Source organism: Aythya fuligula, chromosome 2, assembly GCF_009819795.1.
Source record: "Aythya fuligula isolate bAytFul2 chromosome 2, bAytFul2.pri, whole genome shotgun sequence".
Classification (NCBI taxonomy): Eukaryota; Metazoa; Chordata; class Aves; order Anseriformes; family Anatidae; genus Aythya; species Aythya fuligula.
Window position 1 is genome coordinate 78,746,991 of NC_045560.1, and position 144,179 is coordinate 78,891,169.

The window sequence follows — 144,179 nt, forward strand, 5'->3', positions numbered from 1 at the left end:
TCAGCACAGAGGGGGCCATAAGGTAGGGAAAGCTGGATGGAGCCACAGCACAGCCATGGAGGCAAAGAAATGTTGGTGGAGCAGCAAGGAGCTCGAGCCAGCCCAGGGACACCAATGGAAGGCACAGGGGAGAGAAAGGGAGGGCAAAGTTCATAGTCCTTTAACATTTTGCTCCTTACTTTGCCATTCTAAACTTGCCCTTGCTGGGCTTAATTAATATCCATCCATGCCAGTGCTAGAGAAACAATGCAAATTGCAGTTTTTACCCCTCTCCCACGTTTTCCATGGCCTCAGCCAGACCTTGGGATGTAACCTCTGTGAATGCTGTCTCATTAACTTCCCACTAATTAGTCACATACCATTTATGATGTATATTATCTGGGGATCTTATACGGTTTAACACATTAAAAAATAAAGCTTCTTGACATTTGAAAACGCTCTCACTTAGGAGAAACTGTCACTCCTCCTCATACCTGCAGGTAAAGAGATGGCCGAGGGAGTCATCTGGGGATAACGGAGCATCCTCCCCACAGCAATGACTTATGCAAAGTGTTAAGGTGGCTGCGCCATGATGCCTAAACTTTTGTCTTAGCTACAGCAATATGCCACGTGCTTAAAGCCCAGATTCAGCTCTTCTGACCATGGGCACTGGACTAATCACCGAGATAAATGAGCTGTCGCCCTTCAGTTTGCAGACAAGTGAGGACAGTGCATCTTGTGAGGGAATCATCCCACCTAAGCCATGAACCAGCCTCTCTCTGGAGGTGTTGCCGTCCCTCTCCACTTATTACAGCAAGCAGTAGGACTCATTGTCTACTACTTGGTAGGTTGTATTCAACCTTGGAGTTTAGCGCTGCAGATGAACTTGCCAGGAGTCCTCGGGTTTGGGGCTCCTGCTTCTTCTATGGCTGCAGCTTGCCACAAGTTCTAACTTCAGCCACGGTCCTTGAAAGCCTGTTGTGCCAGCCTGTGCTCCCCTCCGCTGTTCTGTGCCTTCAAGTGCACACAAACTGAAGACAAAGGTCACTAAAAACGCATCCCCGAGCAACAGAAGCCAGATTAGCACATTTCCTCCACAGAACTATGATGGCTCAGGTACTTAAAATACAAAGGCTGCTCTGCAGAGCCAGGTACACTCACAGGCTGCTGGTATTCACCTCCAGCAAAATAACAGCCCCCAGTCGTTTCCCCACTATCCCTTCCTCCTCGGAAAAGTGAGAGGAATCAATGAGGATTTAACTTCTGAAAGAGCCATGCCAGAAGTCAAGAGAGGAGCTTTTCTCTCTCTCTCTCCACAGAACATCTGATGGGATGTCTCCTCCAGACTTGCCTTCTCTACACATGCCTCCTTGTGCAGAAAAATTGCTGAACAAAAGAAGCTGACTTCAGGTGAACACCTCGAGTTGTATTACAAGTTTTAAGACAGAAGGATGTGATCTATTCTGAAAGTCCCTGATGATTTATTTAGTGGGCATATTCTTACATTGTTTCCCTTAACATCAGAGAGAAGGTGCCTTTGGAGAGGCATGGCTTTTATCTCACCTGCTTTAAAATCACACCACAGATCTCGAAAGAAAGGCTATGCCATGTCAGAATTTAAAAGATTCACCTTATGGCTGTCACCCACAGTAGATGAAATATGTGCCACGGAGTTTTAAATGATTGCTTATGCTGCCAATCATAGTTAATACTATGGAGTCAGACTCTCAGCTGAATGATGTAAGTTCTCATTGTTTTCCTGAAAGTGAAGAAACTGAATCATTTTATACCAGAAAAGGATCTGGCCTGAAAGTTTCAACTTCTTCTGAATCCAAAGTAATTTCATCTACCTGAATAATTTATCATAACCTATTTTTCATTAATGTGACTACGCTCTCGGGCTTGGTACTTAGCGTAGCTCTACTGCAAAAACAACTATGTGAAATTAGCACTTTCTTACTCAGCAGGTCCCTTTCCTGTGTGAAGTCGGAAAGAGGGTTTTTTAACTTTCCATAAAAAGTACTAAAATCCCCTTCCCTCCCCATTTTTTTTTTCCTCTGCTCCCCTCCATCCTTTCCACCCAGCAGAACCCATAGAGTTAAGGGGAAGCAAACAGGAGAGGATTTTGGGCTTGTGTATTTACACAAATATTAACTCAGATACAGGGCCACCCGTGAAACCTCTGTGTCTCCAGATTATGACCATCACATTCCCACTGCAGACGACAAAGGGCTGCAAGCACACATTAAGCTTGCGAGGATCTTGCCACTGATGAATGCAACTTGAAACATGAGTCCCAATTCCCAACTGACCTGCTCAGCTCAACGCAGACAATTGCATGTTTAAAATTAATCATAGGTGTAAGCATTGCAGAATCAGGGCCACTGCAAGTCTGGGGACTAAAAACCACATAGGGCTATTTGGAAATGTCCTGCAAAACATCTCCTGTATACACCCTTCTGTACCCATCCATTTAGTTAAAACAGACTGTGCAATTGGACTGAGTGTCCCAGAATCGAGTAAGATTTGGGGACAATTTCTTATACTGTAAGAGAGAAATTGAGTGCTCTTTCAGAGCCAAAGTAACACTGGCATAATATCTCCTCTCTTGTGGAAGAAGGTACAGTTTGAGGCAATGCACCCTCCAATATAGTCAAAATATTTCTTCTACTTTTCAAGATAAGCCCTTTCTAAAACTCACATTAAAATTTTAAAATTAGTATCCCCCCAAGATTGTTGTTAAGTGCATGCAATTAAGTAGAAATTTTCAAAAATGCTTTCAATTTCCATTTGTTATAAAATAACTTTTATTTCCAGGACATTCTTCAAATTTAGACAGTCTCTAACATATGACTAAATCTGAAGTCACTTTGTCTGTCAAAAGGTAAAGGGCAAATGAGTTATAAGGTCAGCTGGGTCATCAGAAGTCTTTCTCTTTGGACCTGATGCAGTAAAAAATACCCACAGTCTTCCAAACAGTGAAAGTCCCAAAAGGCCACAAATCCTAGCTTTGCAACAGTCCAACCTATTCAACACAAAGGTCAGTATCGTTAAATAAAATAAACAAAACCAATCCTATAGCCAGAAATGACAGATCTGCCTAGGAGGTGAAGGAGCCATGCAGCCCTCTCTCTGGGCCTCCTTCACTCCCACTCTTGCACAGGCCCAGACTTCTTCATACGTGCACACACACGCACACGCTTGTCCAATTAAGTGCATATATTAACTCCACACTTCTGCACGCGTGTGCAAGTGGGTGGGCGAGCAGTCTTTTCCCTACCTCCACCTCCCATTACTGCCACTGAGGCTGGAGGACGCAAACCGCCCAGCCAGAGTGAGCACATGCTGCATTCAGCATGAGGCTGGGAAGAGGGGACACTGAGTGACATTAACCCATGGCACCTTCTGTCACTCTGTGGCCATCACTGGAAGGCAAACAATCCTCAGAAACATCTTTTCGAGGAGACAAAGAAATTGCTTTGCAACTCTTCAGTAAAGTACTATGCATAAATAAGTGTGCAGCTCTTTACACACTTATTTTCTCTTGTGACTGTGCTTGAAACACTTGCACAGAGCCACGCTAAGCTCAAATGGGTTTTGTTCTAGCCGAGTGTCACTTGTTCCATGGCCTGTCACAAAGACTGAAGGGTAGACCCCAGAGCTACGAGGCCGAGCTGCTGCAGCAGGAGGTGTACATCAAAGGCAGCAAAGACAAACACAGCGGCTGCGGAGGGAGGCTTAACACGCAGTACCAACTGGTTGTGTTTTCTTTTCCATGCATCGCTTTTTTAATTATTTCCATGAGCTTTCAGTTTGAAAGAGATTATGTAAAACCACATTCTAGTCTGCTGTGCATGAAATTCAAAATGTCTACATTAATGCAGAAATAAAGCAACTCCCACCTCTAAAGCTAAATGCTGTAAATAAATAGCTACATGGTATGAAGAGAGAACGAGGCTCAGCTGGGGCTCAACAGACTCAGGTTTTGTTCTCATTTCTACCCTTGACCTGTTCTGTGACTTTGAGCAAGTTGTTGCTTTTTTCCTATTTCTTTCTGGGTCAGGAACTACCTGTCATTTTATGTTCATATAGTGGCTGGCATGAAAAGCCCTAGCACTAGCAGAGATATCTGGATACCACTACAATACAAACAATATTTTAATACCTGTTAAACAAGAAGCACAGAAGAGACATTTTTCTTTCCCATTAAAAAAAGTTTCTTGCTGTAATGAGTGAAAACTTCATGTGTTTCATAAATACATCTATGTTTCTGTTAACCTCAAACACATATTCAAATACGTTCCTAATTAAAATCCAGATGCTTATTACAGAACTGTTAAGAGTATTTTCCACCTCTGTGACTTAAGATACTGAAGTTTTATTGCCTCTCTTCTACTTCTCATAAAAAGTATTGATTTGCTATATCTTATCTTTTAGATTTATATTAAAGGCTTCACAAAAAACTCCACTCCCAATGCATTTTTTTAAACTATCATTATCTCAAGCAGAGGGTGCAACTGTATTTACGTTAGAACAAAACCCCATATATTTACTATATATTTGAAAGTGGTTAATGTATTTTTTTCTATTCAAATCAATCTCTTTCTCAGCAGTCAATGTTGAAATAGGCCTTTTCCTAGTGTCTTAGGTAACAGTTCTGTCTTTTCTTGCCTCTTTCTCCTTGCTTACACATACAAATGTCCAATTATAAATTGCCGGCTGAAATAGATGCCACTCTAATTTCACAAATTCACACCATAAGCCGCAAAAAGTACATCTTTACATGCCTAAAGACTTCACCATCTCTAACGGTGTCATACAGACTCTAATAAAACTACATTAGAAAGATTCAGTTTTTTATTTGTGTAGGTGTACATTAAGGCTTTTGTTCTTACTTTTGGTACTTTATTTCTGATATAAATGATGAAGTATCATTTCCAAGGACAAAGAGTTCAAGGTCATTGCAAGAAACTGATACCTTGGAATATTCTTTGGAATAAAAGACAATACAATACAGACTGGGTTAAACTAATGAAGAAAATTAAAACACTGGGATGTGAATTCAAAAAGCTGGGAGCAATAATACACAGATCATTTTAACCTGTTCGTGTACATATGCTCATGGAGCCATGATGTTGACAGCAAAATTCAACACATTCTGACCAGTGGAAAATGTATTTAAAATATATGGCTTGATTTTTGGAAGGAGACAGCAGTATTGAATACCAAAAATATTAAACGTGAAAAATTAAAACAGCCGTTTTCTTATTTTTTTCCTTTAGATGCCAGGATATATTTTTTTTTTTTTAAGTGATTACAAGGCTAAAAGATGCTCATGTATTTGATAATGTTCATCAGCCCAAGAACATAAGGTAAGAACAGCAATTTTAGATGACTTGTCCAATGAGGCCATTAAAAATTCTTATCTTAGAGAATTTTAATTGGATTTTTTTTTTATTTATTTTCTTTAAAAACAAACAAACAAAAAACACCACTGTATAATTGGATAGTGAAAAATATTTGCATTTTCAAATGCTGCTGGACTGGGAGATGGTTGCTTTTTGTTTGCCAGTTCAAGTACTCCTCTGGAAACAGAGCCACAACATTTGAATTGTAATTCTAGTTGGCAGCAAAAACGTTTCTTAGCTGGTCAGCATGTCAGGACTGTTCTGACACAGTAAGTGGCTGAAGTAATGACAGGAGGAAGCCCGCAGGGAACGAAATTTTGTTAGAAATGTTGGCTCAGCTGGCTTCAGTGGGGTCACATGGGTCCCCATGACCAGCATGCCCATCTTTATTTAAAGAAAGAAGCTACCTCCAATGACAAACACTCACCCATCACTGCCGCATCACTTCTGGACCGCCGACACAGGAGCTGCTTCTGCCACTGGTAAAAGTTCACAATTTGTCAGCTCAAAAGTCTGTCTTTTGCTAATGGATTACTTTTGAAGTGTCTGCTGAAAGGGGACTTTTAAACTTATTTATGTATTTATTTCTAAATAGAGTACAAAAAGCACGTTGCTTGGGCTCTAGCTTCTCATAGCAGGGTCCCCAATTTTAGAGACCTCCTTGGTCATTGTCTCCTAAGACTCACCCTTGGAAAAGGGATGAGGGTGACAGTGTCCAGATTGCACAGCCAAGCTCTCTTTTTCTCCCTCAGGGGCTTTCAGGCACAGGAAGAGAAAGGTAGCATGCTTTGAAACAAAGATACCTAATCCATAGACTGGAGCATCCCCTGGATGAAGCATCATTGCTCTACCATAGACCTCCGCAGACCTAGACCCCAGTGACAATTTTGTCCTTGCTTTCATCTCTCAGCAATAGGATAAACAGTGCTTTATTCCCTCCACTCAGGTACTGAGAAGAAGAGCAACAAAATCATATTTTTGAGACAATCAGATAGGATTGTAATGGAAGTAACACATATATCATTTATATGCTTATTCATGAAAGATTTTAGAAACCTGTTCAGGAATGCCAAGATGATTTAGATAAAGGGAATGAACCTAATTAGCAAGGTTTCAAGTGCACATCTTTGGTGCTTTCTTTGCAAGCAGGTGAAGGAAAGTGCCTCTGAAATGCACTTGCTACCTGGTGTATGGGGAAATCTGAATGGCCAGATTACATAACCTGCTTCATTTTAAGGCCCATAGAAAAATATCTGTGAAATTTGAGGGTACCTGAAAAACCAGGCATAGAAACGAAATATCCAGGTGAGCTAGAGAAGGTAAGGGCAGAGCTGTCCTTGTCTTTTAATGTTATTATTATTATTATTATTATTTTTTAAATAGGGGAGATCTTTCCTTTAATTTCTCTTCACAGGCTCAGCCTACCTGTTCTGGCCAAAACACTCAGCTGCAGCTGCAGGGCCAGCCTCTCTGACTGCCCTGCTGTCGTGGCACCTGGCAGATCTTCCAGCATGCTGATACCCGCCAATGCACTCCGGTCAGCAATGCTCCCAGCAATGTGCCTTTCTCTCAGCTCATTACCTTCCAGGCCAGGAATGTGCCTACAAGCAGACAAAACAGACAAAAGAACCTAAGTCTTTTCTTCTGCAAGCTTCAGAGAGTTCCTCTGGATTGAACAACTCACCGCAACAGCAATGAGGTAGGCTACCACAAACAGAAGAAAATAAGGAAAATAAGACAAGTGCATTTACCCTTATTTCCTCCTACAGAGAACTGTTTTAGAAGAGGAATCCAGTGAAACACTAACTAGTTGTTGTGATGGATGATCTCACCTAGCATTTCATTGCTAGGCAGACGTAGCATGTTCATAAACATGAAAAATTTGCTACGAAACACACCATCTGTAACTCAAGCTGGGAACACAAAATACATCAGAATACAAGGGAAGAAAATCATGAAATATTTTTGAAAGGCTCTTCTCACTAAACTAAACTTTCTATCTTGTCTATAATTCGAAGTGACCAACACATCCCTAGATTTGCAGTCCATTTTAGTGAGCATTCATATATCAAAGAGAGATTATGGCTTCAAAACACAAGGAGTTAACCTATTTTTCAAGCAGACCCACTTGGGATTAGTGGAAGATGGTCTAATGGGCAGCTCTGCAGAAAGATTAAATTGTATTGAGATGTGAGAGTGACAGATGAGGGAATTGATTCCTGCCCCACCTACTGTATCGGTATGGCAATTTTTCTTTTTTAGCACAGAAAAAAAAATCAACAAAAGCTTATTATGCAGCTGCTTTTCAGGTTATTCACTGTATTTCCCAAAGGTGAACAAAAGAACACAGACAGCAGAATCCAGAACGTCTGTCCCCTGACAGCAGGCTAGCCTGGGCTTACTGGGAAAGAATAATCACCAGAAACCACTGACAGGTCGTGTCACCTTTCTTTCTGACCCTATTTGTGATAAGATTTCAGTCATTCCAAGAGCTAAATATTGAGCCTTGCAGGGAAGAGCAGACAGCACTGTGTTCTTCAATAGCAAGCTTTTGCTACAGCCTAGACAATGCTTCAATGAAACAAAACACGACCCACCTTCTGGTTTAGTATTCCCCATTTACACAAAGCTATTTAAAATGCTGGATGACGAATGTATAACCTCTAAGGGAAAGAGTGAGTAAAATGCAGGGTGGGGCATATGAGTCTCAAATTTTTATCGCAATATCAGCTCCACCAAATATAACGTACACTGTGGATGATCAACTTCTGAAGCTCTTACAGGCTTTATAAACTTCCAAACAAACTTTTCACACGTGAATCGCTTCATTTAAATACGCAGCCTGTAAAATCAAATAGTCTTTGAAGTAGGAAGACATGATCAGGATTTGCCTTTTGATCTTTCTAAATTGCTTTAGCAAATAACAACCATGCCTGAAGTCTCTTCTGGAAAATTTTATTAGCAATAATGTTTACACCAGTCTTAGAAACCAAGGCTCTTTTATTATCACCGTTGAATAATCTTCCTGAAGCCTCACAAAGCGAGCTTAAGCTCCACAAATAGTGATGAATTTCAGGTAAGTTCAATTAATATCCCCATTCAAATGAGCTGTATTTTGCATTATTATTCAATCCTCTGTACATTACACGTTAAAAAAAGGAAAATGCTTTAACAGTACCTGCTGGATCCATGCAAAACTCAGTCCCATTCTTCTGATATACAAAACAAGTCATTGGATCTTGCATTAGCACCTAAAAATATGTGTTAATATAGATAGGAGGGCAGCTCACTCGTGAAAAATGATCACCTTCTACATTTTACTATAGGAGACCTAGAATTCATTGACTATAGTAACAGAATGCAGAAATTGGTTATGTTTGTTTTCAAGCAGTTTCAGTGTCAAAGACAAAAAGAGAACAGTTCCAGGTTCCACCTCCCAAACAGCATAGCTGATGAAATCAACAACCTATTTTTACGCAAACATTTATGAATAAGCTCAGTCTTCTTACACGTGAAAAGTGGTATGATGTATAGGAAAAATAAAAGTGATGTGTAAGTATGAGCCAACACTTCCGTGGGGTACACTGGAGACAAAAGACATGAGGAGAGGTTTTTACAAAGCAAATTCACACCCATGAATATGCAGTTAGTGCACCTTCTATTTGTTAAACACAGAATCTGGTCACCTTTAAGAGAAAAATAATGATGTAAAGCAACTACCAGTGACCCTCTACCACTGCACCACTTCAACTTATTAGTAGAAGCAGAGGGGCAATGCTGCAAAAGAAGTTGAAATACAAAAGACTTAGGGTCAGGGGAGTTGATGCTTCTTGCTTTTTAAGTCTTCTGCTGTTCAGAGATGTTTCAGCTTTTTATTTACAGAGGGAAGCTGTAAGGAGCTGCAATCACTTCTCAAAAGTCAAAGAAGAGCAGCATCCAGCAGAGAGTAGCTTCTTGCCTTTATCTCATTGTTTTTATCCTTTCTTTATGTTTTAATGGTTTATTATCACTCTCTAAATTACTGAATGTTTTCCTCTGATACTCTGAAATGGATTCAAAACATCAATCCATTAAGAAAAGGTAATCATACAAACTGGAAGAAGTGAGGTAGTGCTGTGGGGTCAAGTTTTAAAAAACACATTTAAGCACGCTTCACGTTGCATGTATACAAAAATTGTGCTTATGCAAATACACACTGATTAGCTCAGAAGTGAAACTTTGGGAAGACAGGTGTAGTCTGATCTTTTCAGCTACGCTTGAGTCTACTTTGGCACCTGCAATAAAGTGCTTTTAGTGATCTCCATCACACACCTACAGAAGGGTGCTCCAGACAACTAAATAATTAGTACTGGAAACTAGTGCTGGTAAACATGCTCAGAGTAGCATGGCCATTGGGCAAAGTTTTTTTTTTTTTTTTTTTTTTTTTGGTTCCCCCCCCCCCAGAACACTGCTTAAATCCTGTGGGCCAGATTCATGCATCCTTGCTCATCAATGTGCCTGGCTACCTTTTCAAATATATCTGTTATTCGTACTAGCAAAGATGCATAAATGACTCACCAAACAGGAGCTGAAGCACGCAGAAAATTCAGAGTTCAGATTCAACTTTTTTTTGCTCATCAGAAAAGGAAGATGCAAAGATGACTCAACTACACAACAGGTACTAAGGGACTGATCCATCTCACAAGTCAGCACAACAGAAATGAATGGTTTGAAGCAGGCAAATTAAAAATAAAAACACACACTTACAATGAAGCCAACAGTCAGCTGGACAAAGCATCAATAGACTTGGAGGATATTTCATTCTTTGGGAACATTCACAGCTTTTGTAGAAGTGTTTTACACAGGCCAGAGACTCCAGAAGTGAAGAAACTGGATTACATACATTAGTTGTCCAGGAGGTCAGCAGACCTGGTTGTCCTGGACTTAAACTTGTACACAATCTATGAAATACACTTCATAGATGTTAGTGAAGGTACACACCAGCTTGATAAAGCAGTAAGATGAGAATGAAACATTATATACATTCTCTACATTCATAAATTCTCTACAAAAAATATACATTGGCATTCTCTTGCTTCAAAAGTACTATGTTCCCCACCACCCTTGAAGTTTCACAGTGTTGACTTAAAAAACACCTTTCACACATCCATCACTTTCAAAGTATATGTCCCACTGTTTAAAACAAAAGTGAGTATCTCCTTTGCTTAAGTTACTGTACCAATCTATGTAAAAGGACCAGAAGTTTATGTCTGTGGTTTAGGAGTCAGGAAGCACATTCAGCAGCAAAGCTGGAGTAAGATACATACTTCAGTTCTCTGAATTAGTATGTCATAACACTTTCCCCCTCTACACTTAATAACTGACGCAACAGCACTGGGACATAGTAGTCACTTGTTACACTGCTTTTTCTCCTACAGACTTTTGAAATTAATACTTTATTATTTCATACAAGATAGTAAAAACAATAAAAACAATCCCACAAATTTTCTTAAAAATTAAAACTTAAAAACAAACCTTATTGGAAAACAAACAAACAAACTTGACAGTTAAAACCAAACTAACAAAACACTATATACACACTTTGAAGCAGAGGTTATGTTTTCCTGTTGGATATCAACAGGCACTCCTCATTCATCATCTGCAAGAAACTAGGTTAGGTCTCCATAGGCCACAGTCAGAGTTATTAGGTAAGTAAATATGCCACTGCTTCCGTGCCCTCCTTTTATTTCCTTGCTTCTTCGGTTTCATCTGGCTCTCTCTCTTGATGCTCTCTTTCCCACCTCATTTCTTTCAACTCTTGTCTGTATTTCCGTTCAATGAACCGTTTCTGATGGGCCATCTGGGGAAAGTTATCTGACACAAGGAAAAATATTTTATATTAATAAAGAAACTGGCAACACAGAAAGGTTTTTTTTTAAAAAAAAAATAAAAAGAAAAAAGAAAAGCTTTCATGAGATGAAGGGTTGGAGGGGAATAATGTTATTACCATTTTTACTCATTTCTAATAATCCATAGAAACAAGTGCTCTCTGTCATAAGACTTTGGTTTCTTTATGATTTCCACACCTGTTTCTCCTGCAACAAACTACTGCCAAATCTAATACACTCACAAAAAAAAAAAAAAAAAATCTGGTATAGCAACATGGCCAGGTATTACTTAGATTTTTACATTCAGTTCCCTTAGCAACAAGTGGTCAGTACTGAAAAGTGAATGAGTCTACTGTCAGTGCTGTCAAGGTTTTTTTGCCTTGTTCTCACTCCAGGAAGCATAAGTCACTGGTTCCAAGCATTGTACAGGTGTTTCCATTATTATTTTAAATCATGCAGAATCCACTAGATGCCCCCACGTTATGGCAGGGTTCCTAATGGAAAAGTAATAGCATGGCAGAATAGATTGCAGTAAAATCCATTCTTGAAAAAGTTAGCGCTTAGTTATGTGCCAGTACACAGGCTTAGCATAGTTTATGAGCATGGATGAGTGAAGACTGGATAAAATAGACTAGACGCAGCTGAGGTGATGGAGAAATAGCTAGGGGGTGGATACTTGTGATTTCAGACATTTGCTGCTTGGCTGGTACACAGGTACAGTAAGCTGTACCATGAGGCTTTAAATCAGCTTATGCAATTGCTCTCTATTTAGTGCACATCTGGCAGAATACAGCATTTTCTGCATGATCAGGACACTGACATTCATCTACCTACACTGTAGACAACTGCCTGGACCTGCATCTCCAGCCAGTCTGCATCTGGCATCAAGTCCTGCTGAGATCCTACAGCAACAGAGCTCTGGGATCAGCATTAGCTGCTTGTCTGTATCTGAGATGAATGCAAAAGGTTGCTACATTGACCTTTAAAGCCATAAGCAAGTCTGGAATACGTCTTAGCAAAGGATTGCTCTAGTTAGCTACCGCAAGAGAATTCAGCTGAGGTTCCTCAGGGAGAGGCCCTTTGGCACCAAGAGAGATAGAGGCTCTGGGTGGTTTTTCCCCCAGGAGAGCTTTCCTGTTCTTTCCAGGTCCCAGGCAACAAAGATGTTTTTCAGCTGTAGAACACAGTGTGGAAGGCACCTAATTTGCAGGAGTTTCTGGCAGAGCAGAATGACTTTATTGCTATGCTTTATTGGCTGGCGAAATTTGTGTCTTTTTATAACACTACAGGAATAAAAAGTTTCCTCATCAGTTATTCACAACTTCGGTATAGGAATGTATTCTTATTTAAAACAAAACGATCTAAACAAAAGCAAATTGTTTTTAAATTGTTGTTGTATTTAAAACTCCAGTGCTTTGTTTAATGGAGTTCTGGGAAATTTTGTTGCTCATGTGCACCATAAAATGAAAATTGTATTTTTGGCGTTGTGCCTGTAACATGATTCTTTAAGAACTCTGCAAAACTCAGCTTGGTAGCAACCTGTTTATAGCCCATTTATGATGTGGAGAAAGAAGTTTATTATATAAACTTATCACAACTATCATATATATAAACAGGTATGGGAAAATGACTTTTACGTGAAGTTAACTAGTTATGCATTCATTAAAAAAAGCACCCAAACCACTCCACAAATACACATACCAGAACAGGTGCCCATAAGGACTATGGAGCCTCCATCTCTCAGCAGGGTTAAAAATGGACTGCACAAGAACCTGAGAACATTATCTAACTGCAAAGTTGGGTTTGCTTTGAGGGGTAGCTGGAGCAGAGACCTCTAGAGATCTCTCCCTACCTACATTATTCTACAGTATCCAATCAAAAACATATCAGAAAAAAAGAGGTGAAAAGTCCTTACACGGATAGGAGATGAAGTTCACAGCTCTTTGAGAAGTGGTACTCTCACAAGGAGATACAAGGCAAACTTCATGAAGATTCTACTAATTCTACTAATAATTCATGAATTATTCACTAGAGAAGTTGTGCCTTATACTTGCCAAATTTACTGGTGAGGAGTCTACACCTAGCAAATGGATACAAAAAATTCTGGTACCCCTGGAATTACAGGGATTCATTGTCTTCTGAAAGTTTTAGGTCCTGGGATTTCTACATGCAGGGAACAGATTAAAACCCTTGGGCAATTGAAGAACTGCAGGCGTTTCAATCAAACGTAAAATGTACTTTAGTCTTTCTGTTTAGAGAGCTTCTGCTGCACAAAATGCATGCCATTTATTTGCTTATGGTATTTGCACATCTGGCATTTTAACTCAGCTGAAGTTTTCATATAAGATGCCTGCATACGTTCACTCCTTTCATCTCAGATTCCATTGCAATGCGGGACTGCTCCAATGCTGGCTTTCCTGTGTGTAATTTTGAAAGGTGCAAAGATCACTGGATCCTCAGCTGATAGGAGCTGTTGTTAACAGCTTAGCATCAACTTACATTAGGTGGAGACCTACCTGTTAGATTTTAACCTCACCTACTATAAAATTTGCAATCAAAATTTATTTTCCAAATTAGCAACTGAAAATTAATTTCCTCCTCCCCAAATTAGAGTATGAGATAAGTCTGTTTGGTCTGACATTGAACTTATCCCATCGAGATTTTTTCCATGCTTGAATATGCTATGAAATTTCATTGTTCGTGCTTCCCTCTATGTCACATTTACTGTAACATACCAACTCCCTTTAAAAAAAACACCTATTAGTACCATTAACACCTGTTTTTACAACATTGCCTTGAAAGTACTGATTAGCAAACCTGTTGCTCAGAAGCTGACAGCATTCAACACAGCATTCATCTGCTGTGTTCAGTTTTGCTTCTCCACATAACCTGCACCTCACTTTAGTAAAGTCCAAGGATGTAATCTAAAAATAATTTTCTTTGTTGCCCAAATATCTTACATTTTTCAAGTGCATCCATTGCAGCTCCCATTTCTGCTTGCTGAATACTGTGAAAGCCAAACAAAAACATGTTAAATATAGAATCATAGTATCATTTAGGTTGGATAAGACCTCTAAGATCATCAAGTATATGATTTAACTTGTAAAGAATAAACTAAAGTATATAACAAAGTTAGTGTTCGGTAGTAAAACTCTTTGGATAACCACTAGCCAGTAATTCCCAGAGTATATATCAGCCTTTCCATAAACATGTGAGCAACAGTACCACAGCTCCAGTGGAATATTTTTAAACTCTGACCAATAACACTAACAGAATATTCTACTACATTCTTTACTGAAACATTTGTTTTGACCTGAGAGAAAATAGGAACAAAATTTGGTAGCGCAAAATGGGCTTACGGTTGAAGTCTTTGCAATTCTAGAAGCCAATCAAAAAACAACTAGAAATGGTAATATCAGAAAAAAGTTAAGAGCCTCACACCCCTACTTTGCCGGCTTAAGTTGAACAATAGTCTTGCAGTAAAGCCACAGATGAAGTTGCTATTTCCTGCAAGCTGTTCTGCAGTTTCCATTCTGAGAGCCACAAGTAGAGTATTATAGCGAGCCACCTTGTTCTTCAACACTAAAGACCCCAAAGTACACCAACTTCAAACCCTTCAGGTATTCCCAAAGCAGAAACTCATAATGACTTGAGGAAGGCTCCACAGTTTTCATCTTCTAAGGCCAACCAGACTCTTAGCTATCTTTGTGGTTGGCCATTTTGGACACCGCCACAGTCAAACTTCAACAATATGTGATTAATTTATTTATTTTATTTTTTTTTACTATACCTTGGGCCTTTACCACATCCTATTCTTTCCCCTTTGAAATAAACAGCTACTGTGTATGTCCTGGCATGAGATGGTCCCACTGTCTGTAGAGTCCTGAAATGAGAGACATGATTTATTCAGGCAGGAAGTATTAAAAAGCAGAACCTGTCAGTGGCACATACATCACCAAGCTCTCAGCCTGGTAAATACACTTAGTGGAACTAGCGCATAGCAAGGAGCAAGAGTTGAACGATGGCTGTACAAGTTACATTAACCCAGAGATTGCCAGGATGGTGCACATGCAATAAAAAGGAGCAATTTACATCAAATGCATCCCACTTATATCGAGTATACTTAATTCTTCCGGGTTCAGTCAAGGAGCACTAGGAAAATTAAAACCTTAACCTATAGGCAAAAATGCACACTATGCATTTGTTTCAGCAAAGTGCTGAAACACTGAATACACTTGGAATAAAATCAGTTAAATTGCATGTGGCTGTGCAATTGCAAATAATCACACCAATATGATTGCATGCACTAAAATTTTAGTCCTTGAGAGTTGCACAGTTAGCAAGGACTTTATATTGAGCATAGTACACCTCTCCACATTGTGAATTATCACAGTAATTTTCCATCAGCTTTGAAAAGTTACAGTTTGTCACAAAAAAAACACCTTTCCATTTGAGCTAAAGTCTAGGACATGCATCAACAATCACCTACTGTGGAAAAAGATAATTCCCTAGACATACAATGAGTGTTTCTTTTGCTGTCTCTTCTTCCTGTCCCAAATCTCTGCCTGCTGTCAGCTTGAGTGCTGTCCACTACCTTGTTTCTTTTTGGAAGTAGTACCAATTTCACATCAACATTTAAAGTATCTCTGTGTGCTGTGTAACTAGCATGAGCAAATATAAGCAACCCCAAATTTAAAAGCAATACTTCTGACTGCACTGAAACAGAACCCCAGGAAAAGGTATTCAACCAGATAATAGTGAGATAACTAAGCTGTGCTACAGAAATCAATTTATCATCATAGCAAAACAAAATAAACATTTGTTATCTGATACCTAGTGGGTTTTTACAAGAATCAGACATCATTTATTTTGTATCTATCTCCCTCACACGAGATAAAGGTGAGCCCTCACAGAGGCCCTACGGAGTCAGGTTTCCAGTGTATCAGTTACAGTGTTGAAACAATCCTATTTCTGAAGAGCACTGTTTCTCACTGAATCACTACATTTCATTGAAAACTTCACTTCCATACATGCAACAAATGAAGACTCACTCTTCATGTCTTTTTTTATATAATAATCCCAACAACACTAGCCTTGAACTTTCTTAGCCTCTCTCTCTTCTTTTGGGGGTTAACTTTGCACTCATCCCTGCATAATTGGGTGGATATGGATGCAGTATACAATCTTAAATTTCATTATTGCCTCCAAAGCAGCTAGTATGCTATTTTACAGCTCTTCACAAAAGAGAAGTAAGGCCCATCCCATCCAGCTTCAGGTATACAGGAAGACAGATACAGGGTGAATTGTACAGTGAGCGTCCAACAACTGTTACCCTTCAAATGCATCCAGCTGTGGATTACCAACAACCTACGATCAGGGCATGTATCAAGGCATCTATGTTTCCACAGGGATGTAGAGAAATTTCATACTACTGAAAAATAGAATGGAGGTATTTTGACTTCATATCCAAACACCTACTGTTCGATTCATTCCATATAAAATACTCATTCCTTACATTAAAGGAGAAACAAATATAGAATGATGCCAATGAAATATTCCATCAAACATACATCAAACGTAATGTTTTCCTCTCAAACTGTAAAAGATAAAAATGCTTTATAATTCTGTAATGGTTTAAAACATCTAAAACTTGTAAAACAATAGTTCAACATTTTCCATTTTCAGACAGTGACTTGAAGGCTATGGGAAAAACAAGGTGAACAAATACATCTTCCTCCATATAAAATAAAGATTAATAATTAACTGGTAGCTGTAAGATGCTGGTTCTTACTTGTAAAGAGGAATGTCTGGTTCTTTTCCTTCAGTCCTGAGAGTCAAGCAGCATTGCTGAAGCTGAGATTTAGGGTCATTCCAATCTTGATTTAAAATGAACTCCTACAAGAAATTCACAAAGAAGATTACAGTTGAGAGATTGTGATATGAGTCCAAAACGCTGCGTGTTAAAATTCAGTAGTGGTAGGAATGTAGGAAACTGACTGGCCTTACCTTTAGCCGTGGAAAAAAGCATACATTCATGAAAGTGTGAACATATTCCAAATCTTTATCAATGTATAGGGCAGCAATAAAGGCTGGGGAGAAGGAGAAAAAAAAAAAGGTTCTGTCATTTATATCCACGGAGAATGTTAATGGCTTACACTTTTAGAAACAAATATTCCTGAGTACAGTAAAGACATACTGAATTATGTTTCACAGCAACGATCTGAGGAGGGTATTACTGTCTTGCACACAAAGAAAAAAATAAAGTTGACCAAGAGGCTAAATGACTTACCCAAATCCACTCAGTCATTTAAAGACTTTCACATTTTAACCAGCAAGCCATGGCTACTTAGTAATAAATTGCTGCCGGGTACTAAGAAAACATTTTATATCTAAATCACTACTGTTTGTGTGCAATTTCCATTTGCTAAGAGATCTTGGCAAAAGCCAAGGAAGTCTGGATGGCTCACAAAATATATCAAAATATACAAGATACAGATTAACTTTCTTTGCATAATATTGATCATTGTTTCCACTTCCTTTGGGGGAAAAAAAAAAGTAGCACACGCTTTCATAAACAGACAAACAAATCATTTAATTTCTGTGTAACTTTCCCTCTTGTGGAATGGCCATTTTGAAACCTCCTAAAGTGTAGTTAAATGAACCACAAAAATACTCACCTCCTGATGGTACAATGTTCTTCCCATAGTTCTCATAGTACCAAGAACATACTATTGAAACATTGCAACTGCTGTTAAACAGCTTGACTCAGTGACAAGTTTGAACTTCCAAGACATTCTTTTGACCCAGTCACCATGACCATCACGGCCATCATTTGTAACCCTACAGTTTTGTATCTGCAATTACACCTTCCTCGTGCTTGCATACAGACTTCAAAAATATAGGCTAGTGTTCAAAAATTTGGTGCGCAGAGGTATAGTCATAATTTACTTGAAAAAACAAATATACATTTTTAATAATGATCTGAGCAATTTCTGATGACTTTCATAAATAAGCCCTGAGGATAAGAAAGTTGCATAATCACTAAGCTGTTATAACCACGCTAACTCACATTCCAAGAGATCAGCCAAAGTCTTAGTTCGAAGAGCTACAGGTCTTTTCGTCTTGTCATTAGTGATGGCAAACTCTTGCATTCCCAGCTCTTCTGCCACTTTGGCCTGTGTCCTGTTGTTCACCAAAGAACTTCTCAACAGCTGCAAGAGAAAGAAGTTCCACTCAATGGTAACAATTAGCGATGCCAAACTATAAAAGGTAGGACGAGCTGGGGGGAAGTTTGTTTTATTTTTTAATCCTTGCTGCCTCTCACTTCTCAGTTTGAGAATGTTTTAGCACACCTCAAATGATTTATGTACACATGCATTTTCTACCACTGATTCTTCCCTTCTCACCAATTTATTCTCTAGATATATTCCTTCTATAGATAAGTCTTGCATTTACAATGCTTTTTCTTGTGAGATTCTTTGCATTCATATGCCATCTCTTCATCAGTCCTATACTTCTTCAACTAACCTACATTCTTCTAGTCCAGGTAACACACAAAGTTGTACACATTTATTCTACATAAAGTATAAATGTATATTTTGAAGCCTATAGAACAGTCCCCATTGTCCACTACATTACATCAGCGTAATGTAACTTTGCTCTACTGAAGGCACTATAGCTGAACTGATGTATCCCTGATGAAAATCTGGCTCTAACATTTTCAAGACATGACAATGTCCAGGACACCTGGTTTCCCAGCAGAGCTCCCTAAGAGCTTACTGACTGTAGGCAGATTGCTAAATTAGCAGTCTGATCAGAACTCTGTCAAAGATACAACAATCTGGCACAGCCTAAAGGAGTATTTTGGTATTTCAGATTTTTGTTATATTTTCTGAACCCATGGTTAAGGTGAGCTTTGTGTTTGTGGATTTTAATTTTCTTCTTTAAATTAATATTTTAATAAATTGGGGGATATTCTGAGAAAAATGCCTCTCTTCCACAGCTTATATATAAACGAGAGCTGAGAAGCTGGATACAATGTTTTTACCTCTTTTGTCTTCCATATCACATTTGCACAGCTTATTAGATCCAAGTTATGTGCTACCTGGCTCCAGAACGTCAACTGAGCTTATGAAAATCAAGATTTATTCACTGCACTTGATACTTCATCTCTGACAACAGATAAATAAAGAACAATATGTTCATAATTTGTCTGGCAATGATGTATGAAGCAGATACTTGCAACTTGATCTTCATAAACTAGGCAGACTGCAGAAAGGATTACTACCAGCCTTCCTAACCTGTGCTTAAACTCATCTTCTACTTGTTCCTTTCCAAAAGCCTTTTTTTTTTTTTTCCCATAAGATACTCTTCCCAACCAAATCCTAACTCCAACATGCAAGCTATGCATGTATCATGTGATGATGCAATATCATGTAAGGAAAATCCATTTATTGCAATGGGAGAAGTAGGATTTCTTTTGCTGTATTTGCAGAGTCTTTATTTTGACAGGACCCACATCCACTATTAGCACTATCGTAAGTGAGCCACATACAAACTACATAGCAAATTAGAGATGGCAAGAACCACTTACCCATTCACCACTGTGGTTCTCAACTTATGCCATAGTAAACCTTGCTTCTTTTATAAGTGGAATCTAGCAAGAAGCTCAATTCCTCTTTGCAATATAGTGAGGATCTCAATTCTAATCAAAACTGAGTTGGTTTTCTTCCACTTTCACGCAGCATACTGCTACCCATGACTGTAGCATAAGTTAGCACTGGGGAAGCATCTTCCAGTAGCCAACAAAATTTCATTCTATTTTTTGGCAGATTATTTTGCTATCTCAAAACATGCATACAAGATTACGTTCTCCTTTCCTTGTTCTTACACATACTTAATTTACAGACCTCTCTTCACAAGTAATCACACTGGGAAGCCACTGCATTGCCAGTCAAGTGGTATCTTTCCATCCTTTACCAATGTTGTCTTCAACAGACACCACCCACCTAATGCTCCATTATTATTTCCAAACATCTCAAGTCAAGAGGAGAAAGAACCCAGAGTTTGCTGTTTCTCTTCAGGTCCTACATCAGTCTCCCTCCACCTCACAAGTCTCATTTCATTTGCCCTCGTATTTAAGAGACATTCAAAGACTATTTTCTTTTCCACTGCATGCACATCCCCAGAATTTAAATTTTATTCTAGGCATTGCCTACCTCTGTGTCCTAATGTATTTTCAGCATCCATTCCACTCTTTGTAGTTTCCCCTAAATCTTGGACAATGTGCAGCTTGTTCTACTTGCCAACTCACTTATCATTAAATTAAGCAACACAGTGATGTTCTGATCGTTGTTTTGAGTATTTATACCCATTAATAGCAACACTTTATGTCCTTCCTGCCAAATATTTTTGGAAGACTTATCTTACTATAACAACACTGATGCATATGTTCTTAAAAGTCACCTACAAAGGAAAACAACGCCAGTCTTGGATTTCTGCCTTATGCTTTTGTTTCTTCTGTAAAGAATTAATATGACAAGGTCCCTTTTAATTTTTACATCAGAAGTTCAGGCTTCATCAACTGCTTCTCCTGAATGGTGCAGAAGAATTCACACAAACGTAAATGACAATTGAGAAATGGTGAGGGAAAATGAAAATGACTTAATTAGAGCACATACTTCGTCTTTTTTGTAAACACCTAAGTGGTATTTTCTTCAAAACGCACTGCCTGTCAGATACTTATCAGCACCATCCCTTCACTGATTTGCAAAATCCACTCTCAGTAGCTAAGAAATCTATAGTGTTACTTTCTAATCTGAACTAGAGAACTTGACATATATTCTTAATACATGTATCACTTTTTTATTTCAATCATCAAGACTTGAAAACTAAGAAAAATTTAGCAAGCCTAAGAAAAACATCTTCCTCTCATACTGCCTAGCTGCAGTACTAAAGAAATCAGTCAATCAGGAAACCATTACATATATTACAACCCTACATCTAAAGTAATATAAGTAACTGAAAAATCCCCAGACTAGGTTGTTCAGAGCATGAACAAGAAATGCTGAAAAGTTACCATAATCAGCAATAGCTGACTAACAATATTAAAACTAAATTCAGAAGTTATTATAGGGGCTTCAAATTAAAAGCAATAAGAAAACATCGTAAAATAGATTGTAAAAATTTCCTGTCTTGAAAGATAACCCTGCCTGGTTTTGGGTTCAAAGGGTTAGAAGTCATGAATAAAACCCATGTGATGTGCCTGTTTAAATAAATGGTTTGAAACACCTGTCATTAAACATGAACTAGTCTTATCTCCCAAGTTTGTAACTGACGTCCTTAAAATTATTGATCCATTTCACAGGCAACAAAAATTATTGCACTGGGCTCACAAATCACCTTTTCCTATTCATTGCAGAGCTCGTGACTTAAAATTAACAGTCTTATTAAGAGCAGTGGTTGCTCAGGCCTCTTTTATTAATCAAATCCAGAACAATTCACTAGCGGCTCCCGTAATTTCAGTCTGCATCCCACACTTGCTCTCTCAGAGCATGATTGATGGCAGTCTCACCGTTAAGTGCCCTTCATGATGATCAGGGAAATGTATGAATAAATACTCTGTGGCTACCAGCTGCATTATGGAGTCACCCAGGAATTCCATCCTCTGATTGTGGCCTCTGAAAAATGAGACATCAATGCAGCAAAATCAATAAGCACTCAGGAAGGAAAAAACAAAACCAGCATGCACACACAAATTAAAATAAAGAGTGGTCTGAAAGTGAGCTTCACTCATTTTTGAATACACTTAAGACAAATTTCCAGAGTTAACTAGGTGAGATGAAAACACAACAAACTGTTGTAATACTGACTTTGAGCAGGAAAGCAAATCAAAGTAGCTACAGATAAACATGGTTTTTAGATCACAGATCTAGGACTAATTGAAGACCAGTTGAAATCAGGTTTGTGATGGGTTAAGGTCTCTACCTGTAGCTTCTTAAAAACAAGCAAACTATTGAATCACAGAATGCTTTGGGTTGGAAGGGATCCTTAAGGATCATCCAGTTCCAACCCCCTTGTCACAGGCAGGGACACCTCCCACCAGACCAGTTTGCCCAAAGCCTCATCCGACCTGGCCTTGAACACCTCCAGGGATGGGGCATCCACAGCTTCTCTGGGCAACCTGTGCCAGGGCATCACCACTCTTGAGTGAAGAATTCCTTCCTAATATCTAATCTAAATCTACCCTCTTTTAGTTTAAAGTCCTTTGTCCCATCACTACACTCTGTGATAGCTTTCCCTCTACATTCTCTCTCCAGCTTTCCGTAGGCCTCCTTTAGGTACTGGAAGGCCACAGTAAGGTCTTCCCAGAGCCCTCTCTTCTCCAGGCTGAACAACCCCAACTCTCTGAGCCTGTTTTTCATAGGAGAGGTGATCCAGCCCTTTGGTCATCCCCATGGCCCTCCTCTGGGCTCACTCCAACAGGTCCACATCCATCTTATGTAATTTTATGTTAGGGGAGCCCAGAGCTGAACGCAGGATTCAAGGTAGGGTCTCACAAGGGCAGAGCAGAAAAATCCCCTCCCTCACCCTGCTGACCACACTTTTTTTTGATGTATACAATGTACATGGATACGGTTGGCTTTCTAGGCTTAAGTGCACATTGCTGGCTCATGTTGATCTTCTGACCAACCATCACCCCCAGGTCCTTCTCAGGGCTGCTCTCAATCCATTCTCTGCCCAGCCTGTATTTGTGCTTTGGATTGCCTCAACCCAGATGCAGGACCTTGCACTTGGCCTTCTTGAACTCTATGAGGTTCACACAGGCCCACTTCTCAAGCCTGCTAGGTCCCTCTGGATGGCATCCCTTCCCTTCCCTCCAACATGCTGACTGTACCACACAGCTTGATGTCATCAGCAAACTTGCTGAGGGTGCACTCAATCCCACTGTGCATGTAGCTAACAAAGATATTAAACGGTGCCAGTCCCAGTATTGACCCTTGAGGAATGCCACTCACTGGTCTCCACCTGGACATTGAACTGCTGACTGCAACACTGAGTGTGACCATCCAAACTATTCCTTATCCACTGAGTGGTCTGTTCACCAAATCCATTTCTCTCCAATTCAGAGACAAGGATGTTGTGTGGGACTGTCAAATGCTTTGCACAAGTCCAGGTAGATGACATCAATTGCTCTTCCCTTACCCACCAATGCTGTAACCCCATCATAGAAGGCCACGTGTCAGGCACGATTTGCCCTTAGTGAAGCCACGCTGGTTGTCACCAGTCACCTCCTTATTCTCCATCCTTAGCATAGTTTCCAGGAGGATCTGCTCCATGATCTTGCCGGGTATGGAGGGAGACTGACTGGCCTGTAACTCCCCAGGTCTTCCTTTTTTTTTTTTTTTTTTCCTTTTTAAAAATGTGTTTCCCCTCTTCCAGTCAGTAGGAACTTCAGATTGCCATGACTTCTCAAATACAACAGACAGTGGCTTAGCAGCTTCATCTGCCAGTTCCCTCAGGACCAGCGGATGAGCCTCATCTGGTCCCACGGACTTGTGCACCTTCAGGTTCCTTAGATGGTCTTGAACCTGATCTTCTCCTACAATGGGCTATACTTGCAGCGATTTCAATAGAGAAAGATCTGTCCATTCACAAGAAATAAAAGGATCAGGGTTTACACCCATGTTCGATCCTGGACTGGATATGCACTGGTACAACACTATTTTCTTTATTACATGGTCTGGCAGCTCTAGTCAGAGACCCAAGCCTACTGTGTGTTTAGGTGCTGTACACACAATATAACACAAGGGCTGTAGCTGCACCAAAAAAACATGACTTTTTTCCTCTGCCCAGATGTACCTTCACGAGTGTTTTGCTACAGTGTCAAGAATGTTGTCCCAAAGTCAATGATGCAGGAAGCTCAGAAGATACACCAGGATGGTTCTTTAACACACGTAACTCCCAAGTTATCCACTATTGACTACTGTCAGAGACAGGACACCAAGACACGCAGGCTGACAAACATAGCTATTCTCTCTTCTGAAGAAGAGATAGAACATCTAGAGTTTGTTTGCAAACAAAGCAATTTGGGATATTAACAGCAGGGCCAACAGAGCTATACAAGGATTCTTGCCACATACTCACAGAGTCAGGTGGTTAAAGCCTACTGTCCTCAGAGTGAACGCACGTGCTAGAAGCCGAACATGAGTAAAGATGACTCCAATTGCCTCCTCAAACTCCGTAAGCTTTTGAAGAACTGGAGATGTCTCAATGAGTTGCCTGTCAGTATTAGACTCCTGCAGCTGTAAATAAAATGAAGAGTGAGTAAAGACAAACTGGTACTATTTCAGAACTTTTCAGAAAAAAAAGAAAACATTCTGTAAACCAAGGGCAAAGAACACAGTGAACAAATCATTTTGTGAACAGCAGAACTGAGAAAATCCAGTTTCCTCTGGCTTTTTTACTTGGATATTTACTATGCAAAGAAAACGTGAGGTCAGATGAATGTGTTTTGGCTTCTTTTTCTTTTAAAAACACTTAAGGTGTTTATAACACATTGCTTATATGGTCTTGTCTCATGTCAATAGCATGTGCTACTTATCTTCATAAAATGTATAAAATTGTGTCAGATCTCTGATGTTAAGAAATTGCAATTGAACAACAAATTCAAAAATTAATAGAATATGGCTGTCACACCACGCATCAAGATGAGAAAATACTAATCTATTTCTCTCGCTCGAGTATCAAAAATGAAGAACACTTCATATACAAAATTCATAAGGACACAATAACATCAGAAAATTAAAACGATCACTTAGGTCAGTATCTGTCCTTATCAGTTTCTTGTCTAACATCTTTGACGTAGGAACACTAAAATGACTTTCTGGAGTTGGAAAATGACTTAGGCAATTTCTCCAGTCACTCTGGGCATTTGTCTTGTATAACAACGTCTAAGAGAAGGCATCCAAATGATGCCTAAAGGAAAAGCAATAATAATGCAAGTATATTAAGGACTTTCCTGATAACTATTTAATCCTCCAACTATCAATGGACTGCCCAAGTTCTATGCTGTTTAGGTATACTTAGTAACCCACAATGGGTTGTGCAAGTCCTCTTCCACAAGCTTGACTCATTGTCACATACAAGCTTTCAGTATCCCCAGAGATGTTCATCAACAAGTTCCACAAATCTGCTGATTTTATTTTTTTTTCCTAAAGAACCAGGTTGGTTCAAACTTGGGTATCAAGTTTTCTTTTTGATTATTCCTATGGCTTATACTGGAACAGGCAATTGGTTAACTGTTTGTCTACTTATGTTTTGGACATGTCTGTTCCAGGCCTTGCCTTCCCATCAGGCCCCATCCCTGGAGGTGCTCAAGGCCAGGCTGGACTGGGCTTTGAACAACCTGGTCTGGTGGGAGGTGTCCCTGCCCATGGCAGGGGGCTGGAACCGGGTGATCTTTTAAGGTTCCTTCCAACCCAAACCATTCTGTGATCATCTCTTTTCTAGCCTGAAGATCACTAACTTACTTGCTTTCCTTCCATCACTAACTTACTTGCTTTCCTTCCAAGAGAAGCTTTGATCCTTTCTAGGATATCTTTGTTGCCTCTACTTCTTTCTTCCCACCACCTCTTATATTTCTAGTGTATCATTGTCAAAATGCGAGGCAGAACAGCACATAATATTCAAGGTGTACACACAAGCCACAGGTTTTTTGAAGTGGCATTATAATATTTTTTTGTTTATTCTGTCCTTTTTCTATTAATTGATAACCTTCAGTTGGTCTTTTTTGAAACACTGAGCTTTCACCCTATGTCTTCACAAGGCTACATATCCCAGCACTGAAATCCCCTTTTTGATGATTATGGTCAGATTGGAGTTCAGTTGCATGTGGAGCTGGGACTGTTTTTTTTTTGCTTCCTTATGTGAAGCCCTTTATATTTACCTACATGGTATTTTGTTCTTTTTCACTTCATAGCTATTCACTCTTGAATTCTCACTGTCAGACTGCAATTCTTCAGCCTCCTGTTGTCCCTGCAACCCTGAATAATTTGGTGTTGTCAAACTGCCACCTCACTGCTCCACCTCCTCCCTAAGGTGGAGATGTGAACAGCCTGTATTTCAGCAAAGATACCTAGGGAAATCCACTGATGATTTCCAATCCCTGTAAGATATGGAGATTTCTACTCCTTCTGTTTCTTATGTTTCAGCTACTTCTTTAAATCTTTGTCGGACTGACAATATTCACTTTTTTGTTGTTTTGTTTTTTGTTCCATTTTACTTAATGTCTATTTTTCTTAATCACATTTTCCACTGATTTGACTAAATCAAATGACAGGGTTACAGACCTTCCAGTTCTCTACATCTCACCCAGAGCTATTATTGTTTATTTTAAATCAGAACCTAATTTGCCATATTGTTAGAGACACTTAATAAAAAATTAAATTGCCACTTGTCAGGCTAGCTGTACCCAAGGTGCAACTTAGGAGGCCTGTGCCTCCCCTTCCTGGCAAGCAGAGTTAGGACAGCTTCTGAGACATGGAAGAAAGAACACTTTCATCAGAGCAGTCAGGATAGGGGTAACAAATGACAAGCATATATAGTCTCCAATATCATACATAGATAGACAGATTGGAGATTATCTAGCAGGATATATAGTCACCAGCCCTATAAGCAGAGTCCAAGCCTTCTCTATGAAAACAGAGACAAAGGATAAAAACTAAAATCAAAAATAAAGAAATTCAGAATAAAACTTTTCTTGGGAACTTGTGCCACCACTAAGGATAATTGGTGCTGAATTGTGGAAGATCTTCCCACCAACATTCTTTTCTGTTTAGTTCTGTCTTACACCCACAAAGAGTTGGTTTTAAAATGCTTCAGGTGCACTGATTTGTTGCTGAAGATTTTGCCTAAGTAACCATTGCAAAAATCTGTAAATCTGTCTGCAACATTTCAGATGGAAGCCTCAGAGTGACCTGCTGAAGGGTGTGCTCACAAGTTTCAAAGGAGTCAAACCGACAGCACAAAACATCAGAGATTTGGTTGGACAAAAGAAACACTCTTAGATGTTTGTATGATCCTGAAAACTTTACTGACTGCATCACAACTTGGATACGGCTATCCTTGCAGCACTCCTGCACCCTTGGAAGACGTGAACATAGGAAGCTACAATGCAGTTCTCTCAGCTTCCAAACTTGTAAACTAACCACTGGTGGACCTCACAAATACATAAAAGAAAAAATAGTTTTCAGACACCTTCATACTTTCAGTGGTCAGCTATTAAAGCTACAACAACCACTGAAGGAACCATGCTGTCATTGAACAACAAAAATCAGCATCACACTCTTAGGCCATTTAACTAATGTGACTTTCAACTATTAAAGTTCCAGTCTTAATTTCAGGTTAAGAAAACAGGTACAAAGATTGTTTTTGTAACCTTTCCCTGCCCCTAGCTTCCAGAAGATAACAGGAAGATGCCAGAACATTACCTCTCACTAGATTTATCATATGAAAAGCACAGTTATATATCAAACATGAACCAAAGAAAGGTGAATGATTAATCCTGAGAGAGGCATAGATTCATTATTTATCAAAAAATCAAAGGCAAATACATACACTCCTCTGGCTACTTTTTAGAAAATTTTCTGAGATGTCACTACAGTGGAAACCTATGGAAAAGCATCCTTAGAAATAAAACAGCTATGAAATTTATTACAGAAAGGGATACACTTACTTGGAGTGGGTGCAGTGGATAATTAAGCCATACATCCCGCAGGTCCTGCAAACATTGAGAGATGCCTTTAATGCTCAAGGGAGTCATTTAACAAATTCCACAGTACTAAATAAAATGTCATTACTTGAAATACTGAACTATTTCAGATGCTGACTCTGCTTATTGCAAATTCAATAGTGCTGGCAAACTAATTTTTAAAATCGTGTATTTGCTGTTCAAACTGCCTGTACTTCTCCCAATTAGCTTGTGTCAAAGAGGTGGAAAAATCCTTGAACCATATAGAAAGTGGTTAAAGGGAAAAAGATTTTTTTAGGCCTCAGGTCTAACTTTATTTGCACTCCTCAGTAGCAAGTTTGATTTAACCAAAAGTGAGAACTAAAATGAAGAAAAACCTTGTACTCTTGCTTTTCACACAGGTTTCCTTCATTATTTGCTGCCTGGTGCCTGTAAGCATGAGTGACAATAGGCTTCAAAATACTTCTATTTCTAATAAACTTTGTCATTTCACAGACTCAGACTTTCAGGATGGAGAAGACTGATTCATCCCATAACTACTGCTACATGTATTATTCCAACAGAACTTACTGGTTACTTTTCTTAGCCATTATACGGGATAAATGCTAATTAACTGCGATCTAGGATAAAATATGTAGGAATGGATCAGACTAATTAAGCAATTTGGTAAATGTTGGATGAAATCCCCTGTAATTTGTTAAGGTTTCTAAAACTTCTGGGCGTTCTATGATACTACAACTTATGATACAGCAACAGTCACTTGAAATGTGCATACTTTCGCCAAAGCACGCCATCTGGACCCACAGCACCTACCTCTTGTCAGAATAACACTCTGCATGGAAGCCTGCAGGTTTCCCACACCACACTCCCTTCCCTACCTAATCCAACAAACAAACAGCACACCTGAGTGAACACCACAATTTTTTTTTGCCTGAACCAATGCAGCTTGCTTTCCTAAACACGCTATGTTACATTCAGTTTCCAGGAATTAAGTACCACAGGTGTCTTCCTGTTCATGTGTGATTCTCAGGTAAAACAATGGGCAAGGAGACATGTTCTGAGATGTCCTCAGTTATTTTCTAAAATGTAAGGCAAATCAAAAATACATAAATACCTTGTCATTGAAGAGCAAACGTCCAAATAATTGTTTGGCCTCTTCTAGGCTCCCTTCTAGATAAACAGCTCCTACATGAGTAAAACAGTATGTTCAAGTGCAACAATACATTAGTTCTTAGAAGTTTATTAAGTACAAGTTACTCAAAGATCTCCACTGCCTTTACTTCCAATAAATTTATTTAAAAGCACGCTGTGTTAATAATCAAAATAGAATATCAGTTTTTGAGAAATCTAAAGCACATTAAACATGAGCATAAATCAACAGTTGTAAAATGCACAGAAAAAGCTGACACTTAATTCAGTGACAGAAAATGACACACCCAACAAGCAAAGTTTAAGCAAATTAGGCTAGAAGCAATCTATTTCTAAAAGTAGTTTCCAGTTTTCCAGCAATCTATACCGTATATATATTCAATAACTGTCACTGTCTACATTTTAATAGCCAGCAAATAGTTTATATTTATTCTGCACTTTCAACATTATATTCTGCATATAAATGTCAGAACTATTTCAAACCTCAGTGCCTCCTTAGGATCATAACATTATCTCCCTTAACTGCAACTCTCTCTACTTCTAGAGATTAGTTGTACAAATATATATATTTTAACTGCATATGCAGCCCTCACTAGCCCTCCACCTGCCCATTAGTAACAAATTGCAAAATCTGTGTTAGAAGATTAGGCTTTTGGTATACCATATGCACTCTGTCTGCACAGGCACTTTTAAAATTCAATATCAGCACTTTGTTCCTTGATTATCTTTATAGAAAAGCTTCTGAAAACCTCAAGTTAGTCCTTGTACACACATCTGTATAAAAGCAAAGGGAATACACAGCTACATGAAGAGTACAGAGCAAGGAAGTCAATGTTCCCACATAAATGGAGAACACTCTGCATTGCTCTGCTTCCACCCCCACCCCCCCTTTTTAATGCTCTCAGGTCAACTACTGTCTTTGGACTCTTTGGAGAATGGTTTTGGGGTTTATAAGAGCATCTTGCCAGAGGCATGTTGACAGCACTGAATTTTAAGCAGGTCCTAGGCAGTCTGCTTACAGTTTTGCTTATTATTTTCATCACAGGGAAAAAACACCAGACTTCTGGAAGGGTTCTCAAATAGGAGCTCCAGAGCCCACATACATTTTTACAGTCCCTTTACAAGTTCCCAGATTTTAGCTATGGCCCTGACAATGCCTTACTGCTCAATTAACTTCATGAACAACTTGATATTGGATTTAAACAGCAATCCTGCTCTCAGAAAATCTCAATGCCTGCCAAATAGTCCTCATCACCGTATCCCAGGCAGGCTGAAGTATACGAATGAAGCCACAGATACATATCTAGTATTCCTCTCCTTTTTTAAATTAATTTTTTATTATTTATTTTTTAAGATCAAAACACTCAAAGAAAGCAAAATAGAGTTAGAAACACAACTCCTGTTTCTTGATAAGATGAAATGCAATTTGGCCCAAGGCAGAACACACAGAACTTGCCATCTAAGCCAGCTGTGATCTGTTTTTTCAAAGCAGAACAAAGAGCTTTAGGATCCTGTATGGAATATAAAGACCTGGAACACGGCTAAGCCATTTCTATAGTTCATATCACATACAGCACACTTGTATGAATACGAAGACAAATCAGTGAAGTTTAAATTGTTTCATGTATTCAAACAAAGATTTAGAAAATGATGCTATTTAAAATGGAGTTCATATGGATGTAATGGATCAGACTTCCTCCTTTATGCTTGCTGATTTTGGTAACTTGTCAGGTCTTCCTGACCTCTCCCACATAAACTTATTCACTAGCAGAACCAGTCACTGATCAGCATGCTAGTGCCCAGCAGCAAAATTGACACAGCTTCCCTTTATCCTCAGCCAGTGAGTTTTGGGAGCTTTATGACATAAGTCATGGCATATTGCCATGCCTTTTTTTTTTTTATTATTACTTGGAAGGAAAATAAAAAGACCAAAAAGATTTACTTGGCAAATGTCACATTTAACCCACAGGAGAATGTCACCTGGGCAGAGAGGAAGTGGGCTGGTGCACTCTGAAAGCAAGTCACGGATGAAAATTCAGGGCTGACATGGGACCCCCCCATTACTAGTGGAAGCAGTGAGCCTCCAATTTTCTTGCCAGGCCACGGTGAACAAGCTGCTCCTGCCCAGAGGACTGCATGTGGCAGGCCACAGCATGCATGAGGAGTGAAATCCTCCAGTGATGGGTGGAAGTGCCATACCACAATATGAAACAGGTGCAAGATTTTTCATTGTAAGGCTGCATATTCATCATGTCATACACATGGAGCATGTACAGGAAATGGGAAGAAACAGCGGAAAATGAATAAGCTTTATCACCTACTCTTAGTAGCACTACTCAGCACAGACCTATGTGTTATGCGGACATTAAAACACAGCTGTTTGTGCATACACAAACACACGTGGTTTACCTATCAGGGCTTCAAAGCAGTTGGCCATGGCATGGCGGAGATCCGATTCCCTGCAAAGGTCTGGACCATGGGCATAAAGCATGAATCGATCTAGTTCCAGCTTCTGCAGAATGTGAAAAGAGTTAAAGCCATGGTTATAGAAGTACAAGTTCTAGTCACTAGAACTCAATTACACCACTGCGATGCAGCAACTGGATTTGAGGGAACGTTAAAGCTGTTCTCCACAGTTTCAGTTCAGACATTGGCTTTAAGTTTAAAATTAGAACACTTTAATTGTTTTCTAGAGGCAAGCAGCTACAGTGTAATACTGTGGGAAAGCTAGGAATTATCAAACCAAAGATTCAAGGGAAGACAGATCAAAACAAGTTACTAGTTAAATTTAGGAAGGAATTCAAGAGGAGGGCTGAGGGTGTGACAGAAAAACAGCCTGCTATCAGATGGATGTAAGTGTGCCCTGTCTCTTGCTGGTAGTTTGCCCTCATGTGCTTTGCCTTCAGAAATGCTGAAGCAGCAATCAAAGGGAGGGGAGTTAACGCTGAGGAAAAAGATTACTCCTACGAGAAGAGAACAAAGCAAGACAGTGAGTTACAGGAACTCTGACAGACACAATCCAGTAAACATCTGACTTTATCCTTTATGAGTTTCAACAGGTGGTAATACCAAAAGCCTCTGCTCACTGAAAGCAGAACTGATATTTTAATCTGCAGTGCCACCTAGCTTTCTTTTCCCTTTCAACTGTGAATCATTAACATTCATTTTTAAGCCATATTTCTGCTTGCCAGTCAGAACCTAAGGTAGTGAGTCAGATGCATCATATAATGTATGATAATTCTGCTATAGAAATGCAGGCAAGAGCTACTAGGTTCTCTTTTTGTATTCATCTTTTTGACACAAAACCATTATTGAGATTTTTAAGGAAGAAATTTGCACATCTTGCAAAATTTGTATGAGAATAGGTTCTTCCCAAATGGGCGTAAGTTGCTACTGACCAATTTCTCATTAACTTTCATCTTCCCAGAGTATATTTAAGAGGTAAAAGTAGAGAAACTAAGGTATTTGAGATGTGAGGCTTAGACATCTCAATTTGAAAAAAGGAGTCTTCCATTTTCAATGTGTGAGAACATATTCACAGCTCCAGAACAAAGGACAATACCACTTACCACTTTATCCAGTGCAGGGAACACTCGTTAGTTAACATCGAAGTGGAATATTGTTTTACTACAAATTTAAACTTTAGATTTTTTTCATTTGTTTGCATTAACTCTTTTCTCCAATGTCTTAGCTTCATTTCCATTGCTTGCATTCAGTATATTTTGCACATGCTTTACATCTCATTTCTGATCAAGACATGGCTCAGACTGTTTTTAAAATTGCTGCCACATTATCTCTTAGAAGCCACAGAAATTTATCCTTTGATCCTCAATTAAAACAGCATTCCACATGCCCAAGAGAACTTAAGGAGTTGAGAAATTTTTTGAGAAAGTAAACTGCGTGCAACATGGCACTGCATGGGGTTAATTAAGGGGCATGAAACCAGGATGGTCATATAAGATATACAAGAGGAAAAAAAGGGTAAGTTAGGAAATCAGGAATGTATAGATATCTAGTACTTACTTTCTATCTAATAGAGTTTAAAAAATGTTGCAATACATTTTCAAAGATAGTCCATTTAGAATAGTAAGTATAGTGGAAAGAGCTGGAAGAATATATAAACTTACCTGATTCAGACTTTAAAAAATAAAGTAAATTCAGCGTCAGACAGTTCAATATCGTATTTAAAAACAAAGCCCCAGTTGAAATGTTTTTCAATCAATTCATGCCTATCTAAATCATTAAAGAAAGCTTTGGAGGAAAATGATTTTGTTCATTCCCTACCTTACACTTCTCCAGAGGATTCGGCAAAAAGGCATGTTAGAAATCATGCAGTTTTTGCCAAAATCTCAAGACTGTATATGCTTGTTTAAATTATCGCATGAGTATGAACAGACAAGATTAAGAGAGACTTGAAAATCATCAGCAATACACAGTGGGGTGGTCGTGGGAGATGCACGCGCACGTGCATGGCCTAATACATTATACTGGCAAGCCTCAGACCGTTTTTTAAAAAAATATGTTAACAATCAAATCTGAATAAGGGAATACCAAATTATCTATGAACATAGACTTAATGAGCTTTGTATATCATATTCCCACCTCCAGTATCACGCAGGAATACAAAAAGCTCCTGTCATTCACAGAATTAAATAAAATAAAAATCAGAGGCATCTCAATTTTTCCCATGATGTAACGCTACTTTTCACCAAAAGACTTTTTAACATTTTGCTCTTTCACAGTTCACAGAAAGTCTGAAGGTAACTGCTTAGGTTAGGGAGTGGATGAAACAAACTCCCCTACCACCACCCCTCCACTGTCTCTACAGCCTGCTGCCATCTTCTACCTTAATGCTCCATCCCACAGTCCCTTTAAAGTAAACCAATTTTACTTCCCTTCTACTATCAATCTCAACATCTATGTTATTTAAAGTTAAATATAGAGGCACCTTCACCATAAGCATCCTAAAAACCTAATCTTCTGCTGGCAAAAATGACCCAACTATTCTTCTTAAAAACCTACTCTGGAGGTAACACCAAGCCCTACTTCATCTCTAAAATAACTTACAAATTAAAAAAAGCTCCTGTACCCTAAATTCTGTGCACAAAACATGATAAAGGCTGATGTTTGAAGCAGACAGATCCCTCAAGAAGCTACTCATGCACTAATAGTCTCACACATGGGTTTCAGCTACAGACACATAAAGCATAGGGGTGTACCTTAGCCAGCATGGCCAGATGTTGGTTCTGAACGATGGCGGTGCGGTATGTAGCTAGTCCTCCTTCCTCCAGAGTGGGAAACAGGTAGTACAAGTGGACACTGGCAAAACAAAATGAAGATGCTGTCAGCATTTGGTTAAAGATGAACTGACGTACGTCTCTATGGAACACCTCCTTCCCATCAGATCCTAGCTGGTAATGGGTCCCTTCCCAAGGTAGAAGATCAGCTTGAAGGTAAAGAAACAATCAAAGATTAAAACAGTTCTCAATAATATTGTCTGGGTAGCACGGGAAGCAGGGGAGAATGAGTGCTGCTTCTTTACTGGGCAGCACATAATTTCTAAACCCCTGCAGTGACAGGCAGTTCCCTCATCTGAAGGCATCTACCAACAGCAAAGGTGTTACCTGGAGGATGCTGAGCAATAAAAGCAGGGGAGAACCATCTGGCTTGAACTCTGTGCCACAGGTACACCACAGTGCTTTACGATGATATTATTCAGCCTGGACCACCACTTGGGATTTATTTAGTTTTTTAATTAACTAACTTATTTATTTTTACAGTACTTTAGAAAATAATTGCTCTTAAATGCCAATAAAAATAGTCTGTTTAAAAACAACATTACCAAACAGATGCTAACAGAGCCAAAGAACAGGAATCAACAGTCTGTATTTATCAAATGCGTGAAGTCATTAATACCACAAACAGAGAGAAAATGAGTTAAAGTCACAGGCTTTCAACTGCTGTTAATGATATTTATCATTGTGAAAGTAATATACTTTATTAGTAAACAAGAATTCAATGAGACAACCAAAACTTGAGTAAAGGATAAATGACACTGACTAGCTCTATATGGCTATTGAACCCACATCAAGAAAAGTTGAAGAGGGTTTTCAGAACCCCACAACTGGATTGCACTGGTAAGAGAGCGCTAATTATTAAAATACTTATTAATCCACTACAAAGGGGAAAAATCTGCAGGTGGAAACAGGATTTAAGAACAAGAGTTGCTATACAACTTAGAGGCAATCTAATCAAGGATTATAATTCACAAAAGCAGAAGCCTGAAGTTGAGTTGGGAAAAAAGCTTCAGATTTAAATAGGTGTTTACATGCTTTATTGAACAGAAACATAGCAGAGTTTTTTTCTTAATTGAGACAAAAGTTAGCTCAGAAAGTCAAGTGATGGTTGATGAACAATGACAATGAAAAATGCAAGACAATTTATTCAGCAAGTCTTCCATCTTATCAGCAAGTATTGTTCTATAGGAGAAAAGGCCATGGGCTTTAAGGGCAGTGGAGACCTTTACAGACTAATAGCTTTTAATACTGAGTAGCTAATGGGTAGTAGAGGCTAGCAGTGAATGGAGATAGGGGCAATTTTGTTATATGTATCAAACTTACTGTAAAGTTTTTCTTTATACAAGACTATTCTCCCATTAACAGTGGTAAAACAAAGCAGTGAAAATGGATAATCCTTGTTTCATGGAAATTGGTTGCCACCAGTGCCCACTAAGAGAACCCAGTGAAGGTGGCTTTTACAATATTTTTGTGTTGTTCACTAATTTCAGAGTACTTGAAATGGACCAAAACTGGAGCTGTTCTGATGAAGCACGATTTCTTGCTTTTAGTTCTAAATAATTTAGATTTGTCCTCAACAATTTTATTTATATACAGACACTATGCAAGATATAGCCCTCATTGCTGGAAATTAAGAGCTGCAACACATTCAATATTACCAATTAGTGTTTTTCACTGGCAGCTAGAGAAAAGGAACCTATGGAAACAAAATGGCATGCTAATAAAAATCTTTCCTGTAAAAAATGGATACAAACTTCAATTTGACAGTTGCTGAAATATTAATTTCTAAAAACTCCAATCAATTTTAAATCACACTCAGTAAAACAAACTCTAGTTTCTCAGCAGCAGCATGAGAAGAATTTTCAAGAGGCATGTGCAGATGTGCAGCTTGAAATATCAGGGGCAGGACTGCAAACACAGGTGGTGAACATACACTGCAAAGCTTCATAAACCAAATGGTATGAGAATAACAAACAACAATGAGGGCTATTGAAGAATTCCCTGTTTACCTTGTTAAGAATTCTACCACAGCATCTCCCAGAAATTCTAAACGCTCGTTGTGGTTAATCCTGAAAAAGACAATTTAAGGTTTACTATTAAATAGCACGTGCCTGTAACTTACACAGTACATTTGGAACATTTATGAGTTGCTTGCTGATCAGACATGAATAGCCATTCCTGCAGCCTTCCCCACCCTCTCTGGAGTATGAGGGTACAAAAACAGAGTAACTACACAAATCTTAAAACTCATGAGTGACAGTCTTTGAAATTTCCGTATGTTCCATTCTGAGCTACTGTCAGAGCACAATAAATGCAGAGAGAAAACTGTTGTTGACTGGCACTGTGTAAAGCCCTACTGAGACTGGGTTTCTTTGTCCATAACAGGACATCAGGTGGTTGAAACAAATGACCATCTTCTGCCTTTAGTGGGTAACTAGGGCAGTGTACGTAATTAACATCAACACCTGCAGGGTACGGTGATTCTGCAAGACTTGTTGGTATGGCAGAGCTACAATGGAGCAAGTACCTTCATTTTTCATGGCACCTTTAAATACCAGACAGGCACGCAGACTGTTTTCTGTAATTTCATTTGAGCTCAAAACAAAGAATTGCTGAGGAAGATACATTCGAAGATACCGTAAAGTTTTACACACTTTATATTCAGTGATTTCTTGTGATTGCTCCCAGTTTCCCTTTGTTTTGTATAAAGTTTCATTTCCCCCTGAACTCTCTGCCTGTTTATAAAACAAAGGACTAACAGGACACAGGGATTGCAAAGGAATGTGAGTTTGTCTTTAAATATATACAAATTTCTGCTCTACACCTCTAAGCATGTAATTAGCACCATTTTGATTTCACATGTGGATGTAACAGAATTAAGGCCATAGCCACAGGATGGTTTTGTATCCAAAAGATCTTTTGAGTGTTTGACAGCTTTTATGATAATTTGCATTCCCTCAATGATTATATGACTTTTGTTCATGCAGACCTTTGTTATGGGCTGAAAGAATTCAAGTACCAATGCTGTGTAGAACAATGAAGTGATGAATACAGAAACTCTGCTGTGTAGTGACATAGCAGAAAATACAGGTCTTTCAAAAGCAGGATTTTATTTTGTGGATTATTTAATGCGAATGCAATTTAACCTTATCTCACATTGTTTTACAAAGGCTGAAATAATCTTGAGATTGACTCTCAAAGAAAAAAGGGCACAGTCTAGCTGAAACAGCATTCGGGGAACACTACAACAATCATTTATTCAGAATTCAACTACCTCTGCTCCCGAGCTTCCTCCAGAGTGATGGCTCTCAAAAGGCCCAGTCATAACCACGGGTTAACCAATATACCCCATCCTCTAGTTCAGGCAGTAAGGAGACTTCACATGTAACTGTTTCTTGCATTATCCCTATCAGCTTTGTTTACTCAGTTTGGCTACATCTGGTGTTTGTAGCTATTAAGCTCAAACATTTTTTTGCACAGAACTCTTAGTGGTTATTTAAACTACTGGTTAAACTAGTGGTTATTTAAACTATACAACTGTAATAATTCAGCTTTTTGTCCTCAGCTGTTTATGCGTCTCTCTTTAAACTGGACCAGTAGACCAGCAAAGCCCATATTTGACATCATACTTGTGTTAACAAGGTGCCATGCCAGGAAAAGTACTGCTACAAGGAAAGGTGATGGAGAATCCAATTTACAGCAATGATAACAGTAAAAGAACTTACTTTTCATCGTGCAGAAAGCAAAAGGTAGCATTTTAGCCCTCATTTCAAGGATAAGCAGAAATTACAGAATTAGCTTTTAAAACCTTCCTTAGGATTTCTCTGCAGGCAAACATTTACTATGTCACTGATAAACAAAGTTCAGCACATCCCCAGAAGATAAGTCAATTCCACATTACTCCATTTCAACTATTTGCCAAAACTGCTGCCGCCAATAAGTTGGTTGAAGTAACTCCTGCAACAGTTTATCTCCTTGCAACTAGTTCATAACTAACATGCTGTACAAATCTAAAAGCAATTATATTTGTTACCTGGAAGGAGCTGGATCATCCTGTCCCAAACGGGACATAATATTTATCAAGGTGTTTATCCCTAGAAATATAAACAATATTATATATTATATAATAAGTATTATTAAACAATTGCTAATTCAATTTACATAGACAAAATAATTACTCAAAATGGTACTTTGTGATTGCTATACACAAAATCTTGCTGTTATTTATAGAGCTCATTTACAGCAAGTATAATCCTGACAGATGTTTTCTAACTGACCACCGTCCCATTACAAGCAGCTTTTTTATGTTTGTGTTCAGAAAGCCAGAGACATACTACCTCTGCCAGAAAGACATTCTGAACATTACACAAAAATAAAAAAATTCTTCTCTACATCTGAATATATTTAAGGGGTAAGGACTAGTTTAGAGCAGACAGACCACATTTTCGTTTTACAAGATACCTTTACAAAATATCCTCCAGTATGCTTACAATGTTGAATAGCAAGTTAAGAAAACAATACTTTACAAAAGTATTTATAATTTATCTTGCTTTTTCTCAGCAACTCGACTAATTTCTAAAATCCAGTTGTTTAGAAAGATCCCACTGGTTGTATGTATAACCATTGAAATCCTCCACTAAAGTGATCTCAGAAGAGCAATGGACAACAAAATAGTAACAGACAAAATTTTTTCTTACTGATTAAGAGTGAGGTGAGAGAAAATGGTAGTGGTGTAACTACGTACCTTTTTTTCTCATATGCATATGATGAACCTTTCTGTCTCCGTACTTTGGCTGTCGAATTCCACAGTTGGATAAGGAATTTCTGGCATGGTCCGGATTCATTCCAAAGTTTAAGTGATGGCTTGGATGAGTCATGGCAAGCTGTATTGTAGCACATGCAAGAAAATGAAGTCTTAGGTTTATTTTTGCAAATACAATAAAAAATACTGGATTGGTAGCTAATAATTATTATTATTTTTTTTTTAGTTTGAAGAAAAGCTACAAAGTGATGTTGTCAATTAGTAGCTTGGTTCCAGCAATTTAAACATAGGGTGTATGATTTCAGATGTCAGAGAAGAAGCAACACTTATGCCCAATCATCACTTTACCAAATTAATTTTCAGTTTTTTTTCTTTTTAAGAAAAATTACCTTTGAAGGTAAAAGCATGAACTGTCAATTTGCCCTAACAGTTTTGCTTACCAGCTATGCTGACTTGTTTTAAATACAACTACATTTGCTTATTCAAAAATATACTCATTGTAACGTTGCAGGACAAATGTTCATATTAAAAACAGGAACAGTAAAGAGTATCTCCACTATTCACATATTTGATTAAGGGCATTTAAATATTAGTAAAGCTTTCCTACTTTCAAGTAAAAACAAACAAACAAACAAACAAACAAGTGCATTATCTCTGGCACAGTTATACAAAGCAGGACTCTCAGGACCATAGAGAGCCACTCTTCAACTGAAAGTTAACATCAGTGGCAGAATTGGTCTTCTGTTTTAAGTTTCTACCATTTAGCACCCGCTAACTTCCGCTGTTGCTGATACCAAGATTGCAAAAATGGCAGCTGGTAAAGGTACTCTAACTTGCTTTTATGACTCTCTGCAAACTCATTGTTGGGTGTGTATATGCAAAGAAAATGTATATTATGCATGCATAGATGTATACATTCATATACCCCTTATATAAGAGAGACACTAGCAAATTCAAGTTGCAGAAAGTTGTTTCTGAAACACTTGCAGGAATGTTGCTGCAGGCTATAAGCAAAGACATTCCAGTAGCCCTATGCACACTTCATTCAAACAGTGGCTACAGCTTTCCAAAGACAAGACTTAGAGAAATTTCAGTTGCTGGGAATAAAAAGAATAGTCATTCAACAGTAAGAATTTTCTCAAAGTCCTTTTCAGTTCCTCACTAATGTTAGTAAGATTGTCATAACTGCATATTTTCAACTTCTGCTCCATCTGTACTGGATGAAACACTACCTTGTCTGAACTGTTAAGCTAGCATATTCTTTCTTACCCAGTCTGTGCTTTAAAAACAACACAATATGACAGAACATGTGAAAATCAATGCAAAACTATACATCTGTTATTTTCTATGCACAAATGTTAAAGGTGCTATATAAATTTTTTAACAAGTCTTTCCTGGAACAACTTACTGTGCTTTAAATAAATATGCACAGGGATCAGCATTAAAGAGTTGTAACATTTATTATAACTAAACATTAATTTGACTGATGTCAACATACTTCATTTTATGCGTTCTCCCCTTTTCAAATGTGATCAGTTTTTTAGTTTGTGTCTTTCGTCTCAACATTTAAGATTTGTCACTGCATTTTTATCTTTCATGTTAAAACCAAGGCAGCCTGCAAACAAAACCTACAAGATCCCCAGTGTTTAATGCAACTTTCAGTAGGATTGAAGTAGGACTTTTTTCTCTAAAAGCACCTTTTAGAAAACAAAGAAACTATGAAAAAAAATCACAGCAAGCCTTGACTTAGAATTCTTCAGGAGGTTTAAGGTCTACATCCACATATAGAAACTGCATTTTTTGAACTTTGGGAAAATTAAATTAATTTTTTTCAGCCCCTACCACAGTCAGTGGAGGGAGACTGGGTATTTTAGGGAGAGATCTTGAACAGAAGCCCATTTTCCTTCAGCAACTTCAGAAGAAACATATGGGGAAAGGGACCAGCATGCCAAAAGTCAGTCTTCCGGATCTTCTGGAGCTGACCAGTTCCACACACACACTTACATAAATGGCTGGTCACGCAACAAGGATGTATTTAAAAAAAATAAGCCCCCCCTCCTCTCCAGTTCCTGCCCTTGTTTGTAAATGCAACATTTCATTACGTACTTGTAGAAATCAAGAGCTGAAGAGAAGTTCGAAAATTCCTTGCACTAGCTATAAATGTTGCCTTTTCATTTTGCATTTAAGTTACTCGTCTTTGGAATAACAGGCTATAAAAGGAAAAAGCAAGGCACTGACTCATCTGCAGAAAACCACTATCCATCACAAATAGGTAAAATAACAAGTACTGTACCGTCCAGTCTTTTCAGACAGACTATTCTTTCTCTTCTACACATTACAAGCAAATCCAGGTTTACCACTGAGCAAAGGCAGGTGGATGTCTACATGCATAGATGTAGAATAGATGTGTTAATTTAAAAACCTGTCGGAATAACTAAAACATTTGAAAGATTTTTGGTGCAAACAATCAAAATATCTCAAAGCAGCTCATTTTCATGATTTTATGTAGAAGACAGGATTATAAATAAACTAAATTTTAGGAAGACAAAATGGCAAGTAATTTATTTTTGCATAACCTACCTGCAGCAAGCACCTATCTCGAAAAGTGTAGCCTATCAATTTGTCCAAATGCATCAGACACTGATGGTAGCGAATATGGTGGGTGAGAACAGGAAGCATCATTGCGTGCTAAAAAAACAATAAAGAAAAGCATTCATCTTCACTGCACAGAATACACCATTGACTAAGCTATAAATACAAACATCCCATTTGTCACAACATCCATTGTCTTGGTTTAAGTGAGAAAAATAAGAAAATCATGGTTTCCCAATCCCCATCACCAGAACATAGTGAAGTTGGATTTGTCCACCTGCATAATCACAGTGAGAACATTCCCCTGCCAACATAAACAGAATAATAAATGCATAATAAGTTTTACTGAAGTATTTTGAATAAGGAAAAACATCTAGTCACCAGCAGGGTCAAATTTTCAAGAACCTGTGACTGAATACAATGCTAGATGCTTTAATACCCTGCAGCTTCAGGTTAGTACCAGTGGAGGACCGACCACCTCCCCTGGCCCCATATAACATTAGAGAACATGTAAACCACTTTAACCTGCTTTTTACAAAGAAAAGTAATTTTCAAGCACTGTTATTACTACATTAATTCTTCTTCAAAGGAACTGAAGTTAAGGGCTTTTTGAAGTTTTTTGAAGCAATTTCTGGGATTATGTGCTAAAAATATTGGAAAGGTTGCCATTTTACCATCTAGTACAGAAACTTTTCTGTTTGGGGAAATATAAATAAGAAGTAAACTTATGTTACAACAACAAGAGTTTCCCTCTTTCAGAGTTTTAAAACTAATTCCACTTAGTGTTACTGATTGTGGATGATCTGGATTGAAATGACACCATTTACCAGTACCAGTATGATGATTATCAATATCAAAAACCTTGCATTGCACTGAAAAGTGAGAGCACTACAAGGATTTACGCATGTAACTGCCTTTGTGACACTGATGTCAAATTTCAGCTCTTTCCTATGAGTGACATTTCATGAATATATTCAAAAGGGTAACATGCTTTAAGGGAATTAAAATATGAGGGCTATCCATATTAATTTCATAAAGACGAATATATTATGATTACAGATGATTAATGTATAGTGTGGAGAGATGCAAAAAAGCAAGCATACAAATCGGATGATGTATAATTCATGGTAAGTGACGTTATGGATTTCTGCATGGCATTAAAGAAAGAACAGCAGAAGGAAACTTGGGAAAGTTACAATAATGAGAAGTTAAGAATAACCAATGGCAAAGGTTTCTATTCAAGTAAGATATTGCTGGTTCAGTTCTTTAGAACTGAACACGTAACAAAGGTAACAAAGGAAACAACTAGTTAACAGCAAGAAAGAGGCTCTCTGGATCTCCGAATAGCAGGAAAATGCAAAACCACAGGAAGCAAAACAAGTATGTCCAAATGAAACTTTATTTTGTTCATGTCACTCATTTAGAGTTTTTGGGTAATGTAAAAGCTGGGGGAACACACCTCTTATCTCCACATAAACTCACATTTGTGTTTCATGGAAGAAATTAGTTACAGTAAGTAAAAATGTTGCTTCACAGGACAACTCTGCTTCCCTGCCTCTATGTTCCCCTCCGCAGGCTGCCAGACAGCAAAGCAAGGTTTGATATTGTTTTCACTGAGCAACCAATACATATGGCCCGAAGTCTGAGACTGGAATAAGAAGCTTCAGATTGTATCAGCTGTTCTGCAGTGAATGAGGAATTGGCATCTCCCTGGGAGGCACGTAGAAGGTCTTTAATTTGACTCTTGTAGTTATATTGACAAACTGCTGCTTTCATAGCACTAAATACTTGATTGATTCAATTAATGTGTGTCATGATGGATTACAGCTATTTGATGTTTCTGATGTTTTATTTATCTCTATAAGAAACTGAAATGTAGGCTTTAAAATTGTATTAGGCTCAAGAATGGCTAGTGATTAAAAAGTTCTCTTTAAATTGTACGGCTACAGGAGTTACCCCATAACCTTGGTACTTGAATCTGGTTATAAATATACTAGTAACTTTTATGTATATGATTCTAGACTTTGTTGCCTATTCTTTTCTTGCTGCAGCTGGCATTGCAAGGCAGAGGACTCTCCCAGATGTCCCCAGGGCTGTCCCCTAGCTTGGCAAGAGCCAAGCTGCCAGTGCAACTCTGACCTGAAGCTACCAAGAAGAGTCAGAAAAACTGATGTATTTTGAAATGCATCATTTCTCTCCCTGAACACCTAATGCAGCTGTTGAGGAGCAGGACAGGCAATGATGGATGGGTATCTTCATGGTGGGACCCAGTCTGAAGAGTAAGTGCTGCCCATCTCAGTCCTCAGTGACCAAGAAGTGCATTTCACCTACTGAATAATGTTAAGTAAGCCTGGCAGAAAACAGCCATTGCACATTTTCAAAACATTTCACTCGCCTTTATTCCTCCCTCCAAGAAGTTCATTCTTGAAGTCACAAAGACGAGTGTTACAACAGCTGCATTGAACTTGGAGCAACTTTAAACTGTTAGAATGACTTAAGTTTCAATCTTCTAATCTATAATCCTTTTAAACACTAAGGAAAGCCAGTATTTTTAAATTACTGCACTTTAGGTCTACCTACAGAGTTAATTTACATGTATTTAGGTTTAGTCTGATTTAGAAAAAAACATGCAGCAACAATAGCAGTCTTTCATTTTTACAGATTTACAGTCTGCCTACTCTTGACCTCTCAAAGAAAAAAAAAATCAAAGGACTTTCATTGTAGAACTGCCTGATTTAGATGTTCTGGCTGTAGATGTGCAGTTTTATTCCCATAGCTCTTAGGTGATTTGCTATCCTTCAACAGCAAATGAGAACAAAAAATATCCAATGATACATTAAAAGTTGAATCTTAAAAGTTATTATGAATAAGAAAAAAACTTTCAAATCTCCTAAATTAGAAGTTTATACTGTTTCCTTAACTTGTAACAGATCCAATTTACAACAAAAAATAGAAAGGGGATATAAATTTCCTCTGCTACGTGAGAGGATACTGTTCAACTGTTCTTTGACTTCAGAATCAACTGTAGAATCAAAGTAAGTACTTCACACAGGAAAAAAAAAGCAATTTTAGTTATTAGCATTTTTCTCCCATTCAAATGCCCCCTCTGGCCTTACCAAGGTTCCAATACATCAACAGGATTTCTAACTAAACCTTTCCCAAGTCACCCCTAAGTTTTTATTTCATACCATTAATATTGATATTTTTTTTAGCCTGTAATTCTTAATCAACATCTCTGAAACAGCAAAAATAACCCAATTATGCTACTAGTATATTTATTTGGCTGATACACTTACTTGAATTTTGCTAATACAATGTTAGACAAATGCATTTTATTATATTTAAACCTTTTGTTTGTAATCAAAGTAGGTGGCTGCCACCTGCTTGGGATTAGGATCCAGCAGAGATTTGCGCCTTGAAATTTTCATGCGTTTAGAACATTAACTTATCTGAAAGATCTTCCTACTGAGTGTCACCCTTTTTTAATCCATGTTTGATTCTTTTTCTTTCAAGTAAAAAAAACACTTTGTACTACAATAAGAAAAAAAAAATCTCTAAATATAAAGATATCTTAAGCTAAAAATATCTAATACCAACCCAATTGATGAAGAAGCATTGATGTTCAGCACTTGACTCAACATACGGTTGATAGAAGTCAAGGCTACTGCATTTCAGACCTCCAGGTCTCAAATCCGCCATTCTTGAGTCCTATCATTCCCATGCCTGCCCCACTTTGTGCTCGTCAAGAGTAGCAAGCTGGAAAATTACACCTATAAAATAGCTTCTTGGGGAAGGTGTGTGTGTGTGCGTGAATGGGGCTAGAACAGCTCCCTACAGCAACAGATCATGTTGAGGCAAAGGTATTAATTTCCAGTGGTTGGTTCTTCAGCACAGAACCATAGCAAATTCTTACAGGAGGTAAGTGGCAGCAATGGAGAAAAACAATACATCATGCATCTCTGCAGTTTAGTCACCTGGCAGACGTCGGAGCGTATTCCTGTTTTCCAGAATCCCTGGCTACTCAATTCAACAGTCACTTCACGCCTCATCGTGTTCTTCTGCCGGATTTTCTGCAGTGCTTCCTAGACAGGCAGAAAACACAGCTCCTGTGAAGAACTTTCTACAGCAAAGCAGCATCAAAGAAAGCACGTGCATTCGCAATATTTAAGGTTCACTTTTGGCAAATGGTTTCTAAAACTACTGTAACTCTTGTAACTGCCAGCCACAGACCATGGTGGATATGGAATACAATGCAGACAAAAGAGTTTGTCAGACCAAGAAGATAAATATGACTATTTTTTGTTGTAGATGACAAAACAAACTAGCTCTACCTGTACCTTCCAAAGTTGTGCATACACAAGCAAGCTAACATCTTTATAACGAAAGAACCTTCTTTACCATTGTGCATAACAACCTCTTCAAGTCTATGTCCGTGAGTATTCCCAGTCTGAAGAATTCAGTAGGAATAAGGTATTCAACAGATTAAATAACAGAAATCCTGTTACATGACCCCAGCTACATCATAACACTATTGTCAGTACCACCAGTCTGGGAAAGGGGTCAGCATTCACTGGTCCTGGAGCCTATTATGATGAAATCTACCAATATTATTACAATTAAATTAAAGGTACTTTAAACGTTTAAAAAAAACAACACAGACTGTTTGATGTTGCACAACAGTTCTTTTGGCTGTATAAGCTATGAAATGGGTACTTAGGTTCTCTGACAGAGCCATTTTAAAAAAGTATTCTCTGTAAAAATGGAATGAAAAAGAAAAACCACTAAAATAAATCCCCTCCAGACCAGGATCTTTTGGTTCCAATACTACAGAGCCCCTGCAGTATGCAGCATGCACTAAAGTAAAGACACCCCCCAGAGCTCTTCCCTCTTCAGTCAAGAAAACTTTTCAAAGCTGCAACTCATCCTTCCTCTCCTTCTCCCTACAGGGCACACGCTCAAAGCCACCCCTTCCCAGTTCCTGGCCTGAAGCCAGCGAGCATCTCTGGGCAGGAACAGGCTGTGCTTTCTGCTCCAGAGAAACTCACAGAATGGTTCCAAGAGGCACAGCTACCCAAACAGTTTAATCAAACCTGTTTCTAGACAGTACTATGATGTCTAGCATAGGATGCTAGTCAGCCCAGGCTCCGTTCATATGCAGCAAAGTGGGATAAGTTGCTTCAGAAAACACGTTTCTCTCTTAACTGCCTTCAAAGTGAGCCTTAGGGTCCCAACTTATGCATCTGCTCTAAGAAGTCAAAGTCAGGTTAGAGCCCCTACGCATGACCTTGTCACAAATAACATCATGCAATCGCAAGTGGTGAATGACCGAGGGCAGAGGTGCTTACAGCACCGCACCCCTTGGGCACTGCCTAAAACTTGCATTTCAAGGCCGTGCCATCGGGTGTTTTCCAACACTAGCACTAGAGTGCTCGTGAGACCTCGCTGTACTTTCAGGCTGACGGGCTCAGGAGCACTCCAGCGTTACTCATGACTCAATCCTTAAAAGCACATGCACCAGTTAGGTGCAGCCCTACAGCTCCTACTGTGTTATTGACACCTCCATTAGCAGAATGCAGAGGTTATCCTCATGTAAAGCTTCTTCTTCAGCCCCACACCTCTCTCTGACTGCAGACAACAACTTGAGAAACCCATCATCCTAAACAGTCTAGAAACAAAGACCAGAACACCACACTGTAAATACCACCACATTTTTATCTTCTGAAGCTAAACAATCACTCCCCTACAACAAATCCACCACCATTTTACACAAGCCATCCATTAGCCACTGATAAAAACATGTCCAAAACACAACGGTCCTCCCTTCCACTTGCTCTCCTCTGAGCATGGAAAGCTCTAGCAAAGAAAATCATCTCCTATAGGGTCCTTTTTTTTTTTTTTTTTCCTTAAAAATTGTGGCACTGGTGAATTGTAACCCTGTTTTTTTTTTCCACACGTTTACAGGGAGGGAAGCTAAGGGCTTGTTTAACACCAGCATAAATAAAACATCAACTAAGACTCTTTGTCATGCAACAGCATAATATGCTTTGCAGTAGTAACAAAACCAAACAGGGTGTCAAACAGCTACAGCTACCATAACCACGGACACAGAATTAGCAAATTAGAGGCAATTAAAATAACGGCCTGGCTTTTTAATAAATAAAACCACACCACCATCCATCCTGTGCCAAAGAAGTTCATTTCTCCTCTCTGAATTATTTATATAAGTTGTCCAATGTAGAGTGTCTGACAGACAAGTCACCAGACAAATGCAAAGCTTCAGTGTAAAACCTTAGATGATGGATACCTTAGAGTGGGCTACTTTTGTCTACATGTAGGTGACTATTTTTCTAATTTTGGTTGAGCATTTACACTTTGGAATTGCTTTTTGCTCATCACTCTGGGGGAAAAAGTATTCATACACACACCTATCATTAAATATTACTAAGAACAACCGGATTATCCCAACTGTTTAAGATGTTCTGTTACCACTCAAAGATCTTAAGGAATTCACTAAGATAGTCTAATAAATTAGCTTAAAACTATGCACAAGCATGACAGTTTTTAATCTCAAAAGAGGAATATTTAAAATGATGAGACGCTTAAAAGAGCATTCTGAAATGAAAAGTCCTTCTTTATGCTAATTCCTGAAGCCATTAAAGGCAAGGGCTGTAAAGAAGTTATGGCTCCACAAAGATCATTTCTGTAATTGGATAAAAAAAACTTGAAGTAGTATGAGAGTTGCATAAAAGGAAAAAATGAAAAAAATCCATTCACTAACAAGAAAAGATAAAAATAAAATCTGTATTAACAGCCTCAGAAGAAAACCTTTTGCGAAGGATTTCTATTGTTTCCATAAAAAGGGCACTTATACAGCTTCACTCCATCCTGAATTACTGTGCCCAATTATCAGATATGGGAAGGCCCAGCATACCTCTCTCTGTGATAATTTCTGTTTATCAGCCTGTTTGACTTTGGGACTGTTAGCCAGCAGGTGACGCAGCTTCACGTAACTCTTCCACAGCTTTTGGTATCTGAAGGACAAAACCAGAAAACAAGTATTTTAGTTGATATAACAGAAGCGTCTTGGAGCTTGGCCTTCTGAATTCACACAGACATGGATAATCTACAAGCATCTTTTTGCTCAAAAGATCTCAAAGCATCTTCCAAGAAAGGTGACAGCATCCCTACAGTTGTTACTGACGCAGACACCGCAACATAGAGGAGGCATCTGGGTGCAATGTGAGGTGAACAGCAAAGCTCAGGGGAGAACCCAGGTCTCCCAGATCCCCACCTATCCTCACCAAAAGGCCACCCGTGCCTGCTGAAAAGACTTCCCCATAGTGCAACATCTCAATTCAGGCAGAAGACTCCCTCATCTGCATGAGATTCCCCTGTTGCTCACCAAGAAGTATTAATATTTTCCAGGAAGCGTCTGTCCTTACACTGGCTGAAACATTTTAATGAAGCACATGAAGAGAAGGCCTATGAGTCACAAGCAACACAAGCATTCTGTGAATAGTGAAATTAAGCTTCAGTTCATGCCCTACAGTGCCAAGTTCTCTGTGGCTAGTGCATACATAAGGTTCCTGGTTTTTACCCAGCCATCTTGCCTACTTGCATTTTGGGATGGTCTAGTCAGATGGAAATTTAGGCAACAGAGTTTGTTACTGTCTGGATAAGCACCCACTCTTTTCACCCCTGAGACTTATCTGCAAGACTTATCATGCAAGTTTAAGTTCACATATCAGCTTTTTCCCCATTCTCAGGTTATCAAAGTTAATAAAAAGAGGTCAATATTGTGCAGAATTTCACAAAATCTGTAATACTAAGTCACAAGCCTTTCAGACTAAAAAAAGTATAATTTGCTGAAAATAAATGTAAAAGAGCACTCCTATACACATCCTTGACAACCAAAGGAGTGAAAACACTAAGGTAAAAAAAAAAAATTGCTGATGATACAGAAGTACTCAGAATATTAAATCTAAAATCCCCAAAGAGTTGTAGACGAATGTGTGTCATACATGCACACTGGAGTAACCGGGCCTCAAAACTGCAGGTGAAATTCAATGTTGTCAAATAGCACTGATCAGTAAGAGGAAAGAGACAACCTTAACTTAACCTTAACTATACATGCAGAAGAGCTGGGGTTTATTTTCTGTCATCATTCAGAAAACAGACCTGTGAGTCAATGGAAGAATTCCCTGAAAATGTCATTAGTTACAAAAAAACTTCTAGACTTCTAGAATAAAACCCAGCAACAACTTTTATGCCACTACACAAATCCATAATGAAACAGTATTCCCTGCTGTTCATGAAGTTCTGCTTCCCTTTTCACTCTTCTATCCTTATAGACACAGGAACAAAGGTACATGCAAAAGTAGTGAATGCAAAATCTTCCAAGCTAAAAGCAGCAGACAGACTCAACCCTTCAGGCCATAAAAAAAAAAAGACAAAGAAGGAAGACAGGGTGCAGAGAAATGTAAGTGCCATGAAGAAAGCAAACAGGAAATGGCTACATTATACATTAATAGACGTAAGACCTGAAGAGCATCTAATCAAGTCATGTAGATGCTTGGAAGAAAAAAGAAATTCAGTCTTTTTTTTTTAATATAATGTACAACAGCACTCAGAAAGTGATTACCTGGAATCTTCTTCCTGTCAGTACACTAAGAAGGTTCAAGCAGTGATTTGAGAAATTTACAAAAGGTAGGTTCACTCAGGCCTGCTAAACAAAATGGTCTAAACATGTCCTCTAGCTCACAAGTCCACATACTGCAGAGCCTGAGGAAGGATGTGTTTTCCTTCTTTCCCGTTAAAACTGTTCTCTGGAAAAAAATAACAACCCACAACTGTTCTTGCATGTGCATGCACGTTTACTTGAGAAGATCCTGAAATAATCTAGAAGAAATTACACCTCATTCTCTAATTTGCAAAAGCTAGTGTCCAATCCCATAAGCACTAAGCTTTGTATCGGACTTGATAAGCACATAAACAAGCCCTGTTTAAGTCACAAATGACAACAGTAATGAGTTTCTGAATGGAAGATGGAAGGAAAAGCATCTTACTGAGGATCTCCAGCATAACTGAGTTGAGCAGGTCGTATCCCAAAGTGGACAATAATAGGGAAAGTAATTACATCAGGATTGAATTGTTCGCGGTCCAGTTGATCAATACGAACTGAGCTGGGTTTCTAGGAGAAAAACAAAATATACCTAATTGACAACAGTTCCATGAAAAATTTATTGCCTCTAGCCCACACTGTCCAAGAACCACGAAGCAGCAATATTCCAAGCTTATTAAAATGCACGTAAAACTAATCATTTATATTATACTCAATATTTGGCAATGGCATCGACTGAAACAAAGTTAATTAACTTAGCTCTCCCAGCGAAAAAAGGGAAGACTATTTTCATTTTGCAAGTTAGGAAATCTACAGTTTTATTATTTCTGAGAACCTAAAGCAGCTTTCTTCGGTTGAGCATCACGCTGGAAATAAAGTCAGGATTAGCATTCTGGCATTCAGGCTCCCCCAAGCCCGAGCACTTCTCTAAGGTCAGGTTACCTCTCTGATTTAGTCCTTATTTCCCAGTGTAAGTGCAGAAATTATTAGATCAAATCACACAGACTAAGTGATATAAAAAATTTAAAAAACATCATGCTACTCTTAGAAAAGGCTCCCAGGCTGATGCATATAATGAGGAATCCAGTTTTGTATACTAAGGAGACTTTTGTCCTTTTTACATTTCAAAACAGAAGGTTTTTTTTTTTGGTTAAAAAGGACAGCATAAGAGAAGGTGACTTTCACTTCACCTTTAAAAATGCAGAAAATGAGTTATTACACGTCACTGTAGATGACATGCTGCTTACAGAGCTCTTGATCACTCATCTAACATTAAAAAAAGAATTCGGCTGAAGTTGCAGCTTGTCTTCAAGTAAATATTTTCTCCATTACCTCCCAAGCTGCTTTGTTATGTGCCTGCTAACTCCCCACTTTGCAATCAGATGTATGAGGCCGATACCTTCTGCTTGTCTGAGGTTTCAGAAAAAGGGCATTACTTCTAGTTACCTGCACCTCAAAACTTCTAATTCAGCACTGTGAATTTCTCAAAGACAAGTTTCAGAGTTACAAAAACAGCTCCCATCATTCTCTTCACAAAACAATAAAAATTGTGTCAAGAACAAAGCTTTCACCCTTCAAACCACCTTTGAAGAACTGTTCACAGGAATCATTTTCTGCATGGATAAGCAAAGCCTATTCTAGAAATGAAGGCAAACCTCCTCAGGTGGCAAAACTTCCAATCTATTCTAAAAAAGATTACCTAAAACTTGGACTTTCAGATAGAGAAACATTTTCCAAGGGAAAAATACTTATCAGCTTCCCTTTAGGCATGATGGCAGAACATAGCTACATCTTCCCACTAAAAAAAAAAGTTGCTCATGCTGGCAAGTTTAAAAGAGATGAAAAAGGGTTTCCTCACAGCACTTCCAATAAAAGAGGAATAGGACAGCAAAGTCTAATGAAAAACAGGAAGGATTTCTAGCACGTATAAATTAGATCTCTAATCCAGAGCTGAAATTCCTGAGGTTTTGTGAGTTTTGCAGAAAGATAAATTGAAAAACTTTTCTTTTTTTTTTTTTCTTTTTTTTTTTTTTTTTGAACTTGACACAAGTTACTTGCTGTCCCATTCTCCCCTTGCCCCCTTGACATTAGGAATGAGGAAATGAGGAATCTCCCCCCACCCTTTTTTCTTTAAGAAAGCAGCCTTGCTTCACAACAATTTCTCTGAGAATCTGGAAGGCAGAATATGGTTAACAGAATACATAAAAAGAAGTATATTGAATAAACGGATTAAAAATCAATATATTGAGGCTACAGGCAATATTTTTCTATATGTTCCACATGCTAGACATGTGAAGATATATCCAGATATAGTACCGAAATATGTTAAGAATATATGGATTTGTACTGGCAGAAAAAGCAGCAGCATTTTAAAAGAGTGAAGTATTAAAAAGGATTAAAATCTGAACCTTTAAATCTCTTCCAATACAAATTTTTACTGAACTAATGAAGCACTATGAATAAATTACTTTTAAATAACGGTGAACTATTTATTGGTAGTTGTTAAATGGGACATATGCCAATCAATTCCCCCATCATACATATATACACCGCATTTTAAAAAAGAAAATACTTCGAAAGTCTGTTCACAAGAGAAATTATTTCTGAAGTGACACAGCAGAGGAAAGCAGCAAAATAAAATTTAGTGGTTTTACTCTGTCGTGTCAAATGCATAAAATTAAATTTAGAAGTTGTCTTTTACTAAAACAGTTTCACATTGTCTCTATTAGAACTGTTTCATCTTCTAACATTGTAAAATGCACAGAAAACACTTTCACACCATTTTTCACTTTCATTGTCAATAGAATATGCTGCAACGAACTGAAAAAAATCCACAAACTAAGAAAAAAATCTTTGCAATCTTGAGAGAAAAACATGTTCCAAGGGTGACATTATAACATGACAACGTTTCAAAGTACTGCAGATTTCTTTTATGCTTACATATTTTGATGTCCACACACATCTTTAAAAACATCTTGTAGAACACAAAGTTTGTCAATAAAAATCACGGGAAATCAAAGTTAACACTACCACTCAAACTGTGTTGCCTTGTGCATGAAGGCATTTAGTTTTTTGAGTGATGCACAAAAGGAGCATACAGACATACCCTCACGCTAAAGAAAAAAAGAGCAAGCTTTCAGCTAGCTGAAGTCAGCATATCATCAGCCAAACCACTGAAGATATGCCATTAAGATGTTGAAAACTTGCATACTACCAAGTACTTTGTATCACAGAAACCACAGGCAATGTTAAATTAAGCAATTAAGGCTAACAATTTATATTACAAGGTTCTACCTTCATTTTAACCACCTCCAGTAGGGCTTTCCATACTGAGAGTTCACGTGTTCTGTATTTCACACTCCCACAATGGTCTTATTTTCCTTTCAGTGTAGGAAGTTTTAGCCAGAAAAAAATACTCAGTGAAACGAAGGGGAAAATAATCTGATAAATTATTATTACCTTAAGGTAATTTACTAAATGTAATGCTGCCGTACTTAAAAATAGAGGCTTGATGTATGTATATCTAGAAGGGTGTCATGGCTTCAGTCTGGGAACAGGTTCTTCAGTCAGCACACAAAATTTCCCTTTAAGCATCATTCCAATTCATTTTTATCCTCTCATATGTTTTGCAATAAAAGTGGAAAATGAAGCTACAGAAAGGAAGGTCTTACAACATATAAAGTTGCATGTCAGTTTAAAATGTGAGGTCTAAAACATGCCTGTTATTGAGATACCATCATTGTGATGCTGGCCAATCCATGCAAACGGAAGTCCGCAGTTTTTAGTAGACATCATGTAATTCTTGTGTCCCGCATCCCTTAAGTACAAAATTTAGAAAAATAGACTAAATCTGCATATATACGGGATTTGAAAGAAGCTGAGAACTTATGCTTTAAATGCTAACTGTTCCAGAAATTAAGGCCATTTAGGTTTCAAGTTTGTCACTGGAAATTAATAGTTGTGTTCAATTAAATACACAAAATTTCTCCTTGTGAAAGCAGCATAAAAAATGATGGGGGGTGGAGAAAGCACAGAGGCAAAAACTTTTCAATACTCAGGGCAGCATCTATAGAGAGAGTATTAAACAGAGCTAGGGAATCAAAAGAGGAACATGAAAGAAAATAGCAAATAATTACTAATTCTCTGGTTCTGTGAAAACAGAACAAGATCATGCACCAAGACTGTTAGAGAAAATATGAAAGCAGAGGAGCAAGTTACTGTTCCCTATACTTAAAACATAGCTATTCCTTCTAATGTGCACATTGAAACGGCGCTTCTCTGGAAACCAGCCCACTGGTAGCACAGCATAGGGTACAAATCTCCCCAGGGTTGGAACAAGTTAGCGAACTGTTCCTATACCAATCTGCAGCTGTCACTGGTCAACTTTGCCCTTTACAATTCAGACTGCAGCAGACTCTTCAGAACAATAAATGCACATGTCATTGGCTTGTTAATGAATCAGAATTATTTATTCTACCATGCCAGGGCTGGTGACGATCATCCCTTTGCATTCTTCTGCATATTTCTGCCATTCCAGCTCTTCCCACTGAAGCATGTTGGCAATCTCTTCTTCAGGCACCAGAGCTTTATTGCACCGTAACAAGTAGAGGAGAATCTGATGCATTGATAGTACTTCTTTCCCTCCATCTTAAAAACATAAATAAAATGCATTTCAGTTATTCAGTCCTAAAGCATAAAGGAAAGAAAATATGCAGCACATAAAATATTCAGATGAGAAAAATAAAATGCAAAATGTTTAAGCAACTTGACAAATAAGAAGGCAAATGTTTTAGTGATGAATAGTACACATGCATAAACACTTCTTTGCTAAACTGGAAGCAATAATGTTAACAGTAGCAAGAATAACAGTTTCATCTCACTGAATGCTGAAGTTTCTAACTTGCCTGAAAAACTTCTAAATGAGGAGGCAGAACAAATCAGCTACATTGTCCATTGACGTCTTCCTTTTCACACTTATCCCTTTTACAACACAAGTTAAAAAGCCTTTAGGCATTTATGCAGGTTTTTTAATGAACACTCAAAATTTTACAGGATACTTCTGGATGAATGTAGTAAGTTATCCTTGTATATTGAATTTATCTATAGTGCTTATGTGCTGCACCTGCAGTAATGAAGGGTAAAGAGCCTCATGCTGTCTTCTGTCACTAAATGGATCGAGCGCATGTGAAAACTGCTAAATTCTTCTGAGACCCCTGGAAACATGCACAGCAAAGACCGCTTGCAAGGAATTAACACAGTATAATATACATCTGACCAGATCCAGGCAGTCAGATACAGATGTTAACAGCAAAAGATGAATGATAGTCCTGACAGACCACCACTCAGAAGACACTGTCTGTTCACACAATCCAATTCAACTTGGAAAGGACCCGCAAAGATCATTGGGTCCAACTCCTGGGTCCCAAAAAGATCACACAAAAAAATGAGACCACGTGTCTGAGAGCATTGTTTAAATGCTTCTTGAACTCCAGCAGGCTGGGTGCTGTGACCACTGCCCTGGGGGCCTGTCCCAGTGCCCAACCACCCTCTGGGTCCAGAATCTTTTCCTGATATCCAGCCTGAACCACCCTAATTCAAACTCAAAATTAAAACACTTTAGTCACGCGTCTTCCTTCTTACTCATATGAGCAGACATACTGAATTTGAAAGAAGGAGGTCACAGAGATTTGTACCAAAACCAGGGGTTAAACTCCAGTCATGAAGGCATCTTCAAGTTTTAACCCTTCAGAAATATAAACATTCATTTCCCTTCCCAAGGGATGCAAGATCATTACAGTCCTGCTACAGAGTACTTTATTACTATACACACAATAAGGAATAGAAAAAGTAAAGCTTTCAAGTGATACAGGAATAATGCCACAGCATAAGGAATGTGATTCCAGGCACACACGAAGAGCTTTGCAAAACCACAACGTACAGCAGCACTGTGCAAGACATCTTTCACAAGACACGCAGGGGAACAAGAACTCCTCCTACTCTAGCTAGGATTGCAGCACTTTTCCTTTAACAGGAAAGATGAAAAGGAATAATATAACTTGACCTGTTAGAATAATTGACCTCATTCAAGCTCTTAGAACCTAAAAACAGGTAAAACATACCCCAAACGCCAATGGAAACAGAAAATATTTCTGAAGAGCTACAGAGACATTTTTTAATGTAAAATTTTGCTTCACATTAAAGAGAGATTCAATTCATGTGACTTTTATCTTTGTTTCAGTGATTGCTGGACATGGGCTGCATCTTACAATATGAACTAGTTGACAGTGTGTAGCCTTACACACTGACGACTTTACAGGAAGAACAGGTTGCTAGAGACAGCTGTGCCAAACAGCAGTAGTTCAGAGACCTGACTTTTCTTGGGTCAAAACATGCAGTAGCTGGGAATTGAAAACAGTTTTCTATCATTTTAATCTTCAATATATTCTTCATCAAAAATCTATGACAAAATCCAATACAGCAGCTATTCTGCATGCTATACACCACTGGCACTCAGCACACCTGACATGATTATCTCAAAGCTCAGAGCTACCTCAAGGCCTGTCTCTAAGTATCCCACATAGAAAATCTGACATCCTAAACTTCACATTTTTAGACCATGTTAGAAAGATAAGAAAGAAAAGTAGGGGGAAATGGGAAGTCACCAATTCATTTCTATCTTTAAGGAGGCAGTTGATGGATGCATGGGGAGATCTGCTGCACCAATGTATCATTATCTTTGAATAGACACAAATAATGTACCACAAACACCTGAAGGAAAATGGATTCCCATTTTCTGAAAATTAAAAATCTCAAGGACATACATTAAATGTATACTTAATGAAAAATACATTTAGCATAAAGATTCTAGAAGGTAACTATATATGTAGAAGCATCAGGAAAAATACATTTTTTTGAAGAGTTAGAGGCCTGGGAACCTTGCAAAGAAGTCACACAGGAATACATGTTAGAGAGACTTATCTCTCCCTGTCAATAAACAATCCAACAGTGCAGAAAGAGCTGACTTCAAAACTAAAACAAATCAGAGTATAAAAACCCCAAAGGAACTGGAAAACACCCTTGAGCTACACAATCCAGGCAGGTCAAACTTGTTCTCATTTTGTGATGAGGTCAAGTTAATCAGCCACATGTGGCTTGATGGCTTATTTTGTAAATTGCTTCAGCAGAACCAAATCAATGTTTGCTAGCAAGCCTCAGAGCTCTGCTTCTGATTGAATAGTGTTGTGTATCCAGGAAGGAACAACAATTAGAAACATAGTAATCTAGCCATCAGTACTCTCCACAGTAGCAAGCCAAACCTCATTTAGCTGCAGCTCTAATTAATATCACAACGAAGTTCCAAAGCCCAAAGCAGAGAGCACCTCCAGGCCACAGCCCTCTTGACGTAGGCTGTGCCACATCTCATCTGCACCCTCAGTTTAGCAGCTGAGCACATCCTCCTTTCCACACAACCCTCCTGGAACAGGCACTGACAGAATCTCAGCAGGACGCATTTTCAGCGGAGCCATGACATTTATGTCAACTGAAAGTCTGTCCTACTATCTTCGGATGTGTTAAATGCTTGTAAAAGCTGTTCACTCAAACTGAGCACAACTCTCCACATGAGCTTGTCCTTGGCTGGCAGGCTGGTGTTGAATTGCACTGGAATGGTGTTTTTCTGCCTTTCAGTACTTGCTGCAAGGTCTCAGCTTACATTAAGGTAAGAGAAAGAAAGACACAGAGAAACCTATGCTCAGGAGTGCCAAGCTTGCTGATCCTCAAAATTGCACACCAATAATTTCCATGTAATTGCATGACATGCATCCTGAGGAGCAGAAGGGACATGAAATTCAGTTTCATATGTGAGAATAAATAATAGCACTACCCAAATCCCACAGCTCCATCACAGGACAAGTCAAGAAGGACCCAGCACTGCCTACAGTCACCACATGGCAGACAAAAGCTGGATGCAAGACCTGGCCTGTCTATCACAATACTGGTGCTGAGTAAACCATGCACAGCATCAGTGAGTATGAAAGACTTCAGATGGAAGCACCAGATCAACGTGCAATGCATTTAAGATCTTACTCCATTACCTGGAAGGAACCTCACAAATCGCGGCATGAAATGAAATCTGGGGCAGGAAATAGCATCATCTTCAAGTGAAGGTCCTTAAAGATGAAAAAACCACATAGAAAATTAATGAGCAGCAACATATTTACAAAAGAAAATAAAAAGGAATGCTTGCCTCAGATGAAATCAATGAACAATTATTACATTTGATAGGGCTTAAGTTTGACAGAAAAGTATCAAAATGCTCAGAGGAACAAAGTATCAACTTCTGATAAATTCATCCTAGTGGACAAAATCAAATGAAATTGAAATATCTTAAAAAAAATAATCAAAAACACATACCACTCTATTTCAAACAGTGATACAGGGGAAAAAAAAATGTTTTATATAGCTAATCTACTTCAGTCTTATAGACTGAAACACTAGTTTTTGATTAGCAATTTTTGTTTGTTTTTTTTTCCTTGTTACAACAAATATAACACAGAAATTTCCATTATGCTGTTTTGTGTTTTTCCTTTCCTATTTCATTATCCAAAGCTTTACATGAAAACAAGAACAGTAAGTATCTGGCATTAAAACAAAAAAAATAAAATCAAAACCAGGGATATGAAACATTACTATTTGAATATATTTAGCCAAAGAAGGCTACACAGAATATAGTTAAACAAAGGAGTGTACAAGTGTCATACAAGTGCAGAGTGCATCTCTGTAGACAAAGAGAAGACAACAAAACACACCTACAGATTCTGAAATGAAGTTCCTTTGAAATTGTCTTGGTTTTCTTTTAGACCAAGGGAGGGATTATTCCTGAAATTCTCCTTTGTCAGTCTTCATAGGAACACATTTTCATCTTTTCAAGTTCAAAACAATCAGCTATAATAACTTACCCTTCTGTGGCTGTCTGTATGACACTGCTTTGTAAGATGACTGCAGAGAAATACTGCACGAGTAATTATTTGGTAGCTTATAAAAATAGAGGATAGTTTACCTGATACCTTTGGTGTGACTTTTGCATTTTTTATATAACCCACAATAATGAATCTTAATAAGTTTCAACTTCTCAAAGAAGAAAGCAGAAGTTTGTTACTCTCAATTAGTACAGCATTTGACTATTATTGAGACCACTCCCCACTTTTTTCTTTCTTTAAAAAAGAATATGGCAAAACAGACCTATTTACTGAAGCTGCCACTAATTATTTTTGTATTTTTTCCAGTAAGTATAAGTTACCTTTAAGATTCCAGTCATAGAGCTCCAAAATATCTTTGAATAGATACGAAGAGAACAGCTCAAGACCTTTCACACAAAAATTCTAGGGGAAAAAAAAACAAAAACATAAACAAACACAAAACAAGCTTATAATTACATAGTACTGTAATATAGATAATGCCACTAACAGATAGAGACTTCATATTTGTCAACTTCTAGACATTGTCCTTTGGAAAGTATTAATGCATCTCTGATCATTTACTGTAACACAGTGGTCTCTTCAGGAAAAAAAAAAACTGTCAAGAAAGCATTGTAATTTTTTGTGCAATGTCCAAATCCACTCTATAGGCAGAAGTTATGAATCTCACAATTCACCTTGCACCAAAACCCTTTCACTTGAGTAGGCTAAGCAGATAATATTTCTGAGAAGGATCTTTCATAATTCCCTCTTTCCTACAAGTTCATATTAAAAGCTTACAAATCACCATCTGTGGTATCATGATCACTTCTTCCATAGCAACAAATCAGTACAATGCAAATAGAGATTATGACCTTAACACCCAGCAGGAAAGGGGAAAAAAGTTCTTGCTCATCAAGCAGGAAAGCAGCTCCTCCAAAAGCAAAGAGCTTTCAGTCAGAAGTGAAAGAACCATTGCTTTCAAAAGCCTTTCTAAATAAATTCGGGACAGGATAATGTAAGTTGTACATACATAAAGACGGCTATAAATTACAAAGCCAACAACACAATCTTTCACAGGGCTGAATTAGGTAAAGATTGTTTAAAAGTACTGCACTTTAGCCACAGGCAACTGACCAGGAGTCCACAAAAACATAAAATTCCCTAACTTGCTCTGTGGCCATTAATTGTTTTAGAAAAAGATTGAGACAACACAGCAAGTTTAGTAACAAAAAGGGAACTGCACTGATCACGTTAATCTTACTGAGGAATCTCAGGGCTCTTGCATATATTTAGTTGCTGTTGAGCAAGAAAAATAGATAACTAGAAAGAAAGATGTAATTATGACTACAATACTGACCCTATCTTTGTAGATAACATGCAGGGGTACTTCTGTGCTGCAGTGGAATAGCAGGTGTAGGTAATTTACTTCGCAAACTGGCTACACCAGTGATTAATTTGTCATAAACAGATTATGAACTGAATATGCTTTGTTTGTATCCACAGGAAATTTGTTTTGGCAACAGCTTATATTAAGTATTGATAAGTGATCTTCAGAGCTTCAAATTCAAAATTAAGTTTCAGCCCTGGCATTGGTTTATGTGGTCCTGGCAAGCCAGCACCTCCACATGCCTTTCATCAACTGTAAAAGAAGGATAATGGCGATGTCAGCTCACAGATAAGAGTATCTGACACATAACTTAAAATGAAAAGATGCTACGGGTATAAGCACTTCTTACTATTTGATTTTAATGTATGATAGCCTACGTAGATGGATTTATGCTAGTACCTTTAAGTGCAAATTCCTTTTCAGCCATTCACTCTGAACACAGCCTGTCTCGTACCATCTCTTCACAAGATGGGATTCTGAAGAGTTTAATCCATTAAGCATATCAACTCTTAACCCACTCTGACTTTTTAACTAATTATCCTTCTTACCTCAGGCATCATCTCCTCAATGAAATGAATGGTATAGTCAATGTTAAATCTGATTACTTTACATAGAGGAATCTGGAAGGAAAAGAGATTCGGTATGAAGAACTATACAGTGTCAAATGTACAGTTAATACAATTTTGAATGCAAAGGTATTACTGTCTGCTGAAAACGGCACTTACTTGAACAGCTGCTTAGTGAGATCATGCAAAGACAGGAACTCAAGCGCATGCAAGAGAAGCAACAATTCTAACCTCCACCTCTGATAACACAGGGCTGACAGGAGGGATGGTAATATAAGATTAAATAATGCCATCTACTGGAGATGAAGTTTTGTTTAGGAGAAAAAGCAAAGTTCAGTAAACGCACATCTGCTCTCCCTTGTATATCTGGAAGGGAATTTATTGTTGAGGATACATGTCAGATCAATACGCTAACCTGAAGACAAGGTGTTTTTTTTTTTTTTTTTTTTACACTGCCAATTCTTTCAGCTATACCTTCCATAAAAAATGTTGTTGTGGTGAAAACACAATGTAGGAATTTTCAGAATAAATGTAGAGGATTATATAAATCTCATCCAATAAAAATTTCTAGAAGTTAACTCTTCAGAGGTTGCACTGAAATCAGTGGGCTTTGAGGCACAGTATTTTGCTTGTATCTTCTTGCAGCCCACTGCTAAAAAATTGACTGTTTGTTTACATGTCTGCTGATGGCATGATAAATAAGGAGCTACACCAAACAACCAAATACAAAAACTGATTTTCTAGGAAATGACACAAGTCTTTCAGTATTAAATGTTGTGAATACAAAAATAAAAAACTTCTAAGGTAAGATGTCCCATTTAAAATGTGAGAGGAAAACCTGTCACACTTAAATTGGTGATTCTTTTTAAAAAAGTACAGTGTGTTTTCTTATTTTCTAGCATTCGAGTTGAACCAGGACTAGATATGTTCAGAGACTCAATAAACTGGATTACTTTTCCTGATAACAAGAAAAACAGCTTTGGAGAGGTAACGATTACCAAAATCTCCATAAATTAAGAGTTCCACATACAAAAACAAATGCATAATAAAGGAGTATTTGGCTGGTACTATAAAATTTCTGTGGCAGCTGTTTAAAGAATTTGTAATTTCTCTGTACAAACCATTTTCCCTAGTATCTGAGCAGCTGAATTGTTACTGAACAACTGTAATAACAGAAGTAAGACTTTCAACAGTTTGCAAGCTAAGACTTCATATCATACAAATCTGGTTCAAAGATGTTGGTGCTTAAGCCTGTATTTCTGCTACCCTTTGTCACATTCCTATTATCAAATACATTCCAAAATGTCTGTCTCAAACAGCAGTTATGATGTTATCCCAAATCATCTCAGGATAGCAAGGCACTCTATTTCCAGACAGCTTTATGCCTGTTGGCAATACGAACAAGCAGTGTTGCTTTGTATTCAAGTCTGTAAAAAAGAAATAATTTGCTGCTAATCATTTCCCCTAGTTAGGTTGAGAAATTCCAATTTGATTTTGGCCTAAATGCACCTACTCTACAGTAATGCTCATTGTCTGCACTAACTGCTCATGTCAAACAAGAAGAATTTTCCTTGTTCTCCACATAAAACAAGTATTTCCGTAACACTCTGCTTTCTGGTCATACAGCAGACATTAAAATGATAAAGGTGGTCTCTTTATCCTTTAAATAGGAGAAAAAAACAAAACTGTTCCTTTTTTGCTCATTTGTAAAGTGAAACTGTAAAGCCCTGGGATAAAACTGCCTTGAACCTCAAGGCTGAGTTAATGCTGCAGGGCAGGAGTGCTTCGCAGTGCCACCCCACCAGCTAAGTGAGCACCACTCACTCACTGGCTTGTCAACAAGAGCCTCTTCCCCTGCTTACCAGAACTTAAGTGTTGTCATACACATTATGGAAACAAACCATCAGCTAAAAATGCTTTCCTCCCCTCAGTGTCTCTCAGTCCCAGGTATTAGATTCCAGTCTTGCACCAATGAGCATTTTAATACTGGGTTTTGGGACTTGTGGCAAAGCAAGTAACAGGTATAAAAACAAGGAAACAATGCCCCAGAGCAACTGAAAAGTTCTTAAAATATAAAGATATCAAAATCTGAGGTACAGATATTTTAAGTATTTGCATATTTTTAATTCTGATATTGCTAACTCATCTTATATTGCAAAAGCAGGGTCATCTGGCAGCAATAATTTTTGTTATATTTGCTTTCAGAAAATGAAATCTATTTTTTTCTTTTTCTTTTTTTAAATTCAACTTAATAAAACCTCATCCAGTTGAAATCCAATTAACAGTTTTAACAAGTTATTCCATGGTTTATTTCACTTTCAAACTGTGAAACATAAAGAACATTACTTTGATGCACATCACAGTCTCAGTCACAGTTTGAAGGCACTGCCTACCACAAGTACTCAAGACAAAATCTGAGACTCATTAGCACAAATGTCTTCCTCCAGTTCCAAATGCTGGCAAGATACTTGTAACACGCACATGCGAGAGAAGCTCGACTTTGGGGCAGAAACAGCTTGCCTTCCAGACAAATCCCAGGTATGCAGTAATGAACATACTTACATTTGTTAGTGGGGCATGTGAAAACATGGAGAACCCTTCAAAGATATATTCATGGTCATCATACTCAATAACAGTAGGTCTGTCTGTCTAAAAAAGCAAACAAAACCACCATGGAGTAAACAAGAAGCAGTACTACTTCCCCCACTGAAAGCAAAATTAGAACTAGTTAGAATTATTTATAAAGATACTTACTAAGAAGTTTGTGGGAGGCGACACTGTAATTCGGTAGTGGTATAGCCTTCCGGCATTGTTGGTCATGGGGCGACATGGTTTAATAGGCTTAAAGAAAGAGATAAGTAGAATTATGTGTAAAGTTAAGGCAAATTTAGATTAAAAGAGAGAATAAAGCATTTCTAATAGCCATGAAATATGCACTAGGAAAAATTAAATAAAGCAGGTAGTCATAATTAGCTCTTACAGGAAGAAAGTGGGCCTTATCTGTAGCCGCTTCTGGAACTATTTCTAAAGCTATTCAAAGAAAAAAAAAAAAAAAAGTGAAAAATGCTGCTGTAGTTTATTCATTTTCCATTTGACTCCCTATCTTTCCTATGCACAGCAGTTAGCTGTCTACATACCAGACTGATCTCCTTTATTTTTTGGGGGTATTAATTTGTTTCAGGGAACTGATTAACTGATTTTAGAACTCCATAAAAAATAAAATTGGACATTGCCTAAGAAGATCTCAGAATGTTATCAAGAGAGACAAATATCCATTCATCTGCTGGGGGCAAGTCTGAAGTTCCAAAGAGAAGGGACTGGACCATTACCGCAGAGCAAGGCACAGGCAGCCCTGCTCTCGCAGGTCATGATGCTCTCTGTTGATAACAGTAGACCAGCAGGCAGCCTCTCCCTGCATGCCGATGCAAGGCCAAACCATGGTGATTTGCAATTTGCTCCAGCTTGTTCTGAAGCAGTCCTGTTGAAAGACCTAAAAATCCTCAGCAGTCAGACAAAAACAGAGTTCCTCCTGCATACAATATGCTGCAGTTCAGAGGCTTCCACCAACCTGTTCAGGTGTCTGTCTGCAGGAAAAACCCCTGTGGCAAGTGGAGTACTCCACAGAACATTACAAAAGTTGGCGAGGCAGCTGCACCACTGCACAGCTCTGTGCAGCCTGCAGAATCCATCCAAGAAATAGGGTAATTATTTTGTTCAGCTGCAAATTAAGTTTCTCGTTGCTATGACAAGGCAGGTAAGAACCAGCTAGTTTAAAAGCTAAGTGTGATTATCTGCAGGACACTAAAAATTCATACACCCAAAATTTTCTGAAGGCTCGAATTCCAAGCTGGCCTTGCTCCAGTGAGTAGCTGTCTTTGTGCAGCAGGTTTTATTCATCAGTTTTCTCCCACTAACATTTTCTCTCCCCTTCTCTGCAAGAAAAATACTTCAGACAAAGTGGAAAAGAATTGATCCTGGAGTGATTTACAGACAGCTTCAGACCAAAGCCATTTTTCTGAAATGGAATAATTTATGCTTTGCAACATTCACAAATCCTCAACCGCAGAGAAATAAAAGGATGTTTCAGTTAATGTGTGTAAAAAGGTATAGTGAAAAATTATATTCTTAAAGAGAAGTTACAAAGGTAAATTGTAAAACTACATTTTAACATTCCTAAATGTTTAGAACAAAGCTTTTTAAAACATAAAACTTTAGGTAGTCCAAGCACTACTATTTCCACAAATACTGATCACAAAGCATGCTCTGTACAAACGAACATCTCTACAGAAAATAACCAAACAGCATTTTGAGAACATTTTTCAAAATAAAAGCAACTACCATAATAACTGTTCCAGGAAGCTGATGGACTCTTCCAGGTACTCATTAAGAACTTAGCAAACTGTTTGACAGTGTGAGGTGCAGGCATGCTGTAAGTGCTGAGACAACACCTCCTCTTGGACAGCTTGCTGCTCCCCGAGCAGTACATTTAGTGACTTATTTACTTTTCCTTTTAAAGTAATCCCTTCACAAGAAAAGGACCCTCATAACATACTCATCCACTTGAAGACAGGAGACATTTGACTACTTTTTTTTTTTAAGGCAATTGTGTTTCAGAAACTTATAAAACCTACAACCAAACATAAACAGACAAAAGTTTTCCATAGCTCTCTAGTGGATTTCATTACTGGTACCGCATTTTAAATGTGAGGTTACATGAATAAAGGATTTAATGTCATACAGGAGTTTTTACTAAGCCTGTAAGCCATGAAAAAAAAAGCAAGCAAGACAGATCAACCCAGGTACAAGCCCACTACAGCAAGTTTGTATTCAAAATTGCAATTTTTGCAAACAACTATTTACCTCTTCACCAGGATAAATGCCATGCCTTATCCCTGTTCTTCGGGCTTTAGCACTACATTTGCACAGTGGTCCATCATTCATCTGTCAAAAACAAAACAAAATTCTTCTTTTACTGAAAAATCAAAAGTGATTGTGACTGGACAATCACGTTGGTTTCAATGCCAGAAGCACAAATGCTTCTAAAAACACGTAATTCTTAGATTAAGTGGATGTTCTTAAGCCAGTAAAAATTAAAACAGTATAGACTAACATAAGAAAACGGCAAAACAGCATTAGAACTTCATCACTGATTCAGAAGCACAAAATGGATAAATGGTGTCAGCAGAACTGTGCCTTCCCGCTATCATATGCCTCTTTCCCACTTTATATACACACAAGCAGCATGTCATCCACCTAAAACAAATTTCAGGCCCTAAACACGCACATGCAATTATTTACGTGCCCAAACCTCCACATTTGAACAGTTCCACCCAGTTCATGAGTGACAACTTGTCCCTGATTAACCCATCTGCAGCACGGCACTGCTAACACCATAGAGCACAGAGAGCAGACAATTTGAAAGTTTTACTTAATACCTTCAAGTAATGGAAAAAAATCAAATGCATCCTGTGAACAGATCAGTAAAGATAAGGAATGGGGAAAAAGATACTTACACCAATTTTACATGTAGGGACATCAAGTAGCTGTATTTAAAAGGGCCACAGCACACTCTAAAGCTAGTCTCTTTTCAACTCTACAGCCACATTTGATGCAGGCTATCAATTGCATCAACATCCTAAAGCTTCCTGCTCTTAACATTGTGTCCATTGCTGAAATCCAATCAGAACCAAACCAGAGACAGAGTGACACGATGGGTTCTCTTCACTTTTTTTTAATCCCACACTGAGACCCCGAGGAAAGCACAGATTTAATGAAACTGGTTGATGTCTATAGGTAGAAATATACTTCCTCACTGCTTTATAAGGTTACAGAGCAGACAAGTTAAATAACGCAGTCAGTATCCAACCGCTCAGCACTCCCCCAGAAATAAGACCTACTTGAGGCTATTGAAATAATCACCACTTACTTGAAAAAGAAAATCTTGTCCCTAGTCCTTTAAAGCTGTTCAGCAGTCATACTGCCTCTGCTACTTTAAACGGACAGACCAAGACTGACAGAGATGTGAAGTACCTGTAAGGCCCAGGACTTGAGAAGCAAGACAGATACGTATCTACCCCCTTCCTCAACAACACAACTAACAGAAGGAAATGCAGAAAGAGCCATCACAAGGTGTAACAAAACACTGAAATACCGTTATCTTACATAAACTAAGGCAATGGCTTCTAACCTCCTCTGACCAAACAAGGAAACAAGCAGATAACACTTGCAAAAAAAAAAGGGTATAATGGTAGCATCAGCTATAACAATTTATTTTTTGACCACCGCAAGCACTTCTGGACATTAACTGAAGTAACAAACACCACTCAGATTAAAGGGTTGTGAAGATCCATCATAAAAGTCTGGTTACTTGTTGGATAACACTATCCAACTGGTAACTTGTATGCACCAGTGTGCACAGAAATCCTTCCCATCTTATGCAACAGTGGTTAGAAAGCATTTTGGCATACCAGATAAATACCGAGGAAAAATAGAAAACCTTCAAATAAAATTACTCAGAAGAAATACAGTACTGGCAAGCTCACCATGATTTGATTTCAGCCCCTTCTAGAAAGGGAAGGGGGAGAAAATCTCAAGGAAGCCTGGGAAAAAGCTTTTCAGCAGGAAATTCATAAGCCATTTATTCCTGAAACTATTCATCCAAGTTATTCCACTTTTTATTTAGCCAATATTATAGGCTAGAACATTACTTTGAAATGTGCCCAAGAGCAACACACATTTTTTTCAGTTAAATGCCTAAACAGTTTGCTAATTTTGTTTTTCATATAAATAAAACCATCTAGCTATGCTCAGTCTTCTTTTTTATATAACTAGAAGCATAAATATGAGTTGGCAATAGGATATGCAACAGACCTTTGAATTACCATAGTGGCAATAAGCATTGCAGTATCTCTTGGCATTACGATTTGCTGCGTGCTAGCCTTATGAATCACACAAAACACCAGTTAAATTAGTTTACTGAGGTGCCATTTGACAAGGAGTTAGAATAGACTGTAAAATATTTAAGTAAGAAAGATGAAAATGGCAAATTTGCAAACAAAAGCTAGTCTTCTGTGCAATGTATACATTCAAAACAACATTTCACAAGCTCAGCAATTACATTTAATGAGAACTATAATCTCCATGCAATTACAAAAGAACCATTAGACAAGAAATTAGGAGCATGAACAGCATATTTAAAACATTATTTATTATGACCTGAGAGCTTTTAGGTGAATAATATGTAAAACAGATAAACATGCTGCCTTCCCTCCATCTCAAAATTCATCCGTGTACCTTTATCTTGGGATTAATAGGACAGCATAAGAGCACTGTTTGCAATTCAGGTTTTATTACCGCTGCCAGACATGACTGCAGCTGAATACTCCCCAGGATTCACACACTTGAAATCAAAAGTGGGGTGGTTTAAAAAAAAAAAAAAAAAAAAAGAGAGAGAGAAGAGAAAGGAGGAGGAACTTATATTGAAATAGAGGCTGCCCAGCATATTTGACAACACTTCAGAATTTTAGGTCTACAGGGGAGAGACTTTCAGAAACATGACATTTTCCTCTCACTATACCTGTCCTGGATCATTGTACCACAGTTCTTCATGGAGACGATCAGGGTGTGCTTTTTTACGCTTAATTTCGGCAATGACATCAAAAACTTCCGAATCCGAACTGCTAGAGCAGCTGCTGTCATCCTCAGAGTCACAGTCTGAGTCACTGGAGCTCTCTGATCCATGGAGGGAAAATAAAGTTAGATGAAACATTTCCACACATTCTCTTCCCCAGAATCAATACGTTCTCTAACATGTCATAGCTCAGCAGCGTACTGAAAGTTATTAAAGAAGTGCATGACATTCACACTAATGAAAATGACAGCAACTGCATTTTTTTAATTAAAAGCGACAGCAAATGCTATAGATATTAAAGACCTACACCAATGGAGTGCTTGCTGTTTGGCTGTCAGGCAGCACCACTGATCAGTTATAGAAAAGCAAGTTCAGTTACTTGACAATGAAATACTTCATGGAACAAGACTATTAAGCTATAGCCAACACAAATATTACTCTAAAATTAAACAAACAAACAAACAAAAAACACAAAGAAATACATGACCTCCTGCTGTTTAAAAGGCTAATTCTGATTGCTATGAGTAAAGTGCTTATATTTAGTTCCATTTTACCTAAAAAATGCTCCCTATCTGTAGTAGGGCTTGACCTATTCAAAAGGTTCAAGAAAGCACGCGTGGATATAATTTTTACAGGATGTGTAGTTACTCTTTTTTCAAAACAAGTATCTCTAATAAATCAGTTATCACATTAAAAATCACAGATGAGAAGAAAGCTTTTTTCCATGATTGAAAAAAGCTGATGATAACTGAGTGAATCCATGCTCAAGTTTTACAGCTTTTTTTTTTTTTTTTTGACTTTTTCCTGTACTTACTAAAGCAATTTTTCTGATACATCAAAGGAAAGAAAAACTCTAAACCAAACCAAAACAAAAAACCCACAGGTCTCATGCCTGTTAATGTCTCCTCAACTGAGCATGATGTCATATATCCCTAAACTCCTGTGGTACTTAGAAGCAACTCTTCTATATGTAATGCCATTCATTCCACCGATCTCCTCAGCTCCAATTTAAATAAATACTTTCATAGCCAAGACATATAACATGATACAAGTAAGGTTTATTATTCTTGGAAGGTGGGATGTAACACTCCTTCCATTTTTTTTCATTTTTACTTAAAAGAAAGTATATTACTATACTGCTGGTGCTTTCAAATACTCTGGGGAAAAAATGTAAATGTACATTTATTAAATGTTTCCCCTTAGCTACAAGAAAGAAAAATGAAGTGAAAGAACATAAGAACAAAAGTAATAAGCTATTTTTTTTAAGGGAGAGAAAAATCAAGATGTATTTTGATACAGCCCTTAATTCAGTACAAGATGTTTGTCCTTGGGACATACGATTTACATAGGTCATATGTTCAGTTGAAAGTATATACGGATGTCTGCATATATACGAATATATGCATATTCACAGAAAAATAAGTAAACATGTTTTTTGAAATTTCAAGTTTTCAGTAAATATTAATTATATTAATTAATGTGCAAGCCTAATTTTAAATGCAAAAAGAGCGCGGAGCTTGTGAGAACAAACCAGGGCTCTGAAAGATCAGTATAAAATATCTGAATTTCATGTACTGAAGAAAGCCTTTCATAATTTAAAAATGGTCTTGGAGCACACTGATGTCTCACTAGAATAAACATCTACTTCTAATGAAAGGCACAACAGAGGCCTTTGGCTAGGTACAGAAGACAACCAACTATTAGACCCAACAGAAATATTGTTGTAGGAGAAGCTGGTACAGGCACCACGTCAGCCCAGGTACAGTGCAAATGCAGAGCCTTTGGCTCCCCCAGTAACAGTGGAACAGGAAACACAGCTGAAGTTGCTCTTGGCCCCATCATATCTTATCCTAGAGCAGACAAGGAACATCTTGTGGAGATCCAAGGAAGTGAAACTTTAGACAGGTAGGCTGAATGTAGAAGTTTTGTCCTTCCCTCATGTGCGTGAAAATACCTTCTGAATAACTGTGCAGAAGTCTTTGCTAGTGATTCTTGAGTGAATTTAAACATGCAAATCTGATGTTCAAAAAGGTGTTTGCTTTACACAGCTCAAATAAAATAGGAACATTTTTTTCTTTCCTTTCATCTTTATGTTATTTTAAGCTAGCAGCACATAACTAACTGACCCTGTCGTTATATACACTTGTATTTCAACTTTACAGTTTTTGGTATTTGATTATGAAAGTTACTAGGCTCAGATCTGAGAATCTAAGCATCTCAACATGAGACCATGAAGCATCACTTACAAAGCAAGCCCAGGAGCATCTAAATTAACGTGATATGCCTAAGAATTTCTTGAACACTACTTTCATGGTGGAAACGATACATTATGTAATACTCAGATGCTGGAAGTACAATAAGAACAGCTAACAGTTGTAAGTAAAGCAAATCAGAAAAAACAGCTTTCAACGAGTGATGAGTGAATAAATTGCTAGCAAAAGCTATGCCCTGCTGTTTCAACCAATATTTCCCCAATAACTGATACAGCTAGCAGATATATTTCTCTGTGAAAAGACCCATATGTGAACTGTGATAGTGTAGATCAACTCATACGGCTGCTTGTTATGGCACTGAATTCATTTTCCTTCTACACTGTATTTTAGTTGTGCAACTTTGCTTATTGTGATCTTATGCAGAAATATCAGTTTTCAAAACAGCTTAGCATCACTGCTCTTGCTTCTCTTTTTTTCCTAATAAAGATGAAGAGCAGGAGGTCCTTGCAGCCCCTTATGCACCATACTTTGGCCTATCTGATAGTGCTCAGGGTACTTCCATGCCATGGAAGAGACTTCAGCATTAGGCAGTGCTGGATTCTGTTTTCCCTTAAGCCTTCTAGATAAAGCATCTAGCTCTACTTCAGTCAAAAGCAACAGTAAAACTCCGTGGAACTGCAATAGAAAGGATGGATTTAAAAACATGTATTAGCCTACTGACATCATTAAACATGCACAAGTACTAAAAAGAAAAGGTTAACTACAGTTTGCTCCATTTCAAAGCTTTGCCATCATTTCTGCATACCCAAATCTTCATCCAGTTTGGTCTTTGGTGGCTCCCATGGTGGTCTGGCTGCTTTGGCCTTTGCCTGTCGCTTTCCTAATTCCTCTTCAAACTTTTCATACAGATCTCGGAGCTTGCTTGTTCCTACTACAGTTGAGTCTCCCTGTTAATTAAAAAACAGGTAAAAAAGCAAAGGCAGTGTTGACATTACAGAGGACAAGAGAACAAAGTGTATCAGTGTTTCATAAGGAAAAGCAATGTCGAAAAGAAAAGATCTCCATTCCATAGCTCAAATGAAACATGGAAGTACTTGATCGGGCTTTAAACTAAACACAGTCATTGCTCCTCTAGGTAAATGAGCAGAGAACTTAATCTGCTGGGGAATTATCAAACCTTTGGCCTAGCCAAGCAGAGCTATGGCTAAGCATATTTAATACAGCTCAGTACTGTTTTCTAACAGCTCAGATTTAGAAAAAACAGACCTTCTGTGCAAGTATTTTGTTATTCAGAAGAATCATATCACACCCTAGACACACAGAACTTAACTGATGTTGTTGCCCCCTTTGAAACATTGATTTTACTGTGTCATTCTACAAGAGAAAGAAGAAACCTCCTCACTCAATTACTACTTCTTTACTCCCCCAGCAACTGTTATTGTCAAATAAAAAGAACTGACTTCCTCCTTCTGTATGAAATTTCTCCAGGATTATGGGATGATAGAGTAATTTATGCAGTTTTGTTCAAATACAGGTGTTTATGGATAAAACCTTCTCTCCTGGAGACAAAAATATTCCTCTTTCACGTATCACTAATCTGAATGAAAATAGACTGAAGAAACATGAAAATAGAGAACACCAAAAAAAGGTTTCAAGACTGAGATGAGAAGAGAGAAGGATTCAACACTGAATGACATAAAACATGATCCTGCTGAAGTACTGTCATTAATCAGGTAATCAGATAACCAATAAAGGACTGTGTACAGTGATTTCTGAGTTCTCACGAACATACCACTTGATCCATAGGGTCATTTGAATAGTAGCTTTCAGAATGGGTACAGCGAACCCAGACTGGCTTAAGCAATTCATCATCTTCATCTTCATTCTTTTCAGATGTATTCTCCTCTGACTCTTTGTCTTTGATACTAGTGTAACTTTTTTCTTTACTGGCACTCTGGCTTTCAGACCACCTTTCTCTGTCCTCCTCCCATCGGGGTCTCTTCCTTTCTCTGCTTGGAGAGCAGCTTAATGGAAGAAAAACAAAAGCAATTAATTATTTTTTTTTTTAACTTGCAACAGTTAGAAGTACTCTATAGTTTAGATCTACTACAGAAAAGTTAAATTGAAAGTGCTTTTGTATTTTAAACCTTATTCAATAATTAGAATAAAAAAACACACTAGCTTAGACTGAAATTCTTACTTGTATTCTAGATCAGTTTCTTAATTTTGTCCCAAAGTTTGAAGCCCATCAACTAAGTTACCGTATTAAGTTTTAATATATATCCCGCAAGCTATTTGTATGAGAGGAACAGGATCTTACTGGAAGGATTATACAGAAACCTGTTTGGCATACCGAAAAAATACTGAAGGATTAAAACCATTGTTTGTGTTAGTCTAACTCTAGCAGTTCATTGAACAACACAAGCTCCAAATTTAGGAAAACTATTTAAAAAAAAAAACAACACAATACTTGTCTTTAAAGCCAGTAATGTCTCTGAATTTAACTACCCAGGATTTAAAAGGAAAGGAGCATCAAAACAATAAAAAGTTCTTAAAAACATGATCTAAACATAGAATGAACGTTATGCTATCTTGGTACTTCACAGACCGGGAGCAGATGCACAGGGGAGTCTGAGATGCAGTCGAGTCTCCAGAGATTAATCCTGCTTCAACTCTACAAGGCCTTGAGAGAGCTGTGACATTTGCATGTCTATGAAGATGGTTATAAGATTCATCTCTGAGTTTCAAACTAGGCATGTACGCACATACACATGATGCGCAGAGCCTCATAAATATGAGAGAGACCAAACCTGTCCTCCTTACCTTCCTGTTCTCTTGTAATCTTTTTTGTATGATCTGTCTGGTGATGGTGATCTTCTGCTGTCACGGTGCCTATGCCTCTCCCTCTCCCGCTCCCTTAAAGAGTTCAAAAACAGAAGTTAAATAAGAAATCTGGCATTTCTTACATTCCACACCCCTGGAAGAGATGCAGAATCAGGCTGAGATCACATTATTCAAGATGACACGACATTCAATGAAACCATCTATCTCAATGCCATACCTAATTCATACTGTATAAAGAACTTCTATAAATTCACCACAGGACTTCTTGCCATTCGTCCTGTTCTTCTGTTACAAATAGTGAAGAGTAAGATTACTGCACCTTTAACCATTCTTAATGCCTCAAGGAACAGAATGAAAACCTTTTCCATGCACAGTAGCTTTGGAAGCACAGCATTAACTCAAATGTTTCAAGCAAGTACTCTTCTCCTGACAGCCACCTCAGGCACGTGCAAAAAAAGCTGATAGACAGAAAATCAGCCACACTGACACCATGAATCTTACCTACAAGACTCAACATGCAGATACTCATAAGGAACTCAACCACTCAAACATATGTCTGTGGCAAAACAGCCCCAGTTAACAGGAATTATTGTGTTACTTTAGGTAGCACAGATCACACACAGGCAGGTTATCAGACTAACAGCTGACAACTTGTTTGTCCACACTCATTTGTGTAACTGTCACATCTCCTAGTAAATGAGTATGCTGATACACAAGGAAGCACAAATACATGCCTCGGGTGGTTTTGTGGGTGAGCAGGATGATGAACCAAGATTTAGGAGTACATATCTATGCTTCCATACACATATATATGACGTAGCACACAATTTTATAAAGCACAAAGTTCATATGAATTATCTACTGGGCTTCCCTACACCCATTCATCCTTCACCTGTGCCTTGTTCAAGCATGGATCAGCCTTCAGAGAGCATGCTCTGTTGCCCTCTGATTTGCTTGAGAGATGAGGATGCTGTGCAAAAAACCATACCAAGGCACTGTGAGAAGATGTTGAGATACACTGTGAACTAGACCTGGAAACTGTTGACCTCAGCTAGTAACACAGAAATATTTGAGAAGGAAGCTGCTGGAAATACTTTCAAAACTTAAACCTGAACTTTTAAGAACAAATTGTGAAATTATGTGGCAAATAACTGAGTCACCTACACAACACAGAGACTTCCACAGACTCATCATACAGTAAAGGCTCGTGACTTAAAGCCAGCCACATTCAGTTTTAGGAAAATCTTATTCTGGAAACCGAAGTGAGCAGAACCAAACCAAACTAAACTTGCTAAATGTGTTTTGTTTGCTTTTGAATACAGCTATTCTGAAATTATATCTCTGCTTTTTTAAATCAAAGTAGTTTCATTTCCACAGGCACTAAATATAAATTCATGTTTCACATGGGACACATGGAAAAAATCAGATCTTTAGAATTAGAAGCATGTGATCCAGCTACTCTGATAAACTCAACTTTAAAGTATCTCTGAAAACTCTGACCTACATGTAGATCATTAGACAAAAAGAGCGAGCAAGAGAGCAAATTTAAGACTAAACAACTGATGGTGTGCTCTAAAACACCATGCAGCAAACTGTATTAGGCCAATTCATAGCTCACAAGCTGCTTTTATCTATGAAGCAGAGGGACAGAAACTTCATGATACATCCCAAAACTAGCAGTCCACACTCATCTACCTGAATCATAAGATACTAATGTAGCCTACAAAACTTCTTTGTTCCTTTGGACTGGTGCATGAGTTTTCACCTCAGTTCTCCCTGGACATCGCTGACTGGTTTGCTAAGGTCTTCATCCTGAACTGAACTGAACATGCCTACACCGGTCTCCCACAAGGATGAGGATGGAGCAGGATGAAAAACAGTGTGAAAAAGGTTTTTAGTAAAAAAATAACTTACTGTTGCTTTCCGGGGATTACACGTGTGCTATCAGGCTATAGACCCCCAGCCTGTTTGCTTGCTGCCTACAAATGCAGGGCTTTCTCAAAGGGCAAATTCAGGTAACATCTGGGACCATAAGTCTCACACCTAAATCTCTATTTTTTTATTATTATTTTTTTTTTTAAGTACTGGGACTTACTGTTTTTAAGGCTCAACTCTGAACAAGGTCTTCCACACAAAATTGTGCCAACTCTACTCTCCTGCCAGATATGTATAAAATCCTGTGGTAGACTAGAGCACCACTCAGTTTTCAAACAAGCTCCTGTGCTCGCAGCCATTGCCACAGACAAGGGGAACAAGTCTATGAGCTTGCAAAGTTGAGGCTGGAGCAGTGTATCTGAAAGATGGCAGAACAGCAGCTCTTTCCACCAGAGATGAGCACTGGCTACCTCCCACATCAGGAGGAAAAACAAGCATGAGGAAATACATGAATTCAATCAAATACTGTAGAGCAGCAACCTCTCCCTTTGCAGGCAGAAGCTATTCCAAGTTACCTGCTACGCTCGTAACTTCTATGATGAGGTGATATCCTTCCTCTGTCATAATCTGTCCGGTGCCGACTGCTTTCCTGCCTCCTCCTGTCAGGGCTCCGGCCTCGATCCCGCCGATCCCCGTGGTTATTGGACCGATGCCTGTCCCCATGGATGTGACTGTGCTCACGATGCCGGTGCTCATCGTAGTGCTTGTTCCTCTCTGGAGACCGTCGATCGCTTTGCGACTTCTCTCCCTGGTATTGGCCCGTGTGCCGAAAATGGGTGCTGCCACCACTGCTGTTGGTTGTGCTGCTCTGAAAAGAGCCAGAGTTGTGCTGGTAGCTGTTGAAGTTGGGTGGTGGGAATGACTGCTGCGAATACCCTGTGGAATACACAGGCTGGTAGCTGACCTGCTGTGGTATGACTGGCGGTGGGGGAGGATGTGGTACCGCCGGAGGGGGCATCATGTATGGAAACGTGCTTTGCCCAGTAGGAGTTGCTGGCACGGGGGCATTGCTAGGGGTTGGCACTGGTGGAGGAGCAGGAGGGAAGCACGGAGGCACCGGGAAGCTCTGCCTCATCTGATGGCTTGGAAACGGTGGCCTCATGGGACACTGGCTGATGGGATTCTGCGTGGAAGGGGGCACTGGAGGAGGATACGGCACAAAGTCTGGCCTGGGTGGCATGTAACCAGTGGCTGGAGGGTTTGAATAGGAGGTTGGAGGTGCAGTCTGCTGGTCATACTGGTATTGTACAGAGGGCTGCTGCGGGTGAATCTGCCGCAGGTTCTGAGGGCGGTAAGTCTGTGTGGAAGTTCTTGCTCCTGGTCCCCCCTGACCACGGGGACATCCTCGTCCGGAATGGAAAGACATGGCTCACCTTTAACAAGGAAAATAAAAGTCCACTGTCACACGAGTTTTGTGGGAGGCCCTTAGCACATTTGAAAGAACTGGTCCTGAAACACTGAAATTGTTTTCTGCAATTTCCTTTAACAGAAGTGGATGATGACCACCACCTTTCAGTGGGAACTGTGCATTCTTCAAAGTGCTAGTACAGGTCATGGTGGCCCTTGATTCCTCTAAACCTTTAATCCATGACGTTAGTCTGCTAGTAGTAATCCAGAACCCAAACTGGACCATGCTCTGGCTTAGGGTAATGTTTATTCTAATGCTTGATTGATATGACTGGCCATAGGTGCAAACATCTCTACTAACATGCACTGGATACTTTGATACAAAGCCTTCAGGTGCACTGCATCAAAGAAACCAGTCACTTAAACAACCCAGATCCCCCAGTGCAGACTCCTTTCTAGCACAGCACATTGTTCTAAACCAGGCAGAATGCCTTTTCTGATACCTAGTCACAAGCTACCTGATCCAACAAACCATGTATGTTTTAAATGAGTTATGTAGCAACTTACATTGAAAATTTGTGTCCCATGTTTAGTACAGAACCAAGTTCAATAGAAGTTTCACCATATTTTAAGGGAGCCAGATAAACGTTTGTGGGATGAGAATGTTACAGGTCACAGAAGACTCATGAGGTAGGCCATGCTGGTAGTCCAACTTCTTTGAAATAAATGGTTTCCAAAACTCCTCAGCTTTCTGTGAGACCCAGTTACTTTACCAGCAATTGCCAATGCTTCAAGTAGGCTGAAGTCTTGTTCAGAACTACACGTGTATTTAACACATTGTACACCGGGCAGCTTCTGGTGTACAAGCGGGAGAAGAGAAAAGAAATAAGGGGAGGAGAACACACCTCAGGGAGGAGGAACCAAGAGGACACAAAGCATCTCTCGGTACACACCACTGGTGTGGTGTTCATTCCCCCCCCCCCCTTCAGAGCACCCTGCACAAAGGCCAGAGTAAGTCAGAGTCCTGCGTTTACAGGAGGCAACCTTCTAAAGGCTCTCAAGAAGAAACATGATAAAGAAGTCTATATTTTCATTATTTTGCCTGGCAATAATACATTTTTTCCTTTTGCCACTGTTAATTCTAGTCCACTAGGAACTGAAGTAGCTTTGCTTAAGTTCTCAGGTCATGATCTTACATAGCCCAGCCCTGTGCCAGTATACTATTTTATATGCTTTGCTAGTGTTTACATATATCTTTTATTTAAACAGGCTGAACTAAACTTTTGTAACCTTAAAATAAAGCAGAAGCCGCTGCTGCAGTGTGCCTTAGCTTGCAGCATATTTCTTTTTAAAACATCAGGGCACTCAAACAAAAGGTCTTGCTCTCAGACATGGCTACAAGACCTCACCATCAGAGAGCCACACTGACCCCACTGCCGCAGCTTAGCGGCTTCAGAATGATAAAAACCCTGGGCGAAAAGACTAGAGAAAACCGTGTGAAATGCTGTTAAGCCCCCATGTTATTTATTTATTAAAGCTCCCTCCGCTGCAATTTTTGGTCGCGCTGTTTTCATTGAAGTACACTGGAAGGCGCCGAGGACAAGCCACCCGCGTCCCACCACTCGGGAGAACAAATCCATCCGGCTGGTGACAGCCGTCCCTTCGTTAAAACCCCTTCCCCTTGCACCCACGCCACATCCACCCCCTCCCCGGGCTCCGTGCATGAAGCCCCCAGCCCGGCCGCGCTCCTTCCCCGCTCCCCTCCCGGAGCTCGCCCCGGGACCCCCTCGCCCCCCGGCAGCGAGCCGAGCCCCCAGCCCACCTGCCGCCCCTCCGCCGAGCACAGCCCGGCCCGGCCCGCAGCGCCCCGGCTCCGGAAGAGGAAAGCAATGGGCGGGCAGGGAAGGGAAGGGAAGGAGGCAGGCGGGAGGGACGGAGCCATGGAGCACCGCCCTAAGGGGCCGGGCTCGCTGAGCCGCCATGAGCGGGGCCGGGGCGGCTGCTGGCCCCGCCGGGCGGCGGCTGCGGGCGTACACGGCCCTGCCGGTGCGGGTGGTGGAGGAGCACCAGGACGTGAGTGGGGCTGGGGGTGTGGGGGAGCCCCTCCGGAGGTGGGGGAGCCCGGGGAAGGGGAGCCCCAGCAGGACAGCGCAGCCAGCCCCAGGCGCCCCCTTAATAACAGCGTCACCTCGCTGCCCCTAAATGAAGTTTGGCACCCAGGTGGCTTCAGTTTCCTTCCCCATGCAGCCATTTCGGCACCTCTGTAAACAACTTGCAGCGTTTGCTTATAGTGGTATAAGCATAACTTTCATTACGCTTCTGGTTTGAGTTAGCTTAGCAAGGGCTATTCACGCTAAATACATGCTCTGTGTTCTCGCTATATGCATATACGTGCATGATCTGCCATGTGAAGCATACGAGACCTTTCATCACGAAGCACCCAAAGCTTTATATAGCCCATTTCTGGTGCTGATCGGTGGGAAGGTGTTGCTAGATGCATCGCGCTATGATTAATAGTCGCAGCTGGTGCGAAGGCAGTTTTGTTCTCAGCCCAAAGCAGGAGAAAGTTAGAGGTTTTAGGCTCTTCTCCCTTCCCCCATCCCTTCCTAATCTCACAGTTTATGCAAACAATGAGATGAAACTTGGATTTAAATCGCAAAAGTTGTAGGTTGTAAAGGTAGGCCAGATTATTGCCTTTTCCCAAAGATGTTACAGTCATGGAACAAGGGTACCCTTGTTATTTTTGACCTTGTTTTATTTACTGCATAAGGAGTGGGTAAACTGAGTAATTTATATCTAGACAGGTGAAATAGAGTCCAAATTTCTGGTGTTGGCCAAATTGTCCAGTTATATCCAGGCAGTGTTCAGGATTTGTGATCTTAATCGGTTGTATTCCTAAAAGGTAGCTCTGCTTCTGCTTTAGCATAGAGTAATTTTGTTGCCCAGTCCCTTTACAGCCTTCACCTTCCCTGGGTAGTAGGGCTGGGATTTGCAGCTCTGGCTGGATTTGTTCTGGTAGCTGGGGCAATGTAACTGTAACTGGGCAAAGCTTTACCTCTTGCAGTTCAGTGAGATGCACTGGGAACCAGCAATCAGTGTTTTCCATTCACCACCTGATGCTGTTGCACAGCAGTTACTTGTTATGCTATAAATTGAGGAGCTGAGGTGGTTCCTATTTCCTTATTAGCATGTACCTTTGAGTGAAGACCTTTGGTAGGGGGTGAGGCTAGGTACCTGGGAAAGGTAGTATATTGCAGTTATTAAGTTATATATGTATTAGGAATTAAATTCTTTATAAGCATGTGGACCTAAACATCAGCTAAAGTGTAAACAACGGTGGCATTAGTTTTCGCTCTGTATCAGTTAACTTCTAATATCTGAGTAATGAAGTGTTTTCATCTCTGCAGCACCCATACGTAATCAGTAAGTTCTATGGTATGGAAAAGGCAGCACAGGTGCCATGTTCTGCAGAAAGGGGAAGATAAGTTAGAAATGGAATAAAAGAAAAGCCTGGTCATTCAGTTGAATGATTAGTGAGATGAGCCACTGCAAAGAAGAATTTCTATGAATAAGGAGAGGATAGAGCTGTGATTTTCTAGCAGCTTCTCATCTATAGAGCTCTTAGGCTCAGTATTTGCAGCTCACGAGCAGCCTTGTTGCTGGAATTGTTTCCCCTTTGTATTGTTTTCTGTTTTCTCCTCCTTCCAATACATAACCCAAATTCTAAGAGAGTAAGAGTGAGACAAATGTTTTTGCTGATAAAGCTGTTGTGTTTATCATTTCAGGGGTTGCAGTAGAATTATTTTTGTTCCTGTTCTTTTAGGTGCTGCCTTTCATCTATCGTGCCATTGGTTCAAAGCATCTTCCTGCCAGTAACATTAGCTTTGTTCATCTTGACTCCCATCCAGACCTCCTTATCCCTGTGAATATGCCTGCAGACACTGTATTTGACAAAGAAGTGCTCTTTAGGTAAGTCCTACATACTGCATCAGAACACTTTAACTCCACTTCTTGCTGCATTTGGTTTGCAGACCTGTATGTGAAGTATGAACAAAAAATGTATAAATAATCCTTGAGCTGTATTCTTTTGTCTTTTCACTTTTATTCAGAACTAAATGATTTTGCGTGGAAGAAGTTATGTTTGTTTTATGAATGTGGTCAAACATTTATGTTACGTGTCCAGGAGGTGTAAGATGTATGAATTGACTTTGTTTAGTTGTTTAGTAATATATCATGTTATTAAACCAGATGGCTCCCCTGGCTAACAGGACAGCATTTTGAGTGGATGCTTTTCACCTGGAGAGCTGTGGTATTAGAACAGCTTTTCTCTCTTCATGCTGAAAAATTGACTGAGAGTAAAATAACATCTGCACTGACAAGATACAAATGTGAAGTTGAAAAAGTTAATTAAGACCAGTGTTTTTCCCCAATTTCTTGTGTAGGCAAAAAAACACACAATGATCTGTGTTCTTGTCTTTTTCTTCTTGTTTTAAAATAAATATTGATTGTTCCAGTATTATGGTGATACACAACAGTGACAAGAATGACATAAATAGTATATTAGCAATTGTATCACTCTGCCTATAGTCTGTATTTGTCGTTGTTGTTGGATGAATAAAAAGCCTTGTGGGCTGCATCATACACCCAAACGTTTTGTAGGTTTTGGTTGACTCACTTTCACTACTGAGGTTATATTTGAAGTCTACTTAGAGCAATTTACAATAAAACGCTCCCTTGAGCTCTGTTCAGAATAGCATTGATGATGCACTTTCTCTCTGTCAGATGTATCAATAGAGAGAAGGACAAGTCCACATAGTTGATAATCAAAGTACCATGCTAAAAGTGAAGCTGACTATACTTCCTAATAATTTTTTTTAGTTTTACTACAGACATTTTTGATTCTTCTTATAAATCAATATTTGTTGTTTTTCTTTTCTTGTTTTAATTTCTGATGATTTGCATGGGGGCTTTCAAGATGTGGAATGTATTTGCGCTGTTCTTGACCATGTTTTCCTTGCAAGAAAAGTAAGTATTATCCCTGGTCTTTCCTTCTTCATTACAGTGAATTAAGTATTGAGAACTGGATTATGCCCGCTGTTTATGCTGGCCATATTTCTCAAGTTCTGTGGCTTCACCCACCATGGGCTCAGCAGATCTCAGAGGGAAAACACAATTTTTTAGTTGGGAAAGACATATCAACAACTACAATCAGGTAAGTTGTCTGCTATCATATGTTGGTAATATAAAAGACATGTAGTTTTAATTGACCTTTTTTATATTTCTTGGATAAAAGTACTGATACATCTGTTTTTCGCAATGAAAAATACGATCTGTATTTGTGAGTTCTTTAGGACCTAATGTGACTATATGTTTTAATGGGTACAGTTTAAGATGTGCCTTGTAGTCTCTTTACTAATATGTAATTCAAGCTATTCCCCCTTGTGCATCACATGCTTCAACCTAACTAATTTCCGTAGCAGTCCTCTGTTAGATCCTCTTCTGTTTGTTGACATCTCTCATGTCCTGTGGGCCCAAACCTTGGCAGACTATGTACAATGTGACCTCACCAGTGCTGAACACAAAGAGAAAGAAGTCTCTTCTCTTGGCATTTTGGCTAGTACAGAGAAATTTTGTCTAGTACAGATAAATTAATGAGTAGCCTTCACTGTAGGGGTGTACAGCTTGGTCATGCGTAATTTGCTTCCTACTGTGACTGCCCAGTCCTCTGCCCAGTCCTCCTCTGTAGCACCTTGCTGGTCTGTGCCAACCTGCTACTGCCACATGGCGTTTTTCTGTCTCAGATGTGGGACCTTTCATTTCTCTTGAAATTAATGAGATGTTTGTAGGTTGTTCCTCTAGGCTGTCTACATCCCTCAGGAGGCCAACAATGGGGAACTAAACTTCTGCTGTTCATAAAATTATCTGTCTGTGGTTGATGGATGGTGGTACCCTGTAATTGGCAAGGTCTTAATACAAGTGAACAGAAATTCACTTCTTTCAAGGTTTTTTCAGTCTGAATTTGTTACGTAAGGCTTAATGTGCTGAAATATAGCTTGAAAATAATATTCTATACATTTCCAATCTAGGTGGAGTTTTTATTTTGATTATTTGTTGTTGTTTTTAAATTAAGTGGATATGTAGCTATTAATCCTTGTTACCTGCTCTCCTTACACCTAGAATAAGGAATCATATGTCAGAGGTAGAGAAAAGTTAAACACTAATTAATGCATAATATTTTACTTATAATAAAGTAAATTATATCCATGGGTTTCACAGCAGTTCTCAAATGTAACTAAAATAGTTTTTCTAAAGAAAAAAGGCAACCTAAGGCAAAACATCCAGTGCTTTGCAGCCTTATATGCTGTAACATCAACAGTATCTTGTTAAATTCTTGATGTAAGATATAATTGAATGTCAAACTAATCTTAGTAGCACATAATATAGAATATATCTTTCTCTACCTATTAGAAGCCTTGTAGGGCTATCAAAAAAATTCCAGAATTTTAATGTAGTGATTCAGCATTGAAGAGGTAAATATAATTTCCAGGTGTTTACATGGGAATTAAAATAAATAACTTTGTATATGCAGTTTTATTGGCTTTGTTACCCATCAAACATCTATTCATTTTTCTCAAGATGCCTTAAATGCATGTTTTTTTTGCTAAGTTCTTTGCAAAGTTTTGTATTAACTTCGAGTTGCTGTCAATTGTAGGGTTACAGGTACAGATGATTACTTTTTAAGTGATGGTCTTTATGTCCCTGCTGATCAGCTAGAAAACCAGAAGTCTTTAAATTTACATGTCGTTCTCATTAATCCTACGGAAACATCAAACAACCAGGAAGAAAACGGCGAAGTAATATCTGCTAAGAGACTGAAGCTAAATACAGATGACACAGCACACACTGTTGCTGCCTCTTCATCAGTGACTTTTGGTAACCTTGATCACAGCTCCTCAAATGTGAAGAACAAGGAAATACAAAATGCAAGTGCCCTGAACAGGGCAGAATGTTCATCTTCAAGCTCTCCCAGAGATGACGAATGCCCAATAAGGGAGGTTGCTAAAAATATCTGCCAAGTTCTTCAGAAAGGAGATGCATTTGTTTTAGACATTGACTTAGATTTTTTTTTCAGTTAAGAATCCATTCAAAGAAATGTACACACAGGTAAGCATGACAATGGAGAGTCCTCTTCATAGAAGAGTACTAGTCCTCCTAGTGCTTAGTGTCTATGGAGAAACTGTCATCTAATTTAAATTAGCAGATCAGCAGAATCATGATTAATGAATCACACTAATACTTGAAGAGAGACAGTTTAAGGGAGTGCATATTCCAAAGAAGTACAATAACCTAATAGAGCTAGGACCTTACATTTGAAATAGGTGTAGAGAAAACATTCAGGCTTAGAGTTAATGTGGCATGCTCCTGCTTGTTGTGTGGGCAATAAAAGCTGCTTGGATTTCCAAAGTTCATGTCCCAAGTACCCAAAGCAGGATTGATTAATCAGGGAGTGGTGTCAGACTGTATTTCTCACCCCTTCCAGTAGTATGCCACAATGGTACCCCGAGACTGCCTTTCCAAAAGATCTGGTGGCATTGATTATTCAGAGTGGTAACTCCTCTTGATGAGAGGCTGTGATTGATTTCCTTTGTCTGGACTGCTGAGTGTAACGATGAGCAAGCAGCTGTTTCTGATGTTGTGGCTCTGAGCTTAAGACTCTGCACCATATTCAATGTATAGCTTGTGGGCACAGAACTTACCTCACTTGTGTGATGTTGTAAATATGTAGACCTTCAGCTGTGTCAAGGAGTTAGGAGTTTTTCTTTATGTGAACAGGCTTTTTAGGAACTAACTCATCTGCCCTGAAAACTGAGTGCAGCATTTGGGCTTAAAAATTTACTGCAATGTTATGATTGTTTCTAGTGATTAAAACTCTTCTTAATGCTACTTTAACTTCAGTCTGTTCTGGAGAACACTGACATCTTTGAGTTTCAGCTAGAGTACTGCTTCCTTGTTCAGTGTATAGAAGTGAATGCAGTGTCCCTGACCTTTGTTAGTTTCTGACATCCAGTATTTACAATCCTGGTACCTTCAGAAAATAAGCAATCCCAATCATTCTGAATCACAGAAATGTAAGACAAAGTGGAAGCACCACAGGGGTCTTGTCATGTAAGAATACCCTCTTAGGGCTTACAATACATTCTTCATAAAGCCATAGAGGAGTCTTACTTGGTTTTGTTTATTTGGGGGTGGGGGCGGATTTTTTTTTCTTGTGCTGAGGTAAGTTCTCAGCTCTAGGAACCACTTTTGGAAGTGGAGTTGCACAGAGCACCCAGTATTACCTTTTTTGATAAGAATTTCATATGTGGTTAATATTTCTTAACTACGTTCCCTCTTCTGTAAAATACAGTAATTCTATCAGAAAATGTTGCTCAAGTTAACTATTGGAATATAAAAATCCAAGGAAAAGCTAAAAAGCAAGTATGTCTCACCAATTCAGAAGAGTATTCTCCTTCCACCAAAAACAAAAACAAAAAAACAAAACAAAACAAAAAAAAAAAAACCACCAAAACACTAAAATCCAAAACAGTGCACTAAAGATGCTTTACATTTTTGTAAAATTTATGGTCTCTTAGTCTACCCTTTCTTTCTCCTGAAAAATTCCTGTGTTCACCTTTTCAATGCTGTTAAGTAAATGAGATGTTTATTGTTTAAAGAAACTTGAATATTATCAAGGAGTAGGGCTGACAAGCCCCTGTTACTAGTGAACTACTTGTTCAACCAGCCTAAAACCTTTACCTGTGTGTTTTTCCTTTAAAATCCTACTTATTTATCAGTCTTATTCATCAATTTATTGGGACATCAGTTCAGCAAAATAGATACACAGCTTCAGAGACTGGTTAATTAACAGAACTTGTAAATATGTAATTTATACAGCTGTGTTACTGAAGTCAGGTTTAAAGCTCAGCTGTTTCAAAAATTCTTGGCTGAGGCTGTGAAGTAGTGCTCTCACAGCATCTTCCTCACCTGCATTTACAGGGAGTTGTCTGTGTTACTGGTGTAGAGAAGCTACCTTGAAGTGTGGGTGTTGTGTGTGTTTGTTTTTTGTTTTGTTTTTTTTTTAATACAGATGGCTTTGAAGTTCCTGGTTGTCATTTGATGAGACTAATATTCTCCCCTTTTTCTTTTTTGAAGACAGAGTATGAGCTCTTACAAGAGTTGTACAACTTCAAGAAGCCTCATAAAGATGCAACAGAGGTAAGGCATTTCCTTGTTGGATACATTATGTGGGAATGATTCTTTTGATTTATGCAGTAAAAATGAATTATGAGAAGGAAAGAACCTATGAAAGGTGCTTAATGAAGTGGTTTCCAATTAAGCTATGCAGCATGCTGAATACTAATCAGAAGTGTCTTAGGAATTTTTTTATGTTAAATATGTAACCATGTAAATATTTAGCATGAGAGTAAACACTAATTTCTGTAAACAAATGGTAATTGACAAGATAGAAATGAAAATACAGTAAGTCATCTGCAGTCTCTCAAGGTGCAATGTTTTTTTTCTCCCTTTAGGGTCTCCTTCTCCTTGCCCTAGTTGTTCTTCCTTGATAGTGAAAGTAGTGCTAAATGCCTAATTGATATTTTATGTATTTATTTAGACATGGAAGGGCTAGTATTGTGCCACTAGTGCTAAGTGCCTAATTGATATTTTATGTATTTATTTAGATGTGGAAGGGCTAGTATTGTGCCACTGCAGTGTACTTCTCTTTGTATGTGTTGGGTGTTTCTGAATCATGGAAACATACGCCTGCTGCAGCTGCCAAACGTTTATTTAGCCCTGAGCCTAAACCATGTAAAGAGTCATATTAGTGGTCATTATACCACATAATTTCTAAACAAGAGCATAGCTTTGCTTTTGTAATCATCTGAAGGCTTTTACAGATGATTATAAAAGAGAAATTTTACAGAGAGAGTCAATACATATAATAATCCGAGATTAATAAATCTTAATTTGTATGTATAAAGAAATGGAGATGTCAAATTGGTTTTCATGTTTCTTAGTCAATCTGCAAGACTGTGGTGAAAACAGGTACCTACTTAAAAGGTATGGAAATGTGGTAGGGGAAAAGGATTGTGATTAAGTTCACAATGTGATTTCAGGGCATGACACATGTATTTAAGAGCACAGATTTATTGGAGGCAATTGAAGTAGTTAGCAGAAAGTGAGTAGTAGGTACAGAACTTAATGTAAGACCAGATCTATGGATTGGTTTGTAGTGAGACAACTAACTTAAAGGGTCCAAATGCAGAAAACTAGAGAAATCAGAGTTTTTCCAGGACTCAAAAGTATTCTAGATGTCTTGTCTCTGAAAATCTGTTAGTTATTCCAAAGTACAACTAGATATGTATTTCTATCATAGTGCAAGGTAAGTTAATGGGGCTTCTGTTTTCCTCTTTTTTTTTTTTTTTTTTCCAATACAGATAGAGATTGGATATATCTTTAAGGTTAGTTACTGGTGCTGCACAGAAAGATGTCTTATTCATCCCTCAGAAACCTGAAGGTGTATTTCATGAATAGCTGATACCCTCAGCTGTTCGTAATTTAGCCTGAAGCTGACAACACTAGCCAAAAGAAGCAGCATCTGTTACATGGTAGTCAGCAGCATCCTAAGAGGAACAACTGTTCTTAATTCATAGCCATTTATACCAATGTGCTTTGTAATTTTTCTTCACGCAGCGCTGCACTGAGTCTCTTTTACAATAAATGTGCTAAACGTTGCTTTTCATTTGATATGCTATATAGGGCCTCCCTCTGCAAATATTTACATGCACAACTTGTATGCATGTGCATTTGTAGCCTTGCTTATTCCAAGAAGATTGCCTCTTCATGTATTATGAACATTTTAAGAAAGTGCATAAACTTTATAATAAAAAATAAATACAATTTATTTGCTCTTATGTTTGTTCTTTGTAAATTCTACCAGAATGTAGATGCAGCTTTTTATATGGTATAGGAAAGACAGAGCAAAGAGGTGTGTTTTTCTGAAGGTACCAGTTTCTGCAGGCATTCATTCTCATCATCTTGTAAAGGTGTTCTGTAGCAATAAACTTGTTGTTTGTTTCCCCACATACACTAGATCAATTAAGCCATGATTTAGCTAGGAAAATCATTCTTGCCTCTTTTTCCTAACATGTTTTTATCTGTGTATATTTAAAGGAAGGCTTGCTGGATTGTGTTGAAAACCGTGTTCATCAGCTAGAAGATCTGGAAGCAGCATTTGCAGATTTGTGTGACAATGATGATGAAGAAACCTTACAGAAGTGGGCTTCATATCCTGGGTAGGAGATCTCTAAATGGCTTAAAACCCTCCTGCCATTGGTTTATTCCCGTAGCCTTTGGAGAAGAATCTTCATGAACTGGTGACACAGTTAACAGTAAAGTGTTCTTCCTTATTCCCATCATATTGGAACTCTTCCCAGTCAGCTTATTAAGCTTAAGTAAGTTGAGATGACACAATTTCAGATAAGCCTGTTTTTGATTCCTTTAGATCAAGCTCTTTCCTGCTAATACTACTAGAATAATCTCCTCTTCTGAAAGACCTTTACCTTTCCCATACTAGTATGGGTAGGTTTTGATTTTTCTTGGATCTCATTACATTAGCACCTTCCTTTCCCTTATCTAAGATTCAGCTGTCTATCACCACCACCCCCCCCCCCCCCCCCCCCCCAAAAAAAAAAAGGCAATTTAGCAATTTACCAGTGCCAGTAAGGTTTCTTTCCTGCAACTGCTCCTTTCTTGGGAGCCTTTCTGGAGCACAGTAGACAAGGCTCTCGTTCCTGATCTATTGCAGAAGCAGTGCTGCAGGAGACCTCCAGATTTACCCTGGTGGATAGTCTTGAAAAGTGTCAGAACTGCAGACAAGGTCATAGCTCTGGAAGAAGTCTTCTATTAGAATAACTCTGAAGAGGGAAAAACAGTATGTACTATAAGGCTAGTAAGCAGAGTCAAAAGGATGTGATTTCAAATGAGTTTCCTGAAAAATATGTGATAGCTATCTGTATATTTCAGTTTTAAACGGAAGAATGCTTAACATACTGTTTTTCCTAAACTTTTTCTTAAGGCCAGGAATAATAACTATAATTTAGTCTGTGTAAGACATGTCTTAGATTTACACCTAAGAACTTAAGTGTTGGGTCTTCTTAAGTTCAGTTGTCCTTAATTTCTGTAATGCAGTTGTTTAGGAACTGATTAGCCCAGCACTTTGCTAACAGAAAATGCGGGAATCTGGATGGGATCTATGCAAGGCTACCAGATTTTCTTTGCTTTTAGAAGAGCAAGTCAGACAATGCAAAAGTTAAGTCTGTCTGCAGTGCCACATGGCGAACATTTTATAAGATCAGCCTTATAGAGGCTGATTTCTGCATGAACAGAATCACAGAATTTCTAGGTTGGAAGAGACCTCAAGATCATCGAGTCCAACCTCTACCTAACACTAACAATCCCCACTAAACCATATCCGTAAGCTCTACGTCTAAACATCTTTTAAAGACTTCCAGGGATGGTGACTCCACCACTTCCCTGGGCAGCCTGTTCCAATGCCTAACAACCCTTTCGGTAAAGAAGTTACCTTCAAGCAAAAGAACCTTCATGCAAATTTTGTCCTCTCTGGAGGGAAGCAAGTTTGGTGAAATTTTGTGATCGATGTGAGGCAGAACTCTCATAAAAAGCAACAAAATATTGGGGTTATACAGAAGGGCTGCTTTGGTGCTACAGAAGTCCTTGCTTTCTGTGGAAGAATGAGTGAAAGGCTGCGCACATGAGTGAGTGTCCACAAAACATGTCAGTGGCATCTGCTGTGCTTCTAAATAAATGTTTTAATCTGAAAAGAAACTGAGCAAAAGACCAAGTTTTCCCTTAATAGGAAGATTATTCATTTTTGCTGTCAAATACAGCAGTTACTGCCAGACTTCTGTAACAATCAATGCAAGTATATCAAGTTAATAAAACTTTTGAGTGACAACAGCTTCTCTCTAGGTCTGCCCTGAAAGAAAGGGGAAGAGGCCTTGCAGAATAGGTATGAATAGTAGGGTTTCCTGAGACCTAGGGAAACAGCAAAATAATACTGATACTCTCCATTTTTCTTAGGTACAAGATGACATGGGCAACATAACTTCTACTTTTTTCTTTTTTTTTTTTTTTTTTTTTAAACTTAGGTTAAATGATGTATCAGTTTCTAAGTTTTTACATAACACTTTTTTTGTTGTTTTTTTTTTTTTTTTACTGCAGAATGAAGCCCCTTGTTCAGCTAGTTCACAGTTTGAAAAGCAGGATGGAGAGCCCAGACTATGAAATGGTAGGTCACTGTATAAAGGAGCAGAAAATTGGTAATTTCCAAAACATATGTTCAACAGGGAGGGAAAAAGTTATGTTTAATTTTAGACTTGACTCCTTGATTCAGTACTTCTTGGGATTTTAATAGTTTTTTTAATGTTACTGCTTAGAGCAGCTTTTTTTAAAAGCTTCTGAATTTTTATTGAATTTTTATATGAATTTTATTGAAATTTTATATGAATTTTTATTCTGCTTGTCTATATTTTATATTGTCTATATATTTATGCAACATTAATATGATATTTAGGACACTCATGTCTCAAGCTGCTTCTTTTGAAATTAGTTTTCACTTCACCAGGGTCTGTCAATATACTTTATAGAACTTAAGGTACCTGCTTGTAAAAGATCAGGCCTGCCATCTTCAAGGACTGCAGCATGCTCTGAATTCATAGGAGAGGTACATTGCACTGGAGATAATGAAACAATCCATGTAAACTCAGGATTTTATTTTTTTTTGTTTGAGTACTAGCTGGGAATAAAAAACTTACTGTCTGAAGGTGTGTAAGTTACCTCTTGGGCTAGGGATAGCAATTTAGGGATTTCTTATATAGACAAGCCATATCAATACTTTGTTTGTATGACAAGTGAAAATCTGTTAATTACAAAATGAAAATATGTTTAATTTACATGTAGGTCCATCAGGCTGGTTTGACCTGTGATTATATGGAGCTTCCCCACCATGTTAGCACGGAAGAGGAGATTGAAGGCCTCATACAATCCACTAAAGTTCTACTGAAAAACATGCCTAAGCCCACACTTGTGACAATTGCTCGGTAAGATGTGTAGATTCTTTAAAACATTCAGACAGCTTTACAAAGCTAAATGATTCTATGAATATAACATTGGTTAATGTATCTTTTTTAAAAAAAATCCATCTTCCATTGGAAAACTTAGTGTACTGAAAATTGACATTTGAAAGCATTAATCATACGGCAGTGACAGTATACTGCTTAAGGGAAGGTTCTATGCTGATGGCCAGTTTTACTAGGCTTCAGAGTGGCCAGCACAGATTTCAACAAGCAGTGAAAACATGATGACTTAATGAGTTTCAGTGCAGTCTATATAAAGCCTATGATGAGGCCTTGCGTGTGTTACAGTGGATGGCTGTCACTGAGGTTCATATTACCTTTGCTACTTCTGTTAAGCAATTTAGAGTAAAGCTATCTTGATCAACCTTGCATGGGCTGAAATTATGCCTTCTCTACTCTTGTGCTAGGATTCATTACACTATTGGTAAGATCTGTTTTCAGTGAAATTTTTAATGGAAAAAATTTTGATTAGGTGGGACAGGTTTTCATCTAATAATCTGAAGGGTATTTATATTCTAGAAAGCTCTAATGACGTTTTGCGTAGGGTTAAAATTACTCTTCCAGGACTGTAAAGGAATTATTTGGGAGAACAGAATGGAGTTGGGGTCAATGTACTACCCTATCCTGGGAGAACTTAATTTGAAGACCACAGTGTAACTCTTAACTAATTATTGCAACTTACTCACTTGAAGAGTACCATGTGTGCCCTATAAGTACAGGCAGCAACACTAGGATCTGACATGAAATAGTTTGTGTCAACAACAAATACCTACAACAAAAGAAAGCTGTATTTTCTGTGCCAGCCACAGAATTGTTATGCACTTTTGCAGAGGAAATAGAGAATCTGACAGATCTAAAATACTAGAAGCGTAGCTCTTTTTTTTTTTTTTTTTACCAGCATCTGTTTGTGGTAAATATTGTTATCTCAGGAATTACACAGATTATTATTTTTTTAATTTTCCTACCCATTTTAACTAGTAGCAATTGAATTTTTCAATCTACCTTTCCACCAGTACTTTCCAACAGTACTAATCCAAATAATTGGATTATTTGCTTGAATTCTGATTGGCAACATGTTGTGTTAGAGTTGGAAGTCGTGTTTCTGATCATCTGTGGGCTTTCTGTTCAACTTCAGGCAAATTGCAGTTGTTGAAAGCAGAGAGGAAAAGCACAGTAGTATACTTTGAAGAGATACTGGGAGGCAGAACTTTTCATGCTTTGAAAGTAGCTTCAACACCCTGGATACAAAGCATTACAAGAATACAAATTAATTTATACTCCCTCATTGTTTTATTCAAATCTTTGTTACAGATCAAGTTTGGACGACTATTGCCCTTCTGAGCAGGTTGACATCATTCAAGAGAAGGTTCTCAATTTACTAGGTTTGGTGTATGGCACTCTGGATGTGCGCTTAGATTACTCAACCAACTCCTCTTTGTGACATTTCTTCATATATTGCTTTCCAATGCAGTAGATTAATTTAAATTGCGTATTTGCTGTGGTTGCAGGGGAAAAAACACACTTATTTCAGCAGATGGCACTAGAACCCAAGCTGACCAAGAGCTAGGTTTAAGTTGCACTGCTTTCAGTCAGCTGTATCTGAACTGTTACCCATTTCTTTTGATTGTTATTTTTACTGTCTTGCTTATTTTAAAAATTGGTTCAAAAGAAACTGTTTGTCCACAGAATGTACTTTCTCCACCTGATTTCTTGAAGTGTGTGTAAAAAAAAAAAAAAATATCTAAAAATAAATAGATTGCTTTTATAAACTTAAACTTTTTGGAGTTCAGTGAGTAACAGATGTGTTCCTGAGTTGCATTCTATTCTTTTAAGAGTTACCTCAGTAGTGCCAATAAGACCTTGCATTTGCATAGTGATCTTTCCTAAGTGCTGTACTTCAGCACTCCCCTCACATTTTCAAGAGCAGTTTATGGCTTCTGCCCATCCACAGAATATTATTTGTATTTATAATCTGCATTAATATTGTCTCTTTACCTTAGAGTATTTCTTTGGTGACTCGGATAATGTTCCTGAAATGCAGACATTGAATTTTTATTTTTAAAGATACTTTTTAATACATAAAAATAACATATGTGTGTGCATGCTTTTATTTACTGAATCCTGCAAGGAACTGAATTGATGTTTTCTTCAGGAAACAAAAATTTAACTTCACTGAAGTACAGAGCCTTCTGTACCAGGCTTTCACTCATTTCATTTCCCACTTGGAAAGTAAGTTTTAGAACTATTTAATATGCAAAGCAATCTAATTCTAGAGAAAACTGATACTTCAGGAACAACAACAACAATAACAAAAGAAGAGGATTGTTTTGGAAATGAAGCTGAAATGGGAAAGAAAATACCACCTAGATTATTGTGCTTTTTTTTGTGAATAAATTCTGCTTGTAACTTTTCTGAAATAGTTAATTCATAAGCACTAATAGTTTTGCTCTACAGTGACTTCATCTACTTTTACAGGTTTTTTGTACTATTTCTGTTGTTGACACAAATGACTAGATTGTGAATACTTAATAGAAGAAATATTTTAAAACAATAAGTTCCATGACTACAGCACCTTTTTTCTTTATGAGTTCTGTCACAAAGACGCCTCTAATCTTGGATCCAAGCTTCTTAGTACTTCATGAATTACAGAGCATATATATTGTGTACAGAAATAAAGTGGAGTAATTTCATGTACTGCTTGTGCAGAGAGGATTGTGTGTGTGTGTAAGAGATGCTCTTTGCTGGGCTTTGGGTAAGGTTGTAAAGAACTAAAAAAGCATTGAAATGTAGGTGCTGGGGTACATCCCTGCTACAGCATACTATGAGCCCCAGAGAGGTGCTGTAGCACAGTTCTGCCTGGGTGCCTGACACGATTCTTCCACAGGGTCCCCCAACAGAAGCAGCAGCACATTGGCCTGGGCTAGGCCCTGCCAACTATCAGCCTGGGGCTGCCTTGTGCCAGCTCCAGCAGGGTATAGCTGGGCCCAGCAGCCAAGATGCCAGTGCCTTGCCTTGGGGACAGCCTGGGGAAGAAAGGAGGGCACATGTATTTTGTATTTATTTTGGCCTCCAAAGAGCTTTTTCTGCCTCATTTTCTCCCCTCCATCCTGTAGAGGAGGGGCTGGATGGGCACCTGCCAGCCATCCCAGCTAGCCCACCACAATGCTCAGGCTTGCTGTAGGCTGTCTCTGAGCTTTTGAGCAGTCCTGTATTGCAGGATTGGGTGTGACCTATGGGAGTCGACTCAAGTTCTGAAACGGTTAAGATGGGTGCAAGCTGTAGCCCAGGTTGTTGGTAGTCATAACCTGGGGGAAGAATATAAACTCCACAAAACTGGTGTTCAGCGTGGTAAACATAACCAAGTTACAAGTGACACTTAGAAACCTTTTCCCTGAAATGATTAAAATGAACAAAATTAAGAACATAAGTATTGCCAAGCCTGATTAGATGTCTGTTGGAGGTTTTGTGCACTGATACTGCCTAGAAATAAATGGTGCCAAAGGTATCATATCTGTCAATAGCCAGCTACCTTTACTCCATGCAGAAAAATACTAATGAAAAAGCAAATCAGTTTTTCTTTAATTTCCAGAAAATAAAGTTATGTAGTCTTTCCATTTGCCTGTTCAGAAAGGTTGACTTCACAATATGTAGTCCGGGTGCATCAGTGAGAATTTTACAGCAGGTTAAGACAAATTATGGAGGTTATACTGCATTAAGTCAAATGAAAAGATCAGCATCCTGTGCAATGTTTCCAGTGTATAATTTTATTTGGTCACTTTTTTACTTCTCAGTGTGCTGAGAAATGTCAATGTAGTCCCAGAAATAAGCTTCCGTAATGAAGTGGGGGAAGGATAAGCATGGTTTCAAGAAGACATGCAGTCAATATTGACTTGATTTCCATTTTCAAATATTTCTTTACAAAAATGAATATTTGCAGTAGAATGCTTTTTGATACAGAATAGAATGGGTGGATCGTGCCTATTTCTTAAATGTTACAGTAACTTAGAATTCAAGTAGGTGTTATTTGAAGTCATGTAGATGATCTCTTTGCAGTAAGAAACAGTCATTTGAATTTGTATTGTTTCAGCTTATTTTTTATTTTATTTTTTTAGGCAAGAATTAATGAGCTGTTGCTACACTGATTATAGCAAAACAGTAAGCTAGTTACACTTAATTGCAAGAACATTTTTTTATTATTATTATTTTAGGTGTTAAGGCAGAGTGCAGCATTTTTATCATGCAGTCTGATAAACTCCACAACACAGGTTGTTTCCCACAGTGGTTTTTCATGTAAGTAACCAGTATTTCCTGAAAGTGGTACTGGTAAGAAACGCCTCTATTCCCACAGTGTGTTCCTCTTCTGAAAAAGAAATGTAAACAAAATGTGAAAGCTTTTTTCCTGCTCAATATTTAACCTTGGGCCTCCTAGTTTTCTCCTTGCTTAACTTCTTACTAGTGATCTGTGATTCAGTCACGCTGACCCATGCCTATAGATGTCCTTTCTGTGATGCAAGTGTGCCATGTAAACCTTTTTTTGGTAGGAATCCCAATTTAGCACCAATTTAGCTTATGTTGTTACCTATGGTAAAATGTAGCTCCATACAGTCTTGATGGGATGCATCCACACCAGCCTGTGGGCATGGGCATCAATTCCAATGTTAACCTGAAGATACTTTGGAGAAGTAAGAGAAGAATTTGGTACAGCATTTCTGTGACAGCAGACCTGAATGGGTTATGTTTAGCCTCAAAAAGAAACTAACCTGTAGTGAACAGCGTATCTCCATGCAGCTGAAGAAGAGAGACTTCTCCACTTGGAGGGAGTCCTTTAAATGCCTGTCTTCCTGCCACAAATACCTGTGCTGATGGAGCCCAAGGCTTCACTAACACAGTTAAAAGCATCTTGCGTATTTCCCACTAGGTGGAGAGAGAAGTGCGTGTTACTGTCTCCACTGTCCTAATTATCTGAAAGGCTGCAAATGCATTTCCAGGTTCACGTTGTGATTAAACTCTATTTATCCTTTGGAAATAATAAAGGGAGAACAGAATAACCAGCCTCTTTAATGCAGTAGAAAATTTCCAGTCACAAAGAACTCTGCATCAGTGTTTGCCCCTAAGATCTGTCATGCAGATAAACAAGAGGTGAAATTTGCCCAAGTTAAGAAAATACAAATGAAAAATTACAGCCTGAGCTAGGGGCCAAACACAACTGAATTTTAAAGAAAACTTTTATTGAGTTTGTTGTGGTTTAACCTGGCAGGCAGCCAAGAACCACACAGCACTCTGCTCCCTCCCTCCCAGTGGGATGGGGGATAGAATCAGGAAAAAAAGATAAACTTGTGGGTTGAGATAAAGACAGTTTATTAGGATAAGAAGGAAGGGAAAACAATAGTAATAAAAATAAGCAAGTGATGCACAGCACAATTGCTCACCGCCTGCTGACTGATGCCTAGCCAGTCCCTGAGCAGCAGCTGCTCCCCCAGCCAACCCTCCCATTTTTATTCTTCATCATGACACCGCAAGGTATGGGACATCCGTCTGGCCAGCCTGGGATGACTGTCCTGGCTCTGTCCCCTCCCAGCTCCTGGTGCACCCTGAGCCTCCTTGCTGTCAGGGCAATAAGAGAAGCAGAAAAGTCCTTGGCTCTGGGCAAGCACTACTCTGCACTATCCCTGTGTTATCAACATTATTTTTCTCCTAAATCCAAAACAGAGCAACATATCAAACACTATGAAGAAAATTAACTCTCAGTTGAAACCAGGACAGAGTTTTATGAATGTGAATTTGCATAGGTAAATGATACTTCAGCACTACGACCTTGGAAGGCCAATTGCAGAATTTCAGTTAAAATTGTTAGAGATCTGATTTCTGAGAACAACCAGTTTTTCATATATAAACAGTTCTGAACACTAAGTTCCCAAGTGAAGTTACTCTTAAAAATGAAGTCCACTATGATCACACTTCAGCAAATTCTCTGAAAATCTGCAGAAAGCAAGGCAAATTGTTTACTTGCCAGGCTATGATATTTTAAGATCTTTCTTTCCTCATGCATTTCCAACAACCATCTCTCTTTTCTGTTTCTCTAACTTGTGTGTTATGCTTTGGATTCTGTGTCATAATTTTAATAAACCACTGGGAAGTCTGTGACAGCTACTGACAGGACAGAAAAGGTTGCTGCCAAAGCAATGAGTAAGTGGAAATGGGAAGGTTCCTGGCCAACTAAAGCAGTGCAGCAAGGCAGACAACCCTCACAAGATAGCTGGAGGGAAGGAGCAGAGGGGAAAGGCTGGTGCTGCTGAGCCAGTTGTTCTGCCTGTGTTTCTGACCACAAGAGGAAGATACCTCTTCGTGAGCTCCTGTTTATGAATGTGGGGGATTAATCCTACCACCTGATCTAGATTTAGATCTATATACATATATATATATGTATATATATATATATGGACTGTATAGCAGTGATTCAGATTAGTTTCTTGGCTCTGATGAGCAGCCCTGTTGCTTGACTGCTGTCCCCCAGGGCAATTCTTGCAGAAGTAATCCCTTCCTCAAGAATCTACCTCCTGATAGGAAAGCTAGAAGACTGCCTAGCCCCTCCAAACAGACTGAGGAGGTAAACCTGCATACAGATCAAGGGAATTCCTGTTTACCTGAGCTGTTTGAGGCACTTCCCTTAAAAGTTGTGGAGACAGTGTTAAAGAAATTAGCCCTAATTATGTTGTGAGATTTGACAAGAGTGTGGGCCCATTACTTTTTACAGTGTGTAATTTACTTGTCCCAAGGAACTATCCTTACAGAAAAATCACATGCCTTGAAAAATTTGCTGTCAAATCAGTCTCCCTCTTCTGTGCTTTTCTGAATGAAGAAGGATAGCTCGACCTCTGTCTGGCACAAAAACATGCAATTTTTTCATTGCAGTATTTCTACAATATTTTATCTATGTTTCAGAACAAACATAAAACCCGGCTTCTGTCTTCCCTCCTTTTCCCTTCCCCAAACTGTCCTTTCAAAATAAAGCATCAGTCAAGACAACTTCTGGCTTGATGAGCTGAGCAGTTACCATCACCACAGATCAGCACTCAGAGAAAACAAGGGTCTGAACCGCAAAGCCAGGAAGATTACTGCCCTTTCTTAGGGAAATGTCTTATTGTCCAGATTCAGCTGTTTTATACCTTAAAGAGTTCACCAAAGAATAAATGTCCATTTCTGTGCTGTTAAACCCTGCATATTACCACACTATAGGCTAGGAATACATTTCATTTGCTGAGAAGAATCCTTCAGCGGAACAAGAAAAAGACAATAACTCATTAAATAAACATGCTATCTGCTTTATTTTCTCGTAAGACAGTGTCAGGACAACTGGAAGCCTCCCTAACATACCTAACTATGTTGAACTTATTACTGAACAAAGGCACAGCATTAAAATCATTATTTTTATAAGAGACTTAAAATCAGAAATGAAACGATCAGACCTGCCAAAACGGAGTAAAGATGGGGCCAAGCTTTGGAGCTGGCAGAGGCACTGGGTCAGGGCTTTTTGGGGAGAGGGAATGGATACTCTGCCTGATTTAATACAGAATGACCTGACATTACACTGCGCCGTTGTTCAGTAGCCCAGTAGTCCCTTTAATGGTTCCTCAGGTACAGGGCTATCTATGGTACTAGGTGAAGGTGGTTTTATTCATCTATAACCTTCCTCCTCCTCCACTGTGTGTTGAGGTCCCGGGGACACCACCAGCCCTCACTGCTCCTGCCGCCCTGCCCCAGGGCTCCCCCCACTCTGCCCCAGAGATGCTGCAGCAGGGCCTGAGCCCAGAACTGTGCCCTCATTTCTCTATAGATCGACCAGTTTGACCACAGACGTGGCTTGTTTCTGTGCTTTCACCCAGCCATCACAGGACTGCCAACACAACCTTCTGCTGTCACCACCCAGCTATGCCCTGTAGGTGCAGCAAACCCAGCCCATGCTGGAACCCCTCCAGTACCCTGCTCCCTGCCCAGATGGAGCCACTGCCCTTGCTGCACCCCAACGGCCAGATGAGGCCATCTCATGCCCTGAGCCAGCATCACCATTAGTAGGTATTTTTTGCAGCAGCCTCTGCTTTAGATCTTTACCTCTGCACGCTTCCTGTTTAATTGGCCATATATATGTCTTATCATCTGATTCTTCATGCTCTGAAGGATGAGTAAGAATAAATCCTGCAGCAAAAAGGCCAACGTAATCTGAGAGCTGGGAAAACAAGTGCCACGATTAGACAAAGGCTTTTGCACTGTGATGTTGCAGATATGCACTGAGCCATCTGTGCGCTAAGGGAGGTGCATCTTTGGGAGGCACAGTATTTTTGTGTTGACTTTCACAGAGTCATTTTTTATGTGGTCTTTTGAATACTTAACAACACTCTTAGTTCTGTTTAATTTTCATTAATTAGAACAGCTTATCAGCATATCTTATTGCAATGAGTGTTGAGGGATAGAGCTATGGGGTTTCATTAGAACTTAAAACTTCTACTGTGCCTTAAAATTGCACTTCATTTTCATTATTGTTCCCAAATCTGTCTTCACCAATTGCCTGTTCTGGCAAGTAACTATATAAAACTAGCATTTCTCAGTACTACTCTAGTGCATCATGTTTTGTTCCCTTGTGTGAGTTACTGGCAGGGAGAGTAGCTATGTTTTAATAAAGATTGTTTTCTTCCCATAGGTAGCAGAGGCTTATAAAAATTGATTTTATGCCTCAGTGTGTGAAGACAGCAGAGCTAAATAGTCATACATCCTAGTTGTTAGAAAGGAAGGTAGGCAATAAACTTCTTTTACATATTCACGTGCATGCAAAGCTGGGCAATGCATCTGAAAGGGCAAAAGGGTGGGGAAAGCAGTTGTTGGACACACTATCCAAAGCTCAGAAAAAAACTTGCTGAATGGTAAAAGACAACTGGGAAGTATCACATGCTACTGCCTCTGACATGAATGAGATGAAAATGCTAAAAATAAAAGGTGACGGAAAAGAAGACAAAGTTTAAAATATGCTTTCAACTCATTAGATGGCTGATGTAGAGTTGATTGCATCTTCGTGAGGGTTGGGTCCAAACAGCAGTACTACTTTGGGTGCTACCTATAGATTTTTGTTCACCAGCAACTAAGACATCCAGGTCTGTGGGGTGAAACACTGCTTGCCATGGTGTTCTCTGGGTGAGAGGTAACTGAGGTTCTGGTAGATACAGTATTCCAGTAAGAACATGAATTTTAACTTCAAGATAAGCAGTGATGTATTACTTCTTAAACACATATATATGCATCTGGGATTGCTGCCAAAGTAGACAAATTTGCTTTCCAACCATCAGGTGAAGAAAGAAGACAGCATGAAATGAAGTGTGTAGAGAACTTTGTTATACCATCTTGGACTAGCTGCTATTCCAGTCTGTGTTGGAAGAGGAAAGAGAAAGGAATAGTCCCCTGCAAAGGTTCTAGAAAGACAGGTCTTGATGGGAGCAACCTCTGAATAAACCCAGATGGACTTTGTTGGATTCAGTTTCCCCTTGAGAGTTGTGTTTTTAATCAGTGAAGGATTCCAAAAACTATTCTCAAGCATATGATTGTACCAATATAGAAGTCATCTTTTCTCAAGCAACCATCTTATTTAGACATATGCAGTGGTGGTTCCTAAATCAATTATTATTCCCACCAGGGTTGGACATGGAGAAACTGAAGAATTTGGAATCATTACAGGATTAAAAGATAAGCTCAAAGTTCAGTGTTGATCAAATACAGAAACCGTCTTCTCAAAGACAGAAGAAAGCAACATGCACTTACATCTTAATCACTGTTGATAGTTGTAATCTTGCTATCAATGTGGCAGTACCAGAAGAATGTTGTAGTGCCATAGAAAGGAAAAGGGCTATCAGGTATGGGTCTTTTCGTACAAGAAGAGGTGAAGCAGAATCTTCACTCTGGTAAAGAACTAGAATTAAAGGAATTACAGTTGACATGGAGAAAGTGGAAAGGGAAGATAATTTTTTGTTTCTCTACAACATAAGCACTAGAGAGCATCTGACGAAATTTTGAGATAACAGACCTGAAAAACAGAAAAAGGGATTTTATTTATTTATTTTTATTTTCCTTAGAATACATAAGTTGTGCAGCACATGGGTAGGGAATGTGTAAATACCGTAAGTTCAGATGAATTTGTCCTCCGTGCTTTCTCTCTAATAATCTTTTTAATCTATCAATCACAACTGCTAAAACACATAGCAGTAAAATCTTTCTCAAGGTCCCTAACCTGCTGGGATCTGAGAGTGCTGAAGCAAGGATTTTTTAGGTTTCCTTTCTTTAATAATTTCTGTAAACATAAAATATTGTAATGAAATCGTAAAGTATTCTGTGTGAAATAGCTGAATTTGAATGACAGTCCACGACCTGCTAGTAGCACATAATAGCAAATTTAAATGTGTGCATCTTGAGAAAAGTCGTGAAGAAAAAGGCATGATGCCACAGCTAAACATGACATTACTGTTGAATTCTGCTCTGAGGAAGTACTTGTAAGAGTTCCTGAAGAACCATAGGGAAATAATATCTATTTTTTCCTGCATATGCAAAATTTATCTTAAAAAATGGTAAGGGAAAAGGGTTTGTTTGCTTGTTTTTGAGGTTTTCCTGTGCTAGGTAGTGTTTGGGTTAAACTTTGATGTAAACATGGAGACAGCCTCAATTTTAATTGGGCTTGGTGGCTTGAGAGTATACCAGCTACAGGGAAACAAACAGAGAAAAGAGAAGTGATAAAAATACAGGCATAGGTGGTTAAATGCAGCTAAATTTAAAAAAAAAATAAAAATAAAAATAAATGTATAATTGAATTCTATATATCAATTTTCATAGACATTCTTATCAGAACATGTTATGGACACTATAACACTACACCAGGGAAGTACCTTGTGCCTAACCACTTTGGGGAAAATTGAATATAACTGACTTTACTCTATTTTGATAGCATTCAGCAGAATTCCCACTGATGTTTCATGTATTGATGTTGTTTTTAAAAGTCATGTCCATGTGTTTCAAGGTTCAAACACTGACAGTAATGTCCTAAAACCTTGCATAGCTTCAGAGAAGATGAGCAGAATCTTGAATCTTTACTCTCATTTTTTAGTTTGTTTCTCCCCTTACTCTGTATTTCTTCAAAGACAAGCTGAAGCCAGCACTGCTTTTGCTAATGAAAGTCAACTCCTCAACATGTGTGTAAAGTTTCCAAATCTTCAGCACATGGAACAACTTAATGTGTGCTAAGTCATAAAAGTCAGTTTTCTGTCAGAGACATTTTCCAAGGTTACTTTTTATTTCACTTAAAATTTTCTTATAAAGCACAGGAACTTTACTGCGGCTTCCTGAAAGTGCTGTTTCTCTCTCTTCTCTATGCAGAATAAGTCACTGATTTGATCATATCCACATATCATCTTATCCAAGTTTTGTCTTCTCTTTTCTTTCACTTTCTCCTGCAGCTGGCTCTGTCTGGAATGGTAGTGTTACACATGCCATTAGATAGAGGGCTGGTAACCAGGTGGGTAAGGGTGCTGTTCTTTTGAATAGAGGCGTACACAGGCCTTATTACAGAGCAAAATCCCCTGTTCTGCATCATTATCTTCCCTTTATAGAAGCACTGAAGGAAAAAACACATTCCCAGGTAATTTATGGGCATTAGGAGCAGATGGATTTGAAGCCAGTTAAAGGGCCTTTCCTCCGCCTTTAATCCTGTCCTAGATCCTCAGGGAGACAGAAGGCAACAGCACAAAGACAACTTCATAGGTTTCCCACTTCACTCAGAGTTCACAGCATCTTGGATGCCAAACTGAAACCACAGATCATTTGCATCACTGTCACGCTGTTTTTTTTCATCACAGCAGGATACAGAAACTTGCCAAAGCAGATGAGGCTTCTCCAGCAGAAAATAAAGGGTCAATAGATCCTGGGACCATCTATGTTTTTCTTTCATTGCCAGGCACACACATTAACAAAAATGCTTAGAAGTGGAGCAAATCTAAAGCTAGTCTCTGGAACAAACTCAAGAATATGGTGCTGAAGAAAATGGACAAAACAAGGGTCTTTGAGTAATGCTGTTTCAAAATTTATAAAGATGTTGCAACTTGAGACACTTAAAGTAACCGCATGAGTAAAAAACCTTCCAAAATGAAGCAATTAGATAATTAATTTTCTGACTTAATGAAAAAGACCTTTAATTTCAACCTTGCCATACATTTACCTGGAAAAGAAGGGTCTTTATCTGGTCTCCAGCCTACTCAGAGTCACTGGATCAGTCTGGCTCTTTCTCAGATCAGACCTTCTCTCAGGTCAAGAAAGGTTTTGCAACAGCTGATAACTTCAGTGATGGTGTTTAGAGTTCAGGCAGTGCAACCAGAGTACACATTTCTAAGCCCACTGTGTGGTCTGTAAGCTTCTCTTCTGCTTCCTTCATGTCAGAAGCATTATGGAAAGCTAACACGGCAAAATCCACATGCCTTTCTTGCCTGAGATTGGATACTAAGAGAATACGGTTTGTACCAAAAGACTCTTATGAAGATGAAATTTCTGCCATTTTCATCCTTCCTTCTGCACAGCCACTTGAAAGATGTAAGTTAATTGCTAATGTTGTAAACAATTTTACAGCTAGACTTGCTTTGTCAGGGATCAAATATTTTACTTGCTGTGGGAAGAGCTTCCTGCTTAAATGCAGTATATTTATTTATCTCTGCAATCAGCACTGTAGTAATTTCCTTTCTCAGAAGCACCTGTCAGTAGGATAAGATAATTCTTACACCCATGAAAATCGTGCTTTTGTAATAAAGCATGACTGCGAAATCACTGATTACCCTGAAATTTATATTAGGAAATGGTGTACAAAAATTTCATTTTGGAGATGCTGTGATAAATTGTGATGGGCCAGTGGTCTAGAGATAAAAGATTATTTAAAAACAAACAAACAAAACAAAACAAAACAAAAAAAACCCACAAAACAGAACGAAGCAAAACAAAGCAAAACAAAACAACCAAAAACCAAAACCAAAAACAAACAAACAAACAAACAAAAAAAGCAGGACAGAGGGAAGGGAAACTCAGAGCTCTTACCCAGTCTGGAAGCAGGCCCACCCAGGAAAGCGGTCATCCAGAACGAGGAGAGAATTGGTGTGAAGCAGATGCTGCTGACTTGGCTAGACCTTGCTGCCTGCTTTTCTGGCTGAAAAGGCTTAATGTAATAAATCAGGAAAGGCTGAGTTTATAAACCAGCATACACTCCTGTGATGGATGCTTTATGCCAAATTCAATTCTAGCTCAAGCTTCAGTACAGGTTCCTAGTTCTTTGTGTTTGTGGGTTACACCTGATCAGTTTATACCAGTTTCCCACAGATAAGACATAACTTAATGTTTCCTTCATTTCCCATGTGGTTATTTGTATTGTAGTGAACTTCAACCAACTACCCTTGCATGGGGTTGGTTGTTGCTTTTAAAATTAAACAATATCCAGGTCGCAGTGGAAGACTGCAACACAAGTAAAATCCTTCCTGAGAGCCTGTCTGTCCATAGCACTGATGTAAAACTATGTAATTCATCAGATACTGATTTCACATTATGGTGGGTATAATTGAATTTGAGTCTGAGGGACTCAATTTTTATTATAACGTTTTGATGACTTTTAAAGAACCTTTTGTTGAGCCTGGTGCAGCCTGTTTGCCATGAGACAACTACATAGCAAACAGGTTTTACAACATATAATTTACTTGTCAAGAGAAAGTTTTTACCCAAAAGCATTCCTACCAAAACATTATCCTGTCAAAAAACAACAACTCTATTTTCTTGGGTGTTTTTGCCTAGCACAATGCAAGATTTTCATCCTGATTTCACTCTTTCGATACTTGTGTAAGATTATACCTATATTTCAGATTATATTAAAAAAAAAATCCTACTCTCCCTTTCTCTGCAAGTCCCTCTAGATGGCCACCAATTAATGTTTTTGCTTAATTTCTGCAGCTTCCTTTGCCACAGACTGACACTTGAAACACAGGCAAAAAATTCTTCTGAACAACTTTACTGTGAACATAGTCATACAAACTCTTTGCTAGTCAGAGCCTTTGCTAAAATGAATGCAATGAGTCCTCAGAATAACTGTTGTCTTTATGGGGAAAGATTTCAGTGAACTAGACCCAGACCTATTTTCTCTGTTTCATGCAGCAGAAAGTGAGTGCAATATAATATTTTACTTATCCCACCATCATTAGACACTTTCACTTTAAATTTTAACATATTGCATCCAGAAATGAAATAAATAAATAAATAAAATTACATTGTCAAGAACATCAGAAAAACTGAAAAAAATTATAATTGAATGAAACTTAAGTATGTATTAATTAAGCAGTACACTTAAGTGAAAATGTGTGTTGCGTCCTTCAGTGCTTGGAAAAATAAGACTATTAGAAACAAGCTTAAGCCTAAAACAGCAAATCTGGTTTAGGCACTAGGATTATAATTAGGCACTAGGATTATAGTTAACTCAGTTAAGTAAAAAGTACAGGCTTATTGCTTGCAGGGAATAAGCAGCTTCCCATTTGAAGAGAGTTTGAGGATTTGATTTTAAAAAGGACCCGTAACAGCAGAGTGAGTTATATAGGTATTCGTTATTCCACCCACTTGTGAGACTTGAGAGCATAAAGAGAGATATGCTGCATACAGAGCAACTCCAGAAATCTCTAGTCTTTACTGCAGAAGAAGCAGTAATAGTGAAAGGATTGATTATAATTTTAGAGCACTGGCTGTCTTTGCAAACTGAATGGAATAGCCCACCCCCAGTTTGGTTATTACTATTAAAAGAGATGCCTGCATCTTCATCTGCTTTTGGTTTTTCAAATTTTATCATTAATCCTTTTCACTTACTTGACTGGAAGCAAGACATTGTCAAGATAGTTCTAGGAACAGAGCTGAAAATTTCCAGAAACTTTTTATATTAAGTAGTTCTCAAGATGTCTGCACATCAAGTTGGTTGTCTCCCTGGAAACATTAATCTTAGACATAGTATTTGCTCTGAGACTTTTGTACCAGTTATACATGATCTTTTGAACACTTAATGATATTCTTCATTCACTGTGTTAGGTAACTGATTTGCATTAATTAGCCTGGAACAACAGCAGTGTATTACAATGAAGTGCAAGTTTGAATATGTTGTGGGGGTTCTCTTACAATTAGAATTTAAATTACATCTTAAAATTACAGTTCATTTCCATTTTTATTCTTAAATCCACCAGCATAGGATTTTCTTCTATGTCAAGAAATGGAACGATGTTGGCATTTTTCAGCACTGCAGCAATGGATGCTTTGTTCTCTTTTCTGAGGCACTAACACAGGAGTCACTTCAGATGAGCTTGTTTGCCATACAAGCCTTTCTTTTCTTCAAGTTGTAAGAAGGAAAGCCTTTTAAAATTGCACTTACCCACTACTGCTTTGAAACACAGAATAACTAGCCTGGTTTGAATATGAACTTTATGTTTTGAAACACTGTATTTGGTGCAGCCTTATGGATCAAAGCTAGACAGTGATTTATATTTCCATTTATGCACAGATGGTGGGTTAGATAGCACAGATGGAAAGCCACAGAGCCATCCAGAAACAGTCAATAATTTCTTAGACATACAAACTTTATAAAAAGGTCTTGAAAAGATAAAGCTTTGGCTTCCTCTTTGACAGAAAATTAAACCTGAACAGAATGGAGAATTCCGGTTTATAAGTAGAAGGTAACTCCTGCACTTTCTCTCTATGTTGGTACCAAAAGCAAGAATGCTCTAGGAGGATTGGCTGTTTCCTTCTGACACAAATATTACAAATGCTTAAAAATATCAGAAGAAGTACAGAAGATTTTTTAAAGAGAACACCCAAGGACAGCTGGTTTGAGCACCAGCAGCCAGGTATTATTACTGAACCATGACAAATAATATGAATTTAAATTTCTTGGTGTGCAGCAGTTGTAAGGAATCAAGTAGTATCTCTTGAGTAAAATTGTCACCTTGCTCATCCATACTACTGTCTTATGTGCAATATGACACATTCTAAAATATATATACATTTCTTGAGGCTATGTGTTATTTTCATGGATGCACATGTGCCCCTGGAATCACCACGGTGAAACAGAATTTTACAACTTTCTGGTGTTTTCAAACAATAAGAAAAACAAAACAACAAAAAAAAATAGCATATTAAGACATTCAGCTACATCATGGGCTAGACACAACCATCAGATTTCCGTCTGAAGTAAAAGAGGTCAATTAATACCAAGGAGAAGCTGGAATCCTGGTCAGTGTATGAGCCAATCACATTTCTTTAGCAATCACCCATTGTTTGAGGAAAGCTAGGGTCCTAGGAGGAGTCAGAAGTCACCTGAAGGCTGAAGAGGCCTTTAGCACTCTGCTAGTTTAACCATGCTGTAATAGGCAGTAATTCTATTGAAAGTTGCACAGTGATAGGCTTTGAATTAACTATGTGTCAGAGGAATGTTGTCTAGGGTTGGAGAAAGATGCCCAGAAACTCCAGAAGAAGCTCAGACAGCAAGTCAAGTCTAATCAAGTCCTACTGCACAGGAAACAGTTCTCTGTCTCTTGAAAACTCAAAAATCACTTGCATCCCACACTGGGATGAAAGGAAGGCTTTTCAACTTCATGAGGCTTAGCAGAATGCTTCATCACATCACTATCCTTTGTGCAGACCCTTTCACTGCTACCCAGATGTGATATTTGGAAAAACAAATGTCCTTGCTTTGTGCTTCTGTGCCACTCAGAGCAGCTAAACAGCTAACCATCATCCTCTTGTGACCCTCACAGTCCTGGAGCCTCATCAGCCGCAGTTGCCTCGGGGGCTGAGGAATCCTTCCAGTCCGTGGACATACCTGGTGCCATCACTAGGTGGAGCAACAGGTGCATCATCTGAAAGCTGCCTGGAAGGCTGGAAAAAAGGTGGAAGAAACCTGGAGGCTTTGCAAGTTCATCTCCTGACTGAATTGTGGTCATGAAAAAGAAATGGGATAATCCCCTCTTGCGTATTCAAGGATTTCTGCTGTAATGAAAGCTCAGCACTACTGTTTACCATTTTAATAGCTGATGCATCTCCTGAAAAACTTGCAATGAAATAGGAGAGTCCCAAGTAAATAAAGAAAGCACAAAGAATGCACATACACTCTGAGAAAGTATGCTAAGGTATCTAATTTTGAAGGGGAAAAATGACAATGACAACAACAACAGCAACAACAACAAAAACAACTAATCTCCTACAGGTGTATATTTTTACTTACAGTTTTGACCCAAGCCCAGCATAGATGTTTTCCCTGCAAAGAGACAGGGCCTCCTGTAATATGGTAGATAAAAGTCTTAACACTGTATATGGGGACTTGGGACTACAATATGACTACTGGTAGCATACATGGAAGTCTTCAGTAAAATTTCAGTTACTAGCATAGTCATTTCTCTCTCTTCAGTTATGTTTGGAGTTTTTTTTTGTAAAAATCACCAGTAAGCATATCTCAGCTGGATCATACTTTCACTATGGTTCTGCAGACTTTAAGTATCGTCATGAATTTTCTATGTGTTAGCTAAGTTATTTAAGAAATTTTCCTTTCATGCACAGTTTTTGTTCACTAATGTCAAACTAGTATCCTCTGAAATCTATGACTAACTCAGACTGTGCATCATGTTCCAGAAAATGCCAGTCTTACATAATTACAATGAAATTAGTTTCTATTTTAAGAGGAAATTTGCAAGGCTACTTTCTACTTTGGCTAAAAGTAATCATCAAACAAACCCAGAAGCAGGTGTCTCTGTTGCTCCAGTCTGCTGTATGTGGCTGCTTTATTGACCACGTGTACGGACCCTCTGTTACCTGTGTCTGCTTCAGTTTTCTTTCAGCTTATTTTCAGATCTTCTGTGCAGAGCAAGGCAAGGAAATTGTAATGCATAAGAACTGTAATCCATGCTGTAAGGATGGGACATTAGTGCCCTGCAAAACTAACTTTGGGGTTATCAGCATAGTGATGTCTCTTTAGACAGCAGTGCCCCACACTGACTTGTAGCTTGATGTCCCTGTCATCCCTGCTACTGCCTTTGCCACCAGTGAGGAGTGAGGCCACACACTTCAGAAGGTAGTTACAGATATTCTTCAACAGCAGAGGCTTGCAGAGATAATTCTGTTAATTACATCTCAGCTTTCAAGACAGACCATAGAATCATATAATCATAAAATCACAGAATGACTCAAGTTGGAAGGGACCTCAAAGACCATCTGGTTCCATCCCTCCTGCCATGGGCAGGGACACTTCCCACCAGCCCAGCTTGGCCAAAGCCCCATCCAGCCTGGCCTTGAGCACCTCCAGGGATGAGGCATCCACAGCTTCTCTGGGCAGCCTGTGCCAGGGCATCACCACCCTCTGAGTGAAGAACTTCTTTCAAATATCTCACCTAAACCTACCCTCTTTTAGTTTAAAGCCATTCCCCCTTGTCCCATTGCCACACCCCCTGACCAAGAGTCCCTCCCCAGCTCCCCTGTAGGCCCCCTTTAGGTACAGGAAGGCCGCTACATGGTCTCCCAGGAGCCTTCTTTTCTCCAGACTTAATAACCCCAACTCCCTCAGCCTGTCTTTGTAGGAGAGGTGCTCCAGCCCCTGAGCATCCCCATGGCCCTCCTCTGGACTCTCTCCAACAGTTCCCTGTCTTTTTGTTACGACAGTAAAACGATCACACATCTGCGTGTGCTACAGAACTGGGTTTTAATCTAGGTACACTGAGTCTTCCCTGTGCATCAGCAGCATGCTCTGGTTTCCCTGCCTGTCGCTGGAACTAGATGAGCTCTTCCAGGGAAAAATGGACAGGGGATGAGTCAGATGGCTAAGGTTACCATGCCCTCTGTTACTGTTCCTTCCCCTCATTGCAGGCTTTCTGTCTGTGCCTCTGGCAGCTCTGTCCTTTCCTTCCCCAGCTGATGACTGGACTGTGAATTTGTCTCCCTGGCTGGGGACAGAGCTGGATTATGGGGTCAAAGAGTCAATTGCGTAAGAATTTCTCTTCTACTGCTGCTGCTGCTGTGGAGGAGGTTAGACAAGAAAGCAAGAAAGTCGCTTTCCAGCAGAATCAGTCTCAGGGGAAGGGACCCATTTCACTGAGACCCAGGATGAGGGTCCTGTCTGATAGCCCCTGCCAGGACAGGGACACATAGCCCCATCAGTGCCACAAACTCCTTGCACATCACATCTGCTGTCAGGAGGGACAAGGAGAGGAAAGACATTGCTTTTCTGCCTTCAGCTTTCAGTGTTTCTTGCACAAGGATCTCCTCTCTTGCTGCAGCGGAGGTGCAGCTCTCACACCCTGAGGCAGGCAGGAGCTCAGGGACCTGGCAAGCCCAGTCCCAGCTTGTGCCTTGGCACAAACGTCCTTCCTCAGCCTTATCAGCCTCAGCTTGGGGAAGTCTGGCTAAGTCTGCAAATCCACGGGGGAACACCATAACACCCCTCAAAGACAGGTTAGTTCCTTACCTTTATTTAATTTCTGGCCCTCTGGCTGCCCCATTTCTCTGCCACAAGCAAAGGTCACAAATGTGCTGGATCCTGTTGCTGGTGTTGACCACCCTGCAGCCTCACAGGGGCTCCCATCTTCCTCCTCTCAGCTCAGGCAACTCTTCTGCAAGGAAAAGCTGTTCCTCACCATATCCCCAAGCATTCAAGGAGTGGTTCGGATCTGGATTTTCATCAAGTTCTGATTTTTTTACCATTTAATTGCAATTTATGTCAGGGATTCTATCATTTCAGATAAGGATATTTAGCCCTTCCAGGGAAGGAGCAACCTCAGAGGAGAAAGGTGAATCATTCCAGCCCTCCCTGGCTGAAAGCTAGTTACATATGGCCAGCAGTTTGCATAAATATGCTAATAGTTTTGCATGTCCAACACAGGGGACTCTATTGCCTGCTAGGGAGCTTTCTTATGAGATCAGTTAACCTTAGCAGGGTCATTAGCATATAATTTTACTCAAAGCCATTGGCACAACAGAAAAATAACCTTACATTTGTGTTTGTTTTTCACTACATTACAGATTGAAGTCAGTTATGTGAAAACTTAGGGCTAGACCTCCTAAAGCAGGTCTAATGCATGTCCTTCTCTCAACTGCTCTAAATGATTTTAAATCTTTATGCAATGTACGGTGTCAATTAGTCAGAAAACATCTCATGGCAGTGTTATTAACATGAAGTTGAGATAATATGGTGAATACACTGTACTGTGTATTCTAATATTTATGCCCTTTGTGCTCTGTTTCCTGTCCAGAATCTCTTTCAGCCACTCTTGTTACTGCTTTGGAAACATGCTTTGCAAACACAAGTTTATTTAATAAGCTGTATGAAAACAGTCTCAAATGCTCCACCCCACACAAGGTGTACCCACCCTGCTCTTGATGTCACTCAGCTCTGAACACTAATGCCCAAGCTAACTCAAATACCTGACTTCAATGCATCAAAGCCCTCCTCGGGGCTTTCTTCTCTTTAACTCAGCTGTATTTATTTTTTCACCTGAAGGAAGTACAGGTCACCAGCTACACAATTCCCATTAGTACAAGGCTGTCTAATGACTTACTACTATTGTCTGTGCATTTTCAACTGCATGATACCAAATGTCCCCATGTTCCAGACAGCCCACTGCTTCTCTGAGTCCCTTTCTGTCTTGATTCTAGGCTGGTCATTAAACTGGGAGGTGAATGATCATCCTCATTTGGTATATAAAGCTAATTCTTCTCAAAAATCAGCACTGATGTGATAAACCTCAGTCCTTCCTCACATCTTGAACACATAAAAAGAAAGACAGCTCTTTCTATCTGGGATTGGCATTCCTGTAACTAAATCTTGGGTGGATTCTATTTCCATGCCTCTAGGAGCCATTTTATTTTGAGTATATGTGGGACTGGTTCATGGCTCACTCATTAAAGTTGTTGAGAAGTGCAAATCAAAAGCTGATGCAGTAGTGACTTCCATTTCTCAGATAGGCCAGAAGTCTCAATGCAGGCTACAATTTTTGTCAGTTAGAAATACTTTACTCGCAAGATTTTTTGTTTCCTCATTTATAAATTTCAAGGAGAGTAGAAATAACTTCAGAAAATATAAGTGATACACTGTAGTTTTTGTAGGGTGCTTGACAGCAAAAAAATCCAAAGCAATTCCTCAGTCTTCCAGTCCCTAGCGAAGCAATTTTGTTCTTACAAGTTTGATGCAATAAAATGAGTGCATTAACATTTTTGTCTTTGATGAGTTGCGAACACTGCTCCTTTTTTTCTAACAAGTCACTTCACATATCATTACACTGCAGAAGAATAGTTGTTCACATTTGGTCCTTTCTTCCTTATATTTCATAGAAATGAGCAACACCAGAAAAAAATCTGTGCTCCTCACCAAAAAAATAATCTCACCAAAATCTCTGCTCCTTCCCCTCACACCCACTCATTCTTTTTAAAATCTATTTCCTTCCCCTGGTTTCTTCCCTTTGCTTCTAATACAGAAGCAAATAATTCAATAATTCTAATAATTCAATTGATAATGTCTGTCTCTGGACAACAGTCATCTGCACTTCACATGCTCTGAAAAACACCATTCTTATTAATCTGCCTTTGTATTAATCAATTACACAGCTTCTTTTATTCCATTTAGTCAAGAGGAGAAAGAAAAACTACTCCTACTGCCTCAGACTTCCAGACTGTTTCTTTTGCCCTTCCTGTGGTCTGTGTTTCAGCAGGAGACGCAGGATGACAGAGCTGCGAGCCACGTCACAGGACGCATTATGCACAAAACACCTTTAAGCCCTAAATGTTAGCCACTCTAATGCCATAGCATTAAATACCCTACTTTAAGTCACAACCTAGTGCATGATACAAAGTGAGTAATACTAAAATTATCTGCTCATTTAAAGGTACTTTTGGAAGAAAGTTCCAAATATAAATGAAGTTATTATCCCCTCTTTTGCCTCTTCTGTCCTTCCCTACCTGCCAACAATGCTCCTTCAGTTTCTATTTCACCCTTTTTTATTCCAATGTTTCATTTTTTATGTCTAATTTTATAACTCATAGCTGATAAACACTGATTAAGTCATTTGAAGAAAAAAAATCCACCTCCCTTTTGATTCACTGGTAATAATAAATCAACAAAAACAAATCTTCACCATTTTTATTTGTAGTTTTACTAGTTTGTAAAGCCTTTTTCATGCTGAATTGGTGAAATCTGCTTTTTTTTTTTTTTCTTTAATGCATTTATTTCAACCTAAAGATTTTAAAATATTTTTAAGTAAGATTAAGGAAAAGTAGAAATAAAAATAATTTCATCTGAAAAACAGTTTTCACTGAAAAAATATCAAAACATTCCAACTTACATTCTTCAGAAGAAAACCACATTTCTTGATTAAAAAAAGAAAAAAATGTATATAAACTTGTCAAATAGTGGCTAATAGCAAGAAAAATATTGTCAACTAGGATGCTGAAATATTGTCTAAAACTTAACAATTGTGGGTTGGGATTTATCATACTTAATTTCTTCTGTATTTTTCTTCCAGAAGCAGTACTTGTCATATTTTATGTCACATTATCTAACATGCAAGAAAAAATATAATTTTATTAAAAAACAAAATACAGCAAAACAGTATCCTGCAAATCACAGCATCTTTACTTTAGCCACATTTCAATTCCAAGACCTCTCTTCTAGTCATGTCCACAGTCCCACCAGAGTAATCAATACAACTAATGAAAGGGCTTTAGCAGCTAAGTTACTTTTGTTAAATAGTTTATTTACCACATTTAGTTTTTCTTCTTAGGTCCTACTTCTGGATTTTGCAAATCGGGTTGTTCTGTGAAGTAGTTTGTTTTTTTGTGTGTGTGTGTTTGAATGAAAGACAGCTTTCCAGAATGTTTGGTTTTGCACCAGAGAGTTTTCACTCCTGATAATATTTATTTGTTGTTGTTGTTGTTGTTTCTTTCTGCAAACTTTCTCCCACTGTCTGTTCTGAATTCGTAACTTTGATGATTTTCAAATCAGACCAGTAGTACTCTTTTGTCCCCAACACAAAAAGTTATTTTGTCACACGAATATGACTATCCTATGCTCAGCATTCCAGTCATTTTAGATTAATACCCAGAGTCCTTTAGTTATTAAAAGAAGGTCTTCATTGTATTGACCACACTTTGTAACGTGACATGTTAAGAATAATGAGTTAATGTAGCACAATCGGCAGCTACACATAATATACATGTATTTCAACAATGGCTCAAGAAATTTACTTGCAGAAAACATATATAGTTATAAACAGCTTGTTGGTCTATGGTCTTAGAATAATCTTTGGTTAGATTCTGTAGCTGAAATCTATACAATGAAGACCCTTATATGTTCATAAGTGCATACCTCTAACTGTACAGACAGTCTGTGTGTAACAGTTCATCTTTTATTAAAACTTATTTTAGACATGCATCAATCTCAATCACCTTGTGCTTTACCCAAGCTGCTCAATCACAGGAAGCATTCCACTGAGTAAAGGAAAAAGGGAAGAAGGAAATACTTTCATTATTTTTTATGTTTGTTATTGCATAATTTTTGTTTCCCGGAATGTACTTCTGGCTGATCAATGCAAATATGAAAACTAGTAAGTCACTATGGAAAGGGTAACTATCAAGTATCTCTGACACAACCCTAAATATGGTTGTTCTCTGAGTGTTCTCCCTGTGATCAGTAGGATTAATAGTGTGGCTATGTTTTGAGGATACAGTTTTGATTTTCAGAATTAGGCATGCCATAAGGATAGAATAGCATCAGATATGAGCTATCTGCCAGCAAACATCAAGTTGTATATATTATTTTTAAATACTGATAGGGAGGAAAAGGGAAAAACTTTTTTCTTTAAAAATAAAAATGTAACATAACAGGAAAATAATATATTGTTAGTATTTGCCACATTCTGAAAAATAATCTTCCAATTGCAGAAAATAAACCTGAGAAGAAATCTATAGACAATACAATTCTTCTCTTCACAGAACTCATACATATTTACATATGCAAGTAACATGGGTATTTGATAACACAGAAAAATATCCCTAGTTGTGGTTTAGAAGCTTTAATTGTTTCATAAGCTAAGAAAGATTTCAGGACAAGGGCTGCTGGAGACAATTCTGCAGTTCTGAAGGGATAGTGATAGGCCTACTTACCTGAACTCTGTAAGGAACAAAATAAACAAAAGGAACTGAATTAACATTTTAAACCCTTTTCATTCTGCAGATGGAGGACAAATAAAGAATTTGGACTGGAGGAGAGCTGTAGAAATTCCTGGTAACATGTGGCCTCCTAAAGAAATGAGCCATATATCACAACGGTCTGGGAGCAAGTGTGACTGTTTCCTCCACGTTTCCATTTCCCCAGATAGTGCTGATTCTGGTTGATCCGAGTCTCCATGATCTTCACAAAGTTTGCAAAGGTTTGGCCTAAAGCTGTTTATCCCAGGGGTCACATCTTGTGTGTCTAGGTTCAAGCACAAGTAAGAAACACAACCGTAAGAAACTCACAGATTAGCAAAACAGAGGTTTGTCGGGACCCAAGCCAGCTCCAGAATACTTGCAGTAGGAAAATACAGTTAAAATTGAGATCAACAACTTGGGAGTGCAACGGAAGCAGCTGTTTGCTGCATCACAGTTTGCCCAGGAGAAGAAAGTCCTGCAAAACACTGAGCATGGAAGAAAGGCTTGCTTTGACTTTGACAAGATTCATCTGTGAATATACTTTTACTCATCTTGAGGGTTTTCTAACAATGGGGTAGGGGTATGAGAGAAGGAAATGTGGAAACAGTATTTTCTAACTAATCTGAAACTGTTGAGCTTCATGTGGATGGAGATGGAGTAGAAACTGTCCAAAAGCCTGAGAAGAACCAGGAGAATATGCACTTTGGGCAACAGCAACATCAAAGACAAAAATGTCTGAACCAGCCTTTTACAGCAGACAATATAGTTATTCCTTTATCTGTGTGTTAAAGGAAGGTTATGTAAAAAATTGACCATTTTAAATGCTGAGCCCTTTTGATACCTTAGAATTTATTTATTTATTTATTTTAAATAACACAGCTGCTAAAGGTTGTCTCATCACCTTATCTTGCAAAGTGAACTCTGGGACCGCAAGATTTTTAAAAGGGCTGGACGTTACCTCTTATAAAAATTAAGTAATCTGTAATATATATGTACAGCAGATTTCATTCCTATGAGACTTTAACTCTACAGTGAGACACAGGATTTGGGAAATAATCACAAAAATTATATAATCTTTTATTTTCCACCTGGGGTATTTAATTTCTGTGGCAGAAGATCCAGCTGCTTGAGTATTCAGCCTGCAGACTTCAACAGCTTCAAAGCAATCAAGTCCTAAGCCTTATGAAGTACTGATGCATTCAGGCTTCTGCAGGAACACATTTGCAAGCCATCTTTGTGAAAGTTCAGACTTGGGAATTTGTCATCTTCCATGAGAAGAGCTCAACAGAATTTGACTGCAGCCAGATCATTCAGAAATCAGTGGTGAGTTAAAAATTTATCTTTTGCTGTTTACAAAACATTTAGGATTTGAGATAGTCTTTTACATGAAAATTATTTTTATTTGTGTGCCCTCAGTCATGGGGTATGGAAGTGCCTTGCCTGGAAAATTACAGGCTCCGTGGGTACTTAAATCTTAAAGATGTGGGAATGCAAGCCAGGTTCTCTCCATGTGCATTCCTGGAACAAATCAAGTAAAAACAGAGTCATGGAGTTGTTGAGGTTGGAAGGGGCCGTTGGAGATTATCCTGTTCAACACCCCTGTGCACACAGGACCATCTACTACTTTGGTTTTGGAAAACATTTCCTCTTGTAGACTAGAGATCTTTAAGAGATCCCAGAAGGTGCTTCATTGCCTTAAAGAAATTTTACCTTGTACCCGTCCTAGTCAATCTTGTATAAAATGATGACACTCAGAGCTTCATATCCGCCAAAACAGACAAGAACAGTCATCAGGTAAGTTGATGGCCTTCTTATTTTTTTAGATATGTGCATGCACTTGTTCAGACTTTCCAGTCAAAATAGTTCAAGAACTGGGAAAGAGTGGTTGTGATCTAAAAACATTTTGCTAAGAAACTTTTCTTATGGTACCTACTCATTAAGGGAGTTCTTTCCTCAGAAGGTAATGGCTTCAGATTTAGTTTTAGCATTCAAGGTTAAACAGCTCTTGTTATCTTCATTCACTGCTCAAGAGATTGTGATCATAGTTTTTAAAACAATTGAATTATGCTAGAATAATAGCAGCAAATTGCATTCAAATAAGAATGTGAAAAGTGTAGTAGCTTCAGATTAGACACAAAAATGGAATTGCTCTTTAGCATTCATTTCTTTTTCATTGTTGTTTTGTAATCCATCTGTACAGAGTCTCTCCTGTGGAGACAGGCTGAGTAAAACTGGCATTTCTTAATACTGCAGTTATTGTACCACTTTATTCTTTTCTCTAAGATAAATCATTCGTCAAGATGAAGATGAATCTGCCTTTAATGCTTGCTGATCCTTATTCAGTTTCAAGTAAAATGAATTTAAGGCTGTCTTACATCTGATTTTTCTGAAACAGAAATGCTACGGAAATGTGGGTGTAGACCATAAAGCGTATACTATAGGACTGAGCTTCCACAAGGGAAACAGAAGCACAGGCCTGTATTACTTACCCGAAGGGGCTCACCATCCAGCAACAGGCTGTAGCAATTAAATATTAGAATAGAGATTTTTCAGAAAGAGATACTGAAGAGAGTACCATTTTGAAGATGCGCTTATACTGTATAGAAATTCCACAGGACAGGGGGAGTATACTGCAGAGAGGACTGAAAAATAAGCTCTTACCATTTTTTCCTCCTCTCTCTCTCTTTATTTAAAACCAGTGGTGTATGTAAATTTTCTAGCTATTTGGCATTAGATAAAACAATGAACTTTTATTTCTTCAAGGCATAAATTAGCATGGCCCTCACTATGGACATAATAGCCTCATGGATTCTGTTCTCTCTCTACATGGTTGTGTGTGCTGCCTCAAAATGTGATATTCCTTCTGAGATTTGGGGCCAGACAAGTAATTATTGGGGAATTCTATATCAGAATTAACTACTGTGTGGATGGTAGTTGGTGTAACAAGCTCAGTCCCCACAGGTAAAGCTTCTCTAAGAACAGAAAAAATGAAACTAAGGAGGATGAAAAGAAGATCTTTTGAAGTTGGCTTGCTGTTGCTTTGCCTGAGGAATGTTGTTCAACAAAATCTATGTTTGGACTCAGATTTGGCCGTCTCCTGCCACTCAGGAGGGTAATGAATATCAGCCATAGTTATCTTTGGTGAACAGGGCTTTCTTCACTACTTTCTGCTCAATAAGTTTTTCATCAAAATATATCCCTGATGGATATGCATGAAACACTTGTGATAAACACTAGCATGGTTTAAAAACTAAGCACTAGATGTTGTTCTTGAAGATAACGTGATATTTATATATGGAATCTGAACATTTCATTGCAAATACTCTCCTCAAATTTAGAGAGTTTTTCCCTTTGGCTTTGTCTTTTTAATGAAAGTTAATATTCTTTTCTTTTTTTTTTTTTTTTTTTTTTTTTCCTAAATCAGGAGAAATGAAGGAGTGCAGAAAACACTGAGATCCTACAAACTCACCCCCTGAGTTTGGTTGTGTAGCTCTCTGGTATAGTTAGAGTTTCATGTCACATCACTGCATTTTATCCTGTGTCAGCAGAGAGTCTGAACTCCCTGCTTTGCAGTGGTTTATCTGAGCTGAAATTCCACCCACAGTACCTTTCTTTTTAGAAGCTTGTTTCCAAATAATCATCTCCATACTCCTACCTGTAGGATTATTATCATTTTTTTTTTGAGTAATTTGTAGAAACTGTACTTTAAATTTCCCTGCCATCTAAACTTCTCCTTGCAGTGCAGTGTATGGTTCAGCAGAGTGAAAAACATTCTGTACATCAAGCTGCAGATCTGCCTGTGGTTCTTTTCCCCAAGTGCATTTTTTTATGATGTGCATGTTAGGATGTCATTAAGAACATACCAATAGAGACAAACAGCTCCATATATACCCACTGCATTATGTGGGATTGAAAACAGGAAGCAGTGAACAAAAGAAACAGATAAAATGGTGTATATGCGAGTGAAAGGGAATGTAGAGGTGATTGCAACTATCATTTACACTATTGCAGCATAATCATTGTTTTAGCTACTGCATAGCAGTTAAATCTCAAAGTGAGCAATGCAGACAGTACATGGACACATGCTGCATTAAGGACTGTCTATAATTGGGCTCATTTAAACAATTACTAGGTATGAAATGGATTGTTTCTTCTCACTTAGATACGATGTTCAATTAATAGAGTTCTATTAATATTCAGCTTGGAGAACAAGACAGGACTCAAAAGTTAATTGACTGTTTAGTAGCCTGTTGCATTTGAAGATCTGAAATGAACTTTCCTTCACACTTAATGAGGTAGAGCTTTTTAAATTGGAAAAATGTTTGCTGTAGTGCTCCAGCTGTTAACATTTTAAATGCCCTGGGACTCCTCTAGTTTAATTTGTTATGTTCTTATTTAGAGTTCACAACAATGTATTTTAAGTGGTAACACATGGACCTGGAGGAAAAATTGATCACCTTGTACAGAAGATCCTTCTGGCTGAATCTATGCTGCAAGCCCTGACAAAGCTGTGAAGCAGACATTAAGAGAGAGCTGTTGTTTATGGTGGGTGACAGACCTCATGTCAGAGACAAATACCATGGTTTGGAAATGGTGTTTACACTCTACGGAAGCCATCTGAATAGCAATCTTTTTGCAAAAGAGAACCTACATTTGGGGTGTTACAGTTTTTACTAGGTGAAAAAAAAATTGTATGTTTTGGATATAGTTTTACATGTGACATGGCTTCTGTTGCTCTGGAAAAATCAAAATGTTTGCAAAGTTATGGGGTTTTTGTTTGTTTGTTTGTTGTTGTTGTTGTTGTTGTTTTTTGTTTTGTTTTGTTTTGTTTTCATTATTTTAACTTAGCAAGTGTTCAATCAGGGTTTAAATCTGAGGTTAGCAAAAATATCTGTGAAACAGTGGTGGGAGGAATTGGTTGTTACCACTTAATTTTCAGTTCCTTCCTTGCATCAGCAAATGATGCAAGCACATCTGAAAAGTTCCCTTAGCTAGAACAGACACCTATGATTGAATGGTATTTCACAGTTTTGGCTCTCTGTAAAAAGTAGCGGTGTAACTAGAGAAACGATCAAAGTTGTCAAAACTCTTGTTCATCTTGATTTAAAGGTAGTGTATTATGAATTCTTCTTCATATCTAGAAATTACAGAGCAGAATTTCTCAATAACATCAAGGGATTTACTTGATCACAAAGAGCGTAAAAAATACATGGCTTTATCTAAATATTAATGTTGTAGTTCAACTTGTTTTATGCCTGCATATGCTTTTAAGGGAAAGAGTGTAGTCATAGTGTAGATTAAGGAGGAGTGACAGTGCTAGTCTCTGGAGTAGCACTCCCCAGCCAAGTAGCTCTAGGATTTCTATACAAGTTTTAATCCAAGTGCGACTGAGATCTTCTAGATCAGGGATTGTTGTTAGTTCCAAAATTCATAACCAAGGAAGAAAAATAGCCTTCTGTGCACAGAAAGAGGAAAGCAGGGGTTAGGCTACTGCCAGAACAACTTGAAGCTTCAAGGACAAGAAGGTGATACTGCTTACTTATTTTCAGTGTAGCAGAGAGACTGTGACTATCGAGAAAGTACTGCGTGCCACACTGGAAATATAAGGGAATTCCAGGACTGGCCAGAGGAAAACACATCTGGGGACAGGACAATAGTATTAGCAATTTGATAGTAAGGGGCAAAGCATATGAAACTTGTAAATTCACTTTCTAGAGGTCTTCGGGACAGAGGCTGAGGTCAGGGCTGACAGCCAGCCAGGATGAGAGGGAGGTCTCAAGGTAAATAAAGTGGGGGTACTGAGGAGCAAGGATGTTATTATGAAGCTGGAGAAAGAATTACTGGGGTGAAATATTCTTTCATGTTTTAAAGAAAGTCTGTCAGTAGAAACGTGCAAAGCACAGCACAGAGGTGATGTGAGCTAGACAGCCAACCATCTGTGAGGTTTGGAGGAATACTACAATGACCTGAAGGAGGTAGGGGCAAGCCATTATCTTCAAAAAGCAGCTTCAAAACAGAAGGCTGTAGACTGCAGTCCTGCTACAACAGGAGCACTTCCTTCACCAGGGAAAGTTGTAGCAACATGCTGACTTAAAGGATGATCCATGTACTTGCTGCTTCTGTCAACAGCACAGTAATGCTGTGTACCCATCCATAGATAATAAATATCCAGCATTATAAAAATTATAAAACTTCTAACCTAGTTGTGCAGTGAAGAGATTGCGTAACCCCTTTCCTGTGACTGCATTTATCTGCCTCACCATGGAGCTGTTTGAATAGCCAACCTTGATGTGATTTTCAGTGTGCTGGAGTAAGATCTACAGCACACACTTAAATGCAGAACAGCCACCTATTTTCAGTAAACAAGGTTCCAATATTACAGAGCCTGTCTTGCAAGATAGGCATTCCCTTTAAAATTACTGTACTGAGTAATGCTTTGCTTTAGTTGTTTAGTTGGCACTGTGCTTTGGAAGGAGTGCGAGTACAGCCTCCAAGTCTGCCTATGTCTGATTTAACTCCCATCCTCCAAGCAGAAGTGAGCCTGTTTTTTGCAAGGACTCTGTTGCTCACAGGTGGTGCGTGTGCTCAGACAAAGAGTGGTGGGTACGAATTGGCGGTGCCCCCTTCCTGGTATAAGTAGCCAGCATGTTCCTTTGAAATCTGCAGGTCATCCTCCAACAGTCACGTTGTAGCATCACTGGATTTCTAGAAGTAGAACCACATACACCCATCAGAAATAAAGCTAGCAGTAATCCTGGAAGGCAGCTGAGTAGTAATTTGGTGAGTTGGTTGTTGTTGTTATTGCTTTTGTTCTGTTTTGTTTTCAAGAGCCTGTTCTTAGGAAAAAAATAAATTGATTTGGCTACTCAAGCATAATGGAATCTAATTTTTCATCCATGATCCTTGACAGAGTGTTCTGTTATCTTTACTGGGGTCAGAAGTCGTAAGCCTGAAGCAAGAGTTTCTCATCTACATCAGTACAATAGATTCATTCAGAAGTAAGGCTCTACTTTATGGTACGCCAATGTGAAGAGACTGAGACAGGTCATGCTATTGATTTTATTTTTTTTTAATAGAGAAGTAATAACTGTAGGTCAATATATTTGGGCAATGAATGAGCTGACTTCTTCCTGAAAGAAACAACTTAGGAATGAAAACCTGATGCTTGTTGAGCTGATGAATCTGCAGCCTATTTATTATTTCTGCAGGAAAATGTGGGCTCCCAGCAGCTGCCTTAAATGTTCTGCTACATAGTGATTTGTCAGTGCTGTGACAATTGCTTAACTGCTTAGGGATCATCAGATGCAATATATATTTCATTATTGTACACAATCTACATCAACAGGGAAATTGTGTTATTACAATGCGTTGAACATGTCCAATTTCAGACAGAACAAATTTTTCTGAACATTGTTGCTTTGACTTGCAATGTATTTTTACAACTATCTCCGGGTAGACACTGAAAAGTGTCATTAAGAGAAAATGGAAGAAAGTGTTCAGTTCTAAGCAAATTCTCACATTTCAGGCTCTCTGTTCCAAGAGCAGGGGGAAGGCTTGTGATATGTTGTTGAATGAAAAAAAAAAAAAAAAAAAAAAAAAAAAAAAGGTATCTTGTTGAGATTCCATAATAAATAATTGAAGCATGGAACAGATACAAGCCAAAAATATGAACAAATTCAAAACCATATCTAACCTATGCTGATAGTGAGATATAATGTTTAAGTATTTAGAGCTTTTTCAAACTTATAAGGTACTTGGAGCAAATAGTATCTGTCAATGGTCTTTCAGAAACTGAAGTATTAATGAAAACAAGTGTACTACTTGTGTGTGGTGTGGATTCTGCAAATCCCATGGCATGTTAACAGGAAGCTGTAACCAGAAGATGTGACCCTGGTTATCAGGATGTCCTTATGGGGTTTAAAGGTTATCAGCTGTAAGTGGAGGTACGTCTGGTTTGAAAATGAATGTTAGTTGCTTAACTAACAGTTACCTAATATTTTTAAAATTAAAATATTGTTCTGGCCTTTTTTAAATGTACTCGCATGGCAGGCCCTGGACAGCAGGGGACAAAGGCTCACTCCAGAAGATCAATTCCCCATGTATCTCAGCTTTACTGAGATAGGGGGCTCTTAACTGCAGCTTCTAACTCCCTGCTTGAACTCAAGAAATATGTGGCAGACTGTCAAATGATGAAAACAAGTATTAAAGTTTGGCTCATGTTGTTACTGTAACATCCAAAAGCAACGGGAATTTCTGGAGCCTCACAGAGCAAAATAAAATCCACTGTTGATACTACCTTGCCAAACACTTAGGTCCAGTGATCTTTGTGCCTGAGCTGAAACTCACCTCCAAGGTTGAAGAACAAGAGTATGTCTAAACATTCATGCTAACACCTAGTAAACATGGAAAGGTCCATGATCCTGTCCTTTGTACTCACCAGTTTCTGAGCTGAGGTGATAGAAATGAAGATATACTTGTCTATTTTTCTTCTCTGTCACCGATAGCTTAAAAAATGAAGTCTGTAAGACTGGCTTTTGACATTTTAAAAGTAAATAGATCTTACTGTTACCACATTCAGTAATAACTGTAGGTGTCCACAGCATACTCTAAAGGTTCAGGGTTGAAACCTGATTGCAATGGAGTTTTGCACTGGGGAAGGAGTTTATATCTCTGTACTACAGGGAGTTATAAATAGTCCTGCCACTTAAAAGGCAAAGAAAATACTGTGTGAACTGCAGAGTAGAGAACTTGAGAGTTAAATATTACACTTCCTGAGGATCCTCAGTTCTGCTGAGGAACTCCCAGTGCTTAAAGACAGGGTAAGGTAGGGGTAGAGAGAAGGGACATCAGGTGGGGTAACCTGTGATGGGCTGAATGGAGAAGACAGCAGCTTCTCATATGCCCTGACAATTATTCACAGGCTGTATCAACTCCAGTTTTGTGTGGGGCTCTGAAAGAAAGACGTAGCTTTCACAACTAGAGGACAGCAGTTCTGCATGTGTCCATGGCTCTTCACTTTTGAAAAGATTAGGATTTTTCCCATGTGAGAAGGAATCACAAACTTAGGCTAAATCAAGGATAAATAGGTGCATAAGAGCCTAGTTTGAGACTTCTCTCAAACTGGTATCTGAAGAAAAGCATCACGATATGATTAAACTACCTAAGGCATGAATGGCTGTAAAAGGCAGCCTTTGGCAAGTCATCAAAGCTGTTCCTCTGTTTTCTTTGCATTTCTAAGGATGCATCTGTAATGATGAAGAAAGAAGATTCTGAAGGCTCACTTTCTCTCTGTATATTCCCCTTTGAGGTCTGAAAGCTGGCAATAAAATACTCAGTTAACATCTCACTCTTCATCAGTTCCACTAATGAACAGACTGTCTACTTAGCAAATAACAGCCACTTAAGAATCGTGATTGTGCTTCATGGTGAAACCTGCTATTGCAAATTCTACCTGCCTGAAGTTTTTTGGCATGTCTAATCTGCTAATCTAAATATCTTTGCAGGTCTTTCTTGACAGTCGAGGGTACCTTGGTGAGAAGTAACAAGCTCTTAAGCAGTGTTTAAATGCCATACCTCTGTAACAGGAGGGTAGCAGCCCAATGGAGCTGAATACAGATCTGCCAATTTACTACTAGAAATAGCTTCTGTTAAGATTTATCTTCACTGTTAAGACTCATCTCAGCTATAGACTACGATATTTCTTAACCACAAATTAATACAATGGGTTCAAATTGACATTAATCCGAGTGCTGATACATGTGAAAAGGTGCTTTTCATAAAGCTGTAAGAATCTATTTTCTTGTGGTTTTTGTTTGTTTGTTTTTAGTACAAATAAATCAGGCTATCATGTTTGATTTTTTTGCACACAGATTTGCTTTTATATCTGTGATGGCTAGATTTTAAAAAGCTCTTTCAAAATTACTTCACTGAAAAAAGATGAATGCATAATGATCCTAACAAATCAGTAAATGTTGCAGTTAATGTCCTGTAACTATGAACCCTCGTATCTTCAGTTCAGAAAGAGTTTGTGTTAATACATGAAGCTAATCCATACTGAGAATACAATGCAAAGACAATTACAGCAGTGACCTAGCATCCTGAGCATCGATTAAAGGAACTGTTAGTGTTAATTCTAATGAAAATATATTTTGAGTGCTGAAGGGTAGAATAATGAGGAAAGTGATGAACCCTCTAGTTTAATATTAAATACCACTTTAGTTAAATGTTCGAGTGGTGGGAATAACACAGGAAAGAAGAGTTGGCAAAAGAAGATGAGCAATGGCATATAGAGCAAACTAGATTAAATTATATTGAAGATTTATGGTTTTCATTAAATATTATTTCTCAAGGATGGAGGCACTCAGTCACAGGGTAACACAGGAGGCAGACTTTCAGGGCTCTGTTACAGGCTGTGCATGTGTCAACACCACTGCATAAATGCTTTCTCTGAGTTATTCCACTGGATATATCTCTCTCAGATTAATCCAGGTCTTCTGTATCATAAACCCACAGATCTTAATATATCAGGAGTTTATGGTGTTCCTTGTCATTATCAGCTTCCAGCTGTCTGCCTTGTCACACTCCAAAGGCGCAGACATGGGGATTAGAAAAAAAAAAACAACCCTGTGGGAAACAGAGTTTGATAGCTGAAACCAACTTGAGCTGAAATCACTTGAAGTCTCCAAATCATATTCTTTAGGCACTCTAAATCACAGTCATAGCTGAAAGTGTAATACTTGGGCTCTTTTGTAACTTCTAAAATCTGTACACTTGCACTGGCTTGCCTATACATCCATGCCTGTTGTATACCTCAGCATTTGACAAAGTGTGATGACTGTTGATCCAGATCTTTAATCTCAGCCTACTATCTGTTTCTCTTTTGTAGTGCTAAAACTTATGTACATATAAATAAACATAGCTCGTAACTGTCTGATACAGGTAGGAATGGTAGGTGCAAAGTTTGCAGCTGAAGTGTCTGCAACTCCTAAACTGGCTAGCTGAAAATCTGTCTATCTGCTTATGCATGCTATGGATGTGCAGTTGCAGGCAGCACACAGAAATCGAGGCTTCTCTTAAAAACTGAGCAAAAAAAAAGAGTATTTTATTTATTTATAGCTTAGGGTTTTGGTGGTGCTTGGGGCTTGTTTTCTTGTTTGTTTGGTAACTGCTTGAATGATGCAAGCTGATATTTCCCTTTCTGGCTGCTGTTTCACACCAGTGTTGCTGACCTACCACCTATCCCATGGGGTGGCAGAACATCTGTAGCAGAACAGGGCTCACTTGTTCCCACCTTGCTTTGTTTTGGGTGCACACCCTGCCTTGCTCCTGTTCCTGGTCTAGCAAAAACACCATAAGCTGCATTGCCCAACAGCACTTGCTAAACAGCTTTTCCAAGCCTGTTTTCTTTATGTTCTCAGTTAAATGTAAGACTGTTCCTCCTTCGTCTCAGTCCCTCTGATCAGTGTCACTTAATGCTTGGTCTCTAGGTAGAGGCAGGGCACAGCAGTATGAGCTCTTTGGTGCCTTCGTGTCCCTCTTCTCTGGCCCAGTTTGTCACTGGGCAGGAGGACAGGAGTTCATCCAGGAGGGACCAGTGGCAGGACAGAGATGACCCTGGTGTTGGGTTGGGCCTCCCAAGGCAGGGAAGGGCCCCACAGGCACTACGCAGAGACCCGGCCTCCTCTTTGTCCCCTGCCATGGGGGAACATAAATGTGAGTTGATGGCTGTGATTTAAAATTGCGATGGGAGGATTAATTCCTGTTGTGTTTCCTTAATGATAACTTAAATGTGTGAGCATTGCCTTTACATGTGAGTTGCCTTATAAAATGAATTGAGGCCACTGGGCATTTATAAGTAAATAATTAAAATGTCAACAAAAGAAAAAAGGAGTCTTTTTTCAACTACAAGCTGAAAGAGCATGAAATTACTGTGGACAACATAAGCTGGAAAACAAAACAACAACACAACAACAACAACAACAACAAACAAACAAACAAAAAAACAAACAACAACAACAAAAAAAACAAACGGGAAAAAAAAAAAAAAAAAAAAAAAAAAAAAACAGAAAGCTTCCCTGTAGTGGAAGAGAAAGATCAGTAATAACATTTCTTAAAAAAAAAAAAAAAGGCTATTAGCCTTTTTTACACCTTTATAGCTCTTTCTAAAGCTTCAGACTCTAATTTCCAGCTGTGGTTTCCTCTTTGGCACTATGAGCTGGCATTTCAGAATGCTTGACCTGCTAGGAAGTAGCTGGTCTGCTTTTGGGCTACCTACCAGTAGTGCCTGAACTGGTTGGGAACAAAAATTTTCCAATAAAACCTATTTGCTGCTAATAACTGATATCAACACGTGGTAAAATGAGAAACAAACAAACAAACAAACAGAGGATAGCTATTATATAGCTATTATTTTGTGGACAATGTGAAGAAATGCTCTGAGATTAGATTTTTGCCATTTTATGTTCCACTATGTTAAGAAGATGCCCTGATTGACTAATTTTCTTGTTGCTTTCCTGGTTCGAATTTTGAGGCTCACTTAAAAGACTGATTTTTTTTTCAAGTGTAGTGATCAGAAAGTCAAGCACCATTTGGCATAGCAAATAAATGGAAAACTGATGGATAGTGTTCATCTGGTGTTCAAGTGTTTTCTTTTTAAAATCTTTTTTTTTTTTTTTTTTTTTTTTTTTTTTTTTTTTTCCCAAGTCTCCAAAAATTTAGTAAAAGAAACACTTGAAAAGACAGATATGCTGGAGCAGTTCCTAAGAGAAGAATTGCATACTGAAATTTGACTTCACTGATATCATTATGGATGCCTGTAATACTTCAGTCTGGTGGAGCAAAATGAACCTCTGCAAAACAATCAAAAGTACTGCACTAATCTTACTTTTACTTGTTGATACAATTCTTCAGCTTTTAAAACTGTAGAGACGGTTAGGATCATCTTAATACCGCAATGACATTGTCTGAGAGACAGCCCTACAACTTCCATCTCACATTACTGAGACTTCATTCTTCTGTGGTGACACAGAGCTGAATTAAATTGCCTGCTTCTCTTCTTATTCCACCCACCTTTGCCTATTACATCAAATTTTTCTGGAAACTACCATGTCCTCTCTGGGGCCTGAAATGTGTTGTGGAGGAGAGGCTGGGAAGGAGGAAAGAAGAAAGCAAAAGGGGAGAAATTAAATATATTTTTTCCTTCCTGGAATTCATAATACATTCACAAAGATTATCTCACTTTCTTTAATCAAACACTTTTGTACAGTTGGCACAGATTTAACTACAGTAAATGGATACATCCTTTTTTTTACATAAGCATAAAATTTTAAGTGACCGAGTAAATGCAGAGGCAGGGAGAAGGTTTAATCAAGGCTGTAAATATGAAGTGTGTGTGTGTAATGCATTTTCATTCATTTTTAGGTAGTTATTCTTTGATATGGTTATTATAATTCTAAATTGTACTGGGAAATTCAATTACTTCTACCTAAGATCATGAAAATCCATTAGTAGTAAAATGTATAAAGAGCCTAAAAAATTGCTTTTCTGCTTGGCTGATAAATTTGGTTGAAATTAGTTACCTTTGTAATCCTAATGCATGCCCTCAGGTTATCCAAGAAGACCATCTTCTTGGATAAGGTGAATTGAAGTAAAAGGATGAGAGAAGACTGATTCTTTAAATAAATAGCCTTCATCCATATCAATATCATTAGATATTTACTGGATTACATATAAGAGATTTTTTAAAGGTACAGTTGCTTATCTTGACTAGTCTGGAGTCTTTTGTAATGTCCTTCTTTAATTTTCTATCTTCTTTTAGTTACATTTTAAAAGAAGATGGGGAAAAAAGATATTGTATCAATTTGAAGAGATTGTAAATACCAATTTCACAGAATCACAGAATACTAGAGATTGGAAGGGACCTTGAAAGATCATCTAGTCCAATCCCCCCTGCTGGAGCAAGAACACAAATTTCTAATGGTTTTTAACTGTATTTACCTCAGCAACAACCTTTACTTTTTCTTATATACTACGTCAGACATTAAAGTTTATTTTATATGCAATCACAGAATCACAGAATCACAGAATTTCTAGGTTGGAAGAGACCTCAAGATCATCGAGTCCAACCTCTGACCTAACAATAACAGTCCCCACTAAACCATATCCCTAAGCTCCACATCTAAACGTCTTTTAAAGACTTCCAGGGATGGTGACTCCACCACTTCCCTGGACAGCCTGTTCCAATGTCTAACAACCCTTTCAGTAAAGAAGTTCTTCCTAAGATCCAACCTAAAACTCCCCTGGTGCAACTTAAGCCCATTCCCCCTCGTCCTGTCACCAGGCACGTGGGAGAATAGACCAACCCCCACCTCACTACAGCCTCCTTTAAGGTACCTGTAGAGAGCCATAAGGTCACCCCTGAGCCTCCTTTTCTCCAGGCTGAACAAGCCCAGCTCCCTCAGCCGCTCCTCGTAGGACTTGTTCTCCAGGCCCCTCACCAGCTTCGTCGCCCTTCTCTGGACGCACTCAAGCACCTCGATGTCCTTCTTGTAGCGAGGGGCCCAAAACTGAACACAGTACTCGAGGTGCGGCCTCACCAGAGCCGAGTACAATGGGACGATCACCTCCCTAGCCCTGCTGGTCACACTGTTTCTTATGCAAGCCAGGATGCTGTTGGCCTTCTTGGCCACCTGAGCACACTGCTGGCTCATATTCAGCCGACTATCAACCATCACTCCCAGGTCCTTCTCTGCCTGGCAGCTCTCCAACCACTCATCTCCCAGCCTGTAGCTCTGCTTGGGGTTATTGCGCCCCAGGTGCAGGACCCGGCACTTGGCCTTGTTGAACTTCATGCAGTTGACCTCAGCCCATCGGTGCAGCCTATCCAGATCCTCCTGCAGAGCCTTCCTACCCTCGAGCAGATAAAATCCTTTTACCATCTAAAGCTAAAGTTCCCAGCCATAGTACCAGAGCACTTAACTCCCCTAAGCCCCTTTTGGTACCTGCAGAGAATGAAGGGCATGAACAGCAGCATGAATGGCAATAACTTAATTCACAGCTGATTCCACTCACTGCCAATGGGAAGCTGGATAGGATAAATCATTAGCATATTTTTATCTGTTAGTGTGCTTAGTGTTTCATTTAAAATATCTTTTTGGGGAGGGAAAATATGCTGAACAATTTCTACTGTTTGCTCATTTGGCTTGCTACACATGCAACTGTCTGAGTCACGCTCAGACTGCCTGCAAATGGAAATGTCCATTTAAGTGTATGTCTGATCTGTTTGCAAATGTGACCCTTAGCTATGACTTTACTTGCAGGTTAATGCCATGCTGATGTTAATGGGAAATGTTCGTGTAGCCCAAAGCTGATTTTTTCAGGCTAAGATAAAATAGCAGCTGTTCACATTTAGAAGGCAGTCTTTGCAACCAAAAGAAACAAGTGGTTTTCTCTTTCATACATTGTGACAGTATTTTTATAACATCAGGCACTTATAAGTTAAGAGCAATGGAAATAAGATTGTGCACTCAAATCCAATTCTTCCTTATTTAGTTTTTAAAACAACCTGGATGTGTCCTAATTCCAGCAGGAACAGCAGGACCACAAGCTCATTGTGCACCCATCCGGAATAGGAAAAAGGGAGTTGCAGTGAAAAAACTTCTCGCAGTTCCTTTTCTTCATTTACTGCTTATTTCAGAATCCATCTACAGAAAGGCAAGAAAGAAGCAGCTTGGAATTGGTAAGGTGTTGAGAAATTCCTTGAGAACAAGGTTTTTGGGAGTGTTCACTAATAGCACATTCCTAATATTCTACATACCTAGGCTGATCTAAGTTTAACACTAACCTGAGACTCTCCAGAATTACAGAGCTTTTGAGCAAACCAAAAACATTTTGCACACTACAAGTGTTCATAAGAGTACTGGGAGTACAGTTCCTTAGCTGGAAGTCAGTTGCAATAAGGTTGTAGGCCCATTACATAATTGGCCCATTACATACATTAAATGTGAAAATAGTCTACGAAATAAAATTTTTCATTGACAGTTATAAAACACCTCCAATGCTTTTGATAACTATTATTCTATCCAGTTATTTTCAGATGTTCTTCATCAATACTGACAGATGTTCAAGAAGGATCTCATGGAATATTTTGTTATAGATAGTAAAATCATGTAGCTCATTTATTATCAGTGCTATTCAACAGAAATTCAGGATGTGCTTCCAATATACAGGAATGACTCTGATGTGAATGACAAGATGCAAGCTGAATTTTCCCCAGATGCTGATATCAGAAGGTGCTTTAACATCTCATTATGCACAGCATTGAGAATACTAAGAGTTTCCTGAATAATTAAATAATTTCAAGATATTATCCACCTACTGTAAATTTAGTTTTTGAACTGCTGTCCCTCCTACCTTGTAGTAGTGCATTAGTTGTAAAGTATGATTTATTCTAATTTCCCTTATAATATTTAGCTTTAAGTTTATATTAATTAAAAATATTTTTTCTTAATACTAGTCTCTTTTGTACAATAGTCTTTTACAAAGGTACTACATGAAACAGGAGATAATTGGAAAATAAATCAGAAAGTAAAAGTAACACAATAACTACTAAATATAATTTCTATTATGTACTACTAGGATCTCAACATCTTAAAACCCACATTTTTTAATAATACAGGAAAGTATTTCCTCTTCCTCCCCCACATCCCCCCTTGAATTCAGGTGTGAAGTCTGCTAAATAAAAAATTAAGTTGTGAAAAAATATACCAAGGATAAGAACCTTTCACTCCCATTGAATTTTCAAGGATGGTATGTTAAAATATCATGCTAATTAAGTCCGTTAGTCTTTATTTTTTCTTCAGAGGGAAACCTTTCCCACTGAGCAACCTTGTTTATTATTATTATTATTATTATTATTATTATTATTATTATTATTATTTATTTATTTATTTATTTATTTATTTTGCTTGGCTGTTATTTTCAAGAAAATGTAACTGTAGATCTATTGTATGCTGGATGTGTTGTATTATATAACTTACGTTATGCAGCTGGGCCGACTGACACATTTTTGGTTATTTGCAGGAAAAAAAAAAAAAAAAAAAGAAAGAAAAAAGAAAACATGTAGAACAGAGATCTTGTGTTACACATGATTTTATGTACCTCTGTATAATAGAAGGCTGGGGCTGTTGGCATTAAGAAGAGAAGACTGAGGTGTGACTTAACTAATAATCAGGTCATACTGGAAAAATCTGTTCTGTATATCCACAGCAGCTAGGGCGGGAGAAATGGATCTAAGCTGTGTCTAGGGAAACCTGGATTAAACATATGGGAAACTTTTATAATGGTAGTATACAGAAACACTAAAATAACTAGCTGGAGAGATTTTGGCATTTCCCATGTGGAAACCCCAGGGTGCAAGAGGGCCTCACAGGTTAGGAATGACCCCAGTATAGGTAGTCCTGCAGCAGCAGGAGCAGGGACTGGGCCATGGCTTCAGGATGCTTTTGGCCCTGTGGCTCCAGGTTACTCCAGAGCAGTGTCAGGAGGGGAGACCTCTAGGATCAGGGATTTCCTCATTCTGCCAACACAGACCATGGTCAAGAAGATTTTGTGCTCTTTGTGTCAGCCACAACTCTGGAATGACCGAGTCAGAGAGGAAGTTACCCTGTGTCTCAAAGCAGCTACATCTCAAGAATTTCTACTGATGGCCCAGGCTTCTTTCACAATATCCTAACCAAAGTCATAGTAGAATTCTGTTTAAAGTGAAAATTGAACACACATGTCAATTCAGAGCATGTGATCAGCTCTATGAAAATCAGACACAACCACAATTTGAAGACTCAACTTTTTTGTGTGATAAATGTGTCAGGGAAAGTTTGTTTATCTGTCTTAACCTCTGTATTCATTAAACATACATATTTTATTTTTTTTAACATTAAAATTACCCTTAACACTGCAGTTTTTCTAATTTTCTTCTAGTAATTTTTGTTTATTAACTGCAATCTCGAGTTCACTTTCTTTTCCCAGCCTGTAAAGCAGAAGAACATATTGACTTAAATCTCTTGCCATGGTCAGGTTGAGTGGAGGACCAAGTAGCGTTATTGATTGTGACTTTGTTGGCTAGAGCTATGGTTCAGTGCAGAACGTTATCAACTGGAAAGGTTAACTTCTAAGATTAACTTCAGCATTGCAGTATGTGAGTATGTTACCATGGAAGCATACTTGAGAGGGAAGACTCAGCTGCAGAGAGGGAATTATCTCCGGCTATATTGTGCGAGTTAACTTTTACAGTGGTAACCTTCCTCTTTCAGAAAACTCTTTAAAACTGTAAATCCAGACCGATCCAGAGCAGCATTTCATGCTTAGCCCCAATCACAGGATGAAGTGGAAATAATCCACCAGCTGTCTGCTGAATTGAACTTATTGTATAAAACAAATCCCAGGCAAAGGCATTTAGACCAGAAAGGTTTCTACTCTAGTAGAAAACTCTGATATCATATAGCATAGAAAAAACAACATGATATGCTAATATAATTGGCAAACTTAGTGATCAGCTTATGTACAGAAGAGGACAACAAAGTATTTTTGTCATTTGATTTTGTCCCTCCATGATTTCATCATAAAGCAGTTAGCTTTGATCTCAGAGGCATATACTTCTGTAGAGTCTTAAAATTATGGAGCCCTAATACTTAAGTTAAATTCAGTTTAAAATGAAAATGACCGTAGTTTCATATATGTAATTGTGCAGAAATACATTTGGCATATTTTCTTCAAAAACAGAGTAAGAGATAGGCTTGTAGGTGCTTTGAGATAGCTCTGCAACCAGTCTGAGAGAATTTCAAAACTGGACAACCTAGGTCTCTAAAATGTTAAGACACACCAAAAATACTGTTCCATAAAAATGTTACCAGAAAAGGCAGTTTTGAGTGGTGCTGATATATCATATTTCTTGTGTGTCATTCAGAAAATGCACTCACATTCACTTATCTTTGGAAGGTGTTGAGTATACGTCCTTTAGCATTTCTGGTTTAGCTGGTACACTACAGCTCAGGTTGTCTCCAAGCCTGTAATTCCATTCTCTGAACACTTAGTCATGGGGCTTCAAAACAACCCTTACTTACGGGAAGCAGTTTACTCTTGTACAGTGTTCTCCAATACAGTCCTGTTGGAATAGTGCAGAGGCAGCCTGTGACTTACTATGTATAGTAACCTACAGAATGTATTGAACATGTTTGAGCTCTATTTACTCTTTCAGTGTTGATCTGTCATCTTGTATTCTCTTCATTTTTTCTGCAGTTTCTGTCTGGTGACTGAATTCCCTCTGACTTCAGGGAGATCAAGATTAAAGTTGTATGTCAGGGCTGAAATCCAATTAAAAACTGGCAAATTTAAGAGGAAGGACTGAAGTGTAATACTTGGTTTCCATCACATAATCCAGAGTATATGTTGCATCTGCCTGTGCTAATGGAAATAGAGAACTACAGTCATCAGTAAACCCAGGCATGCATGCTATAAAAGATTTTATTTTTCTCTTGTTTATAAATTATACTATAATGTGTTTGCTTGCCTGATCTCAAAACAAAATAAAGCTTAAATCACTACAAAAAGTTTTTAATCACCTTAATATCTTCAACAGGAACTGGGCTAGGCAATCTGTTTCCAAAGACAAACAAGTCACAAAGAAAAACTGAAGAGAACTGGAAAAAGGAACTAAGAAAATAATAAAAATATAAACATATCTCCCTATCTACAACAAACATAAGAACAAATAGATGACATAAAATGTTGAGATGTTTTGTGACTCCATGAATTTCTTTCTACCTTGCTTCTCTCTGTTCTGCTGTTTCATTCTGCTGAAGCAGAGTCTTTCACTGAAGCTGTGTCAAGGGTCCTTGTGGCTCACAGCATTATCGATTTCTAGGAACTGAAAATGAACTTTCTAACTGACTGCTGGCTGAGGCCAACAAATCTTAATCAAACCCAGGTCGTAAATAGATATACTGGAGGTCATCTGGAGCAACCTTCCACTTAAAGCCAAGATTACTGTTGACACTGAGTAAGCTGCGGCTACATCTAACCGGATCTTCAAAACTTCCAACAAAGTCATGTCTTTCTGTGCAACCTTTTCTTGTGCTGCTCTACTTTACTACTGAAAAAGGTTTTCTGAATTTGAACCTCTCAAGCAATAATTTGTGACAGCTGCTTCCTGCTGTATCTAGACCTATCAGGCAGAGTTTGACACCATAACCCTTGTGCTGCTCTTTAAGTACATCTATGTGATCCTTAGCCCATTCTCAACAGAGCACATGCCCATGACCCCAGCCCATCACAGTGGGTCTCTGCAGGACCTTTTCTAGTTTCTCCACATCCCTTTCCAACTGCAATGTGTAGGAATGGATGCAGTATTCCAGGGCAGCCTCACTAGTGCTGAGCAGAAAGGGGTGAGAATTTTCCTGTCTGTTGGCCATCCTCCTCCTAATGCAGCCAAGTGTTTAGTTTGCCTTATTTGCAGTGAGAGCTTAATTTAGAAAATACTAGATTAAACAAATTCTGAATAAATTTGGTATAGATAACAAGAAAAGATTTGCAAGGAGGCTGAATGAACAGTAAGTGAGATGTCAGTTTGGGAACTGGTGATGTGTTTGGCAGGGGTTTCAACCAGATGGAGGAAGAATGGCTTCCGTGGTCAGAAGGTTAAGGGAACAGGGAAGGTATGAAACAGAAGTGAGGAAACTGAGGAATTCACTATGATCAGTTGTTAGTGCACCTTCGGTCACAACCTGCACAAGGTTCCTGTTTAACTTCAGAGAATTCTGTTCGTGTTACGAAAATGCAAGCAAAAAAGATTAGCAAAAGCATTCTTACATTGACAAAACAGTACAAGAGGTTCAGCCTTTTAACCTGAAGACAAATCACTAGAATGAATACATTTAATATTATGTCATTCTGTAAGCCCACAAACTGTGTAATAAGCTGATTTTCAGTAGAGATGTCTTCTGTTTCTGCATTCTTCTGGAAGATGTTTCTGGAAACAGAGGTAAAACAAATTTTAACAGAGTAATGTAAATCTGCAGTAAGAGGAGTACATTAAAGGCAGAAAGGTGCAGTAGCTTGGGATATCATGGTTGTGGTCCTTCTGCAGTGTAAGGGTGCCAACTGGTGACGTCTCTCCATGTGTTTCTTGTACCAGAGACATTTGGCATTTGTGAAGAAACACTTGTGATGTAAGGTCACACATCTGCATCTGAAATCTTTGTTTGTTTTGTTTGTTTGTTTGTTTGTTTGTTTTGTTTTCATTTGGCATTGAGATTCAGTCCTCATTGGTAATCGCAGATGAGGAAAGACCCTTCTGAAGAAAATCTTTCTTGCAAGCTGAGGACTGCAAAGCAAGAATGAAGCAAAATGTGTAGCTTTATATAAAATAACAATATATATTAAAAAAATCCTTCCTTCTCTCCTTTTCCCTTTTGCATTTGTTACCTAACCAAAGATGAAATGAGCAACATACATGTATGACTAATAACAGTCAGGAAAAATGGCAGGGGGAGACATTTGAAAATATGAGATTTGGCTGGGGGATAATTTCTTATTTACAGTTCCTTTTCAGCGTTATGCCTAGTTTCATGTCAGGTCTGTGGCATCTCCAAAGCCAGGTGTAGTTTGCCTTGATGTGGACACAGTGTTAAATCACTGATATCTCACAGGCAGGAGGTTATTTATTTATTTTTCACTGTATTTATTAATGACCAAATTACTAATTTTTACTATGAAAGCTGATACGATTACATATTGAAGAGGGCCTCTTTAAAACGGAAATGAGAATGGTACGGTACCATGTGCTGTTTTTGGAAATAAATAAATAAACGGCCTTTATCTTAGGTGGGAAATCACATCAGCAGCAGCTTTGAAACAAAACCCAAGCTCTGGTTCAATATCAGCATGTATGTATAGCACTTCCACAGGAGACACACTTGGTGGTGGTGTACATTTGTTTTCCTATACTGTATGAAGTGTTAAGAGTCCCTTTAACAATCAAGTGCAGAAAATGCTCTTCAGATTATTCTTCCCCAAGCACCTATACCCTCTCAACATGGGCCTTTGGCAGATCTTCATTTACAGAACTAATTATCTCATAGGAGAAAAATATTTGAATAAGCAGTCCTTGACAAGAAGCCTCGCTTCCAGTGAATGCTGGAATTAGCAAGGGAGGTGCTGGCACCAAAGTGTTCCCATTTTCGCTTTGTTGTTGTTATTGCAGTAGTGCTAGTCTCTTCACACATCTGAAGCCTCCCAAATATGAATGAGGTGCCTGTGCTTGGTAACTCGGTGTATTGATCTGTTTGAGTTGGGTTTGCAGAGCATTATCCGTCTCCATTTACCTTCAGCCAAGAGCTGTAGTTAATAGTGAATATGGCAATGAAAATGTTATTTCATGATTAAAAAATGTGAACAAGAAACCTAAGTGTTTCTACCAAATCTGGTACTTTGGAGGTAAGGAGTTAGGACTCTTATACTGACAACAGCTGGAGACACTCAGGTAGAGATGCTTGATTTTGCTTCCTCTTACTGAGATATTTTTCTTTTCACACTGCCTAAACCTTCATTATAAACAAGACCTCTGTATGCAAAATGCTGTCCAAGTAAACAAAAGCCAGCTGGAAACTGATGTGGAGAGACTAAGACAAGATAACAAATAAACATATCAAAGAGGGTTACTCAGGAAAAGAGAGACAATAGGAGACAAGCAACAGCTTCATCACCTTCTGTGTACTGAAGGGCCATTGCTTCTGAGTGGAATTAAGAGGCAGAATCTGAACGAGGTGAAAGAAGTGGGATTAGAGGTTTAGAGGGTGAGCTTCTGCCTGTCCATGGGGAAAACAGAGAGCCCAAAGATTGGAAATAAAGCAATCTTGGTGACAACTTCCTGGTGCAACAGAAGACCAGGTGATTTTAAATTTTTACTCTCCAACAAGTGTTTATCTGAGTCATATCTTATGAAATCCATTAGTTCTCTTTCAACAGAAGAACACATAAATGGATAGTAATGTATCATTACTAAAATGAATATATGGAAGAAAGGCAGTAGCAAGTGGGTTTTCATCTAAATAGTACAGGCTGAGGATATGTTGCAATAAGCTATAATTCATCAGAGGCTTTCTGAACCAAACAGCACTCAATCCTTTAGAGTTTCTTATTCTCTTATTTTCCAGAGAGTGATATGGATGCTTTTTATTTATTTATTTATTTATTATTATTTTTAATGTTGTTACTGTTCCAGAACAGGAACTGGAACATCTGTACTTTCACAAGGATTATGGTCAGCATGCAGAGGGATGGAAATACATGTCTGAGTGTTGTTGACAAATCACACACTGTATCTAACACCAAATTGATTTTGGTACTTCCAGTTTTCATGAGTTTGTACTAGCTGAATTAATTTGAAAGGGAAACCCCTTTTTACCTTGATACAGCTTACTGAGGAGGCAATGGGGATTAGGTTGGGGGAAAGAATGAAAGCCAATAAAGATAATCAAAATGAGGAGACTTGATGAGGAACATATTGCTTCTGTGAGCTGGTGAGATTTCAGAGTGTGGCAAGAAGGACTTTGTGATCAAGCAATAGCTGGAGGCAGGGAGACTGCCAAATGGAACCGTCAATCAGCAAAAATCAGCTATTAATCTTTGAAACCCTTTTCACTTGGATGACAATTTCCCATACATAACAATGCTCCTCTACATAGCCAGTCATTATCAGAGTGCTCTAACAAGAAGGTTTGTCTCCATCGGGTTGTTTCTGCTTGGGAGGGATGTGTTGAGTTAGTTCAAGACATGAGACGTGACCGTGGCCAGCTCTTGCTGTGCTAAAAGAAAGAGTTCTCCCATTTGCCTGTCAACATCCCTTCCCCATGTTTCTTGCAGGTATGTCTGTGCCTTGCCTTTGCGTTGCTCATCCAGATTTTGTCTTGCCTCCTAAATTTCCTGGCCTGTTTTGGGAACTGCCTCACTGCTGCAGCTTTCTGGTGATTGTTGGTCCATGACCATTCCTGGGCCCAGCACTGGCTCCAGCCCTCCTTGGCTTGGCTCACTGGGGCACAGGGAAAATCATACCCCATGGGAAGGGAGAGGAGCGCAGAATCCTGCTGGTCTGTGGGCAACCAGTGTGCCAGCTAGCCCGTGCCCAGGGGCTTCTCTATAAACAGCCTACAGTGGAGTTTGTGATGTATATTTTTTACTGTTGCCCAGAAACAACTACTTTTATTTAAGTTTATTTTCACAATAGAGATGTAACAATGTTCCAGTGTATATTCTGAAAGAAACATGCTGAGTGTTTTTTTTTTGTTTGTTTGTTTGTTTTTGTTTTTGTTTCAGGAGTGAGATTCCTGTGCTTATTTTGAATATCTGATAGTAGTCTCCTCCTACTTTAATTCATTTTTACTCTCTCTCAAATATTTTGCATTGTTTCTTATTCCACCACTGACTTTACAACCAAGTTTTATAATAAGATACAAGCCAGAGTGAAATACTTCTCTGAATAAATATCAGGAGTGCAAAACAAGTAGTGCATATTTAGTGCACTACAGCACTTCATCATATGTGTAATGCCTATGTATAGAAGTCTTCAGCAAGATGAAACGCCTAAAGGAAGTAAAACAATTTCCATTACTAATTGCTTCAGACTGTCTATAGAAGTGCATGTAGTTTTGGAAGTATCACATCATTAACACAAACTGTCAATGGAGCTCCCTCAGTGGGGAAAAAACACAAGTTAAACTCAGCTGAAGTCAGTAGGGTTTATGGAAACTCGGTGCAGACACAGCTGGAAATTTCCACATTATTAATTCTTACTGTCCGTCATTTTTTGGCATACAGTGTATGAAAATAAAGTACATATAAATTATTTTTGTTAATATTCACCATGGGCTGTTCTCAGCTGCTGCAAGCAGAACACTAACAAACATATCGGTCTTCTTCAGCTTTTTTCTAAAACGTCCTTAACTCTTCAGGTAGGAAACATGATTATTTTCTTTGCATGTGAGCAGATGAGATATTGCTTTGTGATGGCTGGCCAATGTACAAGGGGATAAACAACCTCACAGAGCTTCCTTCAGCTCAGTGGTGTAAATGTTCAGTGCATTGCTATAGCAACAACCCAAAATGAAGAATTCACTAGTTCCTCCCACTGGCATCTCTTAAATTACTCTGTGTTTTGGAGGGGAAGGAGATGGATTTGGTTGTTCTTGTTCAGTGGCAGGCTCAAAAAAAATTCTAAAAAATTAGCCCCTTTGATACTCTCCAAGATGGGCTCAGGCATGTAAGTGCTACCAAACTCAGACACCTGCAAAGGATGTCAAGAGCCCTGTGACTCCTGACCAAGTCCCAAAGAAACCTCGTAAAGCCTGCATTTTCTAAATGCCCAGATAGAAAAAGGGTTGCAGCCCTGCAAAAACAGTCTGTATGTTCCCCACAGACACTACCCAGGGTGGTGGGAGAGCTCTGGGTCACAGCAGCTATTTATGCAACAGCAGTGATGCAAATCCACTTCGTCCCCCCTGCCCTGCAGTGCTGCCCCTCCTGCTTCTGAGGATGCCCCAGGTGCCTTCATGCAGAAGTGCCGTGCTATGAGGAGTTGACCACTGCTCTCGAGGGAGCACCTTACCTAGAGCTCATCTGCTTGGCCTCCTGGAAAAATTAAATATTTAAGGTGGTTTGGGACTGCTTTGACCGTACTCCTGAATACAGATTTCTTAGTCTAGCTTTTTCCCTTAGTGTGATGTTTGAAAATCTCCATTGGCATGAGAGGAATTTTTTTTTTTTTTAAGAAAAAAAACCTGCTGATTACTCAGTCATGTCTTTTTCCTCACTTCTATTTAAAATGCCCATCAGCAAGAAAATTTTGAGAATGAAGGCACCTAATATGTAAAGGGGAGAGAGGGGCTCAAATCTGTTAATCTAGAAAGTATTGAGGCCTCTCAGCTCAGAATTAATATTAAAGTTCAGTACTTCTGACTGACTCATATTGTGTACAAGATACTAGGCTCTTGAAGGAGTCTTTACTTTCAGATGCCTTCACTAGTTGAAGTCATTACCTTCTTTCACTATCCATGACTTCAAGGCAAATTTGGAATCAACAGAAGTAATAGCTAGACCAGAATTTTTGTAAGTGATCTCATCCTCATTTTTAAATTTTATTTTATTTTTTAAACACAAACACATTTTTACAGCACCAGAATAATTGTGTTCAAACCTGGACGACAGCTTTCAGAAGAAATATATTCTTCCAGTTTAGTGTAGAATTAGACTCTGAATGCACAGCAGCAGCAGGCAAGCAGAAATCAACCCTTGTCTAAGCAGATTGGAAAGTAGCAGGTAATTAAGAATGAGGTTGCTAAGAGTTAAACAAAATGCTGCAGGCATGTGTAGCACCTGCAGTTGAGTTATGAAGCTGTAGCAGCAGGGAGCGAGGTTTTTATTTCAAGATATGGGGCTCTGTATTTCCGGTGTCACCACAGCCAGACTGCTTCCTGTTCTGTTCATTGCCAAATAAACCTAATAAGCATATCCATGAAAACAAAGTCAAAACAAATAGAAAATAGATTGTTTGCCATGCAGAAAGCTCCTCCCCTCTTTCACACCATGAGGGTGAAAGCATCTAGAGTTGCTTTCCTTCCCACTTTTCACCAGATAGGAAGTGGATTTAATAATAGGTACTTCTTCCCTTCACTGAAACTCCGGGCAATGTAAGTGTAAAGCAAAGGTAGAAACATTTCCTCAGGATTTTGTTGAATTAGTGGCTTTTTTTTTTTTTTTACTTCAGTTGCTGATGTACGTTGGTGTTGTGAATATGAGTGGAGTGGAAAGAAGGATGCTTCCTATTGTCCTCAGCAGCAAACACACCCTTGAAGAGCTGCCTTGCTTGCTCAGCCCTTAATCCATGACAGAAGCAGTTCTGAGATGAATGTGTAGGCCAAACAGCTCAGCTTCTGGAATGACTGACTGATAAGGGCATGTCCGCAGCACTCTCTAATGTCCCTGACTCATGCTGTTTGCTTAGTATTTACGTAATTCTTCCTTGCTCCCCTGGAATACTGGAAAGTTTCATTCTAGATTCAGAAGAACTGTTATTACACCCTGGTGGAGAAATAAAAGCTGGAGTTTAGTTTTCTATTTGTTTGACTCTCTATAACATAAATGGTATAAGCTTTTCTTTTACCCTTGGCAATCACCATATGAGGCAGGGAGTCATGTTTTCACTTGACAGCTTCCATAGAGCAAGTTTTATTAGGTTATCACATAGGTCAAGATAATACATATATTGTCAGTGTGACTGTTTGTTTTCTGTGCTGTAGAGCTTAAGGAAGAAAAAATGGTATAGTGCTGTTTATATAGAGGACTTCTCTAGCATTTGTAAGGGCTTTAAAGTAAGGACACACTGATTTTTCAGTAGTGTAACTGTAGCATGTGTAAACGTTTTCAAGCAAGCTTTAACCTTGTTAAGATGAGTTAACAGCACCTCGTACGCAACTCTGCCAGCAACCTTGTGCAGACATCTGTGCTACTAGGGTGTAACACATCAATTTTCTGCATAAACTAATCACCCAAACAGAGTGGTTGTGGGTACATCTATTTTTGCTCTCAACACCACCTTTTAGTTGCAGTGAAGATACTCTCTGGATGGGGATGGGCACAGAGTGTGCAATAATGTGCCCGTGCATCTTCATCAGATTTTTTTCTAACTGCTGAGTTCCACGCAACAATTGCAGATAGTGTTTTTACAGCTTTTGCAGGCTTGTGATTTGTGAAGAAGTCTCACCAGGTTACAGAAGATCTTTGGGAAATGTTTGGTTGCAGAAAACAAGATGCCCACGTCTCCATATTATGTTCAAACTATGATTAACCCAGCTGACCTACCTTCACACTCCTTTCTGTCTTAAGCTAAGAGACTGATTTTGCTTAAATGCATTTGCTTTTTAAAGACAAAAGGTGATGCATAAATTAGGAACTGGCTCTACTTTAATGGTTCATGTTGAGTCTGAGACAGACTACCAGAGCTACCAAAAACAAACAAAGAACCCACACAAGTTTATAAAACTATTGTATCTTTGTATCTTTGCTGCGTGGCTGATCTTGGTCATCATCTTGTTTCCACCGACTGGGGAATGCATTGCAACAATTGTTGCTTTCTCTGGTTTTGCCAGAGTTTTTCTCTCTGTAATTCTTTGCCTCTAAATGAATGCAAAGTGTTTTGTTTTGTTTTTTCAAAGTAAGAAAGATTTAGAGGAAAGACTCTTCTTGGGAAGTTTTTGTTGGTTTTGAACCCTTTATATAAGACAACGGAAATCTTGATACACTTTGTTTGAATGAACAGTGTGTGACTCAAACACTAAAACTCTTCTCATGCTCTTGTATCACAGTACTGCAACAATCTTTA

The 144,179-nt window shown here is 38.6% G+C and overlaps 2 protein-coding genes across 2 annotated transcripts; one reads left to right on the top strand and one right to left on the bottom strand.

Annotated features, from left to right (window-relative positions):
* Window positions 1-10,925: 10,925 nt before the first annotated feature.
* Window positions 10,926-79,170, bottom strand: DROSHA (drosha ribonuclease III). The gene is made up of 32 exons (XM_032182689.1): window positions 79,126-79,170; window positions 76,472-77,329; window positions 74,001-74,093; window positions 72,970-73,201; window positions 71,983-72,124; window positions 68,911-69,065; window positions 66,195-66,275; window positions 64,089-64,175; window positions 63,897-63,983; window positions 61,317-61,388; window positions 59,723-59,804; window positions 58,518-58,592; window positions 54,902-55,071; window positions 50,870-50,994; window positions 48,736-48,835; window positions 45,779-45,886; window positions 41,793-41,900; window positions 39,195-39,333; window positions 38,484-38,544; window positions 36,460-36,519; window positions 34,373-34,472; window positions 31,563-31,665; window positions 29,119-29,189; window positions 27,990-28,034; window positions 24,401-24,558; window positions 21,828-21,933; window positions 18,324-18,465; window positions 17,261-17,343; window positions 17,046-17,149; window positions 15,045-15,137; window positions 14,215-14,261; window positions 10,926-11,240 (listed from the first exon to the last, which is right to left on the bottom strand). The coding sequence occupies exons 2-32, from the start codon at window positions 77,320-77,322 to the stop codon at window positions 11,110-11,112; spliced, it is 4,011 nt and encodes a 1,336-aa protein (XP_032038580.1). The 5' UTR covers window positions 77,323-77,329; window positions 79,126-79,170; the 3' UTR covers window positions 10,926-11,109.
* Window positions 79,171-79,269: 99 nt separating this feature from the next.
* Window positions 79,270-93,239, top strand: C2H5orf22 (chromosome 2 C5orf22 homolog). The gene is given in 10 exon segments (XM_032182956.1): window positions 79,270-79,376; window positions 81,127-81,272; window positions 82,366-82,515; window positions 84,016-84,424; window positions 84,426-84,467; window positions 86,496-86,558; window positions 88,518-88,639; window positions 90,588-90,654; window positions 91,326-91,465; window positions 92,813-93,239. Coding segments are annotated over 10 exon segments (1,362 nt in total). The 5' UTR covers window positions 79,270-79,283; the 3' UTR covers window positions 92,943-93,239.
* Window positions 93,240-144,179: the final 50,940 nt, after the last annotated feature.

Excerpts from the sequence above, each read along its gene's own strand:
- DROSHA (XM_032182689.1), bottom strand. The coding sequence starts at position 77,322 with ATGTCTTTCCATTCCGGACGAGGATGTCCCCGTGGTCAGGGGGGACCA. Across the intron at positions 61,389-63,896 it reads CACATGCCCCACTAACAAAT|ATTCCTCTATGTAAAGTAAT; the intron begins GTAAGTATGTTC and ends TTTTCCTTCCAG. Across the intron at positions 17,150-17,260 it reads GCTTTTTTCCACGGCTAAAG|GAGTTCATTTTAAATCAAGA; the intron begins GTAAGGCCAGTC and ends AATTTCTTGTAG.